Here is a 129240-nt window from a genome sequence, read left to right on the forward strand (position 1 = left end):
ACTAAAATCCCCATTCTACAAAAAGCCCTCTCTAATCCCTCTTAATTCCAGTGCCTGCCTTCTCTTAATTATTTCCTAGTTAGCCAACATATTGCTTTTTCTTCACTTATCTATTTGCTTGTGCCCATTGAGGGAAGGGACCGCATTTTGCCTCTTTTTATATTTACAATGTTTAGTTAGTGTCTGGCATATATCAGGTGCTTAACTGTCTATTGATTGATAGAAATGGCATTTAAACTTTTATACTGGGGTCCCTGGCACAAAATTTCCAAGCATAGGGACTGTCTTGGACTGCCTTGTTTCCCCTGATCATTTCTAATTACTTTTAATTTCAAGTGTATTTTTTTTTAACTTTGCACATTTGCTTTTCTTTTTCAAATACTTCATATTTTGAGGACCTTTGACCTACAAATGGGCTTTGCAGGCCCCCCACACACACACACACTTCTGTGGCTAAGCCATTATCAGAAGGTGTGATTCTGGGCTTCAGCAAACATAGTTAGGCCCACATTTAAATTTATCAGGACATCAGAGCTCATCTGTTGGCATAGGTACTGTAAAGCCTAGGTCAGTTCCATGCCATCTTGGGCAATGGGGGAAGAGGCTTCCTGATGAACAAACCCGAGAGAACTCATGTTTATGACTTGGCAAATGTGGCTGGAAGGAAAACATGGGAGAACTCCCCAAACAAGAGGGGACCTTAGTCCAGGAAAGAGCAGATGAACGTCTGGATCTAGTATCCTTTTATGGTAGCCATGGTAGGCAAAGGAAGTAGGTGATTAATGATATGGTGTGGTGGATCTGTCAGCCCCGGGCACCAAATAAGCTCAAGTTGGGACATTTGGGTCTGGGAGTTCAGAGGTTAAAGAAGCTTAGAAAGTCTGAGAAATGGGAAAATCAGCAACCAGCGGGAAAGACCCCCTGCTTATTCCTAAGAGAGCCCACATTTCTGAGTGTGGTGGTGTCTGTTTTTGATCTCTGCTTCTGGGGAGGATCATGTGATCAACAGTTCTAGATTTCAGTGGGCTAAATGTTTGGGATGTCCCAGGAAGGATATTTAGCCCCAAAGATGCCCAGAGAAGACTGAACCCATCCAGGCTGGAAACCCAGCAGGTCAGAATTATGTTCAAAGAGATACCAGATCTGTGGGTCTCCCCTGAACATCCAACCTTGACTCAGTTTTTGTTAAGCCCAAATCTCTGGGAAATCTACGAGAGCTAAGACCTGCCTCTTGGATAGGGTTGAATTCTGAGTGCAGAGCCAGGAATTCTATCCCAGGCTTTACCCTCAGATTGACTTGGGAGAAAGTTGTGAAGTCTTCTTGGGCCTCAGTTTCCCCCTCTATAAAATGAGAGTGCTGGCCTTGATAGCCTCTCAATAATAACAATAACAGCGGGCGGTTATAGACCACACTAAGGTTTGTTGAGTGATTCATGTATTACCATTTGTTCCTAAAGATGGCCTTTTGAGGTAGGGGCTACTATTAAGGAAATGGAGGCCGAGACATTATAGAATGGCCAGGCCAGAATCACACAAGCAGTTAGTGTGTGAGGTGGGCTTGGAGCTCAGGTGATCCTCACGCCAGCTCTACCCACTGACCCATCTCCACCTGCTTGGGGAGATCCCAGCCTGGCTTCCGAGATCCGCTCTCATTGTCAGACTGGGATCTCTCTCCAGTTCTGGCCCAGACACAAAACGCCTATTTGGTGGACAAGCCAACCCAGGAGCCACAAGCTTGGTCCCAAGGGGGATGTTTGCCTTGTTTTAGGAGCCACACGTCCCCTGCCTCCCAGGCCATCCCTCTCTCTCCATTCCCCCCACTCCTGCCTCTGTGACCCGTGTTTCCCGTCCTGTGCCAAGTCCTGTTTGTGTTCCTGTGTGCCCTGTTCTACCTGCTTCAGGCCCGGAATTTCCTGCAAGCGGGGATGGGCTACACCCTGGAAATTAACTACTATCTGACATGGGCGGGCATTTTCCTCTTCATGACGGGTGGGGACAAGTGCAGAGCTCCAAGCTGGGGCAGGGACAGAGCCGAGCTGGGGGGCGGGGAAGAGGCTGCGACATTGAGTGGGGATGGACTTTGTTGTCAGATTAAGGTTGTCAGAGAGGCTGAGAACAGTGGTCCAGGGATGGCATGGAGGTGGGAGTAGAAAGGAGATAAACGTGTGTACAAAATTACTTAGCTTTAAACTAGTGTAGTTTTAAGCTACAATACTTTGAGGACATCATTTATAAGTACACATATATGCAAATGTGCTGTAAACATATAGATAGGTGTTATATGCATGTGTATATCTATATGTATATAAATCTATATGTATATTATATATGTGTGTTCATGTATATTGAGCATACACATCATATACATTATAAACGTAAACATCCTAGAATCAGCATTTCCACATTTACAGAAGAATTCAAGAGATTATATATGAAACTATGAATCTCCATTTCATGTTATTTAAGTGTTTTTGATAATGCACATTAATAAATTGTATTTTATTGCTTTCAAAATTACCTTCTTTGCTTGTGCTTGCTTCAACAACTCTGCGCATATATGTTATATAAAATATCAACACTCCTATTAACTTAAAAACCAAGACAAAAATCTGTGAAAAAATTAGCAATCTATAAACAGTCAAATGTCTCTTCCTGCGCCTTGAGTTTATCCCATCTCTGTTGGGCCAGTGGTCATTGCTCTGTTGGGTGGTCATTGCTTTGATCACATGCTTTAGGTTTCAAAATTGTTTTACTTTATAATGGTTGCCAGTGTATAAATTGTTCTTGTGATTCTACTCACCTCATGGCCTCAGTTTATATTACTAAGGAAGTTCTGAGAGGGATGCTTTTGTTATATTTTGTGGTGCAATAATATTTTATTACATTAAAAACTACAGTTTTTTAGTCCTTCCCTAACTGGTGAACAACCCTTCAAATTCACATTCCAATTCCTTCCTTCCCTTCCTTCCTTCCCTTCCTTCCTTCCTTTTCTTCCTTCCTTCCTTCTTTCCTTCCTTCCTTCCTTCCTTCCTTCCTTCCTTCCTTCCTTCCTTCCTTCCTTCTTCTTTCCATCCTTCTTTTTCTCCCTCCCTTCCTTCCTTCTCTCTCTCTCTCTCTCTCTCTCTCTCTCTCTCTCTCTCTCCTTTTCCTCCTCTTTTTCCTCCTCCTCCTCCTCTTCCTCTTTGAATCCCTTCTCTTCCTTGAAAAATTAGTTCAGACATAATCTCCTCATAAAAATTCTCCCTGATCCTCCCCATAAGAGTCCTTGTTCCCACCTCAAACTTGTCTGGATTCATGTTGTCTTGACCACTAGAATGACAGCTCTGTGAGCATAGAAACTATCTTGGTGCTCACTCTTTGTGACTCATGGTAGGTAATTCATGTTTAATAAATAGCAAGCCAGAAGGAATGCCAGGAGTTAGCTCCCTTCATTTTACAGTGAAAAGGTGGAGGTCCTGTATGGAGGTCCATACAGGCAATAAGTAGCAGATAGTGCCACCCACTGAAATCTTTCCCCAATTGAAATCTAGTTCAAGTGCCATCTCACCCCTGGAGCCATTTCTGGACTCCCTTGTCGAAGATGAGCTTTCCTTTCTTAGTTCCAGGAGCTATTTGACAGAATCACATATTGTATCTAGCACACCCCAATCTACTGAGGGTTATATAATAATAATAATAATAATATATATATATATATAATAGTTATATATATACACATATATATATAGATAGATACATAAAATATATAATAATAATAAAGACTGGACACTTCTTGAATGCAGAGATTGTGTTGTGATTGAAACTTAACAAAAAGATAAATCAAAGTAGGCTTCTCTGAGTAAATTTATGATTTATTAGTAGGATCACTAAGTACCAATAAAGAAGGTCTCTTGAACCAAAAGACTCCAAATTGATGGTGGAATACATTTTTATTGTCATAGAACAAAACAAAAATAACATCATTGGTTATGATCTCATAACCAATACTTTTTGTTTTGTTTTGTGGTAATAATAAGATGTTGGGAAATTGTGATTAGTTACATTCATAAAGGGGCACAAAGTAACCATGGGAAGAATGGGTACTTCTTTCTGTTCTCAATGTGCAGGGTCCAACTGCATCCATAGACATTGGACAGCAGCAGCAGACTTGAAGGCACTGAGGCAGAGGATAAAGCCACCTGAAGTTTCAAGATGGATCTTAGGATGGGCAACAGTCTTCTTGTTCTAATCTCAGGGATGACCACAAGATATCCTTTAGCTTCTCAGAGATTGAAATTGTGTGAAATAACAAACTTCCCTCAGTGGGCATAATTGCTGAGATCACAATTCCCAAGCTCAGAATTTCTCTCCCAATTAACAGTGATTGCGAGAGAGGTATCACTTGTACATCTGACCTCAGAGAGAGAGAGACTAAACTCTTGAATTTATGAACTGCTTTGCCCAGAGAGGAAGAGGACGATATGATTCCAGAATAAAATCACCTATAGAGTGGAATAAAATATAACAAACAAGATGTAACAACAGAATATGATATAAATATAATTATATTATATTTATATATTTTGTATATATTTGTATATAATTTATATATAAATACATATATATTTATAAATAATATAAATATAAAGAATATAAAATACCAAATCAATATCTACTCCTTTTAATATCATTCACTCCCCTACTCAAACTCCTGTGGCTTCCTCTTACTCCTAGAATTAGAAAGAACTTCTTCTCTTGGGTATTTAAATTTCTCAGTGAAGGTGACTCCTTCTTACCTTTTCTATCCATTTACACAATATTTCCTTCTGGAAATTCTACAATGCAGCCATTTTCCAACTCACTGATTCTCACACACAACATTTCTCTTCCTGTTTCCATTCCTTAATGGTGGCTGGAATGTTCTCCTCCTTGTCTTGGAATCCACAGCTTCCTTCAAATCTAGCTCAGGGACCCCACCTTGTGGGAAAGACCCTCCCCCCCCTCTCCATTTGCCCACATCTTTCCTTCTAAGGTTGACTTCTATGATCTCATTGATGTGTGTCTTTTATATTTTTATATATTCCCACATCTTCTCCCTTGTCAGAATGTAATCTCCTTGAGGGTAAGGACATTTTCACTTGGGTCTTTGTCTTTCACTTTTGGTTTAGGATGATAGGATTTGGGGTGGGAAGGGATATCCTGTGTTACATATGGGGAAACTGAGGTTTAGAGAGGCTACATCACACAAATATCAAGGCTAGGAGGTACTTAACCATCCTGAATCATGGGGGACCGGTGTTCAGTCTTGTCTAAATGCCCAAAGCCACTGTGATCATCATCCTTCAAAGAGTATAGGGAATCGTGAGAGGAACCCCAAAGGAGGACCGAAGCTGCTCCAGACCAACATTTACCTGCCTCTCGACTCTGCTCTGGTCTTAATTCTCTAAGTCTCCCCCTACTCCATGAGCCACAGGGTGGGAGGAACCATCTCCTTGGTAACATTCTGTTCTCCCAGGCGATGGGCAAGTCCAATTCTAGACTTTCTGCGGCCAGGCCCATATTCCCAACAGAAGAGGTTGGAGAGAGAGGGTCCCCAGTCCAAGAGGGCAGGAGAAGCAATGAGCTTGCAGGAGGTGGTGGGGGGGAGATGTGGAGGGAAGGAGGAAGGTTGGGGACTGAGTGGAGGAATATGGGGGCATTATCAGGGAAAACAATTTTAGGGAGGGATAATGGAAAAGAAGAAATACTCAGGGTTAGAGGGTGGGGGAAAGAGGAGGAAAGGAATAAAGAAAGGTCATGAGAAACAAATCAATGGAGATCTTAAGGAAGAAGAGATTAAGAAAGGCCTCAAGGGGCAGAGGGAAGCTGTACTGAAGGGGCAAGGGAACTGAGTGGCAGAAAGCTGGTGGAGGGGGGGAGGATGGTGTGTCTAGGATTGGATATGGGTACTGGAGAAGTGACCTCTGACTCTCTACCTTACCCAGAATGTCACCGTGGCCATGGCAGTGATCACCATCTTTGCCTCCATTTACTTCTTCCACAAGGTGAGGGGAGATTGGGAAGCAAAGGGAATTAAGTGTCTTGGCAATGCATGGTTCACCCAATGGCTCTCTTGTTTTCTTTATTTCTTCCCATATATTTATGCCTCCCTATTTCCCTCTATCTCTAGGTGTCTTACTTCTCTCTCTCTCGAGTCCTCTGTGCCATTGGATTTGTCATTTAAAATCGACTTTAGTTTCCTCACCTATAAACAAGGGACGTGGAGTTGATTCCTTTGAAGCTTTTTTCCATCTCAAACTCCATGATCTCATAACCCAATACATGTGCAGAGTGGTGGGGATCTTAGAGACCCCTTAAATCCAAGCCCCTCATTTGAAACTTAGGCTTAGTGAGAAGAGACTTTTAACCAACCCATTGCTAAGAGCATGTTTCTCTTCAATTCAAAATCCTTTTAATGGCCTTGTTTACAGAAAAAGAAAGTTTAAGATTTTAGTCCAAGCATTCAAAGCCCTTTTTAATTTCAGCTGTCTGCATGATGTCATCCCAGAGCCATTTGATTCCATTGGACTGAACCACTGTGACTCCATTCTCCTATTCCCATCTTCTTTGGAACCTTTGATCACACCATTCCCTGTAGTTGAACTAACCTCCTTTTTGCACCCCACCCCCTGCCTCAACCCCATAATTTATTTAATTAAATATTTCCCATCCTTCAAAGATTAACTCAGGAGCCACCTCTTCCAGGAAGCCTCCCTAATCATTACACCTCACCATACATTTCTTATGGATCCCCAGCTTGAAGAAACCTATCTCCTCCAACATTTGAGAAGCCCCTAGACTCCCATCACATTATATCTTATATTTATTTACCATAAGTCACTCATTAGACTGTCAACACCTGGAGGACAAAACCTATTTTTCATTTTTGAATCTTCAGCCTTGAGAATGGACAACCTTGCACCTATATAGCCGTTGACTGTGACAATGACTCAAAGGCTGCAAGGACAGATAGGCAGGAGAAACAGGAGCTGCTGACTATCAGCCTGGTGTTTTTGACTGCACTCTCTCCCTGGGTCTCTGTCAACTGCTCTCTTTATCTCTGTCTCACTCCCAGGCCCAGAAATGAGAAGACCTTAGGACCCTCAGACATGAAGACCACACTTCTGCCTTGAATAACCACTCTGGCCTCTTGGACTAAATAAATGTGACGGGCCTATCCCGCCTGCTTCCTGCACTCCTTTCCTTATAGACTTATCCCCCCAAAGCTTCCCCTGAGAAGTGTGTGTACCTGGCTGTGTGTGTGTGTGTGTGTGTGTGTGTATGTGTATGTGTGTGTGTGTGTGGAGGGAGTGAGTGGGGGGGGGAATTTGGGGGAAAGTATCCCAAGGGGATCTGGAGATAAGGTCCCTTACCCCAGATCCTTGGGGGTGGAGGTGGGGTAGTATATTCAAAAAGGTAAGAACCTGGATCCAGGTAGCAGACACCCAGGTGTCCTAAGTCATGGTTAATACTGTGTTTAATTTTCCTGAACTATTGCTGTCCCCCGGTGGCCATTCAGGGTATATAGCTAATATCTTCTGGGTCATTGGGAGGAGGGAGAAAAAGGGACACACACACACACACACACACACATACACACACACATACACACACATACACACAAGGGGAGACAAAGAGTAGATGAAACACAGAGTGGAGAGGGTCTAGGATCCCCCCTTCCCCCAATGGTGAAAGAAGGAGTTCTAAGACATTAAGATGATTCAGACCAGTTCCAATGATACTTGTGATGAAGAGAGTCATCTATACCCAGAGAGGACTGTGGGAATAGAATATGGTTCACAACATAGCATTTTCATTCTTTTTGTTGTTGTTTGCCTGCATTTTATTTTCTTTCTCATTTTCCCAATTTGATTTGATTTTTCTTGTGCAGCAAGATAATTTGGATTTAACATATATATATATACATACATATATATATATATACATATATATATATATATATATATTTTTTTTTTACCATGTTTGACATAGATTGGATTACTTGCCATCTAGGGGAGGGAATGAGGAGAAGTGGGGGGGGGATTGGTTGAAAAATTATCCATGTATATCTTTTGAAAATTAAAAAAGCTTTAATTTAAAAAAGAAGCAGTTCTAAAAGCTGGGAGGAAACTTAGAAGTCATCTAGTTCAATCTCATTTTACAGATGAGAAGAAGGAGGACCAGAGAGATTGAGCAGCTCACTGGAAAGTCAGACAATAGAGACAAACTTAGAATGGAGGCTTCCTGATCTCATTGGGAACTTTTTTTGAGACAGCACTGTGTTGCCTCCTAGGGGTGAAAGTGAAGGGAACTTGGTGGATCACCCATGGTCCATTCCTGGAAAGGTTTAGGAGGGGCCAGCTCAGGTTAAGAAAATTGCTACTACTTTGCTATTCTCAGTAGTACAACCATCCAGGCCTATTCTGAAGGATGTAACATCAAAAATCCTGCACATACCCAGAGAAGGAACTGATTGTATCTGATACTAATCGAGGCATTCTCTGTCTTTGTCTTTGTCTCTCTGTCTTTCTGTTTCTTTCACTCTTTCTCTTTAACTTAATTTTTCTTGAGGTTTTTAAGTTTCATTAGGGTGGAAGATTGATTTTTTTTCATGACTTTTATGGAAATGATTTTCATAACTTCACATGTAGTTTATTAATTAGGAGTGTGGATAAGAGAGAGAACCTAGAACTCAAAAATCTTTTTTTTTTTTTCTTGGTAAGATTTTTTTTTCAATTAAAGCTTTTTATTTTCAAAATATATACATGGATGATTTTCAACATTCACCCTTACAAATTCAATTTCCTTCCCTCCTTTCCCCCCACCCCCAACCCCATCCCCAGTTGGCAAGTGATCCAATACATGCCAAACATGTGCAATTCTTCTATACATATTTCCATAATTATCATACTGCACAAGAAAAATCAGATCAAAAAAGAAAAAAAAAAACATGAGAAAGAAAAAAAAGCAAGCAAAGAACAACAAAAAGAGTGAAAATACTATGTTGTGATCCACATTCAGTTCCCACAGTCCCCTCTCTGGGTGTAGATGGCTGTCTTCATCACAAGATCATTGGAACTGGCCTGAATCATCTCATTGTTGAAGAGAGTCACATGCATCAGAATTGATCATTGTATAATCTTGCTGTTTCTGTGTACATTGATTTGCTTCTGCTCATTTCACTTAGCATCAAGAACTCAAAAATCTTAAGAAGAAATGTAAAAAAAATTTTGAATATGACTGGGGGAAATATTAAATAAATGTTGGTCTAAAGACTAAATAAAATAAAATATTAAACAAAAAAAAGAAAATTGTCATTAGCCAGTTCTACTGTTAACTGGTCTATTTGGGAATAAAATACTAACATATTTCATTTCAATTGTTCTTCGCCATAAGTCCTTGAAGTAGGTGGACTAGATGTTATGGATGTTCTGCATCTGGAGAAATTGAGGCATAGTGAAGCTAAGGACTTCTCTAGGAACTTAACAGGTAATGAGGGGCAGAATTGAAGTTTGAATCCAGATTTTCTGATGCCCAATTTGGTGTTCCTCCTGATGGTCTGGCTCTCTGTCTTATCATTAAGTATTCCATAAATGGTGCTTCTCACTTGTAAATTGGCCAACTGTTCCACTTCACCGTGACTATGGCTTGGGACAGAAATAGAGAATAGAGACAGCAGAGTTGGTGGGAGTATGGTGGGCACCACGTTCTAGGATTAGTCAAAGGGGCAGTAGAAAGAGCATTAGTCTAGAACACTTGGGTTCTAGTCCTATCTCCGATGCTATGTTTTAGAGGAAACTTGGATCACAGGATCCAGAGCTGGAAAAGGCCTCCAATGACTGTCTAGTGCAATTGCTTCATTTTTATAAATGAATTGATGCTCAGAAAAGAGAAGGGACTTACTGACAACCATACAGTAAGTGGAGAGGCATATATAAGGCCCGTTTAATACTAATGGCTTGTGATCTACTAAAGGATATTCTTTTTGCAAAACTTTAAGAGGATGACTTTTTTATTCTAAAAAGGGTAAAGGTTTTCATAGGCCTGTCTTCCATGATTAGGTTGACAAAGGAGCATAGACTTATATCTGACACCAGCAAGATGTTGTGGCCAGGACATTGGTAGAACTGGGGGGCATTGATAACTATCCACCTTACTACCACACGAGTTGCAACTATTTTGAACAAGGAGGTGGTAGTAAAGAAGTGGGGAGGTAGGATTATCTTTGCACCATGCTGATCAATCCAGGATCTTGGTGTTTTCCGGACAACAATTCTTTTAGAACTTTGTTAGATCCATTAGGATTCTTGTCAGTTCCCAGAGAACCTCCTTTTGAGAAGTTCATTTGCTTTAATTCTCTAGAATTCTTTTAATTATCTAAGGATCTATTTTTATCTGGTAGCCTTTGCCATCAGCTAGTGCAATTAGTCTTGCACTAAAACTTCTGGGTACCCTGCAAATTTTCAGTAAATCAATTTGTTTGGACTCTCTTCCATAATTTTACAGATGAAGAACCACAACTAAAACAAATGGTAACAAGATAGGATCTGGCATAATGACCTGTCTTTGAAAAAGCTATCAATGATGGAAAGAGAGGAGTGGTTCCTTGGAGAGGTTTGAATAACCAAGGTGATGCCCTCCTGAGAAAACAGCAAAGGTTGAATCAACAAGTATATATTTAAAGGCTATTATGTGTCAGGCACTGTGCTAAGCATTGCAGATACAAAGAAAGCTTCTGTCCTCAAGAAGCTTACAGTTTAATGGGGGAGATATCACGGAGTAACTTTGTAGCAATAAGAGATACAGGATAAACAAAGATAACTTGAAAGAGAAGGCACCAAGATTAAGGATTATTTAGAAAGCCTTTGTCACATTTCTGATTATTGAGGTTAGTTGCTTTGTCTTTTGGAGGTTAAGTCTTATAAAAACAATGCTACCTCAAGAAAGAGTAGAGCTCTATGCTTTCTTGGATCTGGTCTTGGGATCTAGGATCCCAGGAGGGATCGCTTTTGGAGATAGTCCCAGTGGTCCCTTTCATTCCTTATTCAATCCTCTTTGGGGGGTGGGGTGGGGAGGGTAACTTAGATCATGAAGTTTTTCCCCTCTCCTCAGAAATACATTCCATTCAGGGAATGGTTCAGGTCTCTATTAAGCAATAGATTTTCTTTCCTCTTGGAAAATTCAAGCAGCTCCTACCAAGGAAGTTTTTCAGGCAATATGGAGCAAAATTACTGAGGTTTCTGCTTTTTAAAGATAAGAAGAAAGTAAATTTATATTTTTAATATTGTAACTAGAACTTAGACATGTTTTGAAGTGGTTTTAAGTCTCTGTGTGATCCAAATGAAGATTTTCATCCAATCCCCATGGGAATTAAAAAAAAAAAAAGATGGTAGATCCTCAACTGATATTTCTAAAGGGACCAAAATTTGGTATTTTCCAATTGATGGGACTTTTCCTCAGTTTAGCATTATTTTGAGATTATTTTAAAGTGAAGGATGTTCCAGAAAATTGGATCTTCTCACCAAGTTGTGTGATGTATGGAAGATTGGGTTGGCTCTGGGAACTACTGTAGCTATGACCACCTTCTACCTTCCTACTGAAGGTTCCACTTTTTGATTAAGACCCACCTGGTACTTTTGCAGGCCTACTGGTTTAAATTATAAATGATTTGGCCTGGGGGTAGGAAAGTAGATAAATTGAAAGCAATTTGCAAAATTCAGCTTGCCTGGAGGTTGTTTCCTTTAGATTCAAATGACAATGAGAGGGAGTTGTGTTCCATATTTTTTTTTCACTTTTTAAATGTCTTTTATTTAATTTCCTTTCTTTTATTTTCATTCTTCCATATTCATATATATATATATTATTTATAATAATATTCCACATGTTTAATTTTATTAGAGAATTAGAGTAATTTCAATCATTTTCATAGCTCAGGAGTGTCTATTACATTTTAAATAGACCTTGAACTTGTTGGAACCAATCAGATTTACACAGCCCATAACACGCTCTAAAATTCCCCTCTTACCAACTTTTCTATAAATGTCAGGAATTGTACTATTCTCCCAGGAATCCAAGATTTCAATTTCGATCTTTTCTTGATTTCTCACTTAAATTTCACCTGCATTTCAGAGCTGGGAGGGACCTTAACAGAATATTGGAGGCTTCTCTAGGCTAAACATCCCGTTCAACCAATCCCTAATCTACTTTGAGGTCCTTAGAGACGGTGACTCCACTGTTCCATGTTACAGCCCTTTCTAATATATGGTTCCTTTTTTTTTTTTTTTTTAAATCTGTTTGAAGTCTCACACTCCCCTGCATTTCTTGTGAATCAACTTACCATGGCTTCTCTTCATATTTAATATCATGCCTCTTTGTCACTACCTGCAGCCCTCAGTAGCTGCTGCATTTGTTTCTCCTTGTGCTTCAAGCTGCTAAAACCTGGCAATGAGATTCCTGGGCTTTACACTTTGGTAACACGTCTCTATCGCACTGAGTAGGTCTGGAGAAGCTATCAGCTTGGGTACCATGTAAGCCATGTGCTTCCCTATGTCTTGCCTTCTGCATTCTTTACTGACTGGTACACTGAAAAAACTTAGATTGTGATCCTTCTTATTTCAGTCTAGTGAAGCCTCCAGTAGTAATGATGTATTCAGGGCACAATTCTTAGTTCCAAATGATGTGTTTGGGGTTTAGCACCAAATGATGGGATTGATGTTGGCGAATTTACAATGGCCAATTCTCTCTGGTAAAAGTTAGGTTTATTTAGGAGAAGAGGTTACAGGCAAAATGAAAAGATACAATAGATATTAGGAATAGTAAATATAAAATAGAGTTGCGAGAACATATAGTTAGCAAGGAAAGTTTTTTTTTTTAAACAATTATGGAAAGGGCTAGTTCCCTAGTGGAATTCACAATTAACCAGGAAAAAGGGAATACTCTTATGAGGTGAAAGCATGCCCTTAACTGACAAGCTAAATCCTAAAAGGAAATTAGTACCCTAGAAGAGTTAGTTAGCCAAAAGAAGGAGAAAGATACCATGAGGCAGAGTGTGTAGAGGGTTATAACCTCAAAAGAGATTCAACAAAAATGGTGGAGCCTTAGACAGCTTTATAGGGGAAATGTAACTTTGGGAGTTTTATATAACTTGGATTTCTGACCACAACTGGTAAGGTGGGACTATTGAAGACTGCCACCAAGGATGGGACTAGAAGTTAAACTGATCTCATTTATGCCCTTCTGTGCTTGCTTCAGGGAATACTTTTTATCAATACGTTAGGTTCTCTCTACCAATCATATTTAGGTCAATATCTCCAACTCCCCATTTCTTCATCTGTAAAAAACCATCTGACATATCTGAAATTTGCACTAAAAGTCTCTGCCAATGGTAACAACACAACTCTGGTGTATATATGAAATATCGTAGGATATTTATATTAGATGAAACTGTTCTGAGAAGCCAGGTTTCAAAGGAGTGGATAGTATGATGAATTGCTATCTAGCCTTAATCACTGAATGAATGTAGCCTCAGTTAAACTAATATCTAATGAAGACCCGAGCTTGAAAAGGCCAAGGTTTCCCACTGCATCTAGGGCCTTCCCCAATTATCTTGATCTATTTGTACTGGACCCAGATGGCTCTGGAGGGGAAAGTGAGGCAGGTGACCCTGCACAGTCCTCCCTCACTTAAATCCAATTCACTTACATATTGTGGTACATCACCTCTTGGATGTTATGGTCCTCTTGGAGACCAAAGAACAAACAACAACCAATCCCACTTAGTTATTCAGGACCCCTTCAGTAAAGTTCTAAGGGAGGATTTGAATCTCTGGTCCCGAACTGTACTCACTGTGTCAAGCAACTTGTTTAGGTTTAAAAATAAATGGAAAACTTCCATTTGTAACCAGGTTTGACTTGTAATTCCTACTCCTGGAGAGACTAAAGCTGGTGGATTGTTTGAGCGTGAGAGTTCTGGTGTTCAGACTATTTCGGATGGATGTCAAGCTTCAATCTGATCCCAATGAGTGATGAATGCCCTTTGAGTAGAGTGGATTGATATCGCAGTTACCTAAGATAGAGGTTGGAAATGGAGCAGGTCAGAGCTCTCATGATCATCACCAATGAAAACAAACCATGAGTAGTGTATGTACCTTCAGCATGGACAAAATGGGGAGACCTACTTTTTCTTTTTCTTTTTTTTTTGCTGAGGCAAATGGTGTTAAATGACTTGCCCAGAGTCACACAGCTAGGAAGTGTTAAGTATCTGAGATCAGATTTGAACTCAGGTCCTCCTTACTTCAGGTTGGTGCTCTGTTCTATCCACTGCACCACCTAGCTGCCCCTATTTTTTTTTTTTTTAAGATTCAATCTATAAATGTCGCCCCTTTTCCAAACCAATTTGGTCCTTAATTAGACTCATATTTCAAATTGTGGTCCTTAATTAGATGTATATTTTGTGGAAACAATATTTCAGGCCTACCCTTCTGTGTTTTGCTTCTAGAACTTGACATTATTACAAACTGTTATGGGTAGATGACGCAATATTATCCTGCCTATGGGAAAGTATCTTTTTCTATTTTTAAATCTAATCATATTATATTCATTATATATTATATTCAATTCCAAATGTTCTCCCTCTTTTCTTCCTCTCCCTCTTCTCTCCCTGGAGAAGGCAAGAAAGATAAAATTATACAAATATATGTTTACTGTACATTATATATATATATATATATATATATATATATATATATATATGCATTTATCTCTATCTGTCTGTCTGTCTGTCTATCTATAAATTGGGCAGCTGTGTGGCATAGTAGATAAGAGTCCTGGAGCCTGGATCCAGGAAGACCAGAGTTCAAATATGACTTCAGACACTTGGTCAGATCAGTTAGTTTCTGTTTACATAGGTTTCCTCATCTATAAAATGGGAATAATAATAGCACCTAGCTTCCAAGATTGTTATGAGGATCAAATGAAATAATAATTGTAAAGTACTTAGTACAGTGATTGACGTATAGTAAATGCTAAATAACTATTAGCTATTATATGTATAGTCATTCAAAACACATTTCCACATTAGTCATGCTTCTCTCCTCCAAACTTTCCTCCCCGCAAAAAAATAAAACCCCAGCTAAAAAAAGAAAGAAACAGAAGAAAATCTGCTTCAATGTGTACTGAGTCCACCATTTCTCAATATGGAGGTGGTTATCAGGTTTCATGACTCCTTTGGAATTGGGGTAGGTCATTGTATTGATCAGAATTAAGTCTTTCAAAGTTAATTATAAATATTGCTGTTACTGCATAAATTGTCCTCATTTAATTCGTATAATTTTTTTCATATTTTTGAAATCATTCTCTTTATTTCTTATAGCACAATACTATTCTATCACATTCAAATATCAATGTGTTTAGTCATTCCCCAAATGATAGGCATTTCCCCAATTTTCAGTTCTTTGCCATCACAAAAAAAGAGCTGCCATCGATATTTCTGTATATTTAGTCCTTTTACTCTTTGGAGTATTGATTTAGTAGCAATATTCCTGGACTAATGAGTATGTATAACTGAGTAGCTTTGGAAGTCTAATTCCAAATTGTTCCTCAGAATGGCTGGACCAGTTCACAATTCAAACAAAAAGTGCATTAGTATCTCTATTTTTTTCATATCCTCTCTAGCATATGTCATTTTCCTTCTTTTATCATCTTAATCAATCTGATCTGGTTCCCCAGATTTACTTTTCCTTATTTATGATTTAGAACATTTTTTTATATGGTTATTTATGGCTAGGACTTTTTCCTCTGAAAAATGTCTATTTATATCCTTTGACCATTTATCAATGGGGGGAATGGCGGTTATTCAGAAAGTGTCCTCATGGGAAACATTATTTTTTTTAGGGAGAAGAATGGATGGGATTTGCTTAGCATTTTGTAATCAGTTATGGTTTTCCATGTCTCAAATCTCTCTTCTTTTCAATTTTTTCTCTATATAGCTGCTAAAGTGATTTTCCTAAGCTTCATGTCCATGTCACTCTGTTAAACAATAAATTCCAGTGACTCCCTATTGTCTCTGGACAATTTTTTTAAATTGACTTTTAAAATCCTTCACACCCTGGCCTGAATCTTGCTTTCTAACATTATTAATTTCTCTTTTTGCATTTGATATCCAGCTGACTTGGACTTCTAGCAGTTCCTCTCAAATGGCAATCCATCATGAAAGCCATCTCTAAATTTCTTATCCTTTCGTACCTTCACACCTCTGCTATGCTCCATGTTTAGGTTTCTCATCTCACACAGGTTTCCTTCTTTTAAATTTTTTTTTCAAATTATAATTTGTATATGAAACCCCAAATGCTAATTGTTGCTCCAAAAATATTATGCAATATTTTATTTGTTATATTTTCAATTAAAAGAAAGAGTGCAAACTCCTTGAAATTTATTGTTTTGTTTGTATCCCCAGCACCTAGCACAATGTTTGGCGTGTAGTATGGATTTAATGATTTTTGATTGTTTTGAGAATGTTCTGTACCTCTCTCCCCATCCCCAATAAGTCCTTCAGCTTTGTATCGGCCTGTTATCCTTTGTCTTCTAACATTTGTAATGTACCATTAGGTACCAATCACCTCTTTCTTATCTCCAGGAAGAATGAGACTGTGATAGCGAAGGAGGCAATTTTGTGGCTCTTGTCACAAGAAATAAGAATGTTCTACTAAAAAAGAGACATGCAAGGCAATTTTTTCACATTTCAGTATTCTGCGGTTCCTTTGGAGTGCTCTTGAAGCAGATTTCAGTCCCTTCACAAACCTATAACTTCAGGTTTATTTTCTTCCTTGCTTAGAGATCAATATTCTGGTGATAAACTAATTAAAGTACATTCAACTGAACTGCTACTTGGAAAATGACATGGAATAAGGAAGTTGAGCCCATATTCCAAAGCTTTCAAGTGAGAGAAATTATATTAACTGATGATTTAGAGAGATTCCTATTTCCTCCTTTTTTTAATCCTCCTTTCAAGATCTCAGTCTCTGAAGGTTGAGCTAACCTTTTTCTTTCCCTAGACCTCACCCAAGAGAAGCAGCCATTCTGTTCCACTCAGGTTTGGGTGGGGCATAAATTCTTTGAACAGATTGCCCAAGATTGGGGGGACTTAAAGTAGATGACATAATCGAGGTTCAGGTCCAACCCCACATTTCAGTATTTATTTGCCCATTATTTATTATCTAGAATTGATTGTTACTCCTTTCCCAAAAGTATATATAAGCTGGGAGTCCACTGCCATGATGTTCTTTGGTCTGAGAGATAATCAAATGACTATCCTTTTTTTTTTTTAATGTTGGCATTATTAATAAAATGATTAAATTGACCAGAAGATATGTTCCTTGAACTTTTAAACTACCACGCAAATCATATTCCTTCTATTCCTAGAAGATTATAGAGTCTCAGACTCTGTCCTGTGTCCAAACCATCATTTTCTCATATGCATTATCTCAAAATAACTTTTACACTGCTTGCCTCTGAGGATTTAAGACAGTGGTTTTCAAACTTTTGTTTTCAGTATCTTTATCCTATTAAAAATGATGGAGGATCTCTCCAAAGTGTTTTTATCTGGATTATATTTATAGACATTTACCATATTGGAAATAAAAACTATTTTTGAATTTGTAGACCCTCTAAAAGGGTTTCAGAGATTCCCAGGATTCTCTAGCCATACTTTGAGAACCACTGCTTGAATCCTACCTCAAATGTCTACTCCCTAAGTCACTTACCCTCCCTTTGCCTCTATTTCCTTCTCTAATAAATCTACAAAATCCCCAATAGCCAACCATTCACTCTCCACTTGGAAACCACCACTTCCTTGCCCCTAATATCACAGAATCATGGAATTTTAGAATCAGAAGGGACCATGGTGGTTAATAAGTGACCTGCCTTAAGATCACAGGAACCGTTTATGAACCAGTATAGTGGAGGGGGACACTTACTATATATTCCTATGTCAATTCCAAACAGTTTTGGAGGACTGAAGTCTGAATCCCAGCTCTGTTCTTTGGCATTTCCCCTTCCTCAGCTATAAAGTGCAAGAGCTCAAGTAGTTAACAGCTCAGGTAGTTAACTCTTAAATCAGTGGTTCTCAAAGTATGGTCTAGAGAATCCTGGGAATCTCTGAAACCCTTTTAGAGGATCTACAAATCCAAAAATAGCTTTTATTTCCAATATGGTAAATGTCTATAGATCCAGATAAACAAAAACGCTTTGGAGAGATCCTCCATCATTTTTAATAGGATAAAGATACTGAAAACAAAAGTTTGAAAACCACTGTCTTAAATCCTCAGAGGCAGGCAGTGTAAAAGTTATTTTGAGATAATGCATATGAGAAAATGATGGTTTGGACTTGCCCAGGACTAGCTGCAAATCTGGGATTCATTCAAACCTATGTTAGGATTATTCATTGGTTCTTTGAATAAACATATTAAGTGCTAATTATATTCATAGTTATAAGTATATATGGTTTTATATGTGTGTACATTATATATTGACAGGTAGATAGGTAGATAGAGTTATATATACAGCATTGTGCTTAAAAGTGAGGAAACAAAATTTAGCAGTGTGGGGCAATGCAAAGAACTAGACTTTGGAAACAGAGAGGAACTCTGTTCGAACCCTCTGAGATATTTATTACAAGTGAGCTTGGAAAAGGCATATACTTTTTTTGTACCCCTGTTTCCTCATCTACAAAAAGAGTTTGTTTTAAATGGCTTCTGAAGCCCTTAAGGTCTATAACTTAAGTACATAGGCCTGGTCCTCATGAAGCTGGATGTTCTTCTTGGGGATTAAGAAACACAGAAAAGTAGAATATGAAAGCTAGTTCAGCTTCCTAAATTGCATTGCTGAAGCCTGAGAATCTGGGGCTTCTGAAGCTTTGCAATGAAACGGCTGCAAGGGAGAGGATGGGGGATAGGATGTCTGTAGGAAAGGGACCCCATCAGAAAAAGACCCTGAGATGCTCGGGGTTTGATTCCTTTTCTGCTCCTTGTTACTAATTTTGGGCCTTTTGTATAATTAGGGAGTTGGACTCATGAGAAGTAGGCCTTCAAGCTGAAATTGTGATCTTTTATACCATTCAAATTGTCTTCAGGCATAGAATTGGGCAGATCCCTCCTCTGCCACTGTAGTGAAGGACAGTGAGTGGCCACAGACCTTCAATCTCTCCTCTGCTGGGGTCCTCCTACTGAGCAAATACCAGAGAAGAGGCTATAAATGTCTGCCTCTGATACCAGGTCTCTGTGACCTGACTTTAAAGATTATGTGGCTGTAAAGGACTGATTGCCATCTGGGGGAGGGGATGAAGGGAGAGAGGGGAAAAATCGGAACAGAAGTGAATGCAAGGGATAATGCTGTAAAAAATTACGCTGGTATGGGTTCTATCAATAAAAAGTTATTAAAAAAAAAAAAGAAAAAAAATAAAGATTATGTGGCTTTTGGTAACCTGTAAGCATAAGGGCTTTAATGGAGGGAGCTTGCACATGAGGAAAAAACCGGTTTTTGTTTGTTTTTGCAAGACAATTCAGGGTTAAGTGACTTTTTCAGTTCACACATCTAGTGTGAAGTGTCTGAGATCAGATTTGAACTCAGGTCCTTCAGTCTTCAGGGCAACTGCTCTATTCATTGTGCCATCTAGCTGCCACTAATCCTAGGTTCTTGATATATTTGTGTGTGCCCGTGGGCAAGTTTGTATAGTCATGATTGGGATATGCATTAATGTATAATCCAATGACATTTGGTGTGTGTGTGTGTGTGTGTGTGTGTATGTGTGTGTGTGACACTGGACTTTTATGTCACCATCCAGGGGTCTCAGATTAGGAATCAAGAGGTAGAGATTCTAGTTTTGGCCCTCTGCTGTCATTTTGGGCAAATCCATTTCCTCTCTAAGCCTCCACTTTCTTCCTTGTCAAAGAGAAAAATGATTTTTTTTTATCAACTTATCTGTATTTCCTTTTTCTTTTCCTTCTTCTCCCTCTCCCTCCCTCCCTTTCTTTCCTTCCTTTCCTCCTTCCCTCCTTTCTCCTCTGTGTCTCATCTTATCCAGATTTTATCCTTCCCAGAGTGGAAAACATTGCTCTGAATAGTAATGCAATACAATACAATTATTTCTCGATGATTTAATAGAATTAGTCAGCTCAGCATACTTTATCTTCTTTCTATTAATCACTAATGAAGTTCTTCCGAAACTCCAAGCCTGTTTTAGCCGAGGGATTTGTGATACGGAAAGAGAGGAGGTATACGTACTGAGGTCCGGAGGTTCAGGTAATTGCAGGTCCCTAAAGGCCAGCCATAGTCTGAAGGCAACAGTAAGCAGATGGACATGAGGAAGAGAACCAGTTCACTACATTACGAGTTCCTTAAAGGAAATGTTATTTAAACTTTGTGCTGCATTTCCATCCGTTTGAGCTGTGTTTTGTATACAGCAGCTGCTTAAGCAATGTTTGTAGAATGATTAAGTGAGTAAGTAGCCGACATAGTCATACAGCTTCCACCCTCACATATTTCCTCACATATCCCGAGTCTCGTACATTAATTGCTTCATTGGGCAATTGAATTTCTCAACACCCTCTTTGTTATGAGCTGGCTGATCATTCAGGCAGGCATCCAAGGCTCTTCCCATCCAAATTCATCAGCTCCTCTGTAAAGCACGGACCCCTGGTTGTCTATCAACCAGCAGGCAGAGGGATTGAGTAGTTGATAAAATGGGCAAAAGAAAAAAAGAAAAGGAAAGGAAACCCCACAATGTTCCTACCAATTTGAATCATCTCAAATTGGCATATGGGACAGTTAGGTGCCACAGCGGATAAAGGGCCAGGCTTGGAATCAGGAGGACTCATCTTCCCGAGTTCAAATCCAGGCGCTGACACTTCCTAGCTGTGTGACCCTGGGAAAGGCACTTAATTTTGTCTGCCTCAGTTTCCTCATCTGTAAACTGAGTTGGAAGGAAGTGGCCAACCTCTCCTATATCTCTGCTAAGAAAACCCCAAATGGGATCAAGAAGAGTCAGGACTGAAAGGACTGAGTAACAAGAAGTTGGAATAGAATAGAGCTGCTAGTGAGCTCCCAGACATCACTGCTGAGGCACTGAAGGGATCCCACTCTGGAGTTGCCCCCACATCCCAAGTGACTTTCTTTTAAGCAAATTCTTTCGGTGTCTGGAGCCCCATTCATCTGGTGCTTCCTCTAGGAGACTTTTTCTGATCCCATGGCCTTAGTGTGTTTCTCCTTCTTCTGAATTCGTGTAATACCCAGAATCCTCAGCTGCTAGGGATCAAGGGGCCTCAGGAGTTAATCAATCCTACCCGCCTCCCTTGGCACTGGGCAAACTGGTGCAAGTGAGGGGACTTGGCCGAGGTCACACACACAACGGGATTTCTGTCTCCGAGGAGCACCGGGCACATAGTAGGTGCTTTGGTGGTTGAGATGGGGAGAAAGTGGAGGGGCGAGGAGGGATGGTATATGGGAGATATATCAATAGAGGGAGTCCAGGCTCTAACCCTTGCCCTTCTGCATGACCTTGGGCCAGTTATATGCCCTTTCTGTGCCTCAGTTTCCTTTGGACTGTAAAATGGACGGCCTGTTTCTTCTTCTATAAAACAGGGGATGGGAAATAAGCGCAAACATCACCTAAAACCTCCATCCCCTTCCTTCACCGCAGGGAGGGAATACCATAGAGACGAAGCGGGTCCTCCAATAGCCTAAAAAGGCCCAGAGAGACTGTGCGCAAGCGCAGACTGATTGGGCCTTCTCGTGGAAGTCCCGGGAGGAGGGAAGGAAAGGTAGGGACACCAGGTGCGACCGTTTCACGGACTAAAGGGACCGGAGCGAGAGGAAGAGTTGTGTGGTTTGTCTTTCGTTTTCGAAGAGGAGAGGTGACCAGTGAAGGCCGCGGTCAGATGGCCTAAAGAAGTGATTGCGCCTGCGTGCGTACAGGGACGCGCCGAGAAGGCCGGTGGAAGGGGCCCCAGGAGCGTGTGCAGGATCTCCGCCAATCAGAAGTCAGTTGGGATACTTATGGCGAGAGCCAATGAGGGAGCGACTGGGGCTTTTTTGACCCGCCCAGGAAGAACGGGGGCGGAGCGAGGACGAGCGGCTGTGTCATCCCCATGGCAACACCGCGCCAGAGGAGGTTCGGTGCCCCAGCCGTAGTTGTCTGAGACCTAGCTCGTCTCGGACTTGACGTCATTACAGATTTAGGTGGGAGGGACCTCGGGGGCTGGGGAAGCCAACCTCCTCTTTTTACAGACAAACGGATGTTTCCGGTCTTGCAGCAAGCACTTATTAAGCACCTACTACGCGCCAGGCTCTGTGCTAACCCCCGGGGATTGGAAGCGCGTGGGACCCGTTAGCAGCATGTGGCGGACCTCCTGCTGGGACGGACCTTGGGGCTGCCGTAATGTGTTTAGCGCCCTCTCCCCAGATTTGAACGAAGACGTGCAAATAGGACTAAAAAAGGAAGTTTATTTGTGTTTTGGCGCGATTGTAAATTAAATGCACTAAGTAGAATTTATTAAATACCCCTCTGGGTGGGGCAGCCGGCCGGTGGCTAGAGCACCACGCTCGGAGTCAGGGGTTTATCCTGTCTATCTCCGTTTCTTCAGGAGAAGGAAATGGCGACACACTCCAATATCTTTGCCAAGAAAACTCCCAATCTAGTCCCAAAGAGTCAGACACAGCTGAAAACGAGAGAACAGCAAGATGTGCGGGGCGGAGCATACCAAGCCCGGGGGAGAGATGGGGGCGGTGTGCACTGGGAAGGAAGGGGGGGGGGGCAGCTCTATAATTAAGGCCCCTTTCGGGGTTAGTCCTGGAGCTGAACTGTGAATGTTGCTAAGAGAAGACGAGGCAGGGAATGCTGGGCCCTGGAGAACTGTGGATCTGGAGGGGGGAGGGGTCTCGGACCCCATTCAGCTCAGCCCCGCCCATGGTCCCTTAGATCAGCGTTTGAACTTTCCTACTTGGGACCTCTTTCAACCGAGAAATTTGTATACGACTTCAGGTGTATAGGTGTATAAAATAGATACACAAACCAAACACTGGTAAGTGAAATTTTGTGATGTGACCCCAAATGGGGACATGAGCCACAGTCCAGAAAGCTTTCAATAGATGACTGTATGAGTCTGGCTCTCCTATATGTATTTCCCGGGTAATTCAGGTTTGATATGTCAGGATGTTTGTCCACCAGGTGGCACTCTCACATTTGTCCACCAGGTGGCACTCTCTCCCTTCCTCAAGACTGTCATGAACCACCTACAGCGCCAAGGCTGTTTCCTTCTCTTTCTTTCTCCTTTCTCCTTTCTCGTTTCTCCTCCTCCTCCTCCTCCTCCTCCTCCTCCTCCTCCTCCTCCTCCTCCTCCTCCTTTTCCTCCTCCTCCTCGTCATCCTCCTCCTCCTTCTCCTCTTCCTTCCTTCCTTCCTTCCTTCCTTCCTTCCTTCCTTCCTTCCTTCCTTCCTTCCTTCCTTCCTTCCTTCCTTCCTTCCTTCCTTCCTTCCTTCCTTCCTTCCTTCTTCTTTCTCGTTCTTTTTTCTTTTTTGTTCTTTCTCCTAACAGATTATTAGAACGATAGCACTTCTAAGGTTAGGAACCTCAGGATTACTGCTGTATTTTTCCTCGAAGTTGCAACCCAACATATTCATTTTCCATTTCTTTGCCACCACAAAAAGAGCTGCTATAAATATTTTTGCACATGTGGGTCTTTTCTCCTTTGATCTCTTTGGGATGTACAGACATGGCAGTGATATTGATGGATCAAAAGGTAATACATAGAGTTATAGCCCTATAGGCATCGTTCCAAATTGCTCTCCAGAATGGTTGGATCATTTCCCAACTCCCCTAACTGCATTAGTGTCCCCATTTCCTCACATCCCTTCCAACTTTTATCATTGTCTTGTCATTTTAGTCAATCTGATGGGTGTGAGATGGTACCTCAGAACTGTTTTAATTTGCATTTATCTTATCAATCAATAGTGACTTAGAACATTTTTTCATGTGACTATAGATGACTTTAATTTCTTCATCTGAAAATTGTTCAAATCTTTTGATCATTTATCAATTGGGGATAATTTTTTTTCTTATAAATCTGACTCAGTTCCTTTATATATTTTAGAAATGAGGCCTTTATCAGAAACACTGGCTGTAAATTCTCCCCCCTCCCCAGCTTTCTGTTTTCCTTCTCGTCTTAGCTGCATTGGTTTTGTTTGTGGAAAACCTTTTTGACTTAATGTAATCAAAATTATCCATTTTGCATTTCATAATATTCTCTAGCCATTTTCTTTGGCTATAAATTCCTTCCTTCTCCAAAGGTCTGACAGGTAAACTATACCTTGCTCTCCTAATTTAGTTATAGTATCACTTTTTACACTTAAATCATTTACCCATTTTGAAGTTATTTTAGTATGGGCTGTGAGATATAGGTCAATGCAGAGTTTGTGGTATAGCATTTTCCAGTTTTTCCAGCAATTTTTGTCAAACAGTGAGTTCTTACTTCAGAAGTTGGAGTCTTTGGATTTATAAACACTAGATTATTATAGTCATTGACTATTCTACTGATCCACCTCTCTATTTCTCAGCCAGCACCAAGTAGTTTTGATGACTGTTGCTTTATAATAGAGTTTTAGGTCTGATATTGTTAGGATATCATCTTTTGTATTCTTTTTCATTAATTCTCTTGATATTGTTTTCTAAAGTTGTTGATTGTTTCAAGAAGTTTTTTTAGTTGATACTCTACAATTCTTTAAACATACCATCAAATCATCTGCAAAGAGGAATAGTTTTATCTCTCATTACCTACTCTAGTTCCTTCAAATTCTTTTTTCTTTTCTTATTTCTAAAGCCAACATTTCAAGTACAGTATGGAATAATAGTAGTGATAATAGGCATCCTTGTTTCTGATTTTATTGGGAATGCGTCTAGCTTCTCCCCATTACACATAATGCTTGCTGATGATTTTAGATAGATACTTAAGGTAAACTCCATCCATTCCTGTGCTTTCTAGTGTTTTTAATAGGAATAGATGCTGTATTTTGTCAAAAACTTTTTCTGCATCTATTGAGATTATCATATTTCTGTTAGTTTTGTTATTGATGTGATTAATTATGCTAGTAGTTTTCTTATATTGAACCAGTTCTACATTCCTGGTATAAATCCCAGTTCGTCACAGTGTATTATCCTCCTGATAAAAAAATCTCCTTGCTAACATTTAATTTGAAATTTTTACATCAGTAGGGGGATTCATCTATAATTTTCATTCTCTGTTTTAGCTCTTCCTGGTTTGGTGCCAATATCATATTTGTGTCTTAAAAGGAATTTGGCAGGACTCCTTCTTCACCTATCTTTCCAAATAGTTTATATAATATTGAAATTAATTGTTCTTTAACGATTTGATATAATTCACTTGTAAATTCATTTGGTCTGGGGAATGAATTCCCTCCTTAGGAGTTCATTGATGACTTGTGCACTTTCTATTTCTTTTTTTTTTTTTTTTTTGAATATATATTTTTTATTATAGCTTTTTATTTACAAGATATATGCATGAGTAATTTTTTATCATTAATAATTACAGAACCTTTTGTTCCAATTTTTCCCCTCCTTCCCCCACCCTCTCCCCTGATGGCAGGTTGACCAATACATATAAAATATATCACTTTTTATTTCTAAAATAGGGTTATTTAAGTTTTTTAATTTTCTCTTCTGTTAGTCTGGACAATTCATATTTCTTTAAATATTTATCCATTTGAATTAGATTGTTAGATTTTTTTGCCATACAGTTGGGCTTTAATTGTTGCTTTAATTTCTTTTTCATTGGTGGTAGGTTCATCCTTTTCATTTTTAATGCTGATAATTTGATTTTCTTTTCTTTTTCTAGTCAAATGAACCAAAGTTTATTTATTTGTTTGTTTCCCTTTATAAAACCAACTCTTCATTTTATTTATCAGTTCAATAGTTCTCTTTCCATTTTATTAATCTTTCGATTTTCAGAATTTCTAAGTTGATATTTAATTGAGAGTTTTGAATTTGTTCTTCTAGCTTTTTGAGTTGCATGCCCAATTCATTGAAATTCTCTTTCTCTATTTTATTCCTATAAGTAGTTAGAGATTTGAAATTCCCTTAAGAAACTATTTTGACTGCATCTTATAAGATTTTGCTATGTTGTTTAATTATTGACATTCCTTTGGATGAAATTATTGATTGTTTCTATGATTTGTTTTTTGACCCACTTATTCTTTAGGATTAGATTATTTAATTTCCAGTTGGTTTTGGTCTAGCTTTTCCTGGCCCTTTATTGAATGTAATTTTTATTATACTGTGATCTGAAAAAGTTGCAGTTACTAATTTTTGTCTTTCAGCATTTGATTGTGAAGTTTATATGGCCTAATACATGGTGAATTTTTGTGTGGGTGCCTATTGAAAAACGATCTATTTCTTTCTATCCCAATTTAGTTTTTTCCAAATGTCTATGAAATCTAAGTTTTTAAAGTTCTATTAACCTCCCTAAGTTCTTTTTTGTTTATTTTGTGATTAGAGTTATCTAATTCTGAGAGGGGAAGGTTGAAGTTCCCTATTAGTATTTATGTTGTTCTCTGTTTCTTTCTGTAACCGACTTAACATCTTGTCTAAGAATTTGGATGCTATATCACTTGGAACATATATATTTAGTATTGTTATTACTTCATTGTGAATGGTACCTTTTAACAAGATGTAGCTTCCTTCCTGATCTCTTTTGATTAACTCTTTTAATCAAAACATAAATTTTAATTAACCAATTAATTAACTAATTAAATTAACTTTTAATTAATTTTAATTAATTAGCAAAAAATTTTGCTTTTGCTTTGTCTGAAATCAGAATTGATGTCCTTGTTTTTTTTTTTCCCTAGTATAATCATGTTAAATTCTTCTAAACATATTTCCATATTCCTCATGCTGCGTAAGAAGAATCAGACCACGAGAAAGAAAAAGAAAGCAAGCAAGCAAATGACAACAAAAAGGTGAAAATACTATGCTGTGATCCATATTCAGTCTCTATGGTTCTCTCTCTTTTTGTGGATGGCATTTTCCATTCCAAGTCTATTGGAATTGCTTTGAATCATCTCATTGTGGAAAAGTGCCAAGTCTATCACAGTTGATCATTGTATAATATTATTGTTACTGGACACAGTGTTTTTCTTGGTTCTGCTTACTTCACTCAGCATCAGTTTATGTATATTTTTAGGAGTAGATTATTTAAATTTAAATCATGAAAATATTTTCAGACTTTTCTGAAAGCAATATGCTCATCATTTCTTATAGAACAGTAATATTCCATTTCATTCATATAACATAACTCAGGGAAGATAAATTTCTATGCCTAACTGAATATGTATGTTATTCCCTCTTTGAGACAAAGCTAATGAGATTAAGCTTCAGACAATGCTCATCTCTCTCCCTTCTGCAGTAAGAGGTGTTTTGTGCTTCTTCATGTGATCTAATTTACTTCATTCATCCCCTTGCTTCTCTCAGTACAACCTTTTCCCACTCCTTAACGACCTTTTCTTTAATATCAGTTCAATTTATACCCACATCCTCTGTTTATGTAGGTCTCCTTTAATTGCCCTAATAAAAGATAGTTCTCAAGAGCTATAAGTATCATCTTCCCATGTAGGGGAAATTATTTTACAGAGAATACACACAGGACAAGTGCTCACAAGATGTTCTGGAAAAGTGATACAAGGATACGCTCACGTCTCTCTTAAGAACTTTAGAATCAGTTGTATGATATGGGAGACACGGCACAGGACTGCCAAGCATGGCATGCCCTCCTCAGAGAAGGTATTGTGCTCTATGAGCAAGACAGAATTTAATTAGCCCAGAAGAAACTCTTGATGTCCTAAGTTAAAGAAGCCATCCCAAAGGTTTATATGGACTATTTGTACCTGACCCTTGGCAGAGCATCCTGAGCTCATGTTAATCTGACCAGGTACAATCAGACATATTGTAACTCAACTCTAACAAACTGATATCATTTTGGTCTTCTTCAGGAATGAAAGGAAAATAACCAAGCAAACTGTGTAAACAGTTTAACTTTTATTTCTGTTTATTTTTCTGTGCTTTTTTTGATTCCCATATTTGTAGATCAAATTTTCTCTTTAGTACTGGTCTTTTCAATAGAAATGATTGAAAGTGATGATAGATTCTTTATAAATTTTATTGATTGATTCATTTTCACAACAACTATTCTGTAGTCTCAAGATGGGGATGTGATTCCTGCTCTTCCTTTATTTTCCCGATTTCTGATGGCTGCTTCCTCTTCTGGACTACAGAACCACCTTGGGTTGTGGCAAGTTTTCCACTTGATTGGGCCTGAATCTATTTAACTTTGTTTCTTTCAAGCTGGGGCTTGAAGAGTAGGACACAACTGAAAACAGTTGAAGAGTAGTAAAAAGCCTCTCTCTCCACCTTGTTAATAATTAAGATAATGTTAACTTCATTAACCTTATTAACATCCAGCCTGCACTTGTCTACCAGAATGCCATGGTAGACTTGGTCCAATGCCTTTAAAAGATGTCCTTAATCTGACAATATAAACTCACTCTAAAAATGAATGATCACTGTGACTTGTCCTTCATGAATATCTGCTGCCTTGCAGGGGTCAGCCCTTTGTAATTGTTCACAATCCACTGTCATTCAAATGGTCTCCTTTGATTGTGGCACTGATACTCTCTATGACCCTTCTTTCTTATTTTTCCCCTTGACCCTAATAGCAATTGATAATTTTTTTAAATAATTTTTGTCGTTATATCACATTTATTTCCAAATATTTTTCTCCATCACTCCAAGAGCCTCTTAGAAAAAAGAGTTGGAAAAAAAAGTTCAGCAAAATTAATCAAAAATTCAGCAAAATCTTTTTAATAGATGTTTGACAATCAGCTGCTTTCGATTTTGACTCTGTGACATCTTTTGTTTCTCTTTTTATGTTTTCCCCACTGTAACTACTGTATTACAGGACCCAATAACAGCTCCACAGACTATTGCAATAGTTGTTTACTGGTGTTTTGCGTCTTCGCTCCCCTCTCTCAGTCATCTTCCCCATCTCTCTCTTCATTATCTTCCCTATGCATATGTCTTGGATAAAGTCATTCCAAGGATCAGTAAACTTTATATGATTCCCTATTTTGTATTCTTCTGTCTGGGATTTGAGACCTTCCACCAGTTCGTCTACATATTTCCAGTCTTATTTCCTATGACTTCCCTTGCTATTTCCAAACTAGACTATTCTCCAGTTGTCAGTTCTCCATCTATCCCTCATATCACATAAACTTTGAACTCTCATTTCCCTATAACTTTGCTGACATTACTTCCTATGTCTAGAAAAACTTTTTTCTCCACCAATTTTCCTACCCATTATTTAAAGACCATCTCAAATGTCACCTTCTTTCAGAAGCTTTCTTTGATCCTTCCTAGTGAGTGATAACTCTTAGATTTTACAGAACATTTCCTTTTAAAACCATCTACTGCACTTATGCAATATTGTGCATTTAGGAAATGTGTTGGGGCTACTTATTAGACCATAAGCTTGTTTGGGAAAGGACTGTATTTTGTTTAGGCTCCTGCATTTTCTATCACGAGTGATTAAATATTGGCTCAGGATCACAAAGTGAGTACTCTACAACCAAGAGGAGCTTGAGCAATATATCCTGTCATGCTTTTTAGCCTGAGGACTATCGCTGGAGAAACTGAAAGCTAGTCTGCTTTTCTGGGAAAAAAAGCTAGTTTTTTTCTGGATCTGAGCAGGCTTTGTTGTAGATTATCATCATCTTCTCTAACTAACTAAACTGAGCTCCTGGATATCTTTTTGCTTTCAGAATAGCTTGAGATTTTTTTTTTTTGGGTGGTTCTTTTTAAAAAAATTGTCTTTAACCTTCTGGGTTCAGCAATCCCTGTATAAATTGAGAATTTGTCCAATGTTTTATAATTGTCCTCAGATACCATTTCTTAGTTCTGACTTCTGCATGTGTCTCTTCATTTAAGGGATGTGATGAGAGATTAGTTGATGGTAGAGAGAGCAGTTTCCTGCCTGGTTTTACTCCTAGAAGCATGCATGATTATCCCTTGCCTGTTCTTAGTCCTTAAAGCATGCATACATATTCTTTGCTATAGGAACAGTGTCAAGAGGCAGGAGTGCTTCCATATATGAGCAGTCAGGATGTTGAGGAGATAAGAGATTGTACAATATGAGGACTGACTAGGAGCCAAGGATATTTAGGGCTAGAGAAAAAAGAACTTGGGGAGGACATGATAGATGTCTTGCAGAATTGGAAAGGCAGTCGTGTAGAATAGATTTTAGATTTGTATGTGAACTAGGTAGAGTTCAACTTGATTTATGAGAATAACCAAAACAAATGAACGCACACCTTCTATTGAATAGGATTGTCCAAAAGTGGAAGGGATTATTTTGAAAAGTTCTTTAGGATCCTATTACAAGCTAGAAGTTTCAAGCTAGGACTTAGAGGTCCTAATCCAAACCCCTGATTTTCCAGATGAGGCTCAAAGAAGGGTTGCGTTCAGTGACAGATCTAGGATTCACATCTAAGTCTTCTGCTAAATCGAATGTTCTTTCTGTGGTTCCACAAAGAGGCAGGTACTGAGGTCCTCATCACTCTGCCTTCAAGCAGCAACTGCCACTTGGCAGGATGTTGGAGAGAGGATTCCAGCTCATGCATGGTCTGGACTTAGATCCTCTGCCCCCCTGAGAGACTTTGAGAAACACTGAAGCTGACGTCCTCAGAGACAGTCTCCTCCAAACCTTTTGTTTTTCCCATCCAAGTTCAGAGGGGTCACGACTGGTTCTACAACAAAGAGGTAGACTTGAACCCACATCAGCTGCCTTGCCACTATGCTCGGGTCCTGTGCTGTTTTCTCTATCCTAGGAGTGTGTAACCTGGGTCCATAAGACAGATTTCAGGGCAAAACTTTATTTTCAGTAACTAATAACTAAAATCCACTCAATTATGAATTAAAAAATTATTCTGAGAAGGGGTCCTGCCCTTCACCAGCCTGCCAAAAGGATCCATGATGCAGAGCCCTACTCAACAACACATTACCTTCTCACTGTCTGTTACAGTGACTTTTGGGGCCTGCTTCCCCTGTTGCTGGGCAACAGCTATTGCTGTGCAAAGGTAGGTTGGGTTGCTAGGGAAGGTCCCCTTTGTCGGGCAGAGATGGAGGTTCTCTGGCAGGGACTCCTGCAAGAGGAGGGATGTGGATCTAGATCATCCCTGCGGCACATAGAGCACCTCTCTTTTCTAGCAATCTATGATTCTGTCCCTCCGGCCCTCAGCCCCTGGATGCGGGCGGCGGCGTACCTGGCAGCCCGGTGCACGTCCTTGTTCCGCAGACTGTAGATGAGTGGGTTAAGCAGCGGAGTGACCACGATGTAGAAGACGGATGTGAGCTTGTGGCGCCCGGCCGGGGTGGGCCCCTTGGGCCTCAGGTACATGGCCATCACGGTCCCGTAGAAGAGGCCCACCACGGCCAGGTGGGCTCCACAGGTGGAGAGGGCCTTGCGGCGACTCCGGGCCGAGGGCAGGCGCAGGGCAGTGGCCAGGATGAGACTATAGGAAGCCAGAATGCAGCTGAAGGGCCCCAGGAGAATGGGGACACCCATGGCATAGACTAGGGCCCGGTTGGGGGCTGTGTCTGCGCAGGCCACTCTTAGAACTGCCGGCAGTTCGCAGAAAAAGTGGTCAATGGGCGGGCGCCCGAGGCAGTAAGGAAGGCGGAGGGCAGCAGCGGCATTGGGCACAGAAAGCAAAAAGCCCAGGGCCCAGGCCCCCCCTGCCAGCCCCCCACAGAGGCTCGGGGTCATGATGGCGGCGTAGTGAAGAGGTCGGCAGACAGCCAGGTAGCGGTCCACAGCCATGGAGGCCAGAAGGAGGGCCTCGGTGCTGCCCAGAGAGAGGGCGATGTAGAGCTGAGCCCCACAGCGGGCAAAAGGAAGCGCCCGCCTCTGGGCTAGCATGTGCGCCAGGGCCTGCGGCACGGTGGTGCTCACGTAGGACACATCCAGCAGAGCTAGGTGAGTCAGCAGGCGGTACATGGGCCGGTGCAGCCGGCTGTCCAGGAGGATCAGGGTCACCAGGAAGGCATTGCCCAGCAGAGTGGCCAGGTAGGAGGCCAGCACGGCAGCAAACAAGAGGGGCTGGAGGGCAGGGCCGGTAGAGAGACCCAGCAGGAGAAATTCAGCCAGAGCCGTCATGTTCCCTTGACTCATCCTGTGGAGACAGGGGGGGCAGAGTCAGGCCACTGATGGGGACCATTCCCCTCTTCTCTGTTCTCCTCTCTCCCCTCCTCTTCTGGCTTCCCCTCTCTGGTTAGCTGCCACAGCAACAAGAAACTCCTTAGCCTAGTAGTACCTACCTATAATCTGGCTCCCATCTCCCGCTCTGGTCTTAGTTTAAAATACTTCTTCACTCAGTTCTTGTTCCAGGTAAGGTTTGTCTTCTTAGCCCCTTACCTTGACACAAGAGGCCTGGAACACCCAGATCCCAGGATTCTGGGAAGGGAGCACAGAGGTGAAGAGAATAGAGATGGAAAGGAGAGAAGAGGAGGAGAGTGGGAGGAAAGAAGCAGGAGGTGGGCAAAGCTGAGAAGGCCTGTCTTTGTCTCCTGAAACCCCCAGCTTTTCCTCAGAGTGTTCCCAGACCATCTCTAGTGGGGAGCACACTGTGTATTTTATATTTGGTCTGTCTTTAGGCACTTGTGTATGTGCATGGTGCCCCTCCTAGCCATAGGAACTCTGTCCCCAGGGAATAAAAGAATGGGTAGATAGCACTGCTGAGGTGCTCCATGGTTTACGAAAGAACATGCAGAATCAGGGAAATGCTGTAGTACTGGAAAAAGCTCAACACTGGCCTTTTTATTTCAAATGGGGGAAGAGGATGAATTCAGCAGGCTCTAAGCTTGTGGGCTTAACTTTTATTTGTGCCAAAATTCGCAATTCTCTAATTAAAAGGATAGTGAACACCTGAAAAATTAGAGTCAACACAACTTCACCAAGGGCAAGTTATACCACAATAATGATCAGCTTTTGTGACAGACCTGCTAGGCAGGTGGTTTTAGAAAATGGTTTTAGATATGGTTTTAGATATGGTTTTAGAAAATCATGTGACAAAGACTTTCATACATCTCTGGTGGATCAAACAGGGAGATGTGAGCTAAATGTTAACACAACTATGAATGCTGATGTTTCCTAAATGACCAGACTCAATGTCATCATAAGGATCTGAAGTCAGCTTAGAAGGAAGTTTGTAGAGGAGGGTTTCAGAAACCTTTAACTCTCTGCATTTAACATCTTAGTAAAGACTTGGATGAAAGTGCATATGGCAGGCTTATGATGCAATGTTGGGATGAATAGTTACCATTCAAGATGGCAGAAAAGGGATCCAAAACGTCTTGAAAGTTCAAAATGTTAGGTTTTAAATTTAATAGGAAAAACATAAAAGCTTAAAAAATAGTTTTGGAAGCACAATGGGAGAAGCATAACTAGAAAGGAAAATATTTTTCTGAAAACTTTCTGGAGTATTTATTGGACTATAAACTTAATATGTGATGACATGGGTTATTTTTGTTGAGTCATTTTTCAGTCATATTCAACTTTTCATGACACCACTTGGGGTTTTTTTGGCAAAGATACTAGAACAGTTTGTCCTTTCTTTTTCCAGCTCATTTTATAGATGAGGAAAGTGAGGCAAATGGCGTTAAATAACTCACACAAGATTATACAACTTAGAAGTGTCAGAGGCCATATTTGAATTCATCAAGATGAATTTTCCTGATTCCATACCCAGATTACCCTGTTGACCATAGAAAATGTAATTAAGAAAATCTTAGACTTTATTGAAATGATTATCCAAGACTAGTGAGGTGCTTTTGTGGTTGCTGCTGCTGGGTCTTGTCTTTCAGATCATACCTGGACCCTTGTGTTTAGTTTAGGTGCCATGTTCTAGGAAGTATATTGATCTTCTATAGAAGAGGGCATACAGGGAGAGTTAAGGGTCATAACACATGAGAATGGATTGGATGATATAGGATGGTTAGCCTGGAGAACTGCAAATTTTTCTTGGAAAGAGAGACTGTTTTCAAACATTTATTTGAGTGGCTGCCACATGGAAGAGACTTATTCTTTGCCTCAGGAGGCAGAACTTGTCATATGTTATAACTGAGCAAATTTAGGCTTATTATAAAAGAAAAAAGAGAAAAACTCTTTTTTAACAGGTAGAGCTCTAAAAAATCAAAGTGAAATACCTTTGAACATAAGTTCTCTCTCACTGGAGGTCTTTGGTTAAAGGCTAGATGACCCCCTTATTCAATATCCAAATTTTTTTGAAAAAAAAATTTATATTTAGAGGATATTATTTTTTCCAGGTATAGGTTGTATTCATTGCTCACTGATTTGTCCCTTGTGACTCTGAGATTATCTCCTGTCCCACAGTCTTTCCCTATCCAGGACATTGCTTTGTACAAAATCATCTTCCTAATGCACAGATGTAATGGGTCTAACCCAGTTGAAAAAGTATTGTTTTTTGCATCAGAGATCTTAAGTTCAGATCTGCCTCTGACACTCCCTGTATGATCTTGGACAAATCATACATGTAGTAGGAACTTAATAAATGTCTATTGATTGATTATGGATTCTCCCTACCTTCTAATTTCTCTTTTATTCTAGCCTCTTCCTCTCTTCTGCTTCTTAAATTTCATTTTTCAATGTTTCTCTTCCTATTTGATCTATCTTATCTCTATATTCTGCGCTCGCTCTCTCTCTCTCTCTCTCTCTCTCTCTCTCTCTCTCTCTCTCTTTGCTTTCTCTCCCTTTATCATTTCTCTCAACTTCTTTCTTCCCTTGGTTCAAATAAATTCAATAAGCATTTATTAAGTGCTTAGTGTATGAGACTTTGAGATACAAAGATAAAGGAAAAAATTACCTATCTTCAAGAAGCAAATATACTTCAGGGAGCAGAGCCAAGATGATGGAGAGCAGACAACTCTCTGTAAGCTCCTCTAATCTTCTCTCAAATCAACAGCAGATTAAGGCTCTAAACTGGTTTTGGAGTCAAAGAATCCACAAATTTTTGGAGCACAACACATTTCTAGAAGAAGTTATCCTGGAAGAACTTCAGAACAAGTCTGTTTCAATAGGACAGGGGGACAGTCTGTCAAGCCCAGGCAACAGCATGAGAAACCTGGGGCAAATAGCTGAGGTGGGAGTCAGAGCATTGTAGTTACATGCACCTGGGAATCTTCTGGGAGCTTCTTAGGCCAGCCTGTCCTGGTTGCAAGCAGGTGGTTTGGAAGATTTGCTACAAAAGGCAAATGGTAAACCACTGAGCCCCAGAAGAACACTGGACTTAGCTGCCATTATGCAACACTGATAATCAATCAGCAGAACTGCTCCCGGGGCAAATTAAAGCAGCTGTTGCTTCTTTGCCTTAAACAGACCTCAAACCTTAAAAAATGAATAAAAAGAATTCTCATCTCAGATAGCTTTTGTGGAGAGAGAGAAGAACAGACCTCAAATCCTGAGATTCCTAAAGGCAAAGCAATTCCAGATGAAGCCCTAAAGGGAGACATGAAATGTTCCCCATTTCACAAGAAAGAAACAAAACAAGTACCTGGATGTGTAAATATAAAAATAATGTCCGGAGGTAATGACATTGAAAGTTACAAAATTTACTGAAACCATGAAAGTGTAAAATTATCTGGAATGAATTCACAGACTCAAACTTGTCTTCAAGTCAAAGGGCAAATCTTTATTATAATGCAATAAGGCAGGCTGAGATTCCTAGCAGAACTCTGTTAACAAAGGAAGAGGTAGGACCTTTTGTGGGAAAGGACCTAAAGTAAGATATGCTAACTATGTTAATTGTATGTGTCAGTAAATCAACCAGTAGACTTGGTCATCCTGTTTGTACAAGATAACTTCAGGAGTTGATATCCTTAGCTTAACCTACAGATTGTATAAGGTAATTAGAGCATCAGTACAGGATAATGCTGTACAAGATAATTCTGTCAGTTCAAGATAATTCTATAGGATCAGTTTCTTCCTCACTGGGACCCACTTAAGTTACTGTGTGGCTGTCCAGGAACATGATCTTTTTCTGGAGTTCATGCCATCAGAGGAAGAGACTACTGTTTACTAAGGGAAATCAGGAAAAGCTTCCCATTGAAAATGGCAACTGAAGCAAGATTCCAAAAGGTGGAGATGAGGAAGTTCATTCCAGGTAAGGGGAGAAGAGATATTGCAAAGGCATAGAGAAAGAGGGTGTAAATTTAATTCAGGAAATAACTTGCAATCAGTTTTCTGGATCTATAGGGACAGTAAGACTTTTTAATGACCAAAATTCAGTATAGAAGAAAAGGGGTTTTGCTGTTAACAGATATGTATAACGAGATTAGGAATATGATATAAATAGATGAAGAACAATTGTCTCCTTAGCTCATTTTTGTTTCTTGTTCAAATTTATTTGCATACTAAGCCAGAGAGGATCTTGGGAACATCTTACCTAATTTAAATTAGGTAGTTACCTACAAGGAATAGCTATACTTTTATGCCCAGCCATAGAGATGGAAAATTAAAAAAAAAAAGAAAATATTACTTTGGGAGTTTTCTATATGGTTTTTGTTAGCTACAGAGTGTAGCTATAGCTAAAGAGCTATCAGGCTCTCCTTTTGAGGAAAGATTTTGGCTATTCTATTCTAGTTGTTCATTCTTCATTCTCCAGGGTGACCAATGGCACACGGAGAACAATGTCTTGACTTGCAAGTGAATTGGATTTAAATGAGGCAAAACTGTGCAAAGTTATTAGCCTCACATTTTCCTCAAGAGTCAATGGAATCCAGTGGCAAGACATAGATTAGGATGACTGGGAATGGCCCCAGATGCAGTGGGAGACCTTGGCCTTTTTAAATTAAGGCCTTTCCCAGGTCTCAGTTTGTCTGAGGTAATACCAATTCAGTGGTTAAGTCGAGGTAAGAACAAGGCAAAGAATGGCCTAGTTTGCCTTCACAAAAGAATCTATTTGGGAAGGGAGATCTTTAGAGTTTCCTGCTAAAACAGAAACAATTGTTATTTACACTCATTCTGAGCCAACAAAGCCCAAACAGTAAGCAAGTGAAACTAGGTCTGGCACTTATTATTGGCCAGTCAGTGAGAACCAGTGATTTGGGTTTAGAGACACAATCTAATAGTTTCATTTGAATTCCAATGGACTTTATCAAACCTTAGTTTTTCAGAGCTATAGTTTAATAAATCACAAACTACAAGACACAAAAAAAATCACATTTTTTTTGGGGGGGTGGAATAGAATAAGTAGAAAAGAAAAAATTCTAGCTGGAAACTGAACTGAAAAGCCCAGTGTGTGGACCTGAAGAGGCAAGCCCAGAAGCTAAAAGCAAGGAGGAGTAAACCAAGCAACTTTTGGGATTAGATCACAGCCTAAAAAAGATTACATACCTAGGAATTTACAGCAGGCACTGTGGGGTCTTTGTACTGAGCTGAATAGCCATGCTCAGGAAGAAACAGGAAGAGTGTGAGCATTGTGCCCCAGATAAAAATTGAAGTGGATGAAAGATGGAAATACAAAATGAATCTAGAAAGGTAATTTCAGTGTCAGTGATGAAGCCCTGGATTACTAAGTAGGGTTGCCAGTGAGAAGTACTTATTCCCCGTGACAAGCAGGGAAGGGCATGATGGGGATCTGTTTAACCTTATAGTCCCACCCTATGTGGAGAGCTTGGGTAGCCAGACCTTGCTCTGTCCAGTCAGAAAGCCAAATCATGTCCAACCCCCAAGGTTAAATTTCTCCTCTAAATCTATAGATTTAGTTTGTCAGTAAAGAGCATGCTTCCATCTCATGGAAGATCCTTTTTCTCATGGTTAATTGTAAGATCTGCTAGATAATTTGTCTTTTTCATTATTAATAGTTAAAATATCTTCATTGCTAACTATATGCTTTTCCAACTCTTATTTCATATTTACTATTCCTAGAGAGAATGGCCATTGTGAATTCTTCATATGACCAAATCCCAACATTTGGTGCCTACATTACTCCCAATATTTGGTGTGCTGAACCTCAAACTCATCATTTGGAACTAGGAATTGCCAGTTGCTATCCTGAATACATCATCAGGATAAGGAGTCTGTATCTTATCCCAGAGGAAATTGGGATGATAGATTTTAGGGCAGGGGAGTGATATTAACCAGTCCTATGTACTAGCAAGATGCATTTATCAGCTTGTGGAAGATAGATTAGAAAAGAGAATAATATCAGGAAACTATTATAATATTTCAGGTGAGGAATCTGAAGTAGGATAATATGAAGAACAGAGGTTTGAAGTGAGATATTTTAGAGATAACATTCGATCAGACTTTTACTTCATCTTCTCAAAACTCTCAGAGATCCCAAATATACTCTTTATTTTAACAAATGTACATGCCCTAAGTATATGATTTGCTTTTTTGAATAAAGTCTGGAAAGTTTTTTTTTAAGCTGGCATAAATGCTTTCTGAGAGAGGGAACATCAACTCAGTCACATTTTAGCATGGATTGATTTCTTAGCTTAGTTATCTAGAACCACATAGAATGTAATTTTAAAGATGCTTAGAACACAGAAGATGAGCTGTTAAAACAGAGGGTAAAGTGGTAAAATAGTTATCAGGAATGGTAAATAGAAATATTTGAGAAAAATTAATTTTAAAAGAATATCATATAAAAATAGTATAGAGATTCAGAGATTCACTTTACGACAGAGAATTTATGTCATAGGGATCCATCACGTGTAACAAAAATTTGTTATTTTATTTTATGAACAATTAACAAGGGGAAGAGGAGTTCTGTAGTGGAAAACACATTTAACCAGGATAAAGAAGCCATTAAGGGGAAGACATTATAAGGTGAAAAAAAGTATCTCAAAGTGAGCTAGTCCACAAAGGAGTTAGTAAAGATCTACAGTATGAGCAGATCTTTTATAGGGGAAATGTAATGTTGGGGGTTTGATACCATAACTTGAAAAGTCTCAGGGAAAGAAGGAAAAATAAAGGCAGGAACAAGGATGTATATTGACATACTAAGACTATCTTAAAAAATATTCTAGGAAACCCGAGTTTCACACATTATGTTTGAAGTACTCATTCTATGCTTAACCAGACAGTCTGGGAATTGTAATTGATAATGGAACAGAATGATCTTGCTTTGTCAATTTTCTATGATTGTCCTGACTGTCTTTAAAGATGCTCACTAGATAGTCTTGGGAAACCTAAGTTCTCAGGATGAGCATTTTAGAATTTCCTGACCAGAGGAGAGAATAAGCTGGTTTCAGAAATCACATCAGAGGGGACTCTAAGAATGTAGAATGAAGAAGATCAAAGCTCTGAGGGACTTCAGAACAGAGGATGTCAGAGGTAGTAGTCACCGTTAGAATGTAAGATGTCAGAGCTTGGAGGTTTCTTAGAACATGTTCTTAGAACAGAGTTGGTGGGGACCTTCATTTAGTGGCAGAGTGGAAACAAGTCCAGAGAGACTCATGAGTTGCCCCAAATCTACAAGGGAATATTTGATTCCCCACTGAATCCCAGGAAGTCACTTTCCTCATTCCTCCTGTCAGGTAAATCTCTCCTTAATTTTATTGATTTGGTCTAGCCATGTAAATTGACATCCCTTTCTCTCCTTCATTAGATGGGCCATATTTACTCCACCACATGCTAAATGTCTTTTTTGTTGAACATGTCCCTTCCCGATGCTTCCTGACAGAAGCATAGTGGTGTTTCATAAGAATTTATTAATTATAAAAAGAATCTTGAAGTCTATAACATGGCTTTTTTGGCTTTTTTGATAATAGCAAAGTACTGTAGATAACTCATATTCATGTGACAGGGAAATGACTGAAAAAAAAATCATGGCATATCAACATGGTGAAACTGCATCTTCAAAAATGGAGGGAAAGCCAAGAACAAAAAGACATGGGGAGCATGTGAAATGCTGTTGACACAGTTCTGGCTTTGCTCTTTACCTCTGTGTGAACTTGGATAAGACATCTCTTTGGGTTTCCTCATATGTATAAAATTGTAGGGTTAAGTTAAATGATCTCTCATTTTTCTGTCAATGGTTAATCTATGACCATTTATCCATCCATTTGTTCATTCACCTATCCATTCAGCAAGGATTTATTGTGTCTACTACATGATAGGTGCTATGGTAAATATTGTAATTAAATGAACTTAGGAATTTCTGATTTCATATTTATGGGTACCATTCCATAATAACCTTTTCCCACTTTATTTGATGGTCTTTCTGAGTTACTATAATCATTTTTTTTGGGTCAGGTGACAGAGTTTTGGTGCTTGAGCTTTTCAGATTGCTGGGCTGGCTAGTAGATGAAAGAGATTCAGCTTCCTTTGTGTCTGTGTTCAGAAGACTTCCATCAGGCTGGCGTGCCAGATCATGTTTTCTCCAACACAACCTCTGAGAACCCCAGCTTGCTTCCATGCCAGAATCAGAGGGATTTTGATGGACACAGAAACCATTTGGTTCAAGAAATCTCTCCTTAGAAATTACTAACTAGTGGCATTGGGGAAAGCACATTCACCTTAGAAGCATGAGATCTGAGTTCATTATTTTTATATGAATTACTTCCCTTCTCTCATTTATTCATTTTCTTTGTCTATAAAAGGAGGAGGGTGGATTCTGTGACTTTTAGGATCTTTTCTAGCTCTAAATGGATTTGAATTTAGCATTGTTCATTATCTGAGCAACTTCCCCTGATCCTGATTGGGATGGCTTACTCTCATCATTTTGGGTTATTACCTAAGCTTGTGATAGATAACATGGGTATACCCATCTTCTACCTGGACTGCCTCTGTTTACCCCTTAGTTTATCTGACTTACCTGATAGATAGGATTACAGTGAGAATTTTGACCTCATCACTTCATCAGAGAACCTTGTCCTGATCCTGCCCCACTGTTTGCCTATCTCCACATGATCCCTCTACTAATAGTTATATCCTAGCACACCCCTCCCATCTGGCACCCAGGAAAAAGAAGGTCAACAAGGAACAGGATTCTGAAGGATTTGAAGGATTTACAGTTTCAGAAACCTATGGATGAGGGTGGAATCTTCCTCCATCAGGGTGATGTGAACTATCTTCCCCTGTCAAGAAGAAGCCTGTCTGGCAATTATTAGATACAACTAATTCCCAGACTATCTTGTTGGTATAGAACGTGAAGATGGAACTCTTGTTTATCCCGCAAATCTCTGCATCTTTAGACAGATGTGGGACCTGGTCTGCCAGGTGCATCAATCTGGCTCCCTGAATCCTTCCACCTTTAAGCTCCTTGGCACTTCCTCTCCTCCTTGATGTCCCTTCCCTCTTGAGTTCATCTCTTTACACTTAGGAAACCCCCAAGGCTAGATTTCCCTCTATAAAAAGATGATCTTATATGACGAGTTTTGCTAAGTTCTTTTCAGAACTAAGCCCACTATGAGTTACTATATTTCCCCTCTCATAGAGCCTTCCCTTTAATGGTACTTTTCTACTTACTCTGGCATGTCAAACATTCCATTCAATGGCTTATTTTCACTTCATGGAGTATTTCCTTTCTCCTGGTTAATTGTACCCTGGGAAACCTCTCTTTTTTCTTGCTGACTCTATGCTCTCCCAACTTTATTTCATATTTATCACTCCTGGTGCCTATTTTACTTCCTATTTTTGTCTGTAACCTATTCCCCCAAATAAATCTGCTTTTTACCAAAGAGAGTGGCCATTGTGAATTTGTCACATATTTATTTTGAACTAGATATTACTACCTCGACCTCATCAGATGCAGAGCAAAAATCTATTTGCAACTTTATAAATAAGCGTCAGGGTATTTTCTAAGACAAAAGAGGTTAAGCATTTTTCTCAGTCACTCAATTCATGTGTGTCCAAAGTCGGACATAAACCCATTTCTTACAGACAAGATTTATCACCTATTTGTATTCAAGCTCAACAAATTCTTTGAAAAATACACATGTTTAACCTATATTGGAATGTTTGATGTCTAGGGGACGAAGAGAAGGAAGGGAAAAAATTTGGAACCCAAGATTTTGCATGAGTAAATGTTGAAAATTATCTTTTCATGTATTTTGAAAAATAAAAAAAAGCTATTATAAAAAAAATTGTGAGCTTTAGAAGCTCACAAAGTGAATGTAAGGCAAAGGAGGGACAAATATTTGAGCAGTGACAAAATTCCATTCTTTCTTTACCTTTCTCTAGATAGGAATGAAGGCAGTGGATACAAAAAATGATGAGACATGGATACTTAGGTATGAATTGTAGGGTATATGTAGGATTAAACTTTGTCATGGGGTGAAAGCTTTAGAGTATGCATAGCAAAGTAGAAGGGCCATCCTTCCCTTTCCTCCCCTGATCCAGGCTCTCCCAGCTCCTAGCTTTAATCAAGGACATAGTTTATCTCCCCAGAAGTGGCACCCCTTCCCCACTTCCACATGTGTTTATATCCATCATACTACTCTTTGCACCCTCAGTGCGGACTTACCTCCTTCTCGTGCCCTTAAGGGTCAGATTTCAGTTTTTCTCCAGCCAACAATATTAACTCTTTAATTCCCACCTTAGCATCTTGTGTGCTATCACATAGGATTGTGAGCATATGAGAGGCAAGAGTAGATAAAGAATAATACTCAGATTCAGGGAGGGGAGAGACAAAGGGATAGTTCATTTTCCCTTAGGAGAACCCAAGAAGGGGCAGTGTGTCTTCTCTTCCCTCCTCTCACTTATGGTACCATCCCATTTCTCCTGGGTCAGAGGATGTTGCTTCCATCATCAACTTCCTTGGGGACTCCTAAAGTATCTCCGTTAATGAAGCTGGGAAGGTGAGACTTGTGCCCTTGAGCCCAGGCCTTGGTGTGCCACCTTGGCCCCAATACATATCCCCTTGGGGGTGGGAAATGAGAAAGTGGTGAATGGTGGAGTTTGCCGTGTAGTCTAAACCATAGGATTTCATCAAAGTTCTTAGGTACTGAAGAGTGTATGTCAACAATTTACACACACACACACAGAAAGAGAGACAGACAGACAGAGAGAGACAGACAGAGAGAGAGAGAGAGAGAGAGAGAGAGAGAGAGAGAGAGAGAGAAAGCAAATACATTGTAAAGCATTGTACAGCAATGAAGCATTGGGGCAACTCAGATGACTGGTATAAAAATTATGGTCATGGGAGTCTAGAGGAAGGTGAGATCTAGAAAGGAGTGTTATGGATGAAAAAAGCTATGGAAGATGATGATTCCTGGTTGGATCAGGAGGTTAGTCAACAAGACCACATCTACAATTGTGCTTATTTCAAGGAAGCACAGTCTGTCAAGGATATACTTGATAAAAAAAGGTGTGTTCAGCTAAGGATCTGGGAACAAAGATGATGAAGGGAGTAGAAATCAAGCTTTATGAGAATCAATAGGAAAGGTGGATCTTTAGGCCAAAGAAGAGAGGAACAAGGACAGACACGGGAGATATTTTTGAATTTCTGTAAAATTTCATGTAGAAGAGTTCCTTTGTTTATTTGACTTGCCCAAGAAGAAATAATGAGGAATAATAGGTAGAGAATTCAGAAAGACCAAATTGGGCTTAGTAGAAGGAAAAACTTCTGAAGAATTTGAGTTGTGCCAAACTAGAGAGGGATTCTTGGCCTGTGCTTTCAAATAGAGGTTGGATGACCACTTGCCAGTGACATTGTAGAGGGAGGTTTCATAATTCCAGTACAGGGTTGGCTAGAACACTTTTGAGGTCCGCTCAGATGACTCTGAAGTTCTAAAAGGCCTGTTCAGTCTCCATGAGAAAGCATCATCATGCTTCGCATGTCTTGATTCTTGAATTTTAAAAAAATCCCACTTTTGAAGTCCTTTTTATCCTAGGGCCTTCACCTTCTTTTTTTTGTCTTTATCCTACACATGTATTTTTGTATACATGTTGTTTATTGTCTCCCTAATTAGATTATGAGCTCCTATAGGGCAGGGACTGTTTTTTGCTTCTTCTTGTATCTTTAGTGCTTTTCACAATGCCTGATGCAGTAGATGCTTACTAAGTGTTTATTGACTGACTGACTAATGAAACTGTGATGGAGGTGTGAATATTTCCCCCAAGAATGCAGATTTTAGCTTACCCATGTCTTCTCATTCTGAGAATCTTGTCCATGTCTTTTTACAAATCACCAGAGTTCATACAGCAATATGCAGTGTTCTCTCTTGACATTTTGTACCAGTGAAGTAGATGAGCTGACCACCTTTCATGTTTGCTTCATGACTGATGCATGCTTCTTCCTTTTTGCATTTATCCTTTATGGTAAGAATATCAATACAGATGTGGCTCAGTTTCCTTCATAGTTTGCCATTCATTGATCACTGGTCATGGAACTAACATTCAAAATATCACCAATTAAGTAAACAATTATAGATGGTCTAAAAATTGCATGATTTTAAATATCCTAAGTTCCTTTTCCTTCACTTTGGTCACCATCTCAGTGGAAGCACAAAAACTCAGGGCCTTGATGTGTTTTTCTCTAGATACTTAGTTTTTAGGCCAAAGAATTCATCATCAATGAGTCAACATTCTGGTGATAAGATTCTCCTTACTTTGGTAGATTGGTCCTTGGGAATCACAGTCTATTGCTGGGATCTGAAAGTTTTCCAGGATAACCTTCTAGAGTTGGTCTACCAGTAGGTTTAGTTTTTGAGAACCCAGGTTACCAACCTGGTATAATAAGATATCAGAGTAAGACTTGGTGGTGGCTTTGTGTATGACAGTTGTTTAAGAAATAATTATTAAATTGAATTGAGTTTGATGTTTAGGATGTTGAATATCATCTTGGCAAAGAACATGGAATTTTAAGTTAGGAAAACAGGGTAATGAATAGATTTATTTGTTTACAATGTTATACCATTTGATAGAATAATGAATGATAATATTGGGAATGTAACTTGGGGCCAGACTATCAGGATCCTTGAGTGGCCCTCAACCACTCAAACCTTTTTTATATGGGTTTGAATTTGAGCTTGTCAATTATGGGGGATATTTGAAATTTCTTGAACAACGGGGCAGCTAGGTAGCACAGTGGATAGAGCACCAGCCCTGAAGTCAAGAGAACCAGAGTTCAAATCTCATCTCAGACACTTAATACTTCCTAGCTGTGTGACTCTGGGCAAGTCACTTAATCCCAACCGCCTCAGCAAATTAAAAAAAAAAGAAAAAAATTTCTTGAACAACAAAGATACTAGATCAGATTCATGTATTGAAAAGACAGATCTAGCAGAAGGGATAGGGTGAATTAGAAGAAGGAGAAATTGTATGCAGGGCTATTGCTATTTATCAAAAGGCAATAAGGTTTGGTGGGAACAGTGAGGTAGGAAATGGGCAAATATGTGATGGGCTTATATGTGCTAGAATATAAAGATCTTCAAAAACCAAATGACCAGCTAGCTGACTGACTTCCTTTCATCTGTAGCCTAAGAGTTCTGGAGACAGCTGCTACTAATTCAGTTACCCTTAAGGTCTACTACTAGTTTGCTGGGTTTAGTCTATCCCGGACTTTACTTCACTCTCACCCCCGTGAGCTAGACTTTTCCTGCTGACCTTCTACATTGTATTTGGCTGGAAAATTGCTTCACTCCATCCTTTTGTTTGTTCTGCTACTCCAGAATTTCTTTGAGGTGTTATTTAATGTTTAAAAGGGAATTTGGGAAAGCTCAAATGAGTTACTACTACCTTTACTATGCCATCCATCATCCACTTTCTGTAATAGTGACTTTTTTTTTTAATCATCAAAATTATTTAAGCAAAGATTAGATAAATACTAACAGGGGATATGGTATAAAAAATTCCTGATAAGATACAGTTAGTAAATTTTCTCTGATATAATGTCCAATTCTTAAATTCTGTGATTCACTGATTTGACTGATTCCTTTTTGAGTATATCCCATTGAACACATTTTTCTTTGAATTACAAGGTGGCTTTATAGAGAGGTCATGGTTTGGAATTTTGGTCATCCTTTATGGATTATCCTCTATGATGTCATGGAAATTTGGTAGCATCCCATGTTTTTTGATACAGTCACATACTCTTTGGTTCAGAGCAGGAAGCCACATAAGTGGAGAAATTAATTAAAAATGAAGAAGGGGTTGTAGTCAACTTAGTTATGGTAGGAAAACTTGTTTTAAGTAGTATGGACCAAAAATTATCTGGCAGATATCCTTGAGCAGTGATGGTAGAGGGAAGACTTAGGAAGAAGGAGAGACATTTTTTCCTCCATGAAAGAATGGGAACTCAGGCAGCAACTATCCTTGGATTCAATAGTAGGAATCCTTAAGATGAGAGAAGATAGAAGTTATCTGTCAGTGGAAAGTGGAAAGAAGAAATTTCAGACTATGCCATTTTTATGGAAAAAGAACAAGAATCTTTGCATAATACAGACTCCTTAGATCAAGGGGAATGAGTTAGGGGAAGATTTAAAGGAAAGTCTGAGGCAATGAAAAGAGGGGTATCAGGTAATAATAATATAGTGATCACTAAAGTAAGAGATAGAGGTGTAAAGTGGGCAGGGGGGAAGAAAACAGGAATTTGTTGAAATGGTACTGAAAGTATACAGGGAAGGAAAATTAGCTGAGCTAGAATTAGGCAGGGGAACAGAAATAGGCATATGGAGAGAAGTACAAAAGGGTAAACTAAGCTGAAAAGGCTTTGATGTGTTTGTTATTTGTGACTGTGCTTCTCTTTAATGAATACAATTCTGCATTTCCATATTTTATATCTTTATCTGTCCTATAATAAAAGTTTGAAAGGATTTGAACTAGATTGTAGAAAATAGGAAGTGGGTTGAGGAAGACAAATAGATGGCAATAAATTTTCAGAGAATAGGAAATTAGCAGGCAGAATAAAAGTCAGTCAGGAATATCAAGAAGAAGGCTAAAGAACTCAGTGAAATTAAGGCAGAAGTGTCTGGAGAAGAGGGAATAATGAGGGTGTGAGAATGTCTCATTTTGCTGGTAGAACTTGATCATGAGAATGAATTCTAACTGATAATATTTGATTAAATCTGGACCCCACCATCACAATGCCCTACTTTCATATCCAATTCAGTAATCCAATAAACATTTGTGAAGAACCCATTATGGGCCAGGCGCTGTGCCCCAAACTCTCAAGTCTCTATTTAATTTAATTTGGGAAATATGAAGTTATTATTTTCAGAAAATTTCCTGAGTTAGATTAGATAAAGATGCTGGGAAATCATGAAGCTGGAAATATGGAGGAGCTCCTGCAGGGCAAGACAATTTTCCTTTAATTTTCTTGGCACTTTCAATGTTGAAGGCAACATCTATTCAGAAGAATACTGGGAGGTAGATGGTGGCAGGAAGATGGAGTGGATTCTAGTGGTGAGCTTGGAATCAACCAGCAGGAAGAGAGAGACAATCACATTGCCTGAAAGTAGTATAGGGCCATGTGATTGAGAGGAAAGATTTATTTTTCATGACATAATGCTGGACCCAAGTTTTTATGAATTAGGTCATTCAACTGAAATTTCATTTGACAGAATTTCAAGTACTTGCCCAGTTTCCCCCCACCATGATGTATATAGTTCCCCCTCTTGAGACCACTTTCTCAATTTGATCTTGTACATAGAAGTTGGGATCCAAAAGGACAGCACATTGCTGCTTACTTCCTGTAGGATTCTATGCAAGATAGTGTTATTTTCTAATATGCAAGACAGTATTATTTTCTAATATTTTTGCTCATGATCCCCCATCAGTGTCTTTTCTATTAATTATCAGCCAGAGTAATGTGACTTTTAGAAAGGACAATATTTTAGAAATAGATATTCTAATATTATTGCTCATGATCCCCCATCAGTTCTTTTCTATTAATTATCAGCCAGAATAATGTGACTTTTCGAAAGGACAATATTTTAGAAATAGCTATTGCATGAGCAGTTGTTAATAGAAATGTCCCTACAACATGAGGTTCATTCTCCTCTTGCTTACCTATTCTTATAAACCTATGTTGGTTCAAACTTAGAGGGATATCTAGACAAAAGACATACCCATTACTCTTTGTTATTAGCCATCCTTTTCTCTCTTTTTGGAATCTTCATGGAATATCTTTTAGGTGTTGCTATCTATTCAGCTTCAGGAATCAGTGTCCTTGTAAAGGATTTCCTCACTTGTTCTGGATAATTCTCTCAATCAATCAGTGCTATTTCAGGGACACTGCTATCCACTATGATAAGAGATCCAGCTCTTCTAACCTATCAATATTCACAGTGCCCTAATCTTTTTAATAGTGTAGGAAGAAGGGAGTGAATTTCTTTTCAGGAGGACTTCACGACTGAATTCAACCATCACTCTACTGACTTGCTACTGGAATGTGAGATTTCAAACTAGTTTGTTGTGTTATATTAGGAAGAATATCCTTTTTCTTTCAGCAATAAAAAGATTTATTTTAATGTATTGGGTCATCTAGTTTTTTGCAGTAATAAAGAACTTTAGCAAAATGGTTAAGGAGTTATTCAGATCTAAAGCCCACCTTTGATAGATTTGTTCAATCTAGCTGACTAGGCTTTCTATGAGTATATTAATTTGAATGGGAATGGAAACTCACAATTACATGTATATAAGTCTGCTTTGAAATATCATTGGACATATAAACCTGATCTTATATTGATGTTATATGTTCATTGATTTAATCAAGATAATGTGAAATTTATGTTTAAAAACAAACAATCCAACAACCTTGGTGGGTTACAAGGGCAAAGTGATAGGTTTTTTAGGATAAATTACTTAATATGTGGATGATATGGAGTTGGGAGAAAGAACTAACACATTGGGCAGCAGAATCATTATCCAAAATGATTTTAAGTGATAGGACAAATTGAATAAAAAATGAAATGTTATTGTGATGAAAAGTAGAGACCTATACTTGGGAAAAAATAACTCATAACACAAAATGCAATAAGTCATTATTGATTAGAAAAATCCAAATGAAAATTACTCTGAGGTACCACCTCATACTCTCAGATTGGCTAACTTGACAGAAAAGGAAAATAACAAATGTTGGAGGTGATGTGGAAAAATTTGGAGGTACTGTTTGTGGAGTTGTGAACTGAGCAACCATTTTGGAGAGTAATTTGGAATTATTAACAAAGTACTATTAAGCTGTGCATACCCTTTGAACTAGTAATACCACTACTAGATTTGTATCTTAAAGAGAGAAAAAATGGAAAATACCTATATGTACCAAAATATTTATAACATTTCTTTTTATGATGGCAAAGAACTAGAAATTGAGGAGAGCCTCCATCAATTGAGAAATGGCTGAACAGACTGTTTTATATTATTGTGATGGAATACTATTATGGCATAAGAAATGATGAATAGGATGCTTTCAGAAAAACTTGGAAAGATCTACATGAACTGATTAAAAGTTAAATGAGCAGAACCTGGAGAATATTGAACACAGTAATTGCAATATTATACCATCAACTGTGAGTGACTTAGCTGTTCTCAACAATACAAAGATCCAAGAGAATTCTAAAGGACCTACTATAAAAAGTGCTATCCACTTCTAGAGAAAGAATCGATGGAATCTGAATGCATATTAAGGCATATTGTTTGTGGGTTTATTAACTTTATTATTATTGGTTTTTTGGGGGGTAGGTGGGTATTTTCTTTCAAAATAGGACAAATAGGGAAATAAGTTTTGTATCATGTATAACCTTTACCCAATTTCTTGCATTCTCAATGAGGGAGTAGGGAGGGATGGTAGGAGAGAATTTAGAACTCAAAACTGTAAAAAACAAAACGTAAAGAACCCCCAAAGCCCAAAGATTAAAACTTGTTTTTACATGTAAGTAGAAAAAAATTAAACTTTAAGAACTTAAAAGAAAATATAGGAGTTGAGAGGAAGAAAATATTAGTGAGTTCTGAAAATTTGGGGGATGGTTTCATGATTTTGGTGTGATAAGCTAAATTTTGAAAATGTAGTGTGTGTGTGTGTGTGCGTGTGTGTGCTCATTTCTCATTTAATAGGTCCAAGAACCATTATAACTATCAGACACCAAAATTTGATCAGTTTGATCACAAGGTTTGAAGATTATAGTCCATTTTTTTGGGGGGGGGGAGGGAGATTCAATTTTATTATTCTCCTTTTAGTAAGAAGCACTCATCTTGTGAATAATCAGAATAGAGGATACATGTCAACCATCTATTTCAAAATGGACCATGAACAGATGGTCCTCCTTCCTCTTATGGTGCTAGAGTCTTATTCTCCTTTACCCTGGTCAGAAGGGATGCTAACAAATAGGAACATATCCTGAAGAGGGAAGTCACAATAGTGAGGGAAATAGATTCTATGTGATATGAGGATTAGTGGAAGCTCTTGAAGATTTGCCCTGGGAAAGAGGTAATATGGGGGTAATATTCATCACTATCTAAATAATTGATACTCTATCATAAAGAAAGAAAAATTAGACATATTATGTTTGTGATCAGAAGTTAAGAAACTAGAGCTTTGGGTGGAAGTTGTGGAAATGCAGATTAACACTTTGCAACAAGATCTTCCAAAACATCAATACTCTACCAAACTGGAATGAACTGTCTTGTGAAGAAGTAAGTTCCTCCATTTGTGAAGATTTATAAAAAAGAATGGTGGCTAGAAATGCTATAGAAATGGTTTATATTTAGGCAAAGGGTGAAAGTACTGTTTCTTTTAGCTCAGATATTCTACGTCTCTGCATGGGGAATGGAGAGGACTGCTAGAAATATCCTAATATTTGAAAGACTGCCTATAGTTTCAAAAATCTAGGGTTTCCAGATACTTTTAAGGGCAGGCTCTAAGCTAAGAAGGGAGAACTGTCTGATGTGCTGACCAAATTGTCTAATGTGCTTACACTCAGGGATTGCACCTAGGTAATATGAGGACTTTTAATGTTTCAGAGAACACTCTAGGGAAAGCAAGAGGGATTAAAGTGCCAATTTTAAGAGAAGTGATAGTTGATAGTGCTTGTTTTGATAACTCCTTGAAAAGTAATCAAGGACTGTAACTTTCAAAGGCTCTGAACTATTTTCATTAAGTTGTGTTTCAAAGTGTCATGATCAGAGGTATTCTTCTAACTTCAGAATTTAGGGAATCCAGCGACTTAGGTGTCCACAATGAGTCCAGTATTAATATGGTGGTCACTCAGAGACAAGGGCTGATCTGACTGCCTAGGAAGGAGATAACTAGTCCAAGTTGCAAAGAGCACACATCAAAGCTCCTATAATCTTCAATAATCGGTTTGGACCATTGATTGTCTGCTACACATCCAGCTTGGGTGATACATCTATCTATCTATTTATCTATCTATCTAGAGATAGAGAGATTCAGTCCAAACAAACAAATCAACAAAGTGGAATAGAACAAATAATCCTGATAATTGAAGCCAACGATTGCCTTGATAACCACTATCACTTTCATTTTCAATAGTTATATTTTAACAATCTTTATTTAGGCTATTGAAAAGGGATCCAAAAATCTCTTACTAGGGGACATTCTTCTCTCCTAATAGTTTCTGTAAGGCCCCTTTCACGTCCTTGTTCCGAAGGCTATAGATAAGGGGGTTGAGCATGGGTGTAACAACGCCATAGAGCATGGCGATAATCTTGTCTCTGTCCCTGCTGGCTTTGTCCTGGGGCATCATATACATGAAAATAGCTGTACCATAGAAGATGGTTACCACAGTAAGGTGGGAGCTACAGGTAGAAAAAGCCTTCTTTCTGCCCTCAGCTGAATTCATTTTCAGCACAGCCACAAGAATACGCCCGTAGGAGGCGAGGATGAAGGCAAAGGGTGCCAGTAGAGTTAGGAAACTAGTCATCACAATCCACAATTCATAGGTTCGCAGATCATTGCAAGCTAGTTTGAGGATGGCCAGGAGTTCACAAGAGAAGTGGTTGATGATGTACCGGCCACAGAATTCTAATGGCATAGTCAGGACTGGGACCACGGTGAGAAGAAAAGCTGAGACCCAGGATGCTCCCGCCAACTGGGCACAGAGCTCGGGACCCATCCTCACAGGGTAGCGTAAAGGGTCGCCGATGGCTACGCAGCGGTCATAGGCCATGACAGCCAGCAGAAGACACTCTACGACTCCCAGGTAGAGACCCACACACATCTGGGTCCAACACTGGCCCAGGGAGATGATGGGGATCTTGACTAAACAGTTAATGATCATCTGAGGGACACTAGCAGAAGTGTAGCAGATGTCCAGGAAGGAGAGGTTGCTGAGGAAGAAATACATGGGGGTGTGGAGCCGGGAATCGTAGTGGATCAAGAAGAGAATGAGAATATTCCCCAGCAAGGTGACGAGGTAGGACACCAGCAGTAGGCAGAAAAAGATGACTTGAGCCCTGGGATATTCCGAAAGCCCAAGCAGAAGGAAATAGGTCACAGCTGTGTTATTTCTTCCATCCATCATGTTTCCTCTTTTTTTTTTTAACCACTAAATGGAAAAACAATAGAATAAGCTTCATTGGATCACAAAGTGCTTTTCTCCTATCACAAGTTGCTCTTCCCCTATTACAAGGTGCTCTTCCCCTACATTTTGTATCTTCAGACCAGATCAGATAATATGGATCATTCACTGTATAATATTTGCTAAGTCTCTGGGCTTCCATGAAAATTTTTATACATCCATAGAGTCTTCCTGAAGTGCTGAGGACAGAAAAATTTGTGGCCAATCACGTGGTGGCCATCCATGATGCCTCAAGGCCCATGGGAAAAGGGACAAAATACTTAACAAATATGGTTTTCTAATGATGGATATCCACTCCATTGCTGAGTTTTTAATTGTGAATGTTCTACCTTGGTAGGATCTGAAAAATTTTGTATTACAAAGAAAACATCTATGCTAGCCTTCACAATTATGAGCTTTTCATAGAATTAAGGGCGTCACAATGGTACAGCAATGAATACTGACTATAGTTCAGATTGTTGTTAAGTTGTTTCAGTCAGACACTACTCATGATCCCATTGGCATAGATAGCAGTGGCTTGCCATTTCCTTCTCCAGTTTCTGGGAAAAGTCAGGAGTCTCAGTTCCTAAGTGCAGTTCCATCACTAATTTGTTGTGGCTTTGGGAAAGGTATCCTAACTCTCTGGGCTGGAGTTTTATTAAACTAATAATAAAGGTACCAGTGAAATGGGTCTCCATCAGTACCTTTAGCTCTAATATTCTATGACAGATAATTCTATGTGAGCCATACCACAGCCTTCAAAGGGAGGAGCACAAATGTTATCATCATGTGGTACAGATGAGAAAACTGAAGAGGAAATTTTGCCAGTGTGGTCATGGTAGAAGTGTAGTATTTAAAATGTGCATCCTACTTATCAAAGCTGCTATCTCCTTTTCACCTTTTTCTACTTTCTCACCTGCATGTAGATAGAAATCTTCATCCACTTTGACAACAATTACAATTTAGAAGATAGAAACTTCCAACTGTCCCTTAAGTAGGATACATTGTCCCAAGTCACTGGGGTACTCCTGGTCAAATGGAGAGAATATTAGGCTTGGAGCAGGATTGAAGTTCTAGACTTAACTCATTGCTAATGTATAATATTCAACTCACCTACTCTTTCAGAGCCTCAATTTCCTCATTTGTCTGAATGCTAAATCCAGGAAGACCTGAATTCAAGTATAGTCTAAGACCCTTGATAGAGTCATCTAACACCTGTCTACCTCAGTGTACTAATTTTAAAAATGAGAATAATAATAACAACTTCTCAGAATTATTGTAAGGATCAAATAAAAATATGTAAAGCAGGGGCAGCTAAATGGCACAGTGGATGGAGTCCTGCCATGGAATTCAGGAGGACCTGAATTTAAATCTGGCCTCAGATAATTAATACTTTCTAGCTGTGTGACCCCCAGCAAGTGACTTAACCCCAATTGCCTCAATTACCCCTCCTCCCCCAATAAAATAAATAAATAAACATTTAAAAATAAAAAAGCACATTGAAAATCATTAAGGTATCATCCTCATTCACCAATATTATTGAAGATAGAATTGCATTACCTGACAGGTTTTATTTCTGTGAAGAAAAGAAAGTGAATTACAACCCTTACAATGTATAGAAATAGGCATTTTTATAACTGAATCATATTCTCCCTAGATGAGAAGCTGGAGCCGTATTTGTTGTTACAAGTTCCCCCCGACCATCACATGACCAGCTTCTCTCTCTCCCTTGATATCCTATGATGTCATCACTGATGCTTCAAAAAATGTAGAGAGTTTGTGACTGTATTAGCTCAAAGGAAAACCCAGGAGAACTGAAGGAACATTGATGCAAAAGAATCAATTTGATCATTAATCAGCAGTACCCTGTTGGATGAGTCTCATTCATGATGATCAAAGGCTCATTCTGTTTCTGGCATTTCTATCTAGCAGTCAGTGAAATGGGTCTCCATCAGTCAGAGCAAGGATGTTAATCAGAGAGGGAGGTTGTTCCATTAAACCCTGAAAGGGATTCATTTGAAAAGAAGCTTTTCCCTTGGATGAGCTTTGTGGGAAAGTCCCTGCCACTCTCTGGGCACAGCCTCATGTCTCGAGGCCACAATGTATTGAGTGCTACAAACCTAGAGTCAAGAGCCCTGAGTTCAAAACCAGCCTCAAATACTAGCCATGCAACAACAAGTCTTTGGGCCCCCATGTAAGCTTCTTTTCAGCTCTTTAGAGCTATGACCCTTTGATTCTCTAATTACAGGAAACTTGCAGGGAAGTTATGATTTGCTGGCTCAATAGAAAAATTCTCAAATAAGTAGAGCTGGGGAGCAGGATCCCCCACAGGAGAGGGAGCTCTCTGCCATGAGAAGGTGGCAAGTGTAGCTTCTATCAAGCTGAGGATGGATTCTTTAAGTATTGCTGTGTCTAATGGTAGCCATATTCTAGGGCTATAGGGGTTAGGGGAGATGAGAGAAGAACAAAATTTCATGATAGTTTTTTTGTATATTTGAAAGTGATCTAAGTTGTGCAGGGTAAATTTGTAGTTTCATGTGTGATCATCTTTTTTCATTGTGTTATGTTATGGAAATGCTGGTTTTATTCCATAAATTAAAAATATTTTTAAAAGTATAGGCACTGAGAAGTTCATTTTTGATTTTTGAACCTGATTCATAGTCCCTCATGTTAAGGGGAATTTGGATGCATCATACAACTAGAGGAGGAGATATTTCCAGCTGGATAGGAACTTCATAGATGAAAAAGGAGGAGAAAGACGTCCCAGGCACTATGATGTCTCGAGCACTAGAGATTTAGAACTTGGAGGGATCTTGTAACTCATGTAGCCAGTGTTCTTTGTTCAGAGGATTTGAATGAGGAAACTGAGGCCCATAGTTTAGGTTACACAAGGTCACACAAATAAGTGTCAGATCCAAGATTCAAATTGAAGTCCGTTGACAAGAAATCCAGGACCTTTTCTAGTATATCATGACCCTAACTATAATTTGCAGAATCATAGAAGTGGAACTTTTCCCTTGAAAACTTGAAAGTTTATATTATCTCACCTAATTGGAAAGCATTTTAGAGGTCCTATCTTTCATCAGTTTATCCACTGAAGGGTGGTCATGCTTATACTTACTCCTTGCACAAGGGACCCAGTACTTTGGAAATCTCACAGTATAGGAAGCTTTCTTCCTTATGAGGAAGACTTTTCGCCAGTTCTGCTTATTTGAGAGTTTTTCTACTGAACCAGTATCTGCTTCCCTATAAATTAGAAATTTAAGGATCAAGGTTCTAATCTCCCTGAGACTCAGTTTCCCCATCTGGAAATGAAAGTATTTGACTAGATGATTAGATTGTTGGAAGGAAACATAGATATCTTCTTATGTCGTCTTCTCATCTTACAGATTTAGAAACTGAAAGGAAGAGACTTCAATTAACTTGCCCAAAGTCATGGAGATAATAAATATCAAAAGTAGGACATGACCTGGGTCTTCATTTTCCAAACCCACTGTGCCAGTTCTGAATTCTCCTCATTAAAGTTGTGCAGAACTGCCCCAATTCTTCTTCCACCTGACAGCCCTTCAGAAAAATAGACCACTATCTGTGATTATGTGTCCCTTGGCCTTCTCCATGATCAGAGTATTTCATTCTACCAGCCAATCCTAATAGTATTTGGCTTAGAGATCCCTCATCCTCCTGCTCATTTTTCTGGATGCGCTAAAGTTACTTCTAGACCTTCTTATCAGGTGCAACAATAAATCAAACAATTCTATGGGATCATTGTGAACCAGCTAACTTAATTTAATTAAATCAGACAACTAATTCCATGTTGGGAGGATCCCATACATTTAAATCAGATTGGACCAAATGAATTGATTGATTGTCATGAATTCAAAATTTCTGAATTTGACTTTTCTTCCTTAGACTGTTTCACAGACCTGGTAATTATGGTTTTCTGGGGGGGAGTAGAAAAAAAGTAGTCAGACTTTAGATCTGTAACCCCAGTCTGACTTTCTTTGATAGTAAATGTATCTCAGGTATTAGAAGGTTAAACTTGATATTAGGAAGATTTGTGTTCTAGTCTTGTCTTGCATTTTTACTAGTTAGTTAAGAAAATTATAGCCTCTTTGAGTTTCAATTTTTCTCACCTATAAAATTGCCATAATAGGGTTAGTACAAAGTACAAATGAAACAGTCAATGTGAGCAAACTTGAAGTCTTAATTTGACCACTGTCTTGTACGTTTGAAGTCAAATCACTTTATTTCTCTAGTTTCTTTGAAGGGAGGATCGAAGTGAGTAGTTTTCAAAGATATAGCCCAGAGCTAACCTTCTGGGAACTACATTTTTAGGTATTTCCCGGGACTGATATTCTGACACTACCATACTATCTTGCATCTGATCTATTTCTAACTGTATATCACTGTACAAATGTCGAATCTCCCCAAGATTCACTTTCCTCATCTGGAAAAGATGGCTTATGAAATTGCCTCCATGGTCTCATAGTTATAGATTTTAAAGATTTGACATTCTATGTTCCAGATGTGCTGTAGTGAATAGATCCCTTTACATGGAGCCAGGAAGACTTCACTTTGCATATTGATTCAGACACTTATTGGCTATATGACCCTCAATAGATTACTCAGTTTCTTTATAAAATGGGTATACTGTTTGCACCTCCCAGAGGTGTATGATAATAAAATGAAATGATGGATGTAAAGTGCTTTGTAAATCTCAAGGTGCTATATAAATAATATTCGGCATTATTATTATTCTAAAATAACACTATGATAATTTTTGTCCTAACATTTTATGTTCTAAGACATCTTTCACCTGTGATATTTTGTTGTTTTTTGAAGATAAATCCCCCAACATATCTACCTGTCTAATTCATAACTTTCCCTATTGCATGTGCATCCCTAGCCATTTATAGCCTTTCCCACTTCCCAGTCTTTCACTCCTTACTCCTCGGATTTGCCTAGTTGTTCAGAATGAGGGAAGTGGGTGTATGGAGGAGAAAGAAATTCTGAAAGTTGGCCTGTTTTCATATCCTTCTCCCTTACCTCTGATCCATAAATCTGTTCTTTACCAAGTCCCCCATGAACATACACCCAGAGCAGAAAGTCTTCTCCAAGGATGTCTAGCCCATCTTTCCCAGTATCATAAGAAGTGATGTCAAGGAAATAGAAACAAGTGAGACTCAGTCTTCTAAATGTACAGAAGCTTGAAAAGTTGGATTTCCTGACATCCTCAAAGCCAAGATCTCCCTCTTTCTCTCTGGCTGCTCTTTTCTAATTCTTGACACAGTGACAGAGGAATCCCCTTAACAATGGAGAGCTGACACCAGGAATGATCCAAAAGGAGGATAATAATTAGAGGAGGAAAAATTAGCCTTTACCTTTTCTTTTTACTTCCTTGAGGGACTTCAAGGTCCTCCAAGGGACAGAGTGCTCATTAAAATAAAATATGCTGAAAATAGCTTGGGAATCAGAAGTAAACTTTCTGATTCGTTTAGAGTTATTAATGGAAAGTTTGTCAAGTCGAAGTTATTGAATCCACTCAGAAAATTGACTCAACTACAGGGAAAAACACCTTATAACAATTGGTGTGTGTGTGTGTGTGTGTGTGTGTGTGACACAGACACACACAGAGAGACAGAGACTGAAGCACAGAAAATAACAGAGACACAGACTGAGACAGAAATAAAAAGACACAGACACACACACAGAGTGGCGAAGGGATGAACAGACAAATAGGAAGGGCGAAGTCATACCATAGGTAAACAGGCCCTTGCTATGAGGAATTCAATCAGAATATTTAATTACAGAGTTGGAATGGTCCTCAGAACACAGAATGTCAGCTGGGAAGAGTTTCTAATGACTTTCTGGTCCACAGTTCTCATTTTATTTAAAACATTCTTAGAATTTTATCTCTCATTAACATAATATTCATGTTTTGATTCTCTACCTATTGTTCAGTGCCCAACATGAATGTCACTTTCTCCAGGAAGGATTTTCTACTTTCCTCCATTCTTCCTCTACCTTAGGGAGTATCTTCCCCTTTCAACCTCACTTAGAACTATTTCTGGCACCTTTCTCAGAACATTTTAGGGCAATCTTGTTAGCTGTCAATCTCTCTTATACTTGTATTCCTCATTTGTAAGACAGGAATAAGATTATGTATGACATATATTGCATTGGACTATATGAGAGTCTAATAAAATAAGAGACAAAACACTTTTCAAATTATAGAGTGCTATAAACATTTCATGTTGTCATGATTATTATTGTTATGAACCCTAGAACAATGGCAGCTATTCATCTGTTCTTTTAGTATATAGAACAAATATTGTTGCCATTTTAGAGATGAAGATAGATAGGTCTTATCCTCACTGAAATTGAGGAGTTTGCTAGGTGACAGACAGAACTGTACTCTGAAAAGAAAGAAAGATTTTCATCTTGTTTGTCCACTTTAGGACTCCGATGATAATAACAGTTGGCATTTTGGTGGCATTTTACAATTTTCAAAATGTTTTTACTTTGATTATCTCATTTAATCCTGTCATAAAACAAACAAACCAAACAAAACTTTACAGATAAAAAATCTGAGATGAAGAGAAATAGAGTAGTGGCTAATAAAAGTGATTGTCTTTTTATTTGCTTTTGCAAAATTTATTCTACTTTTGTATTTTTATTATATATCATTAATTCATTAAGAATCTCTGATACTTGGATAAGATTCTCTAATAGATGTTCTAAATTTGTTTTAGATTTTTAAAATTGAAATGTCTGCTTTCTGATCTAATTACCATTCTCATATTTTCTTTTTTCATTTTCATTTTTTTAAGAGACAATATAGTTTAAATGACTTGTCCAGGATCATACCGCTGGCAAATGTCTGAGGCTTGATTTGTTCTCAGTACTCCAGTATCCATTGTGTCACCTAATATTTCTTTTCAAGTTTGAACTTTTAAACCATTCTGGAATTTCTTATTTACCTGTAATCTCTCGAACGGGAAGAATTCTCTTCTTTATTTGGAGTTTTTGACTTATTTTTCTTTGAGCTGTAACATTAACTCATTGTGTTATGGCCTTTCAAACATTCATTTTTTATTTCAATAAATTTGAATCTCATTGTAGACTTATTTTGAGAGGAGTTAGGGTTAAATCTAGTCCTTAATCTTTTTTTACTAATTGTCTCAGACTTCTGTTAATGTCAAGTGTTAATAATTTATTCAAAAGGACTATTCAAATGTTATTTTGATCTCTTTGGAACAAAAGACTAGTAGTGATTTTATTAGGTTAAAAGGTATGGACCATTTAATGCTTTTTGAACATAGCTCTAAATTGCTCTTTAAAATAGCTGGATCAGTTTACAACTCCACCAATGATGCATTGGTATACCTATTTTCCATACTAGCATTCTAATAATTATCATTTTTCTCTTTTATTATCTTTGCCAATCTGATCGATTTAAGGTAGAAACTCAAAGTTGCTTTAATTTATATTTCTCTAAGGATTAGTGATTTGTAAATTTTTTTCATATAGTTGTTGATAGCTAAGTGTTTTTCCTTTGAAATATACCTATTCGTATTTCAAATTTTCAAAATTGTCCATTTGATCTTCTGTGATCTTATCTCTCACTTTTAAAAAAATTTTATTTAAAACTTAAATACAAAAGAAAAAAGAAAAAAAATTGCCATATGCACAGCAGAACATGAAACAGCAAATTTGTTTCAAGAAAGCTTATATAATAAATACTACACATTGAATTCGGAGCTTTCCACCTTTTCTTTGCTTCCTTGTAGGTTTTCATTTATTCTTTGTTGTGCACTTTTTACTGTATTCCTTATTTCCCCTATTTTTCTCCCCACTTTACCCAAGAAGGCTAAAAGTAAGTATGGATATGTGTGTATAAATATACATATATATATATGTGTGTGTGTATACATATATACATATATGCATACATAGAAATCTATAATTATGCACATACACATTTATATCTATATATCTATGTAAGACTATATAATGCTTATTTGTCCTCTTGTTTCTCTGAAAGTGGATAATATCATCTTTCATAAGTCCAGGTCTTTCTATTTTTCTAAAACCACTAACATTTTTTCCTATTCTACAGCAATATTAAAACTTTATACTACCAAGTTATTTTAAATCATCTAAAACAATATTGATTAATTTCACTGCTAGATAGTGTGGTTTCCCTATTCTCTGCCTCTCTTATTTATTTATAAATTTAGAAAACATTTATACAAATATATGCTTTATACATATATGTATATATTTATATACACATATAGGTATGCCATACTATATACATAAACATACATATATATACATAAACATATATATATATATACATAAACATATATATATATATATAGTTCCCTCTTTATTCCATTTCTGATGTCAGTAGAATTCCAGAAGCTCTCCTCCCCCACATAATTTCTGTGTCAGTTATTTGCTCTTGCACCTTATTCATAGATCATGATTCCTCTTTTTGCCTTTTCTGACGTTCTACTCTTTAAAATCACATTATTCTTATCTCTACTCCAATCTTTCTTTCAAACTAGCCAATTACTGAGATGCCTGGAGAGACTTCCATGAACTGAAGCTAAGTGAAGTGAGCAAAACCAGGAGATCATTTTGCACAGCAATGACAAGATTATGTGATGATCAGTTTTGATGGACCTGATGATTCAAGCCAGTTCCAATGGTCTTGTGATGAGGAGAGCCATCTACACTGGGAGTGAGAACTGGGTATGGATCACAAAATAGTATTTTCATTTTATTGTGGTTCTTTGCTTGCATTTTGTTTTCTTTCTCGTTTTTTTCCTTTTTGATCTGATTTTTCTTGTGTAGCATGATAATTGTAGAAATATAAATAGAAGAATGGCACATGTTTAACATATATATGATTACTTGCTGTCTGGGGCAGGGAGTGGGGGAAAGGGAGGGAAAAATTTGGAACCCAACGTTTTCCAAGGATGAATATTGAAAATTAATCTATGCATATATTTTGTAAATAAAAAGCTTCAATTAAAAAAAAAAACTAACCAATTACTAATGAAAATTTTAGACAAATGGTTTACATTTTCACATCTAAAATATAAAGTTTGTACTTGTTAAGCCCTTTGAAATTATTCTTTGTTGTTTACCTTATATTTTTCTTGGATCTTATATGTCAAATTGTCTATTAAGTTCAGGTCTTTTTTCAACATAATCCTGAAAGTCTGGCAATTCATTGATTATTTATTTTTTGTTCAGGATTATGCTTAATTTTGTTGGGTATGCTATTTTCAGCCACAATCTTAGTTCTTTTGTCTTTTAATGTAGTTGCTGCTAGGTCTTGTATAATTCTAATTGTAGCTTCTCCATATTTGAATTTTTTTCTGTTATGACTTTTAATATTTTTACCCAGAGATTTGGGAATCTGACTATGATGTATTGTACATTTTCCTTGTAGAATTCCTTTCAGGTGGTGATTGTGGATTTTTAAAAATTTCTACTTTATTGTTCTAACACTTCAGGACAATTTTCTTAAATTATTTCTTGTGTTATTGTTTCAAGATTCTTTAAAAAAAAGTCATAGCTTACAAATAGTCCAATTATTCTTTTGTTTTCTTTTCTTGATCTGTTCTCCAGATCAGTTGATTTTCTTATGAGGTGTTTCACATTCTCTTATATTTTTTCATTCTTTATATTTTATTTTATTATTTCTTGGTCTCTTATAACTTCATTGTTTTCCCCTTGCCCAATTTTAATTTTTAAGGAATCATTTTCTTCCTTAAGATTCTGAATCTCTTTTTCTAGATGATTGACTTTCTTTTCCTAATCTTGTTTTTCATGGATTCTTCTTTCTTAGTTTCTTTCAATGGATTTTTAAAGTCCTTTTTTGAGTTCTTCTATGAATTTTTTTTGGGAAGGTAACCATTAACATCACTTTTTTTGGGTCAGGAGTGGATTTTTTGCATAAGTATCCTTCTTTGAAGATGAACATTGGTCTTCCCTACTTTTAGAATATTTATAGTATATAGTATAGTATTCTGTGATTGGGGTCGTTCTCCTTTCTCTGCTCGTCTTTCTTTTTTATTCATAGGAGATTGTTAATGTAATAATCACCTCTAATCCTGGGGCATAGAAGATGATGACTTTCACCTCAAGTCCTCTTTCAGTTCTCTCTTCTGGCCTGGAACCCCAAACTAAGACCTCTGCCTTCCTGTAAGTGCCTACAACCAGCAATGTTCCTGTCTCACTGCTTCTATATTCACTGGATGTGTTTTGGTTCCTTCTTGCCCAGGACAGAGTCTCAGCAGCACAGTTAGATCTGGCATTTCCTATCCACAGAGGTTTCCTTACTCTTCCCAGACTCACATGCTTGACTCTCTACACTGTCTGGAAAGTGAAAATCCTTGTGGCTGGGCTAAAGTTAGTTCCAGGGCTCCCTGCTTGCTATTTCAGTGGAACTAACCTAGAGCTGTTTACTCTTCACATGGGGGAAATCTCCATCTTGATATCTTTCTTTGCATCTTCTCAGATTGTTCTGGGAAGAGCACCATTTTGTTCCAACTCTTATTTGTTTTTATTTTTCTACATTCACACCAAGGCACTATTTTGTTTTGTTTGTTGGGGAAATCTGGAGAGCTTGGAATTTCCTGATGTACTCTGACATCTTCCCAGAATCCTCTCCTTATCTAACTCTTATTTGGTCCTAAATGCTTCCCTATCTATGGATCCAAAAGGCAATTTCTTTATCAGTCTTCTAATTTGTTTATGATATCATTTTTTGGGGGGAGGAGGCTAAATCATGTCTATCCCTTTGGAACTTATATTGGTATATTGTGAGATATTAGATTATATCTAATTTCTGCTAGGTTGCTTTCCAGTTTTGCCAGTAGTTTTTCTCTACTAGTGGGTCCTGAACTTAACATAAACTCAGCAAGTTTATTTGAGTTTTTGTATTTGAGTTTATCACCACCATGTTATTATGTATATTTTGTTTATTTTGTATATTTGCATATCTTTGTATCTTTGTATATTTTGTGTTTCCAGTTTATTCAATAGATCAATCTTTTCATATAATTGTAGGCACTGGAGTTACAACTGTAATTCTATACATTTTGATCTGCTTTACATCACACTTACTTTAATAGCCTCTCCCACAGAGACTTGAGATGCTGTTACTGTATCTTAAAGAGGTAATAAGGCACAGTAGTAAGATGGTGATGTTCTGGGTTCTGTGTTGTGATCCATGGAATGAATTCTGTCTCAGCCTCCGAGAGCTTCTAGTGCACTTCTCCTTTCTGGCCCTGACAGCTTTTCCTTATATGTTCTACACTGAGTACACACCAATCATTATATCACTAGGAAACCATGATTTGTTGTAGGATTAAATCAATGCTAAACTAGATTTAACCATTATTTCCTCAATTCTACTTAGCACCTTGTAAGAATCCTAACAGTAATCTATGGACTTAATTGTCTTAATTTAAAACTTTGGAGCATTTTCTTATTATTTTGGAAAATGTAATCAATTAAAACTTGTAATTTTATTTTCCTGGAAGATCCATGATCCTTGTTACCTTTGTTTATGCCTTTAATCCAGCTTGGGACCTTGTTATTCCATCAAAACTTCTCTCTCTAGAGTTTCTAATGATCTCTTAGTTCCCAGATCCAGTAGCCTTTACTCAGTGCTCAGCCTGCTTGACATCTGCAGCCTTTATTGCTGTTGATCACTTTCTCTTTTATACTCAGTTTACTTTTTTGACACTGTTCTCTCCTGTTTCTCCTCCTACCTACTAACTATCCCTTTTTTAGTTCCCATTGCTGGATCTTTATTCATATAGGCTCTGTCTTGGGCATTCTCTTCATTTCTCTCTCTTACTTTAATTGATGGTTTCATCAATTCCCATGGTTTCAATGATCATTTTTATTCTGATAATTCTCAAGTCTACTTATCCAGCCCTAATCACTCTCTTGCCCTGTAGTCTTTCATCATCAATTGCCTTTTTGATGTCTCAAACTGGATGTTTCATAGGTATCTTAAATTCAACATGTCTAAAATTGAATTCATTATCTTTCCCTCTAAATCTTCTACTCTTCCTGACTTGCCTATTGTTTTCTGGGGCATCATCACTTTTCCAAGCACCCAAACTTTAAAACCTCAGTTGTTATTTGTGGAAGACTTAAGAGGAATCATGGTAAACTGCCTTGGCCTATCATGTGGAAAAGGGATGAAGCTTGATCTGTTTGGCTTCAGGAGGCAGAAAGAGGAACAATGAAAAAAAAATGCTTGCAGAGAGGTAGATATGGATCTCATGTAATGAAAACATTCTTACTGGGTATGATGTATCAAGGTGTCAGTCAATAATATCTCTTAAGCACCTACTATGTACCAGGGCATAGCATGTAGTGGATAGAAATGAGCTTGGAGTCAGGAGGATCAGGGTTCATTTGCAGCTTCAGATATTTAGTATCATTGTGACTCTGGGCAAGTAAACTGATTCAGAGAAGTAGATGGCAAATCAGTCTAGTATTTTTGCCGAGAAAATCCTAAATGAAGTCACAAAGAGTTAGACATGATTGAAAAGACTGAACGATAGCAACATTATGTATCAGGAACTATGATAAGTGTGCTTCTGAGATGCTTTCCAGTTCTGAGCTGGGTGTTGATGAGAACTTTCCTGGTCCATGAAAGTGGTAAGAATATATTATATAATTTAGATGGAGACGGACCATCTGACAGACCATCTGGGTCTTCTCTGTGTCTTTGGTAAATATATAACCCGGGATCAAGCCCATCAGTTTCTAAGGGATTCCTTGATTGCTGCCTTTGTAGAGAACAAAAAGAGCGCCATGGACGGACACTTATTCCTTCATTTGCCTATTTTGAAAAAGAGTATTGGGCTAGGATTTTAACTGTCTACTATATTCCATAGATTTGTAGTCTATAGCTATGATGTTCTTCTAGGAAATCCACAATCAAAGTCAGTTTCCCTGGTACCTTCCAAGGGCAGGGTAGTAGTTTTTTCTAACTAATCTCAGTTCCCTCTCACCAACCTTGAGTAGGAGATCAACATGTTTAAGCAAATAGTACAAAGAAATTGGGGAAATGATACAGATTAGAGTAGATAATAAAATAACCAAGAACAAATGAGTTCTTCAAAATCTCAGCTCAACCAAGAGGAGATCTCACTGGGTAAGTCTACTCTAAGCAGTTTGGGGGGTTGCAGGCACTGGAATACAAAGGACATGGGGAGACTCCCTTTATATATGTGACATTGGGGTCTCTCATTCTCTATGTAGAAATTTCTGCAATTTGTCACACTTACTTCTCTAACTTTTTTTTCTCTCTTTTTCTTTCCTAGTATCTTTATACCTTCCTAGTGTCTCAGGGTCTGTCAGCCAGTCAGGAATTGTGTAGTCAGTGCAGAATATTACTGTGCTGTCTTTCAAGGATAGGGCTTTTTTTTTTTAAACTTTTTATTTTCAAAACATATGCATAGATTATTTTCAACATTCACCTTCACAAAATCTTGCATCCCAAGGTTTTTTCCCCCTCTCTTTCCCCAACCCCCTCTCCTAGATAGCAAATAATCCAACAATAAACATGTATAATTCTTTCACACATATTTCCACAATTATCATGCTGCACAAGAAAAATTAGGTCAAAAGGGGAAAAAATGAGAAAGAAAAAAAAACAAACAAAGAATAACAAAAAAGTAAAAATACTGTGTTGTGATCCATACTCAATCCCCACAGTCCCCTATTGTTGTTGATGGCTCTCTCTATCATAAGATCTTTGGAAATGGCCTGAATCGCCTTACTGCTGAAAAGAGCTGCAGCCATCAGAATTGATCATTTTATTTATTTATTTTTATTTTTTATTTTTTTTTATTTTAAAATTTTATTATTATTATTTGTTATAACTTTTTATTGACAGAACCCATGCCAGGGTAATTTTTACAGCATTATCCCTTGCACTCACTTCTGTTCCAACTTTTCCCCTCTCTCCTTCCACCCCCTCCCCCAGATGGCAAGCAGTCCTATACAAGTTAAATATGTCACAGTGTATCCTAGATACAATATGTGTGTAGAACTGAACAGTTCTCTTGTTGCACAGGAAGAATTAGATTCAGAAGGTAAAAATAACCTGTGAAGAAAGACAAAAATGCACACAGTTTACATTCATTTCCCAGTGTTCTTTCTTTGGGTGTAGCTGCTTCTGTCCATCCTTGACCAGAATTGATCATTTTATAATCTTGCTGTTTCTATGTACAATGTTCTCCTGGTTCTACTCACTTCAGTCAGTGTGAAAGTCTCTCCAGACCTCTCTGAAATCATCCTGCTGATCATTTCTTATAAAACAATAATATTCCACAACGTTCATATACCATACCTTATTCAATCATTCCCCAACAGATGAACATCTATTTACTTTCCAGTCCTTGCCACTGCAAAAAAGGCTTCTACAAACATTTTTCACATGTGGGTCCTTTTCCCTTTTTTTTGTGATCTCTTTGGGATAACGGCTCAGTAGAGACACTAAGATTCCAAATGTGGAACTGAAAATTATCTAGGATAACTCTTTATTATTCTCACTTAGAAGTGAAGTCTAATTAAAGTGAATATTGCCTGCCAACACAGGTGTATGGTTCAGTGGATAGAAGACTCTGATTTCTTTCTTTGTGAAAGAAGACTCAAGTTTGAATCCTATGTCACACACTTAGCAGTTCTGTGGTCCTGGGCAACTTACTGAATCAGAACCTTCTTCTGATGCTTCCCCACTCTCCTGCAGGTCTCCACCACCTCACATTTATCTATTACAACCAGCTGCTTACACGCTCTTCCTAAAGTAGTTGTCTAAACATTTCACGTTCCCCTTTGCAATGACTCCCTTTTGCCTCCAGGATCAAATATGAAATTATCTGACAACTTTACAACTTGTACTCCCTGCTAAATCCCCTGAGCTTTTCACTCATTATTTTTCCTTCTGCCCCAAAAATATCCTGGATATTCAGAAATACTGGCTCCTTTCCCATTTCTGGAACGAGAAACTCCACCTTGCGCCTGAGAATTTTCTGTTAACTGTTCCTCACCCCTGGAGTGTTCTCCTTCCTCACCTTTATCTTTTGGCTTTCTTTGAATCCCAGCTAAGATGTTGCCTTCTGCAAGAAACCTTGCCAAATGACTCTTAATTTAGTGCTCTCCCTTTGTGGATTTTCTCAATTTTATTATACATGTTTGTGCAGAATTGTTTGTAGGTTTTCTCATCTATAAGACTGTGATCTCCTTGAAGACAAATGTATATATATATATGTTTGCAGACTTGTAATGGACAATGCCTTGTATATCCAGATAAAGAACTATGAAGTCTAAATGCAGATGGAAGTGTAATATTTTCCCTTTTTAAAACTTTGTTTTTCCTCTCTCATGTTTTTTCCCTTTTATTCTTATTCTTCTTTCACAATATGACTAGTATGGAAATGTTTAACATGATTGCACATGTATAGCCTATATCAGCTTGCTTGTTTTCTTGGGGAGAAAGAAGAGAAGGGAAGAAAGAAGAAAAAAGTGGAAGTCAAAAATCCAACAAAAATGAATGGTGAAACCTAACTTTATATGTAACTGGAAAAAAATAAAATACTATCAAGACAATAAGAAAAAAAGTTTTTGCCTTTTTTTTTATGCCTAGTGCTAAGCATGGTGCCTGATCCATAGTAGATGCTTAATAAATCTTAATTAATCCTTCTTAGCTTCTGGTTCTTTATCTATAAAATGAGTATGATAATATTAGAAACCTCACTAGGTTGTTTTGAGGAACAAATGTGTTGACATATGTATAGTACTTCACAATCCTTAAATCACTATAAAAAGTGAAATATTAAAAAAAAAGAAAAAAATTTTAAAATTAAAAAAATAAAAAAGTGAAATATTAAATAATAAACCTTTTCTATGTACTTCCAAATGGACCTGGAAAAGATAGCTATCTTTGAAAGCAGAGAAGGTCCTGGTGTTCTCATCCTTATTCAATCCACACTTGGCATAATGTGCTCAGCTTTGAATGCCACATTCTAGAGATAGATTATTACCAAGAGGAGGAGAGTCAAGATGGTAAGGGAACTAAATCCTCAGTCAAAATGGCGTGTTTCTTCTGTCTCTTCCAAACGTACTGATCCAAAACTAGAAACAAGGAAGGGCCCACATGTTATGTCTGGATATTTCCTTCTCCTAAATATGTTTGTGACTGTGCTTGAATCCTCTGGAATAGCCTGGGGCTCAGCCTTTAGATCCAGAAAACTGACAGCCAGCAAGACATTATGAGACCTTGACTCTCTAAGACTCTGACCCATTTATTTTGTCATCTGTTTGAAAGTCCCAAAGGGCAATCCTGATAACTGAAGTCATCTATGAAAACCAAAATCTGTATTGAAATTCAATATTTCTTCCGGTTTCAACCATTAGAATATAAATAGGAAACTAGATTTTTTTTTTGTTTTATTGGTATGGGGAGCCCCCAAGTGAGGAACTTCCTTTTATTATGCTTTTTGTACCTTCTCTGTGATTTATTTGTCTTGGAGCATTTTCTAGAGCAATGGAAAGATAAATGATTTGCCCAGGAAACAGATATGTGTACAGAGGGCAGCTTGAGCCCAGGACTTGATAGTTTCAAAGCCAGCCCTCTCTCCACTGAGATAAGGTTTAGTCAGCCCCTGTCCTTCAACTTTCAGAAAAGCGATTGAAGGAGTTCTTAGAAGACTTTCTTCTCTCCCAGTAATTTCTTTAGGGCCTCTCTCACATCTTTGTTCCGAAGGCTGTAGATGAGGGGATTGAGCATAGGAGTTACAACACCATATAAAAGGGAGGCAAGTTTATCCTGCTCTCTGCTGGTCTTGTCCTGGGGCATCATGTACATGGCAATGGCTGTTCCATAGAAGATGACCACCACCGTGAGGTGGGAGCTACAGGTGGAGAAAGCCTTCTTTCTGCCCTCAGTTGAGCGAATCTTCAGCACGGCCCCGATTATGCGCCCATAAGAGGCAAGGATGAAGACAAAGGGAGCCAGGAGAGTCAGGGAGCTAGTGGCCATCATCAGCAATTCATTCAACCGTAGGTCACTGCAAGAAAGCTTAATGATGGCCAAGACCTCACAGAAGAAATGGTTGATGATGTGGCTACATACCTCCATTGGTGTGGCCAGGGTTGGTACTACTGAGAGGAAAAAGGCTAAAAGCCAGGATAATCCTGCCAGCTGGATGCAGAACCGGTCGTGCATCCTTACTGCGTAGCGCAAGGGGTCACTAATTGCTATGCAACGATCGTAGGCCATGACAGCCAGCAAGAGGCACTCCACAACCCCCAAGTAGAGAAGGGTACACATCTGGGCCATGCACCGGCCAGCGGAAATGATGGGCATTCTGACTAGACAGTTGATGATCGTCTGAGGGATGCTGGATGAGGTGAAACAGATATCCAGAAATGACAGATTGCTAAGGAAGAAATACATAGGGGTGTGGAGCCTGCTATCATACTGGACCAAGAAGAGAATGAAGCTGTTCCCAAACAATATGATAAGATAGACTACTAGCAGCAGACAGAAGAAGATGATTTGGGCTCTAGGGTGCTCTGAAAGCCCAACCAGAATGAAATACGTCACAGCTGTGCTATTTCTTTCACCCATCTCCTTCCTTTGCTATTTTCGTCACCTAAAGAGCAATGGGAGTAAAACACATAGGGTCATGAAAATGGTCTCGATGGACATTTTGCATTTTGTTATGTATTATGTTTGCAAGGGCTATTGGAGCTATTTAATGGAAAGTTTATGATTCTATGAGATCTTTCATGTCTTTGCAGAAGGACTGCAAGTTACTGTAGCCAGAGTAGTTCATCTTCTGGTGGCCTGCTTCTGTTGTTGAGCATCTCAACACTTAATAAGCTCATCTATAACAGATTTCTGCTCCACTGTCAGAGCTGTATGGGGAAACTTCTTCTATTGGGAGAACCTACAGAATTTTGTATTGTAAGGACACAATGTTCAAGGAGTCATAGTTATCTCCATACCTGATGAGTTCTTTATGTGGAAATAAGGGAGGCCACATGGCATAGCAGAGAGAGCAGTGGTTATGGTGTAAGATTATTGTTTCAAATCCTACCTCTAATGTTTCAATCAATCGTCATTTTTTAACCTATTTGACCAATATAGACTTCAGTTTCCTTATATGGAAAATAAGAAGATGGGACTAGATGGTTTTAGAAGTATCTTTTGATTCTAAACCTATGATTATACATTATGGTGGTACCAAGAAATTACAGTGACTAGAAGAACAGCCATTTGTTTTTGCATGGTTCCTTATAATGACAATGGCAATAGTGAAAAGGTAGAATCAGGGCATGAAATCAGGATGAGAAATTAGAAGCTTTGATTCATTCCAGTTCCATTCCCTCTCCCCATAACTTACTGTGTGGTCTTAGATAAAGCCTCTCATGTTTCTGGATTGGAATTCGACCAGATGGCTCTTTTTAGTTCTGCTTCCCTCTGATATGGGGTCACGAAGAATCAGACATGACTAAACAACTTTATGATCTATCCTGTCAGTGGTCATGTTCTATTCTTTCCATCTTTATTATCTCCTTCACAGATCCCATCTCATTCCGGGCCCTCACCGTCTCACACCTAGACTATTGCAATAGCCTTTTGTTTGGTCTATAGTCTACCAAAAAGATAGGTCTGGCTAGATCCTCTTTCTATATAGTAAACTACACTGGCTCCTTATTACCCTTAGGATTCAATACAGAATCCTCTGTTTGGCTTCCAAAGCCCTTTATGATTTAGTCCCATCCTTTATTTCAGTCTTCTTATGCTGTAATATTTCCATGTACTCTACAATCCAGTGACATTGGATTCCTTACATTCTACCTGCACTATGCTCCATCTCCCCACTCTGCCTTTTCGCTGACTGGCCCCATTCCTGGAATGCTCTCATTCCTTATCCTCTTCTCCTGGATTCTGTGACTTCCTTCAAGTCTCAGCTAATATCTGAACTGCTTTAAGAAATTTGCTGCTACTTCTCAACTTTCCCCTCTGAGACTATACTCAGTCTCTTATGTTGTATTGTCTTTGATATAATTGTTCCTCTGTTGGCTCAAATATTAGACTCTGAGCATCTTGGGAGTGGAACTTTTCATTACTTTTGTCTTTCCCTCTTGACCATTTAGACACAATGTCTGCCATCAACAAGAGGTTCTTGGTTACTACTAAGTGACTGACTAGTATGTATCATCTATTTAGTGTTCACAAGTGAAAATATTATTATTCCCATTATGCAAGTGATGAAGCTGAGGTAAACATCTTGTTAATAAACAAAACAGGCAGTACCTCTGTAATGAAACCATACTGAAATGCATTTCCATTTTATCATGGATCTATCTCTAGCATAGTTTGTTAAAACTTTTTGGCTGACTGGTAAAACCTTAGAGCAGCTAATGCTTTCTTTCTGTTAATTTTTCCCTAATGATTCTGTACATAGCTTATTTTGCTTCTATTAACTTGTATATTGTATATTTTGCCTCTTTTTATATTCTTAGCATTTAGTGCTGTGCTTGGCACATGGTGGGTGATTAATAAATGTTTATTGATCAATTGATTGACTGATGGTACAATAAATAGAACTGTGGACCTGGAGTCAGAAAAACCTGTTCAAATATGGTCTCAGACCAACTAGTCTCAGACTAGTTGTGTGACCCTGGATAAACCATTTAATCTCCTTTTGCCTCAGTTGCCTAAAAACTACAGAATGAGGATAATACTACTATTCACCCAGCAAGGTTATTGTGATGATCAAATCTGATAGTATCTCCTGGCTCATAATAAGCATAACATAAATGCCTGTTCCCTCCCCCTTTGACTTTTCAGAATAATGTTTTTAATTATATAAAGTAAAATGGTTATAGAGGAAACTAATTAAATTGAAAAATCACTGTAAAATATATTTTAAAAGATGTCCCAGCTGAATAACATTTAATGCTATCATTATCCCAGTTTCACTTTTTCCATTGCCCTCCCATGAATGCAGGCCAACATTTTCCTCTTCAACTTGACCATTTAGGGATTAAACTCACCATTCACCTGACTGTAGAACTTTGAGCTAAGATTAAGCTCATGTCTAGTGAAATGCAGCAAGTGCTGAATGCGGGTTCAGAAGCTTGGGGTAGAGATCCAGCACCATTGCCTTCCTTGTATTTTCATAACTTTGGTTTCCCCATCTGTGAAATGATGATGAAAATACCCTCATTACTGTCGCATAGATATGTGGCTCCCCACATTCTCTGAGAGGGAATCTATTCATGTTAAAAGCTAAATATCAGAAACTTTGGCCTGTGTTTGCCCCATGGTCAGGGATATATTCCCAAGTACAACGAGAGGGTTGACCAAGCAGCTTGACTCACGCTTACAAAATTTTTTTGAATCTAATTCATGGAATATTGTATCCTCCCCTCCCTAAGCTCTTTTATTAAGAAGTATTTCCAGAAAGTGTAGCTTATCCAGGAGAGGAGGGATTTCAGGATGGACAGCAATTTTATAAGTGAAGAAGGGGAAGAAAAGCAGGTTACTGGCATAGGCTCATGGTCTCTTTCCCAACAGTTGGTATTACCAGAAAGAAGGATAGGGCTAGAAAAAATCTTCTGTGTTATCTTGTCCATCATCTTTATTTTACAGAAGAGTAAACTGAGGCTCAAAGAGGTAAATTAATTTACATTGGTAAGTGAAACATCAGGGCTTCAAATCCAGGCCCACTGACTATGAGTTGAAAGCATTTTCCAGTGTACCATATTCCTATCTATGATTTATAGAATCATAAAATTAGAATCTTTCTCTTTCAAAAGATGTAAGACTTATTTTGTTATACTATCAAATGTAACACTAAGCAGTCTTAACTATTTTATCAAACACAATTGAAAATTAATTTAAAAGCTTTTTATCCCGATCTCCCATTTGTTTCAGCATGTTTCTTCTTACTACACTTCGGATATTTGTTCATCAAGCGTCTTTTTGAATGTTGATGAACTCCCTCTCTTGTGAGGAAGTGCTCCTGAACTGTAATAATTTGAGTGTTTGTTTCTATATTGAGTCAATGTTTGCTTTCTTATAACTTAAAGAGTCAAACGATATCAGCCAAAGAAAGTGAGAAGGGAATTTCCAATAACAAAACCTGCTCATTTTGCAAATGAGAGAACCAAGGAAGAGACATCAGGTGACATATCCTAAATCACCTAACTTGTAGTTGTCTTAGCAAAGACAAGAGCCCCAGATCTTCTGTCTCTGAGTATGCCATTCCTGCCAAAAAATTACAATGGATTCTCACTCTTTCCTTTGGAGACACTCAGAAAACATCTCATTTTTCTTCTGACTGACAGTCATTCAGGTGTATGAAGGCTGTGATCACATCTCTCTCAGTTTTCTCTAAATCTTCATAATTTCCAAATCTTTCAACCATTTCAAATGATCCCTGGTTGAGGGCTTCCTCATCAGACTTGTTATCCTCCTTTAGATAGGCTATAGATTTTCCTTGTCCCTTTTATCATCATACGATTATAATTAGAATTCCAAAAACTATATATATATATATTTTTACTATAAAGCACCCAATTTGATCCAATCAGGCAACTAATTCCATGGGACAAAAGAGAGCATTCAAATCAAGTTGGACTAAACTTTCCAACCAGTTCATTCAATGCAGTCATTCCATCAAATTTGAATTTGAAATCACTTTCTCAGATTATTAGACAGACCTGGCAATTGTAGATTCCTGAAAGAAAAAAAAAAGAAGCCCTTTTGGCCACAGGCTAATAATTACAATCTATCTCTGCTAACCAGTGTTGTTTGAATTGTTAAATGCTGAATTTAGGGTCAATAAGACATGTTCTGACCTTGCCCCTGATTAACACTAGTAATATAAATAGAGAAAATCATTGGCCTCTGGGACAGTTTAATTTTATCTTGGGTAAAGCAGTGACAACGACAATCATAAAATCTACCTCAGGATTGATTGTTGTAAGAAATATCATTGAAATCATTCTTTGGTTTTTAGCTTGGCCATTGCTTTGCTGTATGGCCACAGTTCATCTCTTCAACCTCTCTGATCACTTTCTTTTCAAGGAAAGATTAGGGCAAAATATTCTATATGAATCATGCCAGTAGTGAGTTAATTCATAATCTGTATCCTTCATTTTCTTTCATTTTGGTTTTATGGCATCCTAGGTTACACTTTCTTACCTCTGATTCTGGCTACCTCTGTGATCTTTGGTAAGCCATTTAACTTAACCGGTCCTCAGTTTCCTCCTGTGGAAAGCTAGAGTTTGCCTAGATGATCTCTGAAGTCTTTCTCAGTGTTTCTGTTCTCAGAACCTGCCCAACTCTGACCTATTTTCTCTAATCACTTGAAATCCCAGTATTCTGTAGTCTGCATTTTAATAGTTTATGTTCTAAAGTCCCTGCCATCTTGGATGTTTAATTCTTTTATGGAGAAGGTTGCCTTCAAGAATGTGTAGTTCATAGACTATTTTATAACTTCCTTTCATACAAACATTCACGTACATACATAAATACACGTGTGTGTATGTATGTATATATATATATATGTTACTACGCTCTCTATTTCATTCTCCTTCCTTCCCCTCAGGATTCTCTCTCTTTACTCCTTCTGAAGCATACTCCCTTGCACATATGGAAATAGAAGGAAGGAAGAGGGATATTCTGGAAGCCAGCTTTGTTTCCTCATCTCTATCTCCCCTCCAGATCTACAGCTCCAGTTCCTGCCCAGGCCCCCATGACAACACACCTAAGAAAGGAAGACTTTTCCAAAGATGAGCGGCATATCTCCTTCAGATGCATAATTAGGGCTTCAGGGTCATTTCAGGAATTGTGGGGCTGTCTGTGAATTGTCTGTGAAATTAAAAAAGCTGCTGAAGTTCTATCTCTAGATGGCTTCCTGAAGTGTCTCTCTCTCCCTCTAAATTCTCTTTGCTCTCTGACACTATCACACAGGACTGTCTTTGTAATCATGTAGGTCTGATTTTTGGATTGAATCAAAGTGAAAGTCAGAGAATAATTGGGGAAGGAGATAAAATTGGCTTTCTTTTCTCTTCCTCATTTGTCTCTAAGGGCTGACGGAGGGACCTCAGAGGGACCAAGTACTCATTAAAATTAAAAGTTCTGAGAGTGGCTTGGGAATCAGGAGCAAACTTTCCCACTCAGTCCTGAGTGAAAAAAAAAAAGTGAATATGTAGTAGTTGAATTAACTCAGAAAACAAGTGATTAAAACAAGTTGGACAGCTAAATTGGGCAAAATAGAGACCACACCAAGAAATAATGTCAGTCAGTCAATGAGTATTTATTAAGATCCTACTCTGAGCCAGACACTATACTATAAGGGTTACAAATGAAGACAAAAGAAAATCCCTATTCTCATGGTTTACAGTCTAATGGGGAAAGACAACATGCAGCAACGATGTAATAAATAAGTGTTATATAGGCTAAACAGAAAATCAACAAAGCACTAAAATGAATGGAGAATCATAAAAGGCTTCCTGTAGAAGTCAGAGTTTTATTTTCTTCTTTGTCATCATTGACACAGAATGATTCAATCTTTTCAAATAACAGAGTTGGATGTGCAGGCTCTAGAAAAAACTTGGATCAGATCTCAGAAGGGCATTACTGAATATCTAGTCCACACATCTTGTTCTTTACTTTCTCTCTTTCTTCCTTACACATTTAAAAAATTATTTCTTGCATTTAGGTTTTAGCAGTATTCCAGGAGTCCTTCTGTGTGACCCTGAATTGAATGGGTGGATTCAGCTGATTTTCTCTTTTTTTTTAACCTGTTATATTTTGAGAATTTTTTGATATATTTGTGTATATCTGAACTTTTCTATATCCTAACATCTTTTCCAGTCTCCCAGCTATCATCTTGCCCAACTTCTAACTTTGTTCATATATAGTTCACAATAATGTTTTTTACAAGAATATATAGATTTGATGGGAGGAGGAGAATGAATCTGAAACTTTGAAAAAAGGCAAGCTAAAGGTTTTTAAAGATGTTATTAGAAAAAATAGAAGAAGAAACCTATATAGTTGAGGGGAGAAATGGAGGTGGAGGTGGAAGGAAATGAAAAAAAATATACATATTGCAGGGACAGATTGGAAAGGGTTTGGCTAGTGGATAAAGAGATAAAGGAGTCAAAGATGGCTGAATGTTTAAGAACTAACAATTAAAAAGACAGTTTTTAAAAATCAGATCTCTTTTGCCTTGATGAACTGATGTTCATCCAAGATATTTGAAGAAAACATTTCCTTATATATGGATTGTAAGTGGCAGAATGCAACCCGAGGGAATGAAGGGTCAAGAATTGAGCATCTGGCGTGTGACAGCCAAATCCAACATGAAATCCCAAGACTGTGGATTATGGGTGGTGTCATGTTATTGTGAATTTTTCACTGGATTACAGAGGTAGCTAGGTATTATAATGAATAGAACCCAGATTTGGATTCAAGAAGACTAGATCAAAGTGCAATTGTTGACCTTTAAGGGTCTTTCCAATGCTAAATATATGATCCTATAATCATTGAATGTAAACAAGTTTATAATGACTGCCGCCATATTAGGAGTACTGTGGAAAGTATCTTGACGTAAAACAGCCAAGTGATGTAATGGTTAGAGTACTGTGCTCAAAGTCAGAAAGTCCTAAGTTCAAAATCATCCTCAGTCACTTACTATTTATGTTGGGTCTACTTGGTCCCAGAAAGCAAAATTAGGAACATGGGAAGAAATTGCACCAAGTTAGGTTAGGTTTAATGTTTAAAACAAGAATAAAACCTAAAACATCTAATTTGTGCTGATTAAGAGTAGAGTAAGCAGGGGCAGCTAGGTGGTACAATGATTAGAGCATTGGCCCTGGAGTCAGGAAGAGTTCAAATCCATTCTCAGACACTTAGCTCTTACTAGATGTGTGACACTAGGCAAGTCACCTAATCCCAATTGCCTTGCAAAGACAAAACAAGAGTGGAATAGACTAGCTACACATATAACAGTCCTTCTGTTTCCTTTTTACATTTTATTTATAATTTATGGACTAAAACAAGCATTTTCATAGCAGTATAATAAAAAAGAATGGCCTCTTTTACCTATTACAATATTCTGGAAGGAAAGGCCCTCAGGATTTCTGAATAAGACAAACATTTCCTATTTACATTTATTGAGTCAATTAGGGTTTAAACAATGACCAATTGGGACTTGGCCTGGGACTATTGTTGGCCAATCAATGAGAGAGAGTGATTTGAGTTTAAGGCATGATCCTTAAGAAAGAAATCTAACCCATAAACTCCAAGATATTATGGAAGGTTTCAGCATTAACATAATATATATATATATATATATACACATATATATTATATATGTAATCTCCATATATATAAAATATGTAATTATATATATAATCTCCAAGTATGTATGCATGCATGGAGATCCTTATCAACGTGTTAAAAGAAGATACTCATAATTTTGGGTGTCTTTAATAGTGCTAGAATATAAAGGCTAGAATAGGCTCAGACTACCAGACAGCAGGGAGTCCTTAGGACAAATGGAGCTGGAAACAGCAATGGTCACTTACTAGTGAAGAATTGTACATCTTATGGCCTTCTCATCATCAACATTGTTTTCTGTTTACCCAGTATGGTGCTATTATATTTGTGGATGTACTCACAAAAAGCATTGATATTTAATAGACTACGTGATTCTAAGGAGAAGAGACAGATAGGATGTGAGAGTGATGAAGGCAATGTGTGATGCAGTGTGCTGGACTGATTTTTTGCCTCAATTCTTATCTAACCTTAACCACTGAATGGGTGTTGCCTCAGTCAAACTGAGAGATTTGTTAAATATTTTAGCTTAAAAAGGCCAATGACTCCTACTGTATCTCAGTCACCCTGATCTATATTTTACTACTAGGCCCAGACTGCACTGGGGGAGAAGGGAGGCAGGTGACTTTGTGAGCTCACCCTCACATAAATCCAGTTGACTTGCATGTCATGATATCATCTCCTGGAAGTTATGGTCTTCTTCAAGAACAGAGGACAAACAACAACTATCATTATAATAAAAAACATTTGATGACCGCTTGTTGGAAATTTTAGCTTTAAAACGATACTTTATTGATTTGTTTACAATTCACAGATGTGTTAGAGGACCTCTCTTTTCAGGTGAGCAAATGTGTTAAGGTCCTTTCAAGAATCAAAGCTATCTGATTCTGGGGATGCTCCTATGCCTCCAAATTGATCATTTTCTTATACAATATGAGGAGAAACTCTCAGCTCCTAGATAGTAAAGTGAAAAAAAAAAGACTTAGAAATGATCTGATTTATTACTCCCATTTTGTCAGTGAGAAAATGGAAGCCCATAGACATGAAGAGATTTGTGTGAGGTCACCAAACTAATTCTGCTCACACAATTAGCTGTGATCCTAGAGCAGGGATTCAAACCTTTTTTCCCAACCTAAGCCTGGTGCTTTCTATTATAACAGTTTCCTCTGATTTCTTCTCTTCCACTTTCTCTTTTACTATGGTTCTTTCTTATTATTTCTGTCTGCAGTTCATAATTGAGGTGACAAATACAGCTTTATACATTATATTTCACCATTGAAAGAGAGTATTTAAACAGGATAACCAAGGGCAAATACTTAAGGTTTTCTGGAAGAAGCAACTGCATCTAGTTTTAATATTCTTTACTAAGAACTTGTTTTGGGGGGGGGGAGAAATAGAATGGGATTAAAAGAAGAGAAAACATGATTCCTACTTCCTAGGAGTTTGGAGAATTATTAGTCAGACATTTCACATACAAAAGAGAGAAAGTTGTCTATGAATAGATGTATATATTGAGAGAAGAGAGAGATCACATATGGTGGAGTGGTTAGGGAATGCCTTCATGGGTTGGGGGATAATTGAGCTGGATATTGAAAGATGGATGGGAGGCTTTAGTCTTTTTTTTTTTTTTTTTAATCAGTGACATGTACAGAACATCTGTAACAAAGACACTCCATGTTTGCCCTTGAAAATTGGAGTCCATACACATTTAGAAGAATTGTACATTTTATCTATATAGGATTACTTGCTGTGGGGGGTGGGGAGGAGAAAAATTTGGAATACAAAGTTTTGCAAAGGAGAATGTTCAAAACTATCTTTGCACGTGTTTGGAAAAATAAAATATTATATAGAAAATTTTAGCCTACTCCTTAGGCGCCTCCATTTTTCTCTTCTATACAGGAAGGTCTTACCAAAGTGAATGACATCTACCATGTAATCAGAAGATATAAGATCCTTCTTATTTTTCTAGTTCAAAATAGATCTGGAATGGAAGTATATTATCTAAAGTAAGTAGAGTCCTTCTATCTCTTACAATTTTCAAATAACACACCCCTAGAATGGTATTGAGTTCTGGACACCATTTTTAGGAAGCAAATTGTTAAGAATGAGGAGACTAGATACTATATTATGAGAAATGCCTCTGTATGCTTCTTCTGCTATGCTGATTCAAGGGAAGGAAGCTGGAGGATGGGTATATGTTGAATATATGATTTTTTCTTCCTTCTAAAAACTTAGGTTCTGTGATGATGTTTGGGAACCCTGTGATAGCTTGAGAGTTAGCCTTTAAGGACATGTAATAACAAATCCTTTTTTACAAATCTCAGACTACATCTCTTAGATCACAACTGTTCATGATATTATCTCATTTGCATTGAATGTTTTTTTGTTTTTGTTTTTTAAGGTTCATAGTTTAAAAAAAAGACCTTTTTTAGCCTTTCACTTTATTTTTTATTATTATAGCTTTTTATTTACAAAACAGATGCACGAATAATTTTTCAGCATTGACCCTTGCAAAACCTTCTCCCCTCCTTCCCTTACCCCCTCCTTTAAGATGGCAAGTAGTCCAATACATGTTAAATATGTTAAAATATATGTTAAATTCAGTATATGTATACATATTAATTATATATTTACATAGTTATCTTGCACAAGAAAAATCAGATCTAAAAAGAAAGAAAAAAACAAACCTGAGAAGGAAAACAAAAATGCAAGCACACAATAACAGAAAGAGTGGAAATACATTGCAATGTTTTTGAAAGTTCCAGAGCCCATCTTTGGAGCTTGGAGGTATTAGTGTAAAACTGAACTCTCTGTTTCATTATTTTATCAGTAGTCAGACCTTCACCTTTGGGCTTCAGAAAAAGGATCTCTTCTTAGGAGACATTCTTCTCTCCACATAATTTCTGTAAGGCTCCCTTCACATCCTTATTCCGGAGGCTGTAGATAAGGGGATTGAGCATGGGTGTCACAACACCATACAGCATGGAGATGATTTTGTCCCGGTCCCTGCTAGCCTTGTCTTGCGGCATCATGTACATGGAGATCGCTGTGCCATAGAAGATGATTACCACCGTGAGGTGGGAGCTACAAGTAGAGAAAGCCTTCTTCCTACCCTTAGTTGAGTTCATCTTCAGCACAGCCCTGAGGATGCGCCCATAGGAGGCAAGGATGAAGACAAAGGGTGCTAGTAGGGTAAGGAAACTAGAGGCCATCATAAAATATTCATTGTATCTCAAGTCATTGCATGCTATTTTGATGACAGCCAAGAGCTCACAGGAGAAGTGGTTGATGACGTGCTGGCCACAGAACTCTAGTGGGGTGGTCAGGGTTGGGATCACAGTGAGGAGAAAGGCTGAGACCCAGGACCCTACTGAGAGCTGGATACAGAGCTGGGGACTCATCCTCACTGAGTAGCGTAAAGGGTCACCAATAGCTATACAACGGTCGTAAGCCATGACAGCCAGCAGGAGACATTCCACAACTCCCAAGTAGAGACCAGCACACATTTGGGTCAAGCACTGACCGAAGGAGATGATGGGGATCCTGACTAAACAGTTAATGATCATCTGAGGGACGCTAGCCGAAGTGTAGCAGATGTCCAGGAAGGACAGGTTGCTGAGGAAGAAATACATGGGGGTGTGGAGACGGGAGTCATAATGGATCAGGAAGAGAATGAGGACATTCCCCAGCAAAGTAACAAGGTAGGACAACAGGAGCAGGCAGAAGAAGATGATCTGAGCCCGGGGGTATTCTGATAGCCCAATCAAAATGAAATAGGTCACAGCTGTGTGATTTCTTCCATCCATAGCTTTCCTTCTCTAGCTGCCTCAGCAAAGCAGGAGAAACTCGTTGAGTGATAACATCTTATCTTTTCACGATGGACTTGTTTTCAAAGGTCTTTCATTTCAATATTCTAGTGCCAAATAAGCATGATTTTAAGAAATCTTCCCTGCCTTAAGTTTTCACTGGCTGAAATGGGCAAATCAATTAATCACTTTCTGGCGAGGAACCTTTCTGCACTTAGCAAAACTGGTCCTGAGACAACAGCTCCCTGCTCCATTGTTGGATCTCCAATTGGAAACTTCTTATGCTGCTAGACCCTTCTGGACAATGTATGACAAGGACACCATGGTCAATGACTCATGGTAACCCCTTTGAAATGATGAGGTCTTCATGTATGATTAAGAGATGCATCATAATATAACAGAAACATCCCTGGTTCCATGGGAGTAGAGAACTTGTTTTCAAATCTGACCTTTGAAAATTAAGCACATTAATCAATGATCATTTTTAAATGTCTACTATGTACCAGGTCTTCTAGGTGCCGAGGCATAAAAACAGCAATGAAACACTCTTATTCGATCCAGGTGAAGCAAATATTGGCCAATTATGTGACTCTGGACAAGTGACAACTATTCTGCCACTATCAGTAGTCTCAGTTTTTTCTTTTTTTACTTACAACAAAATAAAGAGGTTGGGTTATATGTTCTTATCATGGGAAGGACACTGGACTGGAATACAGGAGGCTTAATCCCTGGGCTCTCACTTGTGGTCTGGGCTTGGCTAAAGTACTTCTCTCTTTTAGTTCTGACACTCTATTATCAGTGGATAAGAACTTCTCGTTGGTGTAAGGACCTGGAGTAAGGAAGAGCTGAGTTCAAATTCAGACTGAGACACTTTCTAGCCATATGACCCTAGGCAAGTCCCTTAAACATTTGTTTGCCTTAGTTTTCTCAAGGGTAAAATGAGCTGAAGAAGGAAATCTCAAACCACTCCAGTATTTTTGCCAAGAAAACACCTCTGGGTAATTTAGACATGACTGAACAACAACAAAAAGTATGACTCACACTCTCCTAGTCCCGAAGAGGAATCATGGAGAAGGCCATGTGGTAGGTGAGAAAACTTGTTTCTGTTTTTTATTAGTAGTGAAATCTGGCTGCATCAAATATGATTTTTCTCTCGGAGTTGTCTACAGGATTTTAAAGATCTTGTAGACATGAATATATTATCACTGATATGGTATTACTCAGAATGTTTTTGGTTCTGAAAAGAATTAGAATTAATGAGAAACACATGGATTTCAGATAGTTCAATGAACTAGAAGTCATTTAAATTGGATTCTAGCTTAAAAATGATGTGGGATTTTGGAACAATTTCCATCCTCAGCTCTTTACCTATCAATAAGGTGGTTGAACTAAATGACCAATCAAGATCCTTCCATTTTTGTTTATGATCTTGTAGTCTCTAATTCCGTGAAATCAAATAAGATGGAAACACAGATACTTTTATAGCAAACCACATCTGAGAGCAGTGTGAGGAGTATGGGAGTCTAATGGCCAATGGATTTGACTTTAAAAGACATTAGTTTATTTAGATACAATCATTTATTGGCTAAGTGATTGGCTAAGTGATGTAAGTCTAATTGCTTTACATCTCTGGTCCCCAATTTTCTGATCTTTAAGGCCAATTATTTGACTTATATAGTAAGGAATCCTCGAATGCTAGTGAAATAGAAAGAGCAATTGGATTTAGAGTAAACAAGTGCCAGTCTCCTTTTTATAATTGTGATCTGGGCAAATTCCTGTACCTCTTCAAGGCATGATCTCACCTTTGAAATGGGTATAGACTTTAAAATATATAGCAATGCAAGCTGTTTTTACTGGTGACCCCATAATAGAAGCAAGAACACTGTTCCTCAGTGTTGGGGCCATCCCAAGAGGCCAATGATCTGGATATCATATGAAGTCATCATAGATGTTTATGCAAATTGAAGATTTGGAGGTTAGCGACTGACTGGTGCTTATACAAAAGCATTAACATAAAAAATAGATGCAAAGGAAGTAGATCACTTACCAGTTAACAGATTGTACCTGACAGATAAACGTTGTCATTTATGAGACCCAAAAGCCATTGCTTGGATTTCGTCTCTTTGCTTAGCAGTCAATAAACTGACTCCATCATTTGGATGGATATTTATGAATAGCTGATGACTGAAAAAGTAAAAAAAAAGTAATTTCAAAAGAAGACATTCAGAAACTTTGCTCTGTGCAACCTCTATAATCCCTCCACCTGAGGGACAAGATGGGAGCTATTTTCCTAGGGAGCCTGGCTCATGATCAAATTATACTTTTCGACTTATTAGTTGAATTCTTTGCTGCACTGATTCCTATATTATCAGGAGTTTGAAGAAGATATCACAATCTATTAGAGAGATTCAGGATTCACAGATGAAAAAGAGGAGGGAAGATGTTTCAGAAAGACCAAGGGATGAAGGATATTGTTCTTGCTCTTTTTCCCAGGAGATCAAAGCATCAAAAATTAGAGGACAATAGATATAGGTGGAACAGACCTTATGGAAGATATAGTCTATCTCCTTTATTTTATAGATAAAAAGACTCAGGATTGTTAAATGATATTTCTAAGATCCTATAGGTAAGTGGAAGATGAAAGATTGAAATAAAATTCTACTTACTACAAAGTCAAATCCCTTTCCAGTGTACCATACCCTGTTCTAGAAGGTTAAAGAAACATAAATCAGAAAATTTACCCTTTAAAAAAGAGAAAGATTTAATTTGTCTCACATCTTTGGTCATATATTCCAAATTTCCACCTATCATGTATTGGTCATGCTTATATCATGTTTGGAACATACTAGTCCAGCATCTCTGTGGAAAACTCTTGCAATATTTATTACCTTGTGAGGCAATCTATTTAGTTCAGATTACTTAAGAGTCTACTTTTCAATTGAGCCAATATTTCTTTTGCCATAACAGATCTACTCAAAAGTGGGTAGTTCTTGAGATCTGTTTCTTCCTTTGTAAAGATGGATAATAATAATACTTTTAGTACCTACCTCATAGTGTTCTTTGAGGATGTGATGAAACAAGATAAATGGTCTGATGTGATTTCCATTTGGATCAATTTCTGGCTCTGGGATCAGTTTATCTGTTCTGTCTCTTTGAGTTCATGTTTTAGTTTCTTTGACTGGAGGAGACTGGGATAATTATTCTTTGAATTTCTTCTCAGTGATGATCTGTTATCTTTAACTTTCAGGTCCATTTTGCTTTTGACACTCCTGTCACACCATCTCTTCCCTGAGAAATTCTTCCAGGGTTACCTTTGAAAAGTAACATAAGTAACTCTCTGGCTCTCAGTTTTCATTTCTACAAAATGATTGTTTCTCCACCAAGCTCTAACATTCTGTATTCAAAAACAATTGGACTCCACCTTTCTGAGTTCTAATCTTTTAATATTCCTAAACCCATTTGACCATTTATAATTGATGTTTTTATGAAAAGAGTTCCTTTTCTTCCTATCCCAAGCAGTTATATCTCTCAGTTTGATTCATATATACTCTCTTACTTATCTATCTGTCTGTCTGTCTACCTACATATATCTATGTACCTGTTTATCTATTTATTTCCCACTTCCCTTCCAGGTTGTTCCTCTTCCCTCTATCTGTGACATACCCATTTGCAAAGAGGAAGGATTCAAGAGGAAGGAAAAGATCGGTTTTCGTATTCTCTTGCTTTCCACAGTTTTATTCAATAAGTCAAGTCTCCATGAAGACATACTTAAAACAAATTTTCTCCTTCAAGGATGGATAGCTTATTTCTTCTAGGTGCATCATAGGTGGTTTTTAGGAGATGTCAGGAATTGGTAGGTTTAGTCTTTCAAAGACAAATAAGTTTTTGAAAATGGGATTCTGAACCAAACCCCCAAATCTTCAAAGCTCTGCCTTTTTTTGTCTCCAGACTCCACTTGCTAATCTCTGGGCACCCACTCTCCTAGGGAACCTACTTGTATAGAATAGCTGGCATTTATATTGAGCCAAATTTAAAAAGAGAAATATAATGAGACAAGATAAAATGAGGCTTCTTCTCTCCTTTTTACTACCAGCAGGAGGCATAGTAGGGGATTCCTGAGGGATTAAGTGCTCATTAAATTCCAAAGTGCTGAGTGTGACTTGGGAATCTGGAGTTAACTTTCACACTCATTTGTAGTCATTAGACAAGAACTTTGTAAAGATAAGAGTTTTTTGGATTCATCCAGAAAACAATGATTCAGCTTCTGGGAAAATACGTGGTAACAGCTGAGGTGGAAGAGAAGGAGCACATCACACAAGAACATTGATATTTTTACTCTAATCAGTCATAGAATATTGAATGTCAGATTTGGTAAAGTGTTGAGATCAGAGAATGTCACAGCTTGAAAGACTCTTAGAACTAGGAATGTTAGAGCTGGAATTAATACTAGAATCTTGATTTCTTGACACCCATTTATATGTTCTTTTCTTTATATTCGCAATATTCTGGACAAGCTCTTACTATTAAAATTATACTTAAGTGCTAAGATTTCTTAGCAGGGAGTATTTTCCCCTCATTCCTAGATGCCTGTTAGCAAAGGCTTTGATCATAAAATCATAGCAGTATATATTTTAGAATATTTAGACCTGGAAGGAGCCTTAGAGATTACTGAATCCAATTCACTCATTTTATTGATGAGAAAACTGAGAGTCAGAGGTGTTAACTGATGAGTTGCCCCATAAGTGACAGTTTTAACATTCCCTGTTCCAAGGGTCTTTATTCTCATTATCGTTGACACCCTTATATCCCATTTCATTATTCTTCAACAAATTGCCTTCTTTACCATCCCCAATTCTTTAATTTATCTTCAATCTTCTCTGGTGGCCTGCAAACAAGCCCATGTCTCCTTCCCCTTGAAAATGTTCTCATTTGATCTATCCATCCATGCTATCATTGAGGTGTCTCCTACCTTGCAAGGCCCATTTGGATGTCTCTACCTCCTATCTTCTCACTCTTTTCTGAATTCTTTACATTCTAGCTTCTGACTTTATAATTCAATCAAATGCTACTTTCCCCAAAGTTATTAATAATCTCTTAACTGCCAAATCTAATGATCTTTTCTCAATTTTCATCATTCTTGACCTGATTACAGCCTTTGACATTGTCAACCACTCTCTCCCCTCTAGGGTTTTATGACAACATTTTCTGTATTTCTTCCTATTTTTGACTTATATGACTGTTCTTTCTCAGTCTCCTTTACTGGATCTCCATCCATATCATATCCACTTATTATGGATGTCCTTCATGGCTCTGCCTTGGATATTTTTCCTTTCTATCTGTATATTATTTCAACTTATCTGATTAACTATCAAACATTCAGTTTTCATCTTTATGCTGGTGATTCTCAAATCATATAATACAAATTTTATCTCTCTGCTGACCTTTCATCTTGCATCTTGAACTAAGTTTTAGAGATGTTGAATTGGATGTTATATAGATATCCTAAATTCAACCCATCCAAAGTATTGTCTTTCCCCCCAAACCTTTTATCTTTCATAACTTCCCTATTACTGACAAAGGCACTGATCTTTCCTCTTACTCAGATTTACAATCGAAAAGTAACCTTTAATTCCTCACTCATTATAACTTTTTCCTTTTTCCAATCTTTTGCAAGAGCTGTCTATCTTACATATATCTTATATTTCCTATTCTCCTTTGACACTCCCACAATCAAAATGTATGGTCCTCATCACTTCATATTTTGTCTCCGTTAGATTGTGAGTTCTTTAAGGGACTGTCTTATCTTTTTTTTTTTGTATTTCTAGTACTTAGAAATACAATACAAATAGTAGGCACTTAAATGTATATTGATTAGCTATGGAATGTATGTCTCTCCTGATATATTAATCCACTGAAAGGGCTGAGGAAAGGTCAGTGTTATGTTTGTGTTTTTCCTTTATCCTTGGTGCTGGTATATCCTGAATAATTTGCCTAGTCTAGATGGCTGAGATATCAACCTGTTGTTTGAGGAGAAGATAACAGATTTTCTGTGATAGCCTAAACTACTGCTCTGAAATAACAATTCTCTGAAATCCTATCTGATCATATACAACCCTAATTATTAGATAAAATTGTTTTTTTTAAATGGTATTCATATTTTTTTTCTGTTGTTGAAATTTTGAGAATCACCCCTCTTTTATTTCCCTTTGTACTATCAAAATGAAATACAAACATCTCTTCTTCTTCTTCTTCCTTTTTTGTTTTTTAGGTTACACATGTACATTCATTTTTTCCCATATTTCCATATGAGTTGTGTTGGGAGAGAAATATCATAACAAAAGAGGAAAACCAAGAGAGAAAAAAAGGCACAAGAAAAATTAGTGAAAATAGCATGCTTTAATCTCCATAGTTCTCAGTCTCCATTTGGTTTTTTGAGATCAAGGTCTATCTTAACCTTTGTTATTGTTGTTGTTGTATTTCTAGTACTTAGAACCATGCAGATCATAGACACTTAAATGTGTATTGACTAGTTATTGATTGTATGTCTCTCCTGGTATGCATTCAATCTCCACAGTTCTCTCTCTGGATGTGAATGGCATTTTCCATCCAAAGTGAACCAGAATTGCCTCAGATTATTGAATTGCTAAGAAGAGTTAGGTCTATCATAGTTGATTATCACACAATCTTGTTATTGCTGCGTACAATGTTTGTCTGGTTCTGCTTGCTTCATTCAGCATAAGTTCATGCAAATCTTTTCAGGCCTTTCTAAAACCAGCCTGTTCATACTTTCTTATAGAACAATAATATTCCATTACATTCATATATCATAACTTTTTCAACCATTCTCCAATTGATGGGCATCCACTGCTTTTTCAATTCTTTGCCACCAGAAAAAGAGCTGCAAACATTTTTGCACATGTGGGTCCTTTTCCCTCTTTTATGATCTCTTTGGGAGAAATACCACCAGTTTTTCTGAATCAAAGAGTATGCACAATTTTATAGCCTTATAGTCATAGTTTCAAATTACTCTCCAGAATGATCGGATCAGTTCACAACTCCACCAACAATGCAGTAGTATTCCAGTTTTCTCATATCACCCCCAACATCATAACCTTTTTCTGTCATCTTAGCCAACCTGATAGGTATAAGGTAGTTACTCAGAATTGTTTTAATTTGCATCTCTAATAATAGTGATTTAGAGCATTTTTTCATATGGGCATTTATAGATGACTTCAATTTCTTCATCTAAAAATTGTTCATATCCTTTAACCATTTATCAATTGGGGAATGACTTGTATTCTTATAAATTTGACTCAGTTCTCTTTTAGAAATGAAGCCTTTATCAGAAACACTGTTTGTAAAGATTATTTCCCAGCTTTCTGCTTCCCTTCTACTTTTGGCTGCATTGTTTTGGTTTGTGCAAACCCTTTTTAATTTAATGTAATCAAAATGATTCATTTTTTATTTTATAATATTTTCTATTTATTGTTTGGTTACAAATTGCTTTCTCCAAAGATCTGACAGGTAAACTTATGGTATCTATCACTCTTTATGTATCTATTACTCTTTATGCCTAAATATGGTACCCATTTGAACTTATCTTATAATGGAGTATGAGATGCTGATTTATGTCTACTTTCTGCCATACCATTTTCCAGAGTTCCTAACAATTTTTGTTAAAGAGTAAGTTCTTATCCCAGAAGCCGCAGTCTTTGGGTTCAAACAATAGATTATTATAGGCATGGATTATTGTGTCTTATGTATCTAACCTATCTTATTGATTTACTGCTTTGTTTCTCCACCAGTATCTGGTGTTTTTGATGACTGCTGCTTTATAATAGAGTTTTAGGTCTGGTATTTCTAGGCCACTATCTTTTGCATCTTTTTCATTCATTCCCTTGGTATTCTTTATCTTTTTTTTTTTCAGGTGAATTTTGTAATTATTTTTTCTAGCTCTATAATTTGTTTTTTTACAATATGATTGGTATAACACTGAATAAGTAGAATAATTCAGGTAGAATTGTATTTTTAATTATATTAAGTTGGTCTATCCATGAACAATTGATATTTTTTCAATTGTTTAGCTCAGACTTTTTGTGTAAAGAGCGTTTTGTAATTGTGTTCATGTAGTTCCTGAGTTTGTTGGTCTTGGCAGGTGGCCTCCCAAATATTTTACATTAGCTACAGTTATTTTAAATGGAATTTCTCCATCTCTTGCTGATGGATTTTATTGGTAATATAATGAAATGATGATGATTTATGTGAGTTCATTTTACATCTTGCAGCTTTGTGAAAATTGTTAATTATTTCAAGTAGTTTTTTAGTTGGTTCATATCACTAAAGCCAACATTTTAAATATGATATTAAATAATAGTGGTGATAATGAGCAACCTTGTTTCACCCTGATCTTATTGGGAATGCTTCTAACTTCTCCCCATTATATATAATGCTTGCTAGATGCTGTTTATCATTTTAAGGAAAGCTCCATTTGTTTCCATGCTCTCTAGTCCAACATCTTTTCTTAAGAGTCATTTTTCTCCCCCATTAGTTTCCTCAAGGCTCCCTTGACATCCTTGTTCCTGAGGCTATAGATGAGGGGGTTGAACATTGGTGGAAGGACACCATACAATATAGAAATGATTTTATCTCGATCCCGGCTGGTCTTGTCCTGTGGCATCATGTACATGGAGATGGCAGTACCGTAGAAGACAATCACCACAGTGAGGTGGGAACTGCAGGTAGAAAATGCCTTTTTTCGACCTTCAGCAGAGCGTATCTTTAACACAGCTCTCAGGATACGGCCATAGGAGACAAGGATGAAGACAAAAGGTGCTAGGAGAGTCAGAGTACTACTGGCCATCATAAACAATTCATTCAAATGCAGATCATTGCAAGCAAGCTTAATGACAGCCAAAAGCTCACAGGAGAAATGATTGATGAGGTTGTGGCCACAGAACTCCAATGGGGTGGTCAGTGTTGGGATTACAGTGAGTAGAAAGGATGACACCCAGGACACAGTTGCAAGCCAGACACAGAGCTGGGGGCTCATTCTCACTGGGTAGCGTAAAGGGTCACCAATGGCGATGCAACGGTCATAGGCCATGACAGCTAGAAGAAGACATTCTACCACCCCCAAGTAGAGACCAGCACACATCTGGGCCAAGCACTGGCCCAGGGAGATGGCAGGGATGCTGACTAGGCAATTGATTAGTACTTGAGGGAGACTAGATGAAGTATAACAGATGTCTAGGAAGGATAGGTTGCTGATAAAGAAATACATTGGAGTGTGTAGGTGGGTATCATAATATATCAAGAGGAGAATGAGGCTGTTCCCCAGCAAAGTCATAAGATAAGATACTAGGAGCAGGCAGAAGAAGATGACTTGGGCTTTGGGGTACTCTGAGAGCCCAATCAAGATGAAATAGGTCACAGATGTGTCATTTTTATCATCCATAGTCTTACTCCACTATCTATATCACTAAAGTGGGGGGAAGGAAAGCATTAAATCACAAAATGATACTGACATTTTGAATTTTAGATAACAGAACACTTTGTAATATCTATTTGAACCATTTAATGAGAAATCTCCATAACCACTATTATCACAATAGCTTGCCTTTAAATAGTACTTTGGAGTTTGAAAAAGTTTTGCATATCTCATTTTGTCCTTCAAACAATGTGAAAGATAAGTTATAATTAATATCCTTAATTTTAAATGAGGAAACTGAGGCTAAGAAAGGTTTATTGACTTGTCCAGGGTCAACTTGCAACTGACCAAAATAGTTGTTGAACTTGAGATTTCCTGACTTCAAGTCTGCTATTCTATGTCTTGTGTCTCTATGATACATGAACTCTCAGCACACCATAGTAGACTGTATCCATGAGTTATTGTGAACTGAAATAATCATTAGCTGGTAGCCAACTTCCTGGGGATCATCTTCTCTGAACTTATCTAAGTAGGCTTAACAATATAGCATTAGCAAGTATATGTTGATGAAGACTTCATAGTTACCTCTATGATACAATTAGACATTCCCTTGAGAGTATGGAAAGCTGAATGGTACAACATAGAGAAAATTGGCTATGATGTCAGATAATCAATTTCTAAATCCTTCATATTGATTTAATCAATCAATCAATGCATCCAATAATTATTTCTTTAATATTTCCTATCTGCTAGCCATTATACTAGATGAAGAGATATAAAAAACAGAAATAAAACAGTTTCTGCCTTCAAGGAGTTTATATTTTACCTGGGGAAAACAAATATTTAATGTGTGACCTTGGGAAACTTACTTTATCACCATGTGTCATGGTTTGTCGATCTGTAAAATAAAAAAAGTTTGGCATAGATTCTCTCTTCAGTCTCTTCCATCTCTAATCTTTGAGCTGATAAATTTCATGGGACAAATAATAATAAAAAACTAAATATGGTAATTGCCACTTAGGCAGCCTTTTACTGTCTCAGTGCATTGTAGAAACATCAGAGAATGAAGGAAGGATCTCTTGGCATGAAAGTCAGCATACCAGGTTCTGATACTTACCCTGTAAACTTGGGCAAGGCACTTACTTAAAAAAAATACATATTTTTTTTCTCAATAGTATTTTATTTTTCCAAATATGTGTAAAGATAGATTTGAACATTAAATTTTGTACAAGTTTGTGTTCCAATTTTTTTCTCCCTGTCTTCTTTACCTACCCCTTCTCTAAGACAGCAAGTGATCTGATACAGGTTAAATATGCGCAATCCTTTAAAAGTATATATATTTAAAGTATATATTCATGGTATTAAATAATAATAATAAAAAAAGACCAAAAGGGGAAAACAACACAAGAAAAGAAGAAAGAAAAAAGAAATAAAGTCAAGAAGAAGCAAACTAACAAAAATATGGAAATACTATGATTTGATACACATTTAGTTTCTATAGTTCTCTCTCTGGATACAGTTGGCATTTTTCATTCCAAGTCTACTGGACTTGGGCAAGGCAATTTCTTTCTCTGGCCAAGATTGGACTAGATTAGTCCATTCTATCCATTAGTCCATCTGATATCCTATATCTGACCTTGCAAGAGCATCATGAGATACATAAGCCAAATATTGTTATCCTTATTATATACCCGAAGAGTTGGAAATAGACTTCGTATAGATATTATTATATGGACCAAGCTAGAGAGCTGCTATTGTCTTGGATGCCAATTTTAAATGTCAGCCTCCTCAAAAAGACTCGGCTTAGCCACTGTTGCCTTTTTAATCTTTTTATACTCTTCACAAACATGTAGAGTAATATCTTCTACTGTAAGACAACAAATTATACATAGGAAAAAATCCTCACTGATTACCTTTAGCTAGGACTTCTGCCTCAAGGTCAAGGTTACTTCTAGTGAAGTGGAAATGGAATTAGAAGTAGAGCTAGAGAAGTTATGTTGGAGATTTAGTCCTGCTGTTTATTAGTTGGGTAATCGTAAATCAAGTCAATTACTCTCTCTAAGCCTATTTCCTTATTTCTAGTGGGTACTACTATGTAGGACCATTTAAAAACTCAAATTAGATACTAGAAATTAAAATCTACAGAAATATCTCTTATTATATTTTAATTCTGGGCCAGAAATACTTATAACCATTAACACTCAACGTGAGGAGCCATGGCGAGGGCTATGAAAATGTCAGGTCAAATTTGTCACAAAGCTTTCACTCCCTTTTTGTAGATTCAGTACTAAGTAATAGATTCAGGAAAACAGGAAGAACTTAATAACTATTGACTGACTAGTGACATTTGGTTATGTTTAATATTGTTCCATGCATATGTAGGATTTTCAAGGCCTGTTGATAATTCAGACATAGTCATTGAGGTCTCGTTGCTCAGAGGGAGTGTTGTTTCTGAAAAGAAATTCAAGAGATAGGTAGGGATTTTCATGGAGGAGATAATAAATAGAGATATGTATTAGAAGTCATGAGTTGTATTTAAGCTTTAACTCTGCAATAAATGCAGTGTTCCCTGCGTTAGTGCATTTCACTTCTGAAGATTTAGTTTCCTCATTTGTAGAATGAGGGAGTTGATGAAGTGATTGTTGGGATCCCTCACTCCTCTACCAATGATTTTGCAATATGATCCTGCAAACATGGGTTGTGCCTGAAAACCAGGTACTCTAACTCCAAAACCAAGATTAGGACAGGAAGCATGAGTAGTGTGGTGGTGTGAAACCATCACTGTATTTGGCTTTCATTTAGATCCTGGTTCTCCCATTTCTTAGCTATATGATGTCAGTGTAATCACTCAGAGTCTCTTGCCTATGTTTTTTTCATCTTTAAAGCAAAGGGATTGCACTGATTGATCATAAGGTCCCATTTAAATTTAACATTCTATGACGTAGAAAGAACATTGGACCCAGAGCCAAGAGACCTCTGAGTTCAAGTCATAACTTTCCTACTTAGGAGCTTTGTGGCGAGTCACCACATTTCCATCAGGAACATTTGCCTCATCTGTAAAATGGATACAAATACAATTACAAAATTTTCCTCATTGGTTTGTTGTGAGAGAAAAAAAATTTTGCAGCACTTAAAAAATATACAAAAATGTGAACTTATAATAAAACTATTCTTCCCCTAAAGGAACTCCAAGAATATCTATCTTACCTTAATGGGGAGAGCAAGTCCTATCCATATCCATGGGCATACTTTGAAGCATCGTTGATGTTTCAGGATACCTCGGAGATTTGGAAGCCACATGATTCTGCATGGTTCTGAGACAAAGATATAGGAGGGACAAAGCAATGCAAAGAAAATCTGTCACTTGCTGGTCAGCCAACTGAGTCTTTTGAGTAAGTTTCTTCCTCATGAGGACCAAAGGGCTCTGTCTGGCTAGTAGTTACTACCAATCCGAACATGGGTCTTTTTGAAGATCCAGGATGTTATATATGAGACTGGATGAAAGGCAAACATTTGACAAGAATACAAATTTTAAAAATTACTGATTTTATGTTCCATGATTTAATTATCTTCAGATAACTTTACAAGCATAGAAGAAAGGAGAAATGTATCTCAGCAGCTTGACTTATGATTAGGGCATGCTATTTGGCTCCCGATTCCAATTTGTTCTTTGTTATGTTAAGAGGGATTTGGAGAAGATATAGGATATTCAGATTAGGAGTCATTACTGGATGCATAGAATTTCATATATGAAGCAAAATAGGGAAGCCACTCTCTGCAGATAAGGGGTATATGTTGTTGATCTTGGTCTATTTCTCTGGAGATGATGTTACCAGAAAACATATTATAGGATCTTTGGAAAGTGGAGCGAAAGAAACACGAAGGGTTCATCTAAGTCATCTCCTTCCTTTTACAGATGAGGAAACCACATTTCAGAGAGGTTAGTGACTTTATCTAAGGTCACATCAGTAAGCAGATCTGTGCTTCAATTCCTGATTCTTTTACCTTTGCTGTTGTTGGGTATTTTCAGTTGTGTCCAACTCTTCATGACCCCATTTGGGGTTTCTTAGCAAAGATATTAAAGTGCTTTGCCATTTCCTTCTCCAGCTCATTTTACAGATGAGGAAACCAAGGCAAAAAGTGTTAAGTGATTTTCCCAGGTTCCCAGAGCTATGAAATGCCTGAGGCTGGATTTGAACTCAAGTCTCCCTGATTCCAGGCCTGGCACTCTACTCATTGAGACATCCAGCTGCCTCTTCTTTGATCTTTGACTACAAATATGGGACCTTTTTCAGTGTACCTTGCCTTTTTCATAAATTCATAGAATCACAAACTTGGAATTTCTCCCTTTAAAAGTTTGGGCCATTTATTTTTTTCTCACATGCAGACATAATTTAGAACAGTTTCCACTCATTGTAGAATGATGATACTAAAAGCAATCTTGAAACATGGTTATTTAGCATCTTCTTGAAAACCTCTAAGGGAACACACATGGTGAGGAAGTCTGCTGCCCATCTGTGTGTGTGTGTGTGTGTGTGTGTGTGTGTGTGTTTTAATCAGCCAATATCTTTTTTTTCCCTTTAGCATGAAATCAAAATTGATTTCATGTTAAACTTTTGAGAGCCAAAATGGAGCATAAAGGTCCTATTTTGTAGTCCCTTAATTTTACTGATGAAGAAATGAAGGTTAATAGAAACCCAAAGTGGTAGAACTGGTAGGTATCAGAGCCGAGTGTGAGGCTCCTTATGCCCAGTGATCCTCCCCCTTCACCAGTTCTTTATTCTTTTCATTGGAGCCACACAGAACAAATCCAATTAGTTTTCTACGAGACAGTTCTTTAGATATTAGAAGACTATGAATATGTCCCCAAACTTTCTCTTCTCCAATTCTCCAATTTTTAAAATCAATTCAAATGTTCCTTAGTTTAGAATTTTTCTTTTCATCAGACACATTTCTCTCTCTGTCTCTCTCTCTTTTTGTCTTTCTCTCTCTCTCCTCTCCATCTCTCCATTCTCTCCTCCACCCCTTTACAGTCCCTTTTGTGTATTTTTTTTTCTCCTTCCCCCTTAAAATGTAAGGTCCTTAAGGATATGGTTGATTTCTTTTTAATTTCTGTGCATCGCCACCACTGTACAACACTATCACAAGCATTAAATAATGGCATATAATAATCACTTAATAGATACTCATGACTTAATCCTTTTATGAACATACCAGTCTTTTTCATTCTCAGAAATGTAAATTGATGAATAATATTCTCAAAAAGAATTATATAGGTTTGTCATGAATTAATTAATTCCATTTGATCAGGCAATTAATTCTGCTTGAGGAAAGTACAATTTGAAGCTAACCAGTAACTTTATGCTTTATAGTCAGTCCTTCAACTTGAATTGACAATACCTCTCTTGATATGTCAATTATATGGTGCTTGTCAAATGTGGGAGATCGGGGTGGGGCAGTTGAACATAGACCTGTAGCCCTTGGCTGACTATTTTTGATATATAATGCACTAATATCTTATGTTCTTTTTTCTAATAATGTTCTAAATTCCCTTCCTCTTCTAATATTTTATTCTTTTATGAATAAGAACTCTCTAGGAAGGTATTGCTCTCACTCCAATTCATAGTTTTCTGTCAAGTATGTATATTAAGTGTCCTCCATGTACTTCTCTCACAAGGCTTTTTCTTCTTGCTCTTTCTATGGTAAGTAATTTGACAGGCCAAAAGACATAGGAAGAGGCAAAAAGGAGCATGAAATCAATATACTTTCATTATCTTTTACCACTTCCACATCTCCATTCCTTTTCAAGGTTGTCTTGATCACTCACCTCCAACAGAAATTCCCCTTCAGGCATATCTAGTCCATCTCCCCCAGTGAATCATGGATGCATCATCAGAGCCTGTCATAGGCAAGGAAGTGGATGAAGGTGAACCTCAACTTCTAGATAGATTCCCCAAGGCTAAGTTCTTTCTCCCTGTTTTCCTTTAGTTTCTCATCCTGTAACATTTGTAAAGGAATCCTTCTCTAAAGAGGAGCTAGCACTTCAATTAAGTCAGAGGGAAAGGAGGAAAATAATTGGGGAAGGAGGTAAAATTAGTCTTCAATTCTCTTTTCTTTCTCCAGGGATTCTAAGAGGAACTCTGAGGGACCAAAGTCTCATTAAAATCAAGAATGTTTTGATTAGCTTGGGAATAAGAAGTAAACTTTCTGACTCACTTAGAGTCTTTGGTGGAGAAGTTTTGAAAGATGAACTTATTAGACTAACTTATAGAAAAAGTAAGTCAGCTGCTCAGAAAATACCCTCTGACAGCTAAGGTAGGAGAGGAGACAAGAACAGAAAAGAGGAAAGAAGATGAGAAGAAAAGAAAAGAGAGAAGAGGAAGGAAGTGAAAAGGAAAGGTAATGAGAGGAAAGGAAAAGAGAGGAGAGAAGTCAGAAGAGGAGAGGAAAAGAAAGGAGAAGTTAAAAGAAGAGATGAAAAGAGAGGAAAGAAGAAGAGAGAAGAAGAGAGGAGAGGAAAAGAGAAGAAAAGAGAGGAAGAGAGGAGACAATACTATGTTACAAGACAATAGTTTACCTGTGGGAAAAACTCAATCAGAGAATTTCAAATGAAAGAGACTGTGAGGACACTTGATATATAAGATATTAGAATTCAAAAGGAGAATAGTTCATAAAATTTAAGATTTAGGATGAACCCTAATTCAAAGTTAATTAGAGTGGGAGGTCCCTTAGAACATGTCCATACTGGGTGTCACCCCAGAACATGGAATGACAGAGCTTGGAGGGTCCTTGAAACTAAAATGTCAGAGTCTGGAGGAAATTTCAGTTACCAAATATCGAAAAAGAGAAAAACAATAGAATATGAAATGGGAGCATTGAGAGATACTTTAATAATTGTCTGGTCCATAGTCCCATTCACCAGATGAGGAACCAAACGCAGAAAGGAAGAACCTGTTCCAGAGCTCCAAACCCATGGTCTTCTGACTGAGTCCTGATTTCATATCTTTGTACCATACTGACCTTTCCTGGCTTGCTCCTGGCCATTAAACGCTTAACAAGTGTTATTTTAATTCATATAAAAATCCTGGCAATTTTTCACTTTTGATTTAGTTGGCATAGTGAATAGAATACCAGGCCTGAAATCAAGAAGACTTGAGTTCAAATCCAAACTCAGACACTTACTAGCTGGTTGACCCCAGAAAAGTCATATCACCTATTTGTCTCAGTTTTCTCAGGATTTCCTTGAGATCTTTTGAGTTTAATTAAAAGCAAACAAATACTCTAAAGACATCATTAAAGACCTGAAGTCAGAAAGACTCTTTTTCCTGTGTCTAAATGAGGCTTCAGACACTTACTAGCTCTGTGATCCTGGGCAAATCACTCATCCATGTTTGCCTCAGTTTCTCCATAAGTAAATGAGTGGGAGAAAGAATTGGAAAACTGCTCTAGTATTGATGAAGTCCTGAATGGTAGGTGTGTTGGGCAGAGATTCATTGAAAAACTGATAAAGTTTATCTTTGGGAACAGAGATCAATTTAAATCCATGATCCCATTCTCTGGAGAGGTCATCCAGTCAGAAATCCAAATTATGTCAACCCTCTGAAGCCCACAGTCTCACTTTGTAATGTCCTGTCGGAAATCCCAGTTATGCACCTGAGGTTAAAATTTCCCTATAAAATCTACTTATGGCCCATACTACATACTCACTGCCCTCCCTTAGGTCAGTCTGCCATGGGCACTCTGTTTTATGGTGTCTTTCCCTTTACCCCTCTCACATGCCACGTGATAGCTCCCCTAACTCCACTATGCTTCTCAGTCCCACTTCTCCTTCTTATAGCTAACTCACTCTTTTAGGGTGTTAAGTCCCTTTTAGGATTTAGCTACCAGCCAAGGATATGCCCCAACCTCACGAGGTGCTCTGTTTCTACTGGGTAATTGTGAATTCCACTAAGGAACTTGTCTTTCATAAGCTCTCCCACTCTATTTCATATTTACCATCCCTGGTGTCTGTTGTATCTCTTCATTTTGTCGGTAACCTTTTCCATAAATAAACCTATCTTTTGCCAAAGAAAATGGCCAAAGTGAATTCTTCATGTGTCAGAACTCCCACACGTGTTATTTCTCCTAAAACATATCATCTCATGCTTAAATAACAACCTTTGCTGCTACATCAGCCACATCAGTATTGGGTTCACAGAGAGTAGGACATGCCCGAAATGTTTGAACAACAACAACAAAAGTATAATTTGAAAACTAGCACTCCCACTTTTTTATTTATTTTCAGACCTATAATCTTTTGTTTCTCTAGATGAATTTTATTAATTTTTTCTAACCTTAAAAGTAATTCTTTGCTATCCTAATTCATTATAGTACTGATAGGTAAGCTAATTTAAATAGTTGGTGATTTTTAATATATACTTTGGGATGGTGATGAAAGATTATTATTTCTCAAATTATTTTAGGCTATATTTGTGTAAAGAAGCTCTTTTTTTTTAGTTGTACTCATATAGTTTGTCTATTATCTTAAATGTAATTTCTCCTTCTATTTCTTACTGTTTTGTTAGTAATGTATAGAAATGCTAATGATTTTATTTTATATGTGGTATCTTTTTCTAGAACTATTATTTCAATTAATATTAATTGACTCTGGAGCTCTCTAAGTGTGGGATATCATCTAGAAAAAGGGTTGATTATGTTACTTTTTATTCTATTTTGTTCCCTCCATTTATTTTCTTGTTGATATAGCTAATTATGAGGAATTATATCAAATAAGAGTGATGACATCTTTACTTTGCTCCTGGTCTTATTGGTGAGGCTTCTACTATATCTCCATTGAATATAATGATGTCCCCCGGTTTAAGATACTTAATTTGCTACTAAAAGATTCATCTATACCTAGGTTTTCTAATTTTCTTTAAGAGAAATGATTATGATCTTTTATCAAAAGCTTTTACTACATATAATAGAATCATTTTTGCTATTTTTGTTATTAATATGTTCAGTTTTCCTCTTATTGGACTAGCCCATCATTGATAGTATCAATCCAAACTGTATATGTAGTCTCTGTAATATGATTCTATAACTTTTTTCCAATATTCTATTTAAAATTATTGTACCAATATTAATTGGAAATATGAAATATTATATAATATCAAAATCATGTTTGCAACAAAGATGGCATTTCATGGAATCCTTTATTTTCCTATTTGTTCAAATAGTTTGTGTAATTTTTGAATTAATAAGAGTGAGCATTTATATAGTACTTTAAAATTTAAAAATGTTTTATGTATATCATTTTTAAAAATCTCATAATTCTGAGATTATGTTCCCTATATTAAAGATGAGGAAATTGAGGCAGATAGAAAGTTAGATTTTCCCAGGGTCATATCTGAGAAACCCACCAATTTTTAATTTATGTTTTCTTGGTTATTTTAACCTGTGAAAGTTAAGAAAAATGGGAATTCACCAAAGCACAAATCACCTGAGGATTGAGTTTCTGAAACTCTTCTTCAGACTCAATAAACACCGTGATTTCTATGGGACATGTGCAGGCCATGTTTTGGAGGGTTAAACAACACAAGGTATTATCATTTGTAGGGAGACCGGCTGATCTTCCTTGAATTGGTCATATGACATATGGATGTAGACTTGAAAATAGGAACTGTGGCCCAAGTCCGTCATTTCTTGCCACTGTTCTGCTATTGATTGCTCTGGATTTTTGCCATTGCAGATTTTTTGTAAGGGAATGATGTAAGGGAAAGATTGTTCTTCACTTGTATCCTGCTATTTGTGACCCCATGGACCATAGTGCCATGTCTTTCTTTCTTCTGCTGTCTCTCAAAGTGTGTCCAATCTCATTTTCATTATTTCCATGACATTCTCTATCCATCTCATCTTTTGCCACCCCCTTCTTCTTTTGCCTTCAATCTTTCCCAGCATCAGAATGTTTTCCAATGAGTCCCATCTTCTCATTATGTGACCTAAGTATTTAAGCCTCAACTTCAGTATTAGACCTTTTAATCAATTGGGTCAATTAATTTATTTAAGTGTTGACTGATTTGATTTCCCTGTTGTCCCCTCTTTTGACTCTCAAAAGTCTTTTCCAGCACCACAGTTCAAAAGAGTCGATTCTAAACCCATTTTCATTTTGCTAAAAGTCATATTTTTAGTGAGCAAAATGTGGTTGAATAGATTTCATTTTGGGGGAAATTTTTGACTGAAAACTTTGTGATACTGTGACTTGAAGGCCTGATTTTTAAATTCAATTGATTTTGATATTTGATTTTGATATTTTTCATAGCAGAAAAACAGACCTTAGAAAAATAATTGACTACAAATAAGAGAAGTTCATTATAGTTTTTACTAATGTAACTCACATTTTGACAGTTGATCCAAGCATTAAACAAAGAGCAACCCAGAGATGTGGGACTTCCTTCTGGCTGACATTCCTATTCTTGGCAACTTCTAAGCTTGGAGCATATTTCAGAATTGACTTGAAAGCAAATTTCCCAGAGTTACACTGCTTATTATCTCGGAGGGAGGGGTATGAGGGTAGAAGGTCAAGCGAACATTAGGCAAAGGAAAGAGGAAGAAATGCCATCAGAAGGAGACATTTGCCATGAGTCATATAAAGTGAATAGAAAATCAAATTTTTTAATTTTTAAATTTTTTTATTTAGGGAAAAAATAAATTAAAAAAAATCCTGAACATTGCAATCTAGGGCATGAAGACAATATCCATTTGAATCAATTCCTGTGTGAGTCTTGTGGTATTATATCTATTTGGCATGAATGTTAGCCTGGTTACCTTCCTTCTTTTCTTCCTAGAAACAATAGAATTGATAGTCAATGACTTTCTCATTTTCTCACCCTTGCCTTACCCCTACTGGTTAGATAGTTGTTAAATTAGTTTCTTAAACTTGTTAATGTGATTAATTATGATCATTGGAAATAGTAAACTATATTATTATTTAAAACTGACAGTTATAACATAGTGGAGGGAGAGAGATGAATAGTGTTGGAGGGGAAAGTAAAGGAGGAGAAGAAGGAAAGAAGGAGAATTGGAGAGGCAGAAAGAAGGAGAAGAGAGGAGGGCAAAGAGAGAGGGATGGAGGAAAAAGTAAGGGATAGAGAAGAGAGAGGGAAAAGAAAGTAGAGAGAGAAAAGCAGTTAGGAGGGGAATAGAAAGAGGGAAGCAAAGGGAGACAGAGAGACAGAAATAGAGATTCCTAGGCAGAGATAAAACTTCCTTTTTCTAGAGGGAAAACCCAAAAGTTTGGTTCAGCAATGGAGATAACTTGGAGATAACTTGGGCAAAGTGGAGTATAACTGGTAAGTGTGGCAATGAATCTGGATTCCATATGCTCCTAAAATAAAAGCCCGAGCTTGCAATGACAGCCATTAATCAGAGAAGTAAGCCAAGTATATATAATTTTTTTTTACATATATACATATTACATATAAAATTACACACACACATATATATATATATATATATATATATAATTTTTTTTTCCTGTTGAGATCTATTTTATATTTTTGTCACTTTCCTATCAGAGGAAGCAGTGAGTTACTTGAAAGGGGCAGATGCACCTCTGCAGAACAATGGGATGCTGGATAGGTTTCATCCTCATAAAGCGGAATGGAAGCCATACTTTTAAAGCCTTTTTAATGTTCAGAAGTTTCCCTTTGCCTAATTAGTTCGCTACCGCCACCTGCTGTTGACTCTTATCATGACACAAATTTTCAATCTCTTTCATCAATTATGGAGATGGTGAATTTTCCTGATGTCTAAGGTTTTTGGAAAGAAGCTCCAAGGTCCAATGGTGCTGTTCCCTATGGATGGAAAGGAGGGCGATGGCAGGATCGAAGTAGGCATGTGGGATCTTCCCTGGTTTCCTGGTGACAGCTTTTATAGTTACTTCTAAGATGTTTGATGACTTTAGAGCTTTCTTTTGAGCTGAGCTGCTACTCTACAGGAACTTTGTCATTGCCTACTTGGGTTCCAGGTCCTGGTTGTTCTCATTAGTCCCCATCCATAGGTGCTACTTGCCCCTGCTTCGATTCCTGCCTTCACTGTATCCCTGGTGTTCTGATTCCTCTTAGAGTCTTCCTGAGCCTGACCTAGGCTTTCTTTACTCTTCTGAGTGTGAGGGAGAGGAGGGCCAGGGTATCTCAGCAGAAAACAGCTAGCCTCCTATCCCAATGATTCCATATTGTGTCCCTTGTCTGTCCTAAATTACTGATCAGTCAATAGGCATTTATTGAGTGCTTATTACATGCTAGAAATTGTCCAAAATGCTAAGGCAGAGAAGGATTAAAAACAATCTCTATCTTTAATGATTTCATGCTCTAAAGGGAGAAACAAAAATTAAATAACTAGATACATACAAATGTAACCCCTCCAGGTCCAGAAAAAACCCCCAACAATATTATACAATCAGCTGCATGTAATGCTGAGTGAAATGTTGTATACTTTCTGTAAATGGCTTGATCCTGTTGTTTGTAGCCAAACTCTGAGAGAGGACCACCAGGGAAATATTTAAAAGAAATTTTTTAAATGGCACAACCTTTTGAATAGTGGACTGCAGACCTCGAGATACATATTTATATGGGATTCAGGTTCCATTATGTTCCTTACCTCAAGGGACTGTAGTGATAGAGGCTCTTGAGAATGGACTTCCCGTGAGTGAAATATTTCTCTCCATCCTGATTTTAGATGAGATCTCATTTTCCTCCCAACTGAAGATCTCATTACCTCTTATTTATTATAGAGTATCCACATTCCAGATAAAATAAATGTGACCTTAGGTCATAAAATAGAGAACAATTATAGAGTTAGAATTAACAAGAGTTGGCAGCTGATAGAATAAGTATATTATGGAGACGTGGGTGATTAAAATGATAGGAATGCAATCATTAGGGAAAAAAGATGTTTGAAAGAGGGATGTGGATGTGTGTGTCTCTTCAAGAATTAAATTTAATTCTTAATTAAATTTTGAACATGTTTATTTCAGATGTATCTGCCTAGAACGGAACCTTCCCAAACTTGTCAACTTCTTGGTGACAGGGGCAGTTTTCCAGTAGAGGTGATGATGAAGGCTAATTTTTCTGGTTTCCTCAATTTTCTCTATTTTTACACTCGATACAATAATATGAAATAAAATCCACAACTATTTATAATTTTAGAAACTTTATGATAGCAATATTTCTATCATTCCCTTCATGTCCCCTTCACTCTCTCTGCACTTATACATGTACACATAAACATGGAGACATACACACACACACACATACACACACACACACACATATATATATTAAAGTCAATATGTATGCAATTCCCTTGTTTCTACTTTCTTGAATTTGTGTTATTTCATATATCTTTATAATTTTTATCATGCTGTGCTATTGCATTATATTAATATCCTAGAATGTATTCAGCTCTACCCCAATCATTATTTATATTGCTTACAGTTTTTATTACTACAAATAATACTACTATAAATATTATTTTATATTTTCCTCATTTAAAATATTCTTATGGCAGATAATAAGGATATTGTTGGGCCAAAGGATATGATTCATTTTTATGAATGTTGCTCTCTATTAAGTTTCCCCCCAAAAAAGTCTGAATGAATTTGCAGTGTCTCCAGCAATGAATCAAAGTAACTTTTATTATTGACCTGCCAATATGATTTTGTCACTTTTGTTTGTACATATATATAATGTCTTTCAATCCCACTACTCTCCTCTGTACAATATAACATCAAAAATAGAAAACCAATAACAAATATTAAGACTTTCTGTGCTGGTCTGTGTGCTATGTCTGAAAAAGAAACTGGCTAAAACTGTGCCTTTTTCATGTGGATTTATTTAAGGATGGTGTGGTAGTAGACACCAGAAGAAAAATTCCATGGTGGATGGATAGATTTTTGGAAAACAAAACCATTTTCTTTCTTTTTTTTTTTAAATAACAGTTTAATAGCCACTCATCTTCTGGACCTTTTAATAAGGAAATCAAATAACTCCTATTCCTTAGGGATTATTCTTTCCCCTCATTAGTTTCCTGAAAGCCCCCTTCACATCCTTGTTCCGAAGACTGTAGATAAGAGGATTGAGCATGGGGATTACAATGCAATACAATATGGAGATGATCTTATCTTCATCTCGGCTGGCTTTGTCCTGGGGCATCATGTACATGGAAATGGCAGTGCCATAGAAGATAACTACCACAGTGAGATGGGAGCTGCAGGTGGAGAAGGCTTTCTTCCGTCCATCAGCTGAGCGCATCTTCAACACAATTACCAAGATGCGTGCATAAGAGGCTAGGATAAATGTAAAGGGCACCAGAAGAGTTAGGGAACTGACGGCCAATATTAGCAGTTCGTAGAACTTCAGATCATTGCATGCAAGCTTGAGGAGAGCTAAGAGTTCACAGTAGAAGTGGTTGATAATGTAGTGGCTACAGAAATCTAGTGGCATGGTAAGGACCGGGACCACGGAAAGTAGAAAGGATATGAACCAGAGAACCATTGCGAGTTGGACACAAAGCTGAGGTCTCATTTTCACTGCATAGTGCAGGGGGTCACTGATGGCTACAAAGCGATCATAAGCCATGATGGCCAGAAGAAGGCATTCTACACACCCAAGTAGAGAAGGATACACATTTGTGCCTGGCACTCTTTCAGGGAGATGATGGGAACCTTGACTAAGCAGTTGATGAGCATCTGAGGCACAATAGTTGATATGAAACAGATGTCCAGGAAGGACAGATTGCTTAGGAAGAAGTACATGGGGGTGTGAAGGTGGGGATCATACTGGATCAGGAGAAGAATGAGGCTATTTCCCAGCAGATTGACAAGATAGGATCCCAGAAGCAGACAGAAGAAGATGACTTGGGCTGTGGGATAGTCTGAGAGCCCAACCAGAATGAAATAGGTCACATCTGTGACATTTCTTCTATCCATAGAATTCTTTTTCCTTACTGAAGGAACAAAAAGGAAAAAAAAGTCACAACAGGTTGAAAAGTAATTATAATAAGGTTTTTTTGCATGTATGAAAGACCAGTTTGTATGTATGTGTGTGGGGGAATTTATACCTTTTAGCTCAAAATCTTTCCAACAGAATTTAATATGCAAAAGATTTATTTGAGGAAGAAATGTATGGATTAGAATGGAGACCCCAAATATGTTAAGCTGAGTCAAGAAGGTGGATGGCAAGAAAGAAATCTACTGGCAAAGTAGGACCATAAAGAGATAGTAGAGAGGGCACGAGTGAGATTTAAGATAGTTGTGTTTGATTCCATTCTCAGAGGTCCTTTCTCCTGGTAAGAGATGAGTAGATATGATCAAAGAATGAGTGTGTAAATAGCATTGTTATCTCACTCTTTTAAGCTTCTTATTTCCAAATATAATTTAACTTGGGGTTTGGAAAAATAGTTTTAACACATGGTGAAATTTAACTAATAACTATGTTCTGGCGGCTAGGTTATTTGAATGTGGTGGGATGCTACAATTAGTTCAGTGACTATTGACATGCCCTTGTGCTTTCTGAGTTCTCTTTTAATGTGGGAGAGCCAGGATGTATCAAAATGGTGGATGAGAACACCATCCTGGATTACAGAGAGATTAGGGACAACACTGAAAGTGCTTTTCTGACACTATGATCCTACAGAGCTATTTCCCTTCTGTGAGCTTATTCCTCCATTGTAGATGATAGGATAGGGTAGATAATAAAAATAATGATTATGGTGATAATTGCAAAGCATTCACTATTTGCGAGATGCTGTGATAAACACTTTATAAACAACATTTATAAACATTGGAAGATAGTTCTAATATTATTCTCCTTTTAAAAATGGGGAGACTAAGGCAGAAGAGGTCAAATGGCTTACCAGCATTACAAAGCCAATAAACATGTATTTGAACTCAGGGCTGACTCAATGTCTGGTGCTCTAATGCATTAATCAGCCACCTAGCTGCTCTCTAATATTGATTATCACAACCATTGCAACAACACAATTCCCTATAAAAGTGTGCCCCAAGTCAAGTCCATTGTTGATGCAATGAAAAGCTTACAGAACTTACAGAAAGACCTGGCTTACTCCTAGCCTAATAGCATACTTCCTATATAACCCTGAGTCAAGTCCTTGTTCTTTCTCAGACTCAGTTTCCTAACTTATATAATGGGGATATAGTTGTGATCTATCTCATAGAGAATTCACAAAACTCACAAATTATGCTAGATCTCATTTTCCTTGTTTGTAAAATGAGTAGGTATAATTAGATGAACTTTGGCATTCCTTCTGGGCTGACAATGATTATGCATTTTATAATACTATATAGTAAAATAAAACAAAATTGGAACCCAGCACCAAGTTTATCATAGAAGCAACATGGGCAGAATGATGTAGTGGGAATATTGAATGTTGTATTTGAGGACCTTTGCGCAAGTTTATCTGTCACATGGTATCAGCAAATACTTCTGTGACTCAGTTTTCTTTTTTGTAAGTCAAAGGTATTGTATTGATTTCTTTTCAAGATTATAATGTAGAATTTTAATTAGAAAAGTCACAAGATCCAAAAGATATTGGTTTAAGAGCCAGTTAAGAGCATCTTAGGGAAGTTAGTTCTTTTCTATGAAACTTTTCTTCCTTGAAAACTATGAGTAATTATTTTTTAATTAAAAAAATATTTTCTTCCCTGCAAAGTAGGGATGGGCAATGGGATAACAGAGAGAGTACTGGGTCTAAAGTCAGGAACACTCATCTTCCTGACTTCAAATCTGGCCTTAGACACTTGTATAACGTTGTATGTCACTTAACTCTGTTTGTCTCAGTTTCCTCTTTTGTAAAATGAATTGGAGAAGGAAATAGCAAGCTATTCCAATATCTTTGCCAAAAGATCCCCAAATCAGGTCATGAAGAGTCATTAAAATCATCAGAAGTATCATCCCTCCATCCTTCCCCTCTCAGCCTCCAGCCCCTTGAGAGTTCACCAAGGATATTTACAGGCTTTGGGGTTACAATTGTATAGTACTTGAACCAAAGGCAAAGAAAAGAAATATAAAACAACTATATAATATATTAGCAAACAGATTGACCTTGATAGATGCATCTCCATTCATCTTTCTGTGTCCACCAAATAGAACATATATTCTTTTGGAAAGAGAGGCTATTTTAAGAGATTTCTGAAAGGGAAATAAGTCATTTAAAAAGGACTTCCCTTCTCCTAAGTCTCTATGATATATCCATCTTTGCATGAATCTTCAAGGATAGGATGAGATGGGAGAGTGTGGCCAGTCAAACCAACTTATGACGCTCTTATTCAATGTATTTTATAAGTCTAATATGTTTTCTTCCCCCTTCTTAATTTAAGAAACATATGAGGGCAGCGAGGTGGTACAGTGGATTGAGTACCAGCCCTGAGGTCAAGAGGACCTGAGTTTAAATCTGGTCTCAGACACGTGATACTTCTTAGCTGTGTGACCCTGGGCAAGTCACTTAACCCCAATTGCCTCAACAACAACAACAAAAAAGAATATTTGCATACCGTTAATGTTATATTCAAAGAATCTTAGCTCTCGATAGCTGAAAGAATTTCCTTTATTGTTTGATGATGTCTGACTATTTTATAAGCAAAGATCCTGGAGTGCTTAGCCATTTCCTTCTCCAGTGTATCCATATTTTATGGATGAGAAATTGAATCAAACAGGTTAGGTGACTTTGCCGTGCTCACACAGCTACTTCAGTATCTGATACCAGCCTTAAACCAATCTTCCTGACTCCAGATCCATTGCTCTATCCATTGAAGTTTCCCAATATTACATAGTTTTTAAGCATCAAAATTGGGACTTAGGACAAAATTTCTAAGATTCCCATGCACTTTCCATGCTAGCAGGTTGTGTGTCTCTCTGTTAGAGTGACACAGAAAATATCTTGTTCCTCTTCCATGTGCCAGACCTAAAAATATTGTCAAATTGCAATCATGTCCCCTTGATTCAGTCTTTTTTCCATTTATAACATATTCATTTCTTTTAACAAATCCTACTATGGTGTGTGTGTGTGTGTGTGTGTGTGTGTGTGTGTTGACCTTTTACTAGCCTGGTCACCTCATTTTGTTTATGATGTAGGTTCTCATTGACCCTGTCATTATGGTCACTTCTCTCCCTTGCAAAATGGGAACAATGATCCTTCTAGTAACAATTTCAAAAAGAAGTTGTGCAACTCAAAAGAAATAATGCATAAAAGTGTTAGAAAAACTTGAGAAGGCTAAATAAATGCCAATTACTTCTCCCCTCATCGTGTAGCCTGGATTCTAATTATAATTCAGCCCCTCTTTTGTTGTGAAGTCTCAAGTATAGTACTTCTCATTGCTAGACCTTGATTACTTTTATATAAAAGAAGGGCATTGAAAGTCTAGATGCTCTCAAGTCTATTCTGGTTTTACATTCTGTGTTCTGAGGAATCTTCCCACTGTGACATCTTATGTTTTATCAGCATTCCCAGAACTAATATTTTATGTTCTAAGATCATTTCTAGGTCCTATGTTCCTTGTTCCAAAGACCCACTTTAGTCTAACTTCCTGTATTTTCAGATTTCTCTGAACTTTGATATTTTAAAATTCTGTTTTAGGAGTCTGGATCTGAAGATACTTTCCTCCTTTGACATTTTGTTTTATTTAATGAGATCCTTCAAGGAAGTCTAGTTCTCTCCTTCTTTCATGATTTTTTGTCTCAAATATGCTCTCATTGACTTCCATGTTGCCTCCTCCCATGGTTCCCTCTCATTTCCTATAGAGCATATGAAAGGAGACAATAGGAAAAAAAAATCAGAAACTGGCATTGAATAAGGAAAAATTCCTTCCCACTTCCACAGTTCCATGAACACACACCTAGGACAGAGTCTTCTCCGAAGATGTCCAGCTTCTCTCTCTCCACTGCATCATGGATGGTTTAGGCTGATGCCAAGAACCAATCAGCTTCTGCCAAAGATTAGTTCATTGAACTGGACCTCTAGAGAGGTCACCAAGACAAAAATTTCTTTCGAGTCTTTACTTTTCAGTCACTCACACATTCATAGGAACAACCCTTTGTGATAGATAACTGGTCCTTGGATTAAGCCAAACTGAAAGAAGAAAAATAATTGGAGGAAGTCAAATTGTCCTTCACCTCTGCTCCTTTCTGTCTCTAGGGCCTACAGGAGTAGGCCTCTGTGGGAACACGTGCTCATTAAAATCAGAAGTTCTGACGGTGGCTGGGGAATCAGGAATAAACTTTCTGACTCACTTAGAATCAGAAAGTTTTTGAATGTTTGATTATTGGAGAAGATAAAAAAAAACAAACTAATGATTCAGGGGCTGAGAAAACACCTTGTGATAGCTGAGGTGAAAGAGGGGCCACATTACAAGTACAATTAGTGTATTTATTGGGATCATTAATTGATTTTGTGCATAACAGAGTAAATAGATTGCCAGAGTCTGCAGGTCAAGGGAGTAAGGAACAGAAACTCTTATTCATGGAAAGCCTACAGACACACACACATAACATATATACACATTGTACATATACACAAACATACACATATATTTATACAAACACATATATGTATATATGTACACACATATGTATAATGAATTTAAATCACGTAATGCTCATATTAAGAGAGATTTAAAGGTGTACTAGGGGAAGTTATATACCCTTGGGGTAGTTAGATATTACAGTAGATAGAACACCAGTTCTAGAGTCAGGAGGCACTGAATTCAAATCCAGCCTCAGTCACTTAATTCTTCCTAAGTGTATGACCTTGTGCAAATTGCTTAACTCCAACTGCCTAATCAAAAAAAGACAGAGAGAGCATACATCCTCAGGATGTCAAAGCTAGTAGTGGATTTACCAGATTTTGTGATAATCAATATTAGAGAGCAGCTAGGTGGCTGATTAATGCATTAGAGCACCAGACCTTGGGTCAGCCCTGAGTTCAAATACATGTTTATTGGCTTTGTAATGTTGGGCAAGCCATTTGACCTCTTCTGCCTTAGTCTCCCCATTTTTAAAAGGAGAATAATATTAGAACTATCTTCCGATGTTTATAAATGTTGTTTATAAAGTGTTTATCACAGCATCTCGCAAATAGTGAATGCTTTGCAATTATCACCATAATCATTATTTTTATTATCTACCCTATCCTATCATCTACAATGGAGGAATAAGCTCACAGAAGGGAAATAGCTCTGTAGGGTCATAGTGTCAGAAAAGCACTTTCAGTGTTGTCCCTAATCTCTCTGTAATCCAAGATGGTGTTCTCATCTACCATTTTGACACATCCTGGCTCTCCCACATTAAAAGAGAACTCAGAAAGCACAAGGGCATGTCCATAGTCACTGAACTAATTGTAGTATCCCACCACATTCAAATAACCTAGCCGCCAGAACATAGTTATTAGTTAAATTTCACCATGTGTTAAAACTATTTTTCCAAACCCCAAGTTAAATTATATTTGGAAATAAGAAGCTTAAAAGAGTGAGATAACAATGCTATTTACACACTCATTCTTTGATCATATCTACTCATCTCTTACCAGGAGAAAGGACCTCTGAGAATGGAATCAAACACAACTATCTTAAATCTCACTCATGCCCTCTCTACTATCTCTTTATAGTCCTACTTTGCCAGTTGATTTCTCTCTTGCCATCCACCTTCTTGACTCAGCTTAACACATTTGGGGTCTCCATTCTAATCCATACATTTCTTCCTCAAATAAATCTTTTGCATGTTAAATTCTGTTGGAAAACCTTCAGTGCTCCCCTAGCATCCACCATTCAAGAACTTCTCATTCTATTCCCTTTAATGTACTGGATGCCAAGGGCCTCCAATATTCATTATAATACATATCCACATCAGTTAATTTTTTTGATTACTCACATCCCAATATATAGATAGTATTCTTTTACAAGTTATATACTTGTGATATTGTAGTAATATCTTATAAACACTACAAAATGTATGAGAGCAACACAGAGAGAGAGAGAGAGAGAGAGAAATAAAGAGAAAGAGAAAGAGAATTACACAGAGAGAGACAGAGACAGAGACAGAGACAGAGAATTTTGACATTGAAGAAGAGGCAAAATCTTTGGAGATTAGGTACAAGGTCCAGAGAATAGCTGTTTCATGTTGATAGGAGAACAGTAGAAAATTAGGTGGCAATATACTCTGGTTTCCTGATGGTGGATGGTCCTCTTCCTGGATTCAAGTTGTCTAAGGCATTGGGTCTTGAGAGTTGGGTTGTAGATCTGAGAAAACTTGAATCTAGGTCCTCATCTTTTAAATAAGGATATTGGAGGAAATTGAACCTGGGAAAATTTATAGGAGTTCCTCATTTGGGACTAGATAGGAATATGCTCTATTAGTGATTGAACAAGAGAGGGATTCTTGAACTACATTGAGCTTTCAGATAAAGAGAATAAGTACTTATGACATTTCAGGAAAAGGTAGAGGAAATTTGAAACAGAATTCAAGGGACATATCCGAAACTCCAAATTCACTTACATTGCAAGGTCTTCTCTCATAATGTGAATTTATTCCTTTTAGCCAGAGTTACAGATAAGTAAGTACCACTTATATCCTTGTGTGTTTTCCAATAAACACATATATTTTTAAATGTTTTAACAAATGCTTATAAGCTTACTTAATTTCAACCACATAAACTGACTCAAATGCATTTACTAAATTCTACTGGTTCCATATTTATTGAGATGAAGACATGAATCATGGATTTATTATTGAATCATGGGTTTATTATTGACAAATCTCCTCAAAATCTGTCTATCCTCAAAGAACACATAAGTTACAGAAAAAGTTTAAACTTGAAGTGAGGAGATGAAGTTATGAAAATGGAAAAAGAGAGCAGAGTGTAAAGAGGAAGACAAAATATGAGCATGGAAAGACAGGAAGTGGGCAAATAAGAAAAGCATTAATAAAAGATAAGTTGGCAAGTGATGAAAAGTATTAGAAAGAGACACTATTTAGTATTTAAGGGAAAATAAGAAATGTTATTGTCCTTTATAATTGAGGAGGAATAGAATAGCATCACAATGTCAGGATTAAGTACAGTATGACTGTGTTTTATTAAACCATGATAAGCTCAGAAAGTTCTATCATAGGTTAGGCATTTATTTAATCCATATGAATATTTGGGAATGAGATGTCTCTAAATTTGCACATTTCATGTTCTTAGGGAAGACTAAGAGGTAAGGATAGGCAGTGAGAAAAATTAAAAAAGAAATGTACAAAGTTAACAAGTGATTAAGAGTAAGGAAGTAAATAGCAAAAGAAATTAAGTGTATATATAGTAACAGGATTTAGTAAAGGAAGCACTGCAATTTGATGTTTCTGGTAAAGCTGTTTAGTTAAAAAGTAAGAAATAATATAAGTCTAAAAAAAAGTCTGATGGACTCACAGTGGATGATTTACAGGAGATAATGGAAAACATTGTTTTAAAGTGGACAGATATGGGAGGATTGTCATTTCCATCACTGGAGGGAATTTGATGATATTTACGATGTCATAGTTACACACACATAAACACATATATACATATATACACACAGAAATGAAGATAATACTAAGTTGTGGATGTGAGGTTCATATGGAATGTTGTTTTCATAATTTAAAGCACTTTGTATATTTCAGCTATTACTATGGATGACATTTGTGAGAAGCTGGATCTTAAGAAGATGGATGATATAGTTTCTTATTTCTCATTGACTGAGAAACCATAGACTCTGGCTTGTCCCTGACAATTTCAGTCGATTCTTTTGCTAGTCTGGATATTCCTTGCAAATTATAAGGAAACTTTAGTTGAAAGTAGGTAGTGTCCCTTTTGTGGACAGTTTGAATATATCCTATATATTTTTAACTTCAGATTGTAACTAGATGAGGAACTGAAAAAAAACACATCAAGGTAACAGCAGAACACTACTAGCTTTTGCACTTATAAGATAGTTTTATCAGTTTTTATTATAACATTTTTAGGTAAAAATTACATTGTTAGGTAAATTGACAAAAGACAGATTAAAGATAACAGTCAAGATGGCAAGAGTGTGATTGATCATTTTGCTTCCCAAAGACTGGTTAAAGGAGATACATAATATAGAAGATTTAGATAGGATTTTTTTTTTAATTTTTAAAGGCTTGAAAGGCTGAAATGTGAAGGAATGATTAGTCTCCTGTACCCAAGGAGTAAAAGCCAGAGCAATGGAAATTGCAGAGGTGGATTTCCATGAATGGAATACTTCTTAAAAGTAGAACTATACCTAAATGGGATAAGTTGCCTTAACAGGAGTTAAGTTTCCTCAAATCTGGATGCCTGTGGAGGGGATTTACAATCTTGTAACAATTAGCTTTGAGGATCTCTGAAGTTTTTGTTTATTTTGCTTTAATTTTTTTTTACCCCTGGAACACCCTAATTTTGTGAAGAGAATATGGAGGAAATCAGTGGTTTAATAGGATAAGCAAGCTTTTGAAGCATTGATATCTTGAGTTCTTAGAAGAAGAGAGCCAACTCTGAGATCTGGAAGCTATCCGAAGTGCTGCTTGAATTATTAAAGGTTTTTGTGTGGAAAGATTGTACATAAACTTCAAGATTTTCTTTAGTGCTTCTGAGGAATGTGAAAGGAATCAAAGTGCTGAATACAGAAAAGAATCGTGGTTTATTTAGTTGGTCTTTTAAGGAGGATCCTAAATAATTGTGGGAATTGCTATCTGGCAGATTAATAGTACTGCTGCAGTAATTCTGTGCTTAGCAGGAACCTTTTCGTGCTAGTATCATAGTAAGGAGTAGAAATGGAGTGGAGAGAAAGATTCATTTAGCACCATGGCTAGAAAAAACAACTAACTAGCTTAATCATAATGTTCATTAGCATATGCAATTATTAACTAACTTCATTAATTATTCATGTAATTATTAACTAGTTTCATTATTAATTAACTGGTTTTGTTAACATATAAAGTACTTTCAAACCTTAAGGCAATATATATAATATGTATGAACGTATATGTGCAAATAAGTTATCATGATGATTACTGTTATTATTGTTTTTGCTATCATTATTACCAATGGCAACAAATGATCTGTTTTGCTTTTGTTACTAATTGTGATGGCATTAAGAACATGCAAAGGCAGTGTGTATCAGGAAAGTGTCAAGAAGAAGAGTGGAGATTGTTGCAACCCTTAACAGAATGGAACTATTTGGAAGAGTTATTATTTCATAGAAAATGATTTGCATTAGACAATTATAGATTCAAAGGGGAAAGGACCCGAAAAATACAGTTTAGTGACAATAGTTTCAACTTGGCTCAAAAGTGGTTGTAAAGAACAACATGAAAGAAAAAAAAATAAAGTGTTTTTCAGAATTGTTACTGCATACAATTCAGTTATTATTGTTATAAATCAGAATAAAATTTCTTCATTTTACATATTATTAAAATGGCACAGAGGAGCTAGGTGGTGCAGTGGATAGCATCCCGGGCCAGGAGTCAGAAAGACTTATCTTTATGAGTTCAAACCTAGCCTCAGATACTTACTAATTGTGTGACTGCAGACAAGTCTGTTACCCTGTTTGCCTCAGTTTCCTCATCTGTAAAGTGACTTGGAAAAGGAGATGGCAACCACTCCAGTATCTCTGCCTAGAAAATACCAGAATTGGCCACAACTAAAACATGGACTAAAAAATAAAAGAAATGGGAATCATAAAGTTTGAATAATTTGTCCAAATTCATACTAGTAATAAGTGACAGAGGAGCAGAAGATGAGTTCAGAGTTCTGTGCACTGACTCAGACTACCTCAAGGTGAACTTTTAGACAAGGGAAGATTGTTGTTGAATTAATAGAGATTCTGGAGATGCTCACCTTAATAAGGTGAACTTATATTGATGTGAAAAAAGAGTGTTTAGACTTTCTGAGACAATCGAAGTTCCACTTCTAGAAAACAATTATCAAAAATGCTGCCTCATCATTTATTGCCCTAGTGATTAGTTTTGGAAAAGAAAACTTTTTTTTGGGGGGGGAAGAGGGACTATCAAAGCAACCAATTCTTTCATTTTCCAGTTTTATTAAAAAGTAACCAACCATCTCTACTTCGGAGACATTCTTTCCTCTCCCGTTAATTTCCTTAATGCCATCTTCACATCTTTGTTCCGAAGGCTGTAGATGAGGGGGTTGAGCATAGGTGGAAGGATACCATACAGCATAGAAATGAGCTTGTCCTGATCCTGGTTGGTCTTGTCCTGGGGAATCATGTACACAGATATCGCTGTGCCATAGAAGATAACTACCACTGTTATGTGGGAGCTGCAGGTAGAGAAAGCCTTCTTTCGACCCTCTGCTGAATGCATTTTCAGCACAGCCCCAAGGATGCGCCCATAGGAGGCAAGGATGAAGGCAAAGGGTGTGAGGAGAGTCAGGGAACTGGTGGCCATCATCAACCACTCGTAAAACTTCAGATCATTGCAAGCACGCTTGAGGATGGCCAAGAGTTCGCAAGAAAAGTGATTGATCATGTGATGGCCACAGAACTCCAGTGGCATTGTAAGGGTTGGAACCACAGTCAGAAGAAAGGCTGCCACCCAGGAAACCACTGCTAGCTTGACACAGAGCTGGGGACTCATCCTAACTGAGTAGCGTAGTGGGTCGCCAATGGCGATGCAACGATCATAGGCCATGACGGCCAGTAGGAGGCATTCCACAACCCCAAAATAAAGGCCGGCACACATCTGGGCCATACACTGGCCCAGGGAGATGGAGGGAATCTTGACCAAGCAGTTGATGAGCACCTGAGGCACACTAGATGAAGTATAGCACATGTCCAGAAAGGATAGATTACTGAGGAAGAAATACATGGGAGTATGGAGGCGGGAATCATAATGGATCAAGAAGAGAATGAGACTGTTCCCAAGTAATATGATAAGATAGGACATTAAGAGCAAGCAGAAGAAGATGACTTGGGCTCTGGGATACTCTGAGAGTCCAACTAGAATAAAATAGGTCACATCTGTTTCGTTTCCTTCATCCATGGCCTTCTCTATTCTCAATCTGCAGGAAAACAGAGCAGTCACATTTTTTCCAAATTATAACTTTTGACAGATATTTGAATATCAGACCAATGAGCCATTTTGACCAACAACTAAGTATCTATAATTTTATAAAGTCCTCCATAAAAAGGCTTTATGAGATTATGAAATAGCAACAGTAATAATAATAATAAAAACACCTACTTTCAATATTTTTGGAATGTAATTTTCTACTTGAAAACTTTCTTGATTTCCTCAAATACTACTTTCTTCCTTAAGTGTTGTTTAGACATATCATATTAATTATTACATTATATCACATGTCATATCATATTCTGTTATATGTTATATTATACATGCATACATGTACATATTTGCTCTATGGGTATTTAGGTATGTACAAATCTCATTAATTGATTTCTTTTTTTTTTTTCTCTTAGATATTTCCTCATATATCATATATCTAACTTATTTAGCTCATACCTTAAATCCTTTCCATTTGGTAGGACTCACTATTACTTAAAGTTTACTAACATAGACTTCAAGAGTCCAATATCAACCTTCATGTGTTAAGAAATCCACGTGGAACTTTTATGGATATAAGGGATTAAAACAACGAGAGAACCAATTTATATATTCACATATGAAACAACTACAGAGGAGGTAGAGAAAATATGAAATACTGGCAAGAGGACTGATCTAGAAGTCGAGTCCTAAATGCCAATAAATTTTATTGCTAACTTGTTTATTTTGTCAGTCTGTTGTTTAGTCATTATGTCTGACTTTTTGTGACTGTATTTGGGGTTTTCTTGGCAAAAATACTGGAGCAATTTGCCATTTTCTTCTCAACTCATTTAATAGTTGAGGAAAACTGGTAACTCTCTGAGGCCAAATTTGAACTCAGGAAAATGAGACTTCTTAATTCCAGATCTGCTATTCTTATCCACAATGCCAGTTACCCAACCAACTTAGTATTTACTTAGGAATAAATTTACTTCCATTGGCTAGCAAAAATGGTCTCAGTTTTCAAGCTTAGTAGTGCAGACATAGAATTGTAATAAGAAGCAATACTTGGCTTAGTGCCCCAGCTCCATCACTTATTAGACATAGAACCTGAAGTCAAATGCCCTCTCACCCTTTCCTTCTTTATCTGTAAAATGTGAATAGTAATATGGTCACTACATAATTTGTAGGTTTTGTTGTATATCTGAAAAAGTGATGAACATAAAATGCTATATGAATATGAACTATTACTTTTTGGGAGGAAAGGAGGCAATTCCATTCAAAGTATGTCCCAAGTGATTACATCATAAGGTAATTGGAATGCCTAACTGATCCCAAAGTATTGGGAAAAAACCCTTTGTCATTGGGATTGAAATGGGCCATGCCATCAGGTTTATATCACCTTTATGTAGATACCTTGTTATGTAGAGACTGTTTATTATTTAAAAGAAAATTTGTCTGGAAGGGTGTGAGTCTGTTTAGGCTGTCATTCACTTGAGTACAGATGGCATCCAAGACAGGAATCACAAGAATTTGATTCTAACTCCAGTTTGACATCAAAGGGCTAGGGCAATATTTATATAGCACAGCATAGATAGATAGAGAGAGAGAGATAGAGAGATAAATTGGATGGATAGATTCAGATGAAGAGATGTTTATAGATATATATTCATATACAGATCTCTATATATCTATATATATCCATCTTTCTTCATATCTCTATATATTTATAGTTATATAGAGAGATAATATTTATATATAGTGTCTTCCATGTGCCAAGCACTATGTCTTTAAGCCCTTTTTACTAATATAATCTCATTTGATCCTCAAAACCAATTTGAGAATTTATTATTGTTATATTATTATTATCATAATTTCATAGACTGAGACAAATAGAGATTAAATGGCCTTGCCCTGGGTTATATAAATATCTGAGCCTGGATTTGAATTCTGGTCTTCCTACCTCTAGGTTTAGAGCTTTACTTATAACTAACTCAAACTCATTGTATCATTCAACAAGTTACTCTTTCTTTCTGATTCAGTTTCTTCATCTGTAAACTGAAGGGGTTGTTCTATATGATTTTAACATGTCTCCTTGTTCTGATTTTTTATGTTTTGATTTCCAACAATCCAGTTAGTTCATATTTCTCTAGTCTAAATTCTAAATTCGCTTCTATGTTGAACATTCTGCATTTAGGAACTAAATTTCCTTATAGCTCTAACATTTTCTTTTCCATGATCCATTACTTTCCAGTTTTGTCCTGTGATTGACATTTTGAGGCTTCTGTATTATCCATGGTATTTGTATTCTAGTTATGTTATTCTAAATTACCCTGTAAGTTGTACTATGTCATACTCTGTACAAATTTTTTCTTTATATAATTCCAATATGGGTCAATCACTGTATATGTAAAGGTAAAGAGGAAACAAGAAAGGGACAAGAATAATGAAAAAAAAATGGAAAATTCTTACCAGGAAGAAATAGCAGAGTAATTGATGGGTTCAACCTAGAGAAAAGGAGGCCAATTCAAGGGTCTTCCTCAATAAGCATTTGAAAAGCTTAAAATGAACTAAGCAATTCTTCTGATCAGTGCCTGGACAATAAATATATCACTAAATGAAATCGAGTGGTGTTTCTGAAATATGAGCTTCAAACTAAGTTCTTTTGACTTCAGATCTTTCATGGAGGCAGAGTTATTTGGAAAGAGCCCAGAATTTGGAGCCATGACATTGGTTTGTCTTCGCTCTGCAATGACATTGGTTTGTCGTCACCCTCCAATTTCTTAGCAGTTTTATAATTAGTAAGACATTCCTTTTATCTTCTTCAAAAAATGGGGTTGGATTTCATCTCATTGTTAGTGGAAAAAAGGATTGGACACAGATATAAGGAGACATATGTTCAACTTCCAACTTACAAACTTTATGACAATGCGCAAATCAGTTCAATTTTCTGACACTATTTCCTCAATCATAAAATAGAAACATTTGTTGCATTCTTTTGTCAATTTGTCATTAAAAACAAAATATTCATTACCTTATTACCCATGTGTTGCATGGACCTCATCTAAGGTCATTATGGATTTTGAGAAGATCCAGGCATAGTAATTGCACAGCCATACACTGAACATCCATGGATAGAAGAGGGATTCAGAGGTCAAAGATCTCTTATTAGCTAATAGGTTGTCCATAGTTTATCTATATCTTCATCTTTGAAGACCTTCTGATATTCCATTTTTGAATCCTTTAGTCAACCCATAGGAAGTCATTCTTCATTGAGCAAAGCATTGTCACATCTGGACAGAGATGATGACTTTATAGACTCTTGGAGGAAAATGATTTGTTTTTTGAAAAAATAATTCTACCTTTCCCTTCAGAACAATACTGTGTTCTATTAACTCCAAATGGAGAGATAAGTCATTCTAGGCAAGCCAAGGGTTGATATCAACCTTGAAACTCCCTTTGCAGGAGGTCCTGCCTCTTTGTAATTTGTAGAATCAGAAATTTGGTACCTTTATCTTGAAAAAATATTGCAATGTTGGTTTGCCTCAAAATACTATAGTATATGTATGTATATATATGCACACACACATAAATCTCACATCATTGAAAGGAATGTTAGAAATCAATTGTAGAACTCCAGCTTCCTACCCATTGTAGGTTGTATGTTCATGGTATTCCTCACATATTGTCATCCAGGATACTGCATCTTATTTTTCTCTATGTGTCTGCAAAGATGGTGGTCCCTTAGTTCTATAATGAAATCTTTCCTCCTTTACATCTCCAAAAATCCTCAGCTGCCTTCTAGACACAGGTCATCTGCTGCCTTTTGCACAAAACTTTCTTCTCCCCAGTTGCTAGATTTCTCTCCCTAAATCACTTTCTGTGATTTGAATTTGCTTATTTGTATAAAGGCCATATTCTCCCCAAAGAAATAAAAGTCCCTTGAGGTCGGGGACATGGATTGCTCATGTCTAACAAAGTTCTTTGCACACAGTAAGAACTTAATTTGTGTTCATTGAAGTGAAATGATATGAATCCACGATCTTCCTAAATACTTTTTCTGATGAGGGGCTCACTATTTGAAAGGTAGCTAAATTCTCCATCTTAACATTTTATTTTTATAGTGAGTCAATATCTGCTTCTCTATTACTTATAGAGTCAAAGAATCATAGTATTTCAGAGTGTAAGGGACCTTAGAGGTTTTCTAATGTAGTCACTTCGATTTATAGGTGGGTGAACTGAGCTCCAAAGAGGTCAAGTGATTGTTCTGAAATGACAAAGACAGTAAATATTATGGCCAGAACTCAGAGCAAATTTTGAAAGTTCAAGTTCAGTGCTCTTTTCACTATATCATGTTCCTATTTTCCTCTTGGATTTACACATATCCTATTTAGATTTCCACATGAGAAACCTTTGGATTTCTGAAAGCAGTGATCATCTCCTTAGCAGTGTTTTCTTTTTCAAGCTCAATGTCTCCAATTATTCCAATCAATGCCAAATCACTCTGGTTTATTCTCCTGGGAATACTAGCCACAGCTACCAGGATGTGCTACAGCTTTTCTCTCTCTCTTTCTCTGGGTATAATACAACATGTGACACTAAATCAAAATCATGCACAAATGATAAATAGCACTTTAATTGAAATGTTGAATCTGATATCAGAAATACCTGAATTCATATATAGCTTCAGATACTCACTAATTGTTTGGTCCTGGAAAAATGACTTAATCTCTCCTTAAAGACTCAGTTTTTTTCATATGTAAAATAGGGATAATAATAGCACTTACATCCTAGGGTGGTTGTTTTTATATAAAATGAAGTAATACTTTAAGGCATTTTATAAACCTTAAATTATTATTATTTGTCATTATTATTACTTGTCATGTGCCAGCTTATTTCATTCAGTTAAAAACTTATTTCCCCAGGGAGAAAAACACATTCAAGTTAACCAAAGATTCATTTAAAGCAGGCAGTCTGAAGCAGGTCCTACCTCCTCAGTGGTATGTTTAGCAATAACATGTTCCTTCTAGAAAGTGAATGCAGGTATTCATGGAGCTGTAGCTAAATATAAGAAGAACACCAAAAGATAGCATAGTATAAGAGCAAATTTACTGGGATCATTGCCAAGGAATAAATGGCAGTTCTACTCACTATTGGGAGTAACCATGAATCCCAGATTGGCTATTAAGACATAAAGGGTATCACTACATTTCTCTTCACTTCCATATTCTAATGTATAAAAGTATGAGGTTGGTCTGAAAGGACCATTGACGCTCTAAATTCTATGTTCTGTATTCATTCTTGCTCTGACACTCTACATTCTAGGTTAATGAAATTCTCTTAAGTATTAACATTGTATTCTCTAAAGTATCTCTATATTGTGTTCTAATAAACACATTGTATATGGATATTCTCTTCTAGTTCTGATATTTCATTCTTTTATGAAAATGGATCTAACAAGAAAGTTTAGCTTTCTCTTTAATCCATACCTTTTTTCATATTCACAATCCTCTGTGATCCACCTCTCAACATTCTCTTTCATTTCCTTTTTGAAAGTATCACTGACTGAACAAATAAAAGGGAATAGAAGAGAAGATATCTCTGGTTTAGCCTCATGCCTCACCTTTGTAACTCCACTACCCACTACCCTCAAAAAACTTGTACCTAGAATAAGAAATCTGTGGCAATATGGGTAGCTACAAGATGCCAGAAAACAGTGGGTCTCAGTCTCACAAAAGTAAAAAAAATGTTTATAAAACTGGATCTTCAGATAGTTCCCCAAGACCAAATTTTAGTCTTTTTCTACCTAACTTTTCCTTTCCAAACAGTACTACTCATCCTATCCACCACACACCACATGCACATACAATTTCAGGGAAATCTTTTAGTGATGGAAGACTGGCACCTGGCTGGAACCACTGCAAAAGGAGAAGAATAATTGGGGAAGGAGGCAAAATTGACTGTCATTTCTCCTCCTTTTTGACTCCAGAGATTTCAGGAAAGGGCTTCCATGGGGCAAAGTGCTCATTAAAATCTAAAGTCTTGAGATTCCCTTGGGAATTCAGAGCAAACTTTCTAACAGCCATTAGTGGAGTAGTTTTGGAAAACGTTATCTGATAAGCTTAACAGAAAAAAAAAAGTAATTCAGCTAAACAGTAAACCAGAGAAAGCATAGGTTAAAGGTTTGCCCAGAAACACATAGCTAGTAAATGTCTGAAGTTATTTGAAATCAAATCTTTCTGACTTCACATCTGGTACTCTACCCACTGCACTGCCTAGATGCTTCTAGTTGATCAATGGTGTTGACCCCTTAAGGCAGCATTTTATTTTTATTATACTTATATTCTTGCATTTGGACCCCATCAGTTTGTTCCCTGAAAGTGTATAGAATTTTTCATGATGAGTCATTTAGAATTGTCTTATATCATTGTATTGTAGAGAATAGTTAAGTGATTCATAATTTTCTTTCAATTTGGTTAATCTTTCCTTTGATTTTCAAAATTTTGGTATTTACATTTTTTGAAATTTTAAATTATTTTTTTCTGTTTTTTTTAGTTGCATGCTTAGTCAATGATCTGCACTTTTCTAATTTTATTGATATAATAATTTAGAGATATAAATTTTCATCTAAATACTGCTTTGGATGCAATGTATAGATTTTTGTATGTTGCTTCATTGTTGTCATCCTTTAATTAAATCATAGATTGTTTCTTTGACTCATTAATTCTTTAGGATTTGATTATTTGGTTTCCAATCTTTTTAAATCTATTAATCTAAAATTTATTCATTTTATTGCATAAATTCATTACATTATGATCTGAAAAAAATGCATTTTAATATTTCTGATTTTTTTTATTTTGTTGTAAGGTTTTATCCCCTAATATATGATCCATTTACAGTCAAGAAAAAGATATACTTCTATTACTAATCAGTTTTCTCTACACACACACACACACACACACACACACACACACACACCATCTGTGAGGGAGGAGCTCCAGAAAATGTTGGCACCACCAAAGTAGATGCCTCAAAGATTTATTGCTAGCACCATGAAACAGCCTGTTTTGCATAGGTTGCACTTTGTTCCATGCCTGATTCCATTATATCTAACTTTTCAAAAATTTCATTTAATTTCTTAGTGTTTCTCTTATTTTATGACTAGATTTATCTAGTTCTGAAAGATGGAAGTTGAGTTCTCCCATAAATATAACTATTAACTTTTCCTTTAAAAATTTGAATGCTATGCCATTTTATGCCATTTAGTGCATGTATGTTTAATATTTATATTAATTTACTATCTATACTATCCTTTATCAAAATGTAGTTTTCCTACTTATCTTTTAATTAAGACTGTTTTTGCTGTTCCTTTGTATGAGATCATGATTGTTACCCCCTTATTTTAAGCCTTAGCTGAAGCATAATAAATTCTGTTCCAGCTTCAATTATCTTTACTCTGTGTGTAGTACTCTGCTTTAAATGCATTTCTTATAAATAGCACATTGTTGGATTCTGTTTCTTAAATCTTGTTATTGGCTTTCATTTTATGAGTGAGTTTATCCCATTCCCATGCACAATTATAATTACATCTATGTATTTCCCCTCATATTATTTTTTCACTGTTATCCTTCTCCATCTCCCACTTCTGTCTATCTCACTCTCCTTTACTTCCTCCTTCCCTCTTTCTTTCTTTCTCTCTCTGTCTGTCTCTGTGTCTCTGTCCTATCATTCCTCAAATGTCTGTTTGGGTTCAAGCTATGAGATCTCTATCATCCTTTTCTTCCATCACCATTATCCTGAATTTCTTTTAGCCCATTCTTGTCCCATTTCCCTGTACAGTAAGATAGACTTCTCGTTTTGAGATAATTCTGATAAGAGTAAGGTTCAAACTTTGATTATCACCCCCTCCATTTTTCCCTCCTTTGTAACAGCTCTTCCTTTCATAACTCTTTTATGTGGGATAAGTTTGCTTATTATTCCTCATAATTCTTTCTTTTAGTACATCCCTCTTTCTCACCAATCAATTTTATTATTATTTAAAAATATCATTCCATTAGAGTTAATTTATACCCACATCCTCTTGTCTATATATACTCCTGTTAAATGCATAAATAAGGATAAAGTTCCTAGAAGTTACAATTATCATCTTCCCATGTAGGAATGTAAACATTTTAGCTTTATTGGTTTCCTTATGATATTGCTCTTTTTTGTTCATAAGGGATGCTTAAAAATCCTATCTCAGTATTTTAGGATGGAGCCAAGGTGGTGGAGAGCAGACATGTTACCTGTGACTTCCTCTGAGCTTCCCTCAAATTGAGTAGATTTAGCCTCTAAACTGGTTTTGGAGTGACAAAACTCACAAATATCTGTAGTACAATAAATTCCAGAAGAAGATACTGTGGAAGAACCTCAGAAAAAGTTTATTTCACTTGGGCAGGGGAAGAGCTGCCAAGCCCAGACCAGAGAGCAGGAAGATCGGAGTAGGGAGTTAGGGTTGGGAGCCAGGGTGCTGCATCTGTGCAACAGGAATCTACTGAGAGGCTTTTAGGCTATTTTGTCCTGATTGCAAGCTGGTAGACACTCAAAAGCAAATACAAAAGGCAAATTGTGAGCCTCTGAGGCCCATAAGAATGTGGGACCTGGCCTTTAAAATCCCCCCAAAATTAACCACCAAAATCCTGAAAATCAAAGGTGGAATTGACCAAAATGAAAGAAAATCATTGAACTAATATATATAAAATGAGAAGCTAGTCTTATTTTTAATATAATAAATAAATCGATCAATTTGGTTAAAAAGAAAGATCAAATCACCAGTATCAAAAATTAGATGGTTGAAGTGACCACCAATGAAGATAAAATTAAAGCAATTATTAGAAACACTTTTGCCCAATTATATGCCAATAAATCTAACAATCTAAGAAAAATGAATGAAGCTTGTATCCCAAAATGATCAAAGGAAACCATATGTGCAAAAATATTTAAAGCAGCTCTTTTGAGCCCATTTGATATTGGGATTTCCATCTGGGACTGCATATGAATAATTCAACAGGGTACTTAACCAAGTACCAGCAAAGGGTTTCCCACATTCTCCTTCCAACCAGTTGTCCAACCATACCCTCACACTTCCCCTGCCCACAAGTACACCTGTACACACACACACACACACACACACACACACACACACACACTCCATCTGTGAGCTAGGAGCTCCAGAAACTGCTGCCACCACCAAGTAGTTGCCTCAAAGATGTATTTCTACCACCATGGAACAGCCTGTTTTGCATAGGTTGCACTTTTCTTCATCCCTAAAAAACCTCCCAACTACCCCTGAGACAGACTTTTCTTCCCAATAATGTTATTTTTTAAAATTATAGCTTTTTATTTACAAGTTATATGCATGGGTAATTTGACAGCATTGACAATTGTCAAACCTTTTATTCCAATTTTTCCCCTCCTTTCTCCTACTCCCTCCCCTAGATGGCAGGATGACCAGTACATGTTAAATATATTAAAGTATAAATTAAATACAAAATAAGTTTACATGTCCAAACCATTATTTTGCTGTACAAAAAGAATTGGATTCTGAAACATTGTACAATTAGCCTGTGAAGGAAATAAAAAAAATGCAGACAGGAAAAAACATAGGGATTGGGAATTCATTGTAATGGTTCTTACATCTTACATCTCCCAGAGTTCTTTTACTGGATATAGCTGATTCAATTCATTCCTGCTCCATTGGAACTGATTTGGTTCATTTCATTACTGAAGATGACCAGGTCCATGAAAATTGATCATCATATAGTATTATTGTTGAAGTATATGATGATCTCCTGGTCCTGCTCATTTCACTCAGCATGAGTGCATGTAAATCTCTCCAGGACTTTCTGAAATCATCCTGTTGGTCATTTCTTACCGAACAATAATATTCCATAATATTCATATACCACAATTTATTCAGTCATTCTCCAATTGATGGGCATCCACTCAGTTTCCAGTTTCTGGCCACTACAAAGATCTTCCCAATAATGTTAGTTGGCTTGAGTCGAAAAATTGTTTCACCTGAGCTTTTGTTAGTTTTATTGCTCTGGTATTTAATTTGAGGTATGATTTTAGAGTTGTTTACAGAGAATTTAGTAGGAATCAGCTAAGGACTTCTCAGCACTGCCATCTGGGCTCTGGAAAAAAAAGTAACTACTGTTTTCAATATAGTTATCCAGTTACTGCTTGAAAAACCTACCACTTCTCAAGGCAGCCCATTCAATTTAGGAAAAATCCTAATACTAGGAAGGCTTTTGAGCTTAAATTTACATCTTTGAACCTTTGACTTAGTGCTTCTAGTTCTCTTCTTTCTAGATGAAGAAAATAGGTCTTTGTCTGTTCCATAGTAATAGCAATTTGGGTATTCTAACACAGCTATCACACCCCACCTGAGTCTTCCTTTTCCTAGGCTAACCATTTCCAATTCCTTCAATTGTTTCTTAAAAGGCATGAACTGAAGGACTTTCAAAATAATGATTGCCCTCTAGACACTCTCAGGATTATCAGATTTCATCACTATAATATATACTTTCTAAAGCTATTTGAATATTTTATGGGAATGCCTATAGAATACATAGTAATTTTTACAATTCTCTATACTTTTCAGCTTTTAGTATTGCTATAACTTATATTCGTATGCATTTTAAAAATAAAAATACAAACACCCTTTCTCCATGAACCTTTCCCAAAGCTTTATTTATGGAAGGACCTCTCTTCTATTCCTGAGAAATCACATAGTAAACTGTTTATACCCATTTTGTGAAGTTTTTGTTTATTTTGTTTTAAGTTTTTTTTTTTTTTACTCCTGGAAGACCTTAATTTTGTGAATTAAGAGAGATATGGAGGAAATCAGTAATTTAATAGGATAAGCAAAGTTTTGAAGCATTGATATCTTGAGATTTTAGAAGAAGAGAGCCAACTCTGAGATCTGGAAGCTGTCCAATGTGCTGCTTGAATTATTAAAGGTTTTTGTGTTGAAAGATTGTACATAAACTTCAAGACTTTCTTTAGTGCTTATGAGGAATGTGAAAGGAACCAAAGTCTGAATACAGGAAGGAATCATGGTTTATTTAGTTGGTGTTTTAAGGAGGATTCTAAATACTTGTGGAAATTGCTATCTGTCAGTTTAATAGTACTGCTGCAGTAATTCTGTGCTTAGCAGGAACCTTTTCATGCCAGTTATCATAGTAAGGAGTAGAAATGGAGTGGGGAGAAATAGATTCATTCAGCACCATGGCTAGAAAAAACAACTAACTAGCTTAATCAAAATGTTCATTAGCATATGCAATTATTAACTAGTTTTATTAATTATTCATGTAATTATTAACTAGTTTCATTATTAACTGGTTTTGTTAACATATAAAGTTCTTTCAAATCTTAAGGCAATATATATATATATATATAATATGTATGAATGTATATGTGCATATATGTTATCATGATGATTACTGTTATTGTTTTTGCTATCATTATTACCAATGGTAATAAATTATCTGTTTTGCTTTTGTTGTTAATGGTGATGGCATTAAGAACATGCAAGGGCAGGGTGTATCAGGAAAGTGTCAGGAAGAAGAGTAGAGATTGTTGCAACCCTTAACAGAATCTTCACTAATGTGAAGCTATTTGGAAGAGTTATTATTTCACAGAAAATGATTTGCATTAGACAATCATAGATTCAGAGGTGGAAGGACCTGAAAAATACACTTTGGCTAAGTGAGTAAGAAACTAAACTTGGAGTGAAGAAGACCTCACTCCAAATTCTATCCTAATCTCATTAGTTTGTTATTCATAATCAAGTCACTTAACTGTATTAAGTTTGTTTCCTCATCTAAAAATAATTGACAATAGTTTCAACTTGGCTCAAAAGTGGTTGTAAAGAAC

General features: G+C 37.2%; 7 protein-coding genes and 1 long non-coding RNA gene across 8 annotated transcripts; 1 reads left to right on the forward strand and 7 right to left on the reverse strand.

Annotated features, from left to right (window-relative positions):
- The first annotated feature begins 5498 nt into the window (after positions 1-5498).
- LOC127558208 (uncharacterized) lies at positions 5499-7213 on the forward strand. Its single transcript, XR_007952737.1, has 3 exons — positions 5499-5612; positions 5964-6023; positions 7094-7213. It is a non-coding gene; the product is annotated as an uncharacterized LOC127558208 (long non-coding RNA).
- A 24123-nt stretch (positions 7214-31336) lies between these two features.
- LOC127557581 (olfactory receptor 2H2-like) lies at positions 31337-32281 on the reverse strand. The gene has a single exon (XM_051990891.1). The coding sequence runs from the start codon at positions 32279-32281 to the stop codon at positions 31337-31339; it is 945 nt and encodes a 314-aa protein (XP_051846851.1).
- A 19352-nt stretch (positions 32282-51633) lies between these two features.
- On the reverse strand, positions 51634-52604 carry LOC127558209 (olfactory receptor 13H1-like). The gene has a single exon (XM_051991435.1). The coding sequence runs from the start codon at positions 52567-52569 to the stop codon at positions 51634-51636; it is 936 nt and encodes a 311-aa protein (XP_051847395.1). The 5' UTR covers positions 52570-52604.
- A 16424-nt stretch (positions 52605-69028) lies between these two features.
- Positions 69029-70285, reverse strand: LOC127558210 (olfactory receptor 13H1-like). Its single transcript, XM_051991436.1, has one exon. It carries the CDS (start codon positions 70283-70285, stop codon positions 69356-69358), a length of 930 nt encoding a protein of 309 aa, XP_051847396.1. The 3' UTR covers positions 69029-69355.
- A 10607-nt stretch (positions 70286-80892) lies between these two features.
- Positions 80893-81825, reverse strand: LOC127558211 (olfactory receptor 13H1-like). Its single transcript, XM_051991437.1, has one exon. It carries the CDS (start codon positions 81823-81825, stop codon positions 80893-80895), a length of 933 nt encoding a protein of 310 aa, XP_051847397.1.
- Positions 81826-90346: 8521 nt separating this feature from the next.
- LOC127558212 (olfactory receptor 13H1-like) lies at positions 90347-91279 on the reverse strand. The gene has a single exon (XM_051991438.1). The coding sequence runs from the start codon at positions 91277-91279 to the stop codon at positions 90347-90349; it is 933 nt and encodes a 310-aa protein (XP_051847398.1).
- A 14009-nt stretch (positions 91280-105288) lies between these two features.
- Positions 105289-106220, reverse strand: LOC127558213 (olfactory receptor 13H1-like). Its single transcript, XM_051991439.1, is given in 2 exon segments — positions 105289-105896; positions 105899-106220. Coding segments are annotated over 2 exon segments (930 nt in total).
- A 10157-nt stretch (positions 106221-116377) lies between these two features.
- Positions 116378-117321, reverse strand: LOC127558214 (olfactory receptor 13H1-like). The gene has a single exon (XM_051991441.1). It carries the CDS (start codon positions 117319-117321, stop codon positions 116383-116385), a length of 939 nt encoding a protein of 312 aa, XP_051847401.1. The 3' UTR covers positions 116378-116382.
- Positions 117322-129240: the final 11919 nt, after the last annotated feature.

The sequence above is a fragment of the Antechinus flavipes genome, chromosome 3, assembly GCF_016432865.1.
Source record: "Antechinus flavipes isolate AdamAnt ecotype Samford, QLD, Australia chromosome 3, AdamAnt_v2, whole genome shotgun sequence".
Taxonomy (NCBI): Eukaryota; Metazoa; Chordata; class Mammalia; order Dasyuromorphia; family Dasyuridae; genus Antechinus; species Antechinus flavipes.

What these genes read in the sequence shown, in the direction of transcription:
- LOC127558210 (XM_051991436.1), bottom strand. Translation starts at nt 70,285, where the DNA reads ATGGGTGAAAGAAATAGCACAGCTGTGACGTATTTCATTCTGGTTGGG.
- LOC127558211 (XM_051991437.1), bottom strand. Translation starts at nt 81,825, where the DNA reads ATGGATGGAAGAAATCACACAGCTGTGACCTATTTCATTTTGATTGGG.
- LOC127558214 (XM_051991441.1), bottom strand. Translation starts at nt 117,321, where the DNA reads ATGGATGAAGGAAACGAAACAGATGTGACCTATTTTATTCTAGTTGGA.
- LOC127558209 (XM_051991435.1), bottom strand. Translation starts at nt 52,569, where the DNA reads ATGATGGATGGAAGAAATAACACAGCTGTGACCTATTTCCTTCTGCTT.
- LOC127557581 (XM_051990891.1), bottom strand. Translation starts at nt 32,281, where the DNA reads ATGACGGCTCTGGCTGAATTTCTCCTGCTGGGTCTCTCTACCGGCCCT.
- LOC127558212 (XM_051991438.1), bottom strand. Translation starts at nt 91,279, where the DNA reads ATGGATGATAAAAATGACACATCTGTGACCTATTTCATCTTGATTGGG.